This window comes from Oryctolagus cuniculus, chromosome 7 (assembly GCF_051225735.1).
Source record: "Oryctolagus cuniculus isolate XC-2025 breed Fujian yellow rabbit chromosome 7, ASM5122573v1, whole genome shotgun sequence".
NCBI lineage: Eukaryota > Metazoa > Chordata > Mammalia > Lagomorpha > Leporidae > Oryctolagus > Oryctolagus cuniculus.
In genome coordinates, this window is record NC_142873.1 from 35,901,981 (window position 1) to 36,046,159 (window position 144,179).

Below are 144,179 nucleotides of genomic sequence, written 5' to 3' on the forward strand. Positions count from 1 at the left end.
TACTGAGTTCTGTGATTCATTATAGAGGAAGGCTTCAGTCTTGCTTTCATTGATTACTGTTTTCAGTGAATAGGTTTGGTTGTTTATTTCTGTTTGGCACCCAGTGAGTCAACAACCAGAGGTGCAGACAAATTATCCTCATTGTATTCTCTTAGTACTTCCATTTGCTTTATTTTTCACTTGTTGCAGTATCATTGTTTCTGCTAATGATATGCTTAACATTTGCCAATGAGGCTTATAGTTTCTTTTCTCAACAAATCATAGAAGCTGTTGTAAGATAAACTTCAAGGTGTTTGGAAAAATATGTTTGATAAACCTTGCTGTGTTAAATACTTTGGGAATCATTCCTGAGCAAGAATAATATAATGAGTTAGTGAGCATATGGTGAAGCAGCAAGAGAGGTGGAGAATGTTTACTGATTGAAGCAACCTCTGGGAAAGAAACCTAGAACAGACTTTGGGGGATTCTGTGTTCTGTGTCCAGATCTTCAGCACCAAGGCTAGTACGAGCATGAATTTTACCTTCCTGACTCTATACACTTCAAGCTGCTTCTGGTAAATGCTACTGACAAATTGTTCATTGACTTGTGGTAGGACTCAACTTGACAACAACAGTAAGAATGACAGTAGTAATAACGTTAGCTCCCAGCTATTATGTACTTACCAACAGGTCAAAACTACATTAAATCCTCCGCACAAGTTACTACATGTACTGCTTAACAAAATTGTAAATTATTTCTAGTTCCATTTTATTTTAGAGAGTTTAAGTATGTTATGCAAATTATACAGCCAGAACCAGGCTCTCATCTCATTTTAAAGGTCATGTCCTTAGCCCCTGCAATAGTCTACCACTCAGACTGAGCAACTGCCAAGCCAATGTGTGTGTGTACGTCTCTCTTCATGAAGATACTAACTCAGATGTTGAGGTCAAAACTTTTAAAGAGTTTATCCGTAGATCAAAAATAAAGCATTTGAGGACAGTTATTACTTTCCCAAAAGGATCTTCTACATAATGGAGAAATTCAATTCCATGCTGCACTTCTTTTATTCCAGAACTAACCATGAAGCATGAAGTGCCAGAGACTAATACCCTATGAACAATTTATTCAGTTTAATCTTCAGTGTAGAATACTTTTTAAAATTATTTATCTATTATTTGAAAGTCAGAGTTACAGAGAGAGGGAGAGACAGGAAGAAAGAACTCTCCCATCTTTTGGTTCAGTTCCTAGAAGGCTGCAAAGGCTGGGGCTGGGCCAGGATGAAATCAGGAGCTACGAGCTTATTCTAGGTCTCCCTGACAGAGGCCCAATCACTTGAGCCATCTTCCACTACTTTTCCCAGACCATTAGCAGGGAGTTAAATCAGAAGAGAAGCAGCCAGGACATGAACCTGCACCCATAGGGGATTCTGGCATTGTTGGCATCAGCTTTACTCACTATATCACAATTCTAGCCTCAGGAATAGAATACTTGTACTGTACTTACACAGCCATTCATTTTCCTAACAATGACTGATTACATCCCCAGGAGGTCAACCAATGTTCTACGTCCATTATAACCACTGGTCAACTCCCCGTGTCTAATGAAAACATTGGATCCTTTTCTATTTTAAATATTTTAGCTTATTTTTATATGTGACTGTCTATTTGTATTGATGTTTCCTAACAAAGTGAACCATATTTCAGTCATTTTAATTTAACAAGTGAATTGGATCAACAACTTAATGATATATTTTAGGTTACATAGCTGGTTTGGAATTCAGATAATGTGAGAATTTGTGAGCCTGTTTGCATATGTGTGACCCAAACCTATCTTGAAGCATAAAATAAGCTATTAAAACTTTAATCTGAAACATATGGTGAAATAATAATTTTATGACAAGAAAATACTTCAATTCTAGTGTCCACGGGCAGAGGAGGCACTTTTGTAGAGGAACACGATGCAACCATACTAGAAAAGAATTTAGAGCTGGGGGGAGAATCTTATTGCATTGTACAGACCAGAAGATAGTATATTTCCAAGTAATACAGAGGTATTTATTCTTAATGCACCAAGTCTTTACTGAGGACCTACTCTGTGTATACAGACATTGTTCCAAGCCCTAGGGATACAGTAATGTGCAACAAAAAAGATTCCTGCCATCAGTAAACTTACATCTTAGAATGCAAAGAAACCAAACATATGCACACTTGATACAGCATAATTCATTAGAGAAGAAAAATAAAACAGGGTAAAGACATAGGGTAATAGGGAATAAATCAGGGAACAGAGAAAGCACCAGAGAGTAGTCAAGGGTTTCTCACCTGATGGTAAGTGAGAAGAAATATAAAGGAAATAAGTCACCAAAAAGGTCTTAGGAAAATATATTAAGCAAAGAAAGCATCTATTATAAAGAATGGGTGAGAGTATTTGTCATGTGTAACAAACCAGAATGTCATCACTGTGAGCTAGGGGTAACAGGACAATATGTGAAATCACAGAGACAGCCAAGGGAAAGATCATGCCACATCCAAGAAAAGAGCCCCTTTAGTTTTGATAATATTTATACACAATGAACTATATTCAACCTTGTAACTACTATCTCAAACAAGACACAGAATGTCTTCATTTCCTCTAAAGATTCCTTCATCCCCACTTCTTGGCAATACTCACCCTAACCCCAGAAGAATACAATCTAGCATTTTCCACTATCAATTAGTTTCATTCATTCTAGAACTTAATATTAGTGGAATCATAGAACATGTATTATTTGGGTACCTCTTTGCTCAATATGTTTTTGAGACTCATTCATGATTTTCAAGGATCACTGCTCTATTTTTTCCAGCTGATTAATTAGCATTCTCAAGTATGAGCATGGCAGAGTTATTCATTTCTTGTTGGCATTCATTTGAATTGTTTCTAGATTCTAGCAATGATGAATAAAGTTATTATGTATACATCATTATATTGACATATCTTTTTATTCCCTTGTGATAAATACTTAGAATGGATGTATAAAAATATGGAAGATGTTTTTTAAACTTTAAATGAAACAAAATTGCCAGTTTTCCCAAGTGGTTGTTTCACTTTTCATTCCCTTCAGCAATGTATGAGAGTTCTGGTTCTTCCACATACTCCACAGCATTTGGTGTTGTCTTGTTTTTTTTTCTTTTCATTTTGGGCCATTTTAGTAGGTACATAAATCCATGACATTGTGGGTTTAATGTGCATTTTTCTGACATGTAATGATTTTGAGAGCTTTTATATGTACTTATTGGCCACTTTTTGCCAATGATTCTCTGTAAATAGCTTATATATTGTTTTATTCCCATATAAAATAGCTTATGTAATGGTTGTTCCCATTATATTATTGACTTCTAGGAGTTATTTATATTTTCTGCATATGAGAAGGTAACAAGTTTTAATGTTAACATTTTGTAAACTGTGAAAGGAAGCCATCAGAAGGTTTCGAGAACGACATTTGGCCTAGGTGTTAAGTTGCCTGTGTTCACATTGGAGCACCTTGATTCATTTCCTGGCTCTTGTATCTGATGCACTTTCCTGCCAGCGCAGGCCCTAGAAGGCAGAGGTAGTAGCTCAAGTAACTGAGTTCCTGCCACCATGTGAGATACCCAGATGGCATTCCTAGCTCCTGGCTGTGGCCCTAGTCCTGTCCTGGTTATTGGGGCATTTGGAGCGTGAACCAGCAGATGAGAGTTTTCTGTCTGTCTCTGTATCTTTATTTCTTTCTCTCTCCTTCCAAAATACACACACAAACACACAAAATTTAATGATTTAATGAAAGTTTTGAAAATAGAACAATATAAAGTCACTAATTCATATGTTTTAAGCTATTCATTTTCAGGGCTCACTATGGAAGTAATGGATAACTGAGGCAGACATTGACTTTGTTATAAAAAAATCTTCCACCAAAGAAAGCCATTTGCTTGGATGGCTTCACAAATTCATTCTATAGTATTTATGGAAGAAATGAAACTGTTCTACACAAACGCTCCCTAAAACAGAGGAAGAAGGAATGCTTCACATCTAATTTTATGTAACTAGCAACATTGGGATGTAAATAATGAAAAAGAATATTTATTAAAAGGAGAAAAATATGAGATCATCACTCATGAATATACATAAAAATTCTGAAGAAAATATTGTAAAATTGAATCATCAGGGACCGGCACTGTGGCATCACAGGTAAGGCCACTGCCTACAGCACTGGCATCCTATAGGGCACTGGTTCGAGTCTTGGGTGTTCTACTTCCCATCCACCTCCCTACTAATGGGCCTAAAAGTCAGTGGAGGATGGCATAAGTGCTTGGGTCTCTGAACTCACATGGGAGAATTGGATGAAGTTTCTGGCTCTTGGTTTCAGCCTGGCCCACCATTTGGTTATGTCCTTCTCTCTGCCTCTGCCTGGACCACCATTTGGTTATGACCATTTTGGGAGTGAACCAGTGGATGGAAGATCCCTCTCTTTGCCTCTTCCTCTCCTCTGTTTAACTCTGACTTTCAAATAAATAAATGAATCCTTCAAAAAGTTGAATCATCAATATATCAAATGGAAAATATATCAGTACCAAGTGAGTTTTATTCCAATTCAAGATTGATTCAACAAAATCAACAAATACTTTATTATCTTAATGTGATAAAGGGGAAATATGATCACCTCAGGATGTGCATAACAATTTGAGAAGCCAATACTCAATCACCAAAAAATAGTCAAAAAAACTAGGAATAGAAGAGGAATAGAAAGGAATTTTCTCTGATAAACAGCATCTACAAAAGCCAGACTAATGGAATTCTTTCTCCTGAAGATGCGAAACAAGGCAAAGGTATTTGCTCTTGTCCTCTTTATTATACCTTATATTTGAGGTCTCTGCCAGAAGTGGATGAAGAAACAAAAATAAAAGGCTTAAGGATCGGAAATGAATATATATTGGTCAACTATTTTAAGCATCTATTTTAAAATATAGTTATTTACACAAAAATCTCCAAAGAATTCTGCTTTCACTGGGGATTTTTAAAACTTGTTTATTGGTTATCTATGGAAGGCAAATTTATTTGGTCAAAGTTTAATGAGTAATAGGATACTTATATTTTTGAAAATATCTCTTATTATGTATCACTTACTAATAACAAAGAAAAATGGTTAAATTTACTATGGAATCTCATGTACATCATCCAATCCAGGAATCAGTTAATGTCATCAATGGAGGACCACATAATGGAACAAAGTTAATGCCACCAGCTGCGTGCTCTGGATGTGCTACACTGAGGAAAAAATACCATCACGTAATATTCCTGCCCAAGATTCACTAGCTAAATCTAACCATAAAGACATATTAAAGAAAAAATTCAAATTAAGAGTCATTTTGAAATATGACCTTTATTCTCCCAAAATGTCAAGGTCATAAAGGGCTGAAAAAGTAGAGTTGAGAGAACTAAATGAAATGAGAGATCTTGGATTGGGTGTTGAACAATAGGGGGAAAATGATAGAGAGGATGTATAGTTTGCACATAGACTGCACGCTTAAAATTCTTTTTTTTTTAACTTTTATTTAATGAATATAAATTTCCAAAGTACAGCTTATGGATTACAATGGCTTCCCCCCCATAACGTCCCTCCCACCCGCAACCCTCCCCTCTCCCACTCCCTCTTGCCTTCAAAATTCTTATTGTATTGATGTGGACTTTTCTGAAGCAGATCAGTGTGCAATGGTTTTGAAAAAGATACTGTGGGGGCTGGTGCTGTGGCATAGCTGATAAAGTTGCTGCCTGCAGTGTGGTCATCCCATATGGGTGCCAGTTCAAGCAGCTTCTCTTCCAATCCAACTCTCTGCTATGGACTGGGAAATCAGTAGAAGATGGACCAAGTCCTTGGGCCCCTGCACCTACATGGAAGACCTGGAAGAAGCTCCTGGCTCCTGGTTCCTGGCTCCTGGCTCCAGACTGGCCCAGCTACAGCTGTTACAGCCATTTGGGGAGTGAATTAACAGATAGAAGATTCTCTCTCTCTCTCTCTCTCTCCCTCCCTCCCTCAGTCTCTGCCTTGTTGTAACTCTTCCTTTCAAGTAAATAAACAAATCTTAAAAAAAAGAGAAAAAGATGCTGTGTTCATTGCACTCAGGCACATGTTGTTTCATTTGTATTGGAAACTTTACTCTTATTTTCTCTATTTATGCATTTTTTTCTTGTTCTTAAAATTCCTTCTCAAAATTTATCTCTTCTCTGAAACCTTCTCTGATGACCCTAGTCCGCAATTCTGTCTCCTTTCTCTGAACTCCTATGGTATCTATTGTTTGCAAGACACTATTGTTCTGATTGGAAGTTATTAAAATAAAAGGCACAGCATATCACCTCACTGAAGAGACAGGATTCAGTCCTATCTGGTTTAAAGACAAAATCTTCTACCTAATGTCTGACTCCACTTCTCTCTGTTGATTCCCTTTCTATCAAGGAGCAAGTAACCAGATATTTATGCAAACTTCAACTCACAGTCAATATCTTTCCAGATTCACTGGTCTCTTATCCAGATTCACTAGATCTCTTATAAGTAGTTTGGAATGACTGGCTTAGGTAATACCAGAAGTACATCAGATACTCCAGAAGGATTTCACCAAATATGAATACCATGGATGTGTGTTTCTGCTGATGGCAAACCAGCAATTGAAAGTGCTCTTTAACTTTTAGAAAAATTGATCAACCTCTATCCCAGTTTTTGATAAAAAATATATTAAAACTGTAATTTTACTTTTTTTAAAAGATTTACTTATTTATTTGAGAGGCCAAGATACAGTCAGAGAGAGGGAGAGACAGAGACAAAGGTTTTCCACCCATTGGTTCACTCCTCAAATGGCTGCAATAGCTGGAGCTGGACAGATCCAAAGCTGGAGCTGAGCTGGTATGAAGCCAGGAGCCAGGAGCTTCTTCTGAGTCTCCCATGCAGGTTCAGGGCCCAAGTACTTCGGCCATCTTCCACTGCTTTCCCAGGCCATATGCAGAGAGCTGGATCAGAAGTGGAGCAGCCAGGACTCGAAGTAGTACCCATATGGGATGCCAGTGCTGCAGGCAGGGGCTTTGCCTACTACCCAACAGCCCCTGTAGTGTTTCATCTGCAATCAAACTAAGCAACCTCTTGGTTCACCACCTACATGCCCACCTCTGCATTTTACAGGTAAACTGAACAAAACAATGGAGACCTAGTAAGAGTAAATGAATCACTTCATGGCACACAATTCATGGGAAAAGTAGAATGCTTCTAGAATCAGGTGTTATAACTCCTAATTTTGTTTTTTTTTTCTGTGTATTGGTCTGTATGATTTTGCTCTTAAATACGAAAACTATCACTTTTAGGTTATAGCAACTATTGTAGTTGTGAAAGTGCTCAAATTCTGTACATATGTACAATAATAGGGAATGTGAATAGCCTTGTATTCTTCAAGTGCTTTGAAAAAAGCCCCAATTTTAGTCTAGAAGAGCAGGAATTTTCCATTTAGCCTTTGTTTGATTTTTACCACTTGTTTCTCCCAGTGCATTGGATGACAGAGCCCTAATAAGCATAAGTGGTCCTGGGCGCTCTAGATGAGGGTGTAGACCAAAGGAAACAATACCAAATAAGTTCAGTTTATGCCCCATCACACAAATCACATTCCTTCAGGCTTACTCTGGCCTCATGCATACCGTGGATCAAAAATAGACCTAATGTTTATTCCAGGAACATTGTTTGGTTTACTATTGTTAAATCTTTGTGCAAAATGGTTTTCCCAAGAGATTACAAAAGCCACAGTTCTCCTGGATTTACTCCTACAAAACCTTCTTTCCTCCTAGTCCCTTATAACCTGAACATAGTACACAAACTTCAGCAAGCCAACTGTTACCTCCAAGCCTGTTTTCATGCCTGTAAAATAAAAACAATGTTATGCATACTGTTCTATTATTCCATAGGTTTTGGGCAGCTTTAAGTACCTTAATTACATAAAAGCATTTTACAAATTTCAAAACAATTTGTGCAAATGTATGAGATTATTATTGTTGTCAGGGTCCCCAAAAAGGTAAAATTTTAAATACCATCTGATACTGTTTAATATTAAGAAGAAAGAGAGGTGTTGAAAAGATTTCTCTAAATGATAACTTTATACTTTTGGCATGTCCCTCTGGTCTAGCACAGCTTCTGACAGGCATATATGTCCACTCTGTTGTGTTGACCAGGAAATTTTTCCTGGCTGGATTTTTCCAGTGAAACAAATGCCAATCATTTTTGATGAAGTATATTTAAAGTAAGGAGTTGTGATCTTCTAATCAACAATTGGAAAAATAATAACAAATGGGATTACATTTCCCGTGTATGGATTTTTAACAGGATTTCTCATGAACAGATACTGTTATACTTGTTATGAGTCATAGAGAAACCTGCTGATAAATATTTAATCAGATAATTATTTAAAAGGATTCTATTCTAATTAGGAACATTTTTGATTAAAGGCAATATTCTATGAGCTCTTGAAGGTCAACATCAAATGTTATATCTCTTATCACAATGAATTAAATTAAATTAATTAAACTGAATTAATTAAATTAAATTGATTAGTTAAAATGATTTTTAGGAGTACAGGGTCGTTGAATCAATTATCAGAACCTGAACTTTAGACTGCTTTTTAAAGTAGTTGAAGAAAGCACTTAGTTAACTCAATCTTTATTGTTAGTCATGTGTGGGCTGAGTGTGAGTGGAGACAGCAGCAATAAAAAAACCGTTAAACTCATCAGCCCATGTATACTAAATCTAGACACACCTTAGTATCTCAGAGCTAAGGTAACCACCCAGAGACAAATAATAATAACTCCTATGATGTTAGTGCTAATAACATCAATAGGACAAATAATAATAACTCCTATTGATGTTATTAGCACTAACATCATCAGTTTTTAAAAGGCCTGGCTGATGAAGAAAAGTGGAAGGAAAGTAATGTTGATGGCATGGCTACCGTATTCCATGCTCTATTTTGAAGTCAGCAGCAATCCTGAGGAAGAAATGGCCATCATAAATATGTTACTGTGAACTATGCAGTGGTGCCCAAGATTTCTCATTATGCCTTGAACCCAGATCTTTTTACTCACAGATCGAACTAATTTCAATGTTACCTCTATGAACTTCTCATCTCTCAATGTTCTTTAAAACATTGATTTATTTAATTTATTTGAAAAACATAGAGGTGTATAATCAAAGAGAGAGAGAGAGAGATCTGATCTGTTTACTCCCCAAATGCCCACAACATCTGGAACTGGGCTAGGACAGAGCCAGGAGCTGGGAACCCAATCCAGGTTGCCCATTTGGGTGTCGGAGACCCAACTACTTGAGTCATCATCTACTGGAATTGGGGGAAGAGCTTGAACTGGAACCCAGGCATTCTGATACAGGACATGGGTGTCCCAAAGGGCATTTAATTTGCTACCTCTTTGTAACAATGCCTATCCTCTCAAGCTTTTTAATTCAGAAATATGAAGATTAAACATGAATTCACCACCAATGGTGAAATAAAAGTGAATTAAACAGGAGTACTATGACATTTATTTTACAGAGGAATGAATTCAGATACAAAGAGATGAAGAAACACTTGTTTCCAGCCAGTCAGTGATTAGATGGCAAGCCCAGCATTTTTATTTTTTTTTATTTTATTTTTTATCTTTTATTTAATGAATATAAATTTCCAAAGTACGACTCATGGGTTACAATGGCTTCCTCCCCCCATACCGTCCCTCCCACCCACAACCCTCCCCTTTCCCACTCCCTCTCCCCTTCCATTCACATCAAGATTCATTTTCGATTATCTTAATATACAGAAGATCAGCTTAGTATACCTTAAGTAAGGATTTCAACAGTTTGCTCCCACACAGAAACATAAAGTGAAAAATAATAGATGTTTTTTTTAAATGATGATGAAATCAGATCCGACCTATTGTCATGTTTAATCCCAGTGAGAGTCAAGTTAAGCCCAGCATTTTTAAAAAAATAATTTATTTATTTATTTATTTGAAAGGCAGAGTTACAGAGAGAGAGGGAGGGAGAGACAGAGAGGGATCTTCCATCCATTGGTTTACTCCCCAAATGGCCCCACTGACCGGGGCTGGACTGGGCTGAAGCCAGGGGCCTGAAGATTCTTCCAGATCTCCCAGAGGGTACAGGGGCCTAAGTACTTGGGTCATTCTCCACTGCCTTCCCCAGGCACATTAGCAGGGAGCTGGATCATAAATGGAGCAGTGGGGACACAAACCAGTACTCGTATGGAATGCCAGCATCCCAGGCAGTGACTTAACCCACTATGCCATAACGCTGGTCCCCAGGTTTGTTTTATGTCACTCATCCATCTAGTTAACTTGGTAAGTATTTGTGAATGAACTGCAATGAGCCAGGTATCTCAAGATGCTGGAATTCAGCATTGTGCAAAAGAGATGAAAATCCTTACCTTTCTGAAACCCAGATATCAGAGGGAGGAATCAATAAAGCAGAAATTAGGGGCCGGCGCCACGGCTCACTAGGCTAATCCTCCGCCTAGCGGCGCCGGCACACCGGGTTCTAGTCCCGGTCGGGGCGCCGGATTCTGTCCCGGTTGCCCCTCTTCCAGGCCAGCCCTCTGCTGTGGCCAGGGAGTGCAGTGGAGGATGGCCCAAGTGCTTGGGCCCTGCACCCCATGGGAGACCAGGAAAAGCACCTGGCTCCTGGCTCCTGCCATCGGATCAGCGCGGTGCGCCGGCCGCAGCGCGCCGGCCGCGGCGGCCATTGGAGGGTGAACCAACGGCAAAGGGAAGACCTTTCTCTCTGTCTCTCTCTCTCACTGTCCACTCTGCCTGTCAAAAAAAAAAAAAAAAAAGAAAAGAAATTAGGGGAGAGGATATACATTTATGTGTTGAAATATTCATTAGAATCTAGAGAAATTCTCACTGAAAAGATTATGTGTGAGTAGGAATCCAAAGGAGATGGGGGCCGGCGCCGCGGCTCACTAGGCTAATCCTCCGCCTAGCGGCGCCGGCACACCGGGTTCTAGTCCCGGTCGGGGCGCCGGATTCTGTCCCGGTTGCCCCTCTTCCAGGCCAGCCCTCTGCTGTGGCCCGGGAGTGCAGTGGAGGATGGCCCAGGTGCTTGGGCCCTGCACCCCATGGGAGACCAGGAAAAGCACCTGGCTCCTGGCTCCTGCCATCGGATCAGCGCGGTGCGCCGGCCGCAGCGCGCCGGCCGCGGCGGCCATTGGAGGGTGAACCAACGGCAAAAGGAAGACCTTTCTCTCTGTCTCTCTCTCTCACTGTCCACTCTGCCTGTCAGAAAAAAAAAAAAACCAAAAAAAAAAAAAAAACAAACAAAAAAAAAAACAAAGGAGATGGGGAGAAAGTCATGAAAATTTGTAGGGAGAGCAGTCCAGGCAGAGGAAAGAGCTAGCTCAATGTCCTAAGGTGCAAGTGCGCTCAGCTTTGTGAGAGAGGGGAGGGGAGGGGAAGGTGAGGTCAGAAATGTACAGTTGTTGGGTTTGGAGATGAAGAGAATATGTAAAAGTTTTGTGGGATTTTCAATACTACATTTTGCCTTTTATTCAACAAAATGAAAAACTGTCAGGATGTTTTGAGCTATACCATGACTTAGCTTTTAACATGACCACTCTTGTAGCTGTGTTAGGAATAGACACCAGACTAGTATTTAAGAACGGAGAATATTTAGGAGGCAAAATCACTAACCAAGTGATGGTTGCTGGTGGCTTGGTCCAGGCTACTAACAAGAAAAAAATAAGGATGATTCCTTCTATTTGTCACTTAGGACTACCATCCCTCTTATCATGTTACATCATTTAAATAACCAACCAGCATTAAAATAGTGATGTTTAAAAAAATAAAAAACAAAAGTGAACAAGAAATGCAGAACAACTTTTGGTCTTGAAGGATATGTATGGAGTAAGTAAATATATGATTTATCTTACTTTCTTACAAGAGTTAAGCACAAGTAACAATAAACCCCTAATTGCCAGAATGCATATTTTCAACTGGATGTGACAGGAATCATTTTCAAAGATTCACACTGAAGAGTTAAAATTGTATATGTGCGGGTATAAAAAGTTAAGCTTAAGCTTACAGGTTTAAACCTTCCTGGTGCAGCTGTGAAAATAAGACAGAGTAAAGTAGCACCTTGACAGTAGGGACTCCATTTTGGAGCACTTGAGACTGCATTCTGGGAAAGCACCCCCCCCCCCCCCCCCGTGAGACTCTGGCCTGAAACTATGATCTCCAATAGTCGGACAATAGCAGTGCACTACATCACCCTTGGCAACGCACAAAAACCCCCTAGCATGATTGCTCAAGCTTAAAAATAAAAAGGTTACACCTGGGTTACCTGAGCTAATAATGAAAATGTGATTTGTCTATGTCTTAAGATCATAATTGCTGATTGTAAGATATTAGCAACCGTGCATAGCAACTGTGTATTCCCCCCTTCCCGGTTTTGCGGTTTTTGCCTTTATAAACCCTAACCTTTGGTTATTCGGGGCTGCTCTGCTCTTGTATGATCAGACAGCCCCAGCATGCTGGATAATCAATAAAGCTTCCCCTTGCTGTTTGCATAAGAGACTGTGTCTCTTGGTAACGTTTATCGGGCGGTCGACTCTAACAACACATCACAGAAATCTTAGTCCTGATTATAATCACGTTTCTATTATTGATTAGAAGAGGATAGATAACTTCAGGCTGCCTGTTCTTTGTATAATTAGTTGGCAAGTGTTTAGTTGACAAACTGAATCCTGGAGCATTTTGTGGCCAATATATTTAACATACTTATGAGGGTGGCAGAGCATCTCAAAAACCATGATGGGACTGGCATCATGGCACAGCAGATGAAGCCACTGCCTGTAACACAGACATCCCATATCCACACTCTAGTTCTGAAATCGGACAAGACCCCCCTAAAATTTACACTAAAATGTGACCCCTTAAAGTTCCCTAGAAATGCTATCCGGGGTGCCACATGTGCTACCGGAATTTGGGGTGCCATATGATTTCACCACGGGCTTATTAATAAATTTCCAATATTAATAAGCCCAAGAAGGTTCTTGCCTAATATTTAGAGAAGAATTCTAAATATCGGCACAGATAAACGAGGCAGCATGGTACGTTTTAGGCTTTTATTTAGTGAGAAAGATGCATAGGAGAGTGAGAGATTTATTTAAGAGAGAGAGGTGAATAGGGGTTCATACTGAGCACCAGGAACCAGCCACATGGATGAGCATCTAGGCCTGTATCTGGGCCAGGAAGCCTAGAGCACATGGCCTGAAGGCCATGCACCCTGGAAGCACAGGGCTACAGCAAACCCCCTCCTGGCAAGAGGCCAGGGACGAAGAGAGAGCCGAGCCACACCGTGTCCCAGCTTTTAACCCATTTCCAAAGGGTTAATTAACCTGATTAGCTGGTGGGCACCCAGGTGTGGCCAGGTGGGGGGATGAGGTCACACAGGGGCATGGCGAAGGCATGGTCTTCCAGTTCACAGATCTAATCAATTTTAGCCTGTACGCCTGCCTACTTCAGTTCGAGTCCTGGTTGCTCTGCTTTCGATCCAGCTCTCTGTTAATGAGCCTGGGAAAGTAGCAGAAGGTGGTCCAAGTACTGAGACTGCTGCCATCCCTTGTGGGAGACCTGATTGGAGTTCCAGGCTCCTGATCAATCAGATCAGGCTGTTATAACCATTTGGGGAATGAACTAACTGATGGAAGATTTTGTCTCACATTCTGCCTTTCAAATCAATAAAATAAATCTTAAAACCCAATGTGCTCCCTTTTTGGAACCTAGAGACTCCAACACTAGATCAGTGGTATTTCAGATAGTGGGTATCAGATAGTGGGTTACAGATCCATGAGGCCACTCATTCAAGCTTTTACATTTAATTCCCAGCCAATCTCTTTGTTCCTCTAATCCTATAGGAAGCTGCTTCTTGCAGTTTTTCTACCTCAATGGAAATATTTTGTTCCTGTTTTGTTTTGAGATGTACCTAATGAACAATTTTAGACATGATTAACACTTTTTTTAAGTCCTTTCTCTCAAAATGATGAATTTTACCACCTAACTGGATCTTGAATCAATCAGCAATTGGAACAAACATTGTCCCCAGGGACAATGCCTGGAGGGTGGGATTTTGACATTGGTTTGATAAATTTTTGATCTTGAACTCATTGTTAAGATTCTGCTCTTGGGGAATGGGGCACCAGTAGATAATAGAATATAGTAGTATCCCACACACTTCGTCAAATTATTGCTTGTAATGAACTGGATTGGTGTACCCATTGAAGCAAGGGCCTCAGGGAACACTTTATTTTATGGCAGTTAGACAGCTATGATTCTGAAATGACCATTGAACAGATTATATTCTTGTGTGTGGGTGGGGGTGAGGGAGAGGCAATATCCAGGTACAAACGGGAAAATAAATGACAAAGTCAGGTCTCTAGGCAACAAGCTCAAATCATGATTGGACATCCCTAAAACAATCTAATATTGCAGCCCTATGATCAATTTTGCCAAAAAATCAAATACAAGATTTAATTATATTGGTTGCTGATGTATCAGAGATAACCTCCTCAAATATTCCATATGAAACTTTGAGTTTATTGGAAAGGAATTTTTGAATCCATAGGAAGGGTAAATCTGGATAGACTTGTATACAAAAGAGAATTTTTAATTCCTGGCTTGCTATGAGCCTCCCTGGGCAGTGGGAACAAGCTTTTCTTTTGTTTCTGGGGACTCTGGACTTCCCTTGCCTGAAGATCTGTAACAATGTTACTTAGATGAGCATTCTCCTTAAAACTTACCCAATAACTGCTTGTTGCTCCTATAGCAGAAACCAAAGTTTAATATCAACACATTTCATGGGAGGAGGCAAGTATAAAGTCTGACATGGGAGGAAATAGCTTATATACAAAGACAATTGCAAATAATTTTAGCTGGCAGAGTATGTGTGAGATAGATTGTGGAAGACACTGCCTAGGTGTCTCTCAGGGAAGCAAATTTCCCTGGAGTTAGAGGCATGACCACAGTACAGCATCTGCCTATGCAAACCAGGCGAGGGCACACCCTCCCTTCGGAATGCAGCAGCAGAAGCAGCAGGGGCTAATAGATTTTAATTGGTACCTGGAGTTTTCAGGAACTAGTGAACTTGCAATAGCATTTGAATGGATCTGTCATGATATACACCATCGGTTCTGTTCTCTGTCATGGATCACCAGGCGGGATTCCTTTCCCACTGTAAGGTTGTATATCAACTGTGCCTACGTGCTTAGTAGCTTGTAGACTTGCTGGTACCTTCTAATAAAACTGCTGGCCGAGAGCTATCTGGCAGGGCACTCAAAGCACTCTTCAGGTGAAGATGTCTGTGTTCTGTCTCATTCATTTTGGAAACCCCACAATAGATTCTAAGTAAATCAAGAAGAAAGTGATATATCCTTGGATTGGATCTAGTTTGTGGGCATGGGTTCTCCTTCCAGGTATTCTGGATTATAGCTGGAAGTAACTCTAACAGCTTATTTTGTGAATTAACTGAAATTTGGGCTGTGTATAATGAGGTTGAAATGTAAATTCGTCCTTGTTTTGATGTACAGGAGGGAAACCAAAGGGTTGGAGATACAGGAATGCTGAGGTAGATTTGTCATTCATGACCTACACACTCACCAGCCCCCACACTATATTCCTTTATAGAGTCCAGATCGCAAGTCCTTCCCTAAGACATGTAGGAACACATTAGCTGGGGGAACACTGGCATCCTTGAAAAATTATGCTATAGCTGTTCTCTGTTACCTCATTCAGACAGAGGAGATGCCCTGATATTTTGATTTATGTGAGAGGAAAATCTTCAGTCTGGTGGTCAGAGACTGCCTTTGGTCATTTCAATAAAGAATCATTGTCTTTCACCCATTCCCACACCTTTGTAGTTTAGAGTCTTAGGGTCCTTGCATTGAAGGGGAGGTCAGGCTCCTTATGAAGGTTCTCTGTGGCTCTGTCACATGTATATGCTGTTAAAATTCTCCCAAGCTGTCCTGTAAGGAGCCTGCGGCTATTTAATAATGTTATGACATATGGTGGTGGTGGGGGGACCCTGATTTTTTAGGTATTACCAAACACTGCTTTTTGAGGCATTTTACCTCAATTCCACATTACCACTTTTGTCCATCAGTCAAAGGGGGGCCTTATGGAGGTCAGATGATGGATGGGAGTTTTGTCAAGTAGATACTTTGACCCACCTCATCATTATGTCTCTGGTTCCTGACTGTGAACATTTAGAAGATATATTGGCAACTGGCAGATTCCCCATGTTAGGTGTCTGACCCATAGAGTAAAGATCATCATTAGAGGCAGAGCCAAGTGAAAAGCTGTGGAGTGGAGTCTCTACTTTTTACTAGGATAGTAAACAAAAAAATAATACCGGATTTCTTGGGAAAACTATTGGGATTCACACTATCATCAATGACTTGAAAGATGTAGGGATATTGCCAGTTATCTCATTCCCATTTAACTTACATAATCAGGGAATAACTCCAACTGCAGTTGCTATTCCCAGTGTAATATCTTCACTAAAGTGAATCAACCCAACTCCTGACACTTACATGAAACTATTGAGCCGGCAAATAAATTTGTCTCCATATCAATCTGTGGCAAATATCAGAAGCAAATTAGCTTCAAGTCACATCATCTTCATTGCTCTCTTCCATAATAAGTTCTACAGAGATCTTAATTATCTTCATATTCCATTTAATATTACATTGGGGATACTATAGAAGGTATCATTTTGCACTCACATGTACAATTGGTGGGAAGGGTTGACATAGAGTGTCTTCTGATATAATTCACTGAAAAAGGGATGTATTAGCTTCCTATTACTGTTAGTTCCCTAAATTACTACAAATTCAGTGGCTTAAACAATGTAACTATGTCCCCAGCAGTCTACATACAATATGACAGCAGGCCTAAGTTCCTTTCAGAAGTTTTAGGAGAGAGTTTCCTTGGCTTGTTCAGCTTCAAGAGGCCTCCTATATTCCTTAGACCATGACCTCTCCCTTGTATCATCCAACCTCTTGCTTCCATGATCATTTCTTCTTCTTATAGGTTGGAATCTTCTTCTTCTCTCTAGCAGGGATCTCTGTGAGTATATTGGTCTCACTTGGATAATCCAGGAAAATTTCCTCCCTCAAAGTCCTTGTCCTTAACAAAATCACATCACAAAATTCCTTTTACTAGGAAAGGTGACATATTTACATGTTCTAGAAATTAAGGCCTGGTCATCTTCAGAGGGAAATGGTCATTACTCAAACTCCCTCAAGAGCACTGCATTGATTTGTAGTTTTCCACAGAATTGATCATCTAGAAATATCAGATGGACTAAATTTGCAAGTCACCATAGGGGCTGGCCTTGTGGGGCAGTGGGTTAAACTGCAGCCTGTAACATGGGCATCTCATAATGGGGTGTAGGTTCAATTCCTAGCTCCCCTACTTTTGATCTAGCTCCCTGCTAATGCTCCTGGGAAAGCAGTAGAAGATGACCCATGTAGTTGGGCTCCCGCCACCCACATGGGAGACCAGAATGGAGTTCCTAGCTCCTGGCTTTGACCTGGCCCAACCACAGTCATTGCAGCCTTTTGGCGAGTGAACCAACAGATGAAAGGTATTTTCTCTCTGAATCTTTCACTCTGTCACTCTGCTTTTCAAAAAAATAAAATAAATCTTTTTAAAAAACACCATAAAGAATAAAAGAGCTGAGTGTCAAGGACCTAAAGGAGAGGAAACAGAAACTATTGCAGATTGGAGTATTGATAAAATGTAATGGTTAGATGCAACACACACATATACAATTCTGCAACAGAAAGTTTGAAGAGTTGGAACAGGGTCTGTGAATTGTGTAACAGCATTTTATAAAATTGATTTTTGCATTGGGAGGACTGCGTTGTGGTAAAGTAGAAAAAAGTCATTGTTTGGAGTGGCTTCATACAGAAGTATTTACAATGACAGGGCATCATTTGTGTGTGTGTGTGTGTGTGTGTGTGTGTGTACAGAGGGAGGAGAAGAGCAAAAGTGGAAGAATGGCATTTGGAAAATCTAAATAAAGAAGGCCGGGGAATTCTTTGTAGTATCATCACATTTTATTTTTTACAGGCTTGAAACTATTTTAAAATAAAATACATTAACGAAAAAATATAAACTGTCACTCTCAGTGATGGAAATGACAACACTCCTTCAGTTTCCATGAACAGTAAAAAGATAAAAAGAGGACATTTTGAAAACATTTATACAAATATATTTGATAGTTTTGATACAATAATTTTCTCGAAAATACAACTTATTCAAACAGATGCAGAAGTAAAAAATCTGAATGGTCTGGTATCTGTTGAAATATTTAATCTGTTATTTAAAACTTTCATATAAAGAAATCTCTAAGCCTAGATGACTTAAAGGGCAAATTCCTTCAGACATTTAAAAAAGAAACAGCACTATGTTGCTGAAAATAGAAAAATAGGGAACATTTAACAACTCATTTTGGGAAGCTGGCATAACCATCTTTTGTAAAGGACCTTATAAAAAAGAAAATTATAAACTAATTTCTGTCATGAATATGGATGCAAAAAGTCTTTGGAAAATAGCAAATCAAATCCAGCAATATATAAAATTAAATATACCTCCTGATCACCTAAGTTAATATAGATTTTCAAAATGGATTTAATTTTTAAAAACACAGTCAATCTGAACCACATTGTTGAGAGAGAGAAAGAGGGGGAGAGAATGGGACAGAGAAACATAAAAAAAGAAAAGAATTCCTACAATTCTATAAAAAAAGATATACAACCCAATAGAAAAACCTATAGAATAGCTGAACTATTTACAAAAGATTATTTAGCTAGTCAACATACACATGTAAAGGTGCTCAATTTCATTTCATATCAGAAAAACTAAAATCCTGATATGATGCCACTACACAACCATTAGGATAGTTAACATGATATACAGTCAATACTACTTAGTGGTGGTTAGACTGTAGGACAAGTAGAAGTCCTGCAAATAGCTGGTGGGAGTGTAAGTTGCTCTAGACATTCTGGAAAAATGATCATCTCTACTAGAAACTGTATGTCCCAGCAATACCAGTCCTAGGTATACGCACCCAACAGAAAGGAGTCCATATGTTTACTGAAAAGTATGTCAATTAATAATCCAAACATATTAAGAACTCAGATGCCCACCAACAATGTAATGCAAAATTGAATTGTGGTATAGCTACAAAGTTACAGCAATGGTTTCCAAGCTGTTGTGGCCAATGTTGTGGTGCAGGGCATTAAGCTATCAACCTGCAATGCCAGCATCCCATATGAATACCATTTAAAGTCCCAGTTGCCCCACTTCCAATCCAGTCCCCTGCTAATGTAAAAGATGGCCCAAGTACATCTACCCTTGCCAGTCTTGTGAGAGACCCAGGTGAAGCTCCTGGCTCCTGGTTCCTGGCTTCTGCCTGGCCCAACCCCAGCCATTGAGGCCATATGAGGGGTGAAACAGTGGATGGAAGATATCTCTCTGTGTCTCTCCCTCTCTTTCTGTGATTCTGCCTTTCAAATAAATAGAATAAATATTTTTCTAAAAAAAGAACCTGTCTATTTTCCTGAAAATTATTATAGAACCCAAGGACATTTTGTATATATTATTTATATCTATTAATAGTTATTACATTGGAAATTAAAATTGAAGGCATTTTAAAAGCAGGAACAGATGAGCACCATCACATAAGTTATAGCTCCTGGAAAACTCTCCCATACACTCATGAGAGAATAACAGTGAGGAAATACATGGCATGTTAGTATTACTATGAAAGTAATTTTACTTTGTGAACACTCCAGGAGGCCCTAAATAACACTTCAAAACCTTTGCTTACACAATAATGGAATTGAATAAACTACAACTACACACAAAAATACAGATCCGTTTTCCAAATCTATGAAGAAGCCTAATACAGTAGAGTCCATACTATATTATACTATTTACATAAACTGTACAAGAACCAGAAAAATTAAGTTGTGCGGTCAGTGGCCAGATTAGGGAGTGCCAGAACAAGGGGAGTGTGATGGCAAAGGAAAACAAGGGCCCATGTAGTGTGCTCTTACAGCTGCTTCTTCACCTGAGTGATGGTTATACAGACGTGTTCAGTTTGTGAAAATTCACAGACCTGCACATTTATAATACTTATTTTTATTTATTTATTTATTTATTTTTAATATTTTTTTTTCTTTTGACAGGCAGAGTCGACAGTGAGAGAGAGAGACAGAGAGAAAGGTCTTCCTTTGCCATTGGTTCACCCTCCAATGGCCGCCGCGGCCGGTGCGCTGCGGCCGGCGCACCGCGCTGATCCGATGGCAGGAGCCTGGAGCCAGGTGCTTCTCCTGGTCTCCCATGGGGTGCAGGGCCCAAGCACTTGGGCCATCCTCCACTGCACTCCCTGGCCACAGCAGAGAGCTGGCCTGGAAGAGGGGCAACCGGGACAGAATCCGGCGCCCTGACCGGGACTAGAACCCGGTGTGCCGGCGCCACTAGGCGGAGGATTAGCCTAGTGAGCCGCGGCGCCAGCTCTATTTATAATAATTTTTTAAAGATTTATTTTATTTATTTGAAAGTCAAAGTTACACAAAGAGAGGAGAGAAGGAGGGGCAGAGAGAGAGAGAGAGAGAGAGAGAGAGAGAGGTCTTCCCATCTGATGGTTCACTCCCCAATTGGCTATAACAGCCGGAGCTGCGCTGATTCAAAACCAGGAGCCAGGAGCTTCTTCTGCGTCTCCCACATGGATGCAGGGGCCCAAGGATCTGGGCCATTCTCCATTGCTTTCCCAGGCCATAGAAGAGAGCTGGATTGGAAGAGGAGCAGCTGGGACTAGAACCAATGCCCATATGGGATTCTGGAGTTTCAGGCCAGGATTTTAACCCACTGTGCCACAGCACCGGCCCCTAATAATACTATTTTTTTTTTTTTGACAGGTAGAGTTAGACAGTGAGAGAGAGAGAGAGAAAGGTCTTCCTTTTTTTATTTAATGAGTATAAATTTCCAAAGTACAGCTTATGGATTACAATGGCTTTTTCCCCTGCATAACTTCCCTCCCACCCACAAACCTCCCCTCTCCTGCTCCCTCTCCCCTTCCATTCACATCAAGATTCATTTTCAATTATCTTTATATACAGAAGATCAATTTAGCACATGTGAAGTAAAGCTTTCAACAGTTTGCACCCACACAGAAACACAAAGTGTAAAATACTGTTTGAGTACTAGTTATAGCATTAAATCACAAGGTACAGCACATTAAGGACAGAGATCCAACATGACCTTGTCTAAATATGATCAGAGTCGGCGAACTCAAAAGGCCTCCATAACCTTGGCAACTCGTGATAAGAGCCTAGGGTGATTACTGACGCCATAAACAAGAGTGTCAATTTGTTAAGTCAACAACAGGAGGTCTTCCTTTTTCCATTGGTTCACTCCTCAAGTGGTCGCTATGGCTGGTGTGTTGCAGCCAGCGCGCTGTGTCGATCCAAAGCCAGGAGCCAGGTGCTTCCTTCTGGTCTCCCATGTGGGTGCAGGGCCCAAGGACCTGGGCCATCCTCCACTGCACTCCCGGGCCACAGCAGAGAGCTGGACTGGAAGAGGAGCAACCAGGACAGAATCCGGTGCCCCAACCGGGACTAGAACCCGGGATGCCAGCACCGCAGGCGGAAGATTAGCCTAGTGAGCCACGGCGCCGGCCACCTAATAATACTACTTTAAGAAAAGATTTATTAATTTATTTGAAAGGCAGAGTTACAGAGAGACAGAGGAGAGAAAGGGAGAACAAAGATCTTTCATCTGCTGGTTCACTCCCAAAATGACCACAATGGCTAGAGCGGGGCAGGTCCGAAGCTAGGAGCTAGGATTTTCTTATAGGTGTCTACTTGGGTGGCGGGGCTTGGGCCTGCTGCTTTCCCTGGCACATTATCAGGAAGCTGGATTGAAAGTGGAGAAGCAAGGATTTGAAATGGCATCAATATGGGATGCTGGCATTGCAGGTGGTGGATTTACCTGATAAGCTACCACTCCAGACACACTTGTAATACTTTTTTGTGTGCATATTGCATTTCAGTAAAGCAACAAAGGTGTAATAATAAAAAATAAGAGTGGGAATAAAAGAGGAAGGAGGAAGGGGGTGTGGGAGTGTGGGCATTGTGGGAAGAGTCACTATGTTCCTGAAGTTCCTAACTGTAAAGCTGTATAGTTCTGCATACATTCCTATGGGCTTACCTCTAAGGGAACAGTTTAAAACTTGCCATGGGATGCCAAGTCCACATAAGTGGGGTGGTAAAAAAAGCACTTTAGGTGTTAAAGTGATCATAGGGATAACATTAAGTGTTAAAGTGATCATATAGATAGGATCAAGTGTTAAAGCAATCATACAAATAATATTAAAGGTTTAGTAATAATAATAGAATTAAAAAGGTGTAAACATTCCAACATGGGAAGCAGTTCATACAGAAGACTCATAGAAAGACAATTGCTTAAAGTAGCACTCTGACCTTGTAATCAGCCCTTAAGGCATTCTGGTCTGGCTGAAAAGCCCACAAGAGCATTTCATGCATGGAAAGCCAAGACTGTGGCAAAAAGTGCCCTACGTGAAGGACCTCTGTGGGTAAGACCCCAGTGGAAAAAAATGGTCATCAAAGAATGATGTATTTTTCTCTGAAGAGAGGAGAGAACTTCCAATTTGTTTATGACCTTGTCTAAATGTTAGAGTTTGTGGATTCAAAAGGCTTCCATAGCCTAGGCACCTCATGTCAAGAGCCTCGGGTGATCATTGACATCATACATAAGAGTGTTATTTGTTAAATTAACAACAGGAGTCACTGGGCACTAACGCCCCATGCAGGACCTCTGTCCTCAAAGAGTTGTATTATAGAGTTAATAGTAAAACTTTTTTTTAAAATTTTTGTTTCACTTTAGTGTATTAAGTGAAGGATTTCTTATGTTTCATAAGTTTTAGATAAGCTTAAGTGCCATTGCTTGCTTCCTTAGGTGCTTCTTTAATTAATGATAAAACTTGTTCTCAAGGAAAAAAAAGTATATTATTGCAAAAATTAAGAGAAAAAATAAGAAAGGAAGCAAGAGGAAGGGAGGGTGAGTGAGTGAGAGAGGATGGGGGTGGGAAGTGTCATTATGTACTTAAACCTGTATGTATGAGATACATGAAATGTATTCTATTAATATAAATAAAAATTTAAATAAAAAGAAAAACATAGAAAACATAGTGAGCTGGTAATTCCTTTACTTCCATCCAGTGATGTAAATTCTTTGAGTTTGAGAATCTCAGATTCCCAGCAACAAGCTTTTCAATCCAGCACATCCTTCTGGCTTTCACATGAATGGCCTCTTTTTAAAGCAATTACAAACAGGGCCAGCACTGTGGTGCAGCAGATTAAAGCCCTGGCCTGCAGTGCCAGTATCCCATATGGGCGCCGGTTCTAGTCCCAGCTGCTCCACTTCCAATTCAGCTCCTCACTATGTCCAGGAAAGCAGTAGAAGATGGCCCAAGTCCATGGGCCCCTGCACCCATGTGGGAGACCCAGAAGAAGCTCCTGGCTCCTGGACTCTCTGTCTCTACCTCTGTCTATAATTCTTTCAAATAAATAAAATAATTAAAAAAACAGTAATTTTGGGTGTGGAAGAAATACCACAATCTGCCCCATAATCCTCAGCTGTTTTCCAAGCTATAGTTTCACAAGAACTCCATTTGCTCTCTTTTTGGGTGAACAATTATTAGGAAATGCTAGGTAGAGGCCCAAGGCAACATGTTTCTCATTTATCATAATCCCATTCCTAAATCTAATGTCTCCCCATCTCTTCTCTCATTAATTTACTTTGAGTAAAGGTTTTTTTTTTTTTTTTTTTTTTTGGACAGGCAGAGTGGACAGTGAGAGAGAGAGAGAGACAGAGAGAAAGGTCTTCCTTTGCCGTTGGTTCACCCTCCAATGGCTGCCGCGGCCGGCGCACTGCGCTGATCCCATGGCAGGAGCCAGGTGCTTCTCCTGGTCTCCTTTGGGGTGCAGGGCCCAAGGACTTAGGCCATCCTCCACTGCACTCCCGGGCCACAGCAGAGAGCTGGCCTGGAAGAGGGGCAACCGGGACAGAATCCAGCGCCCCGACCAGGACTAGAACCCGGTGTGCCGGCGCCACAAGGTGGAGGATTAGCTTAGTGAGCCGCGGCGCCGGCCAAGGTTCTTGTTTTTAATGCCATTGACTTCTTTAGGTCTTTAATGAAGTCTATAGATCCCTTGTTAGAATGGTTTTCATTCATGCTCTTAACTATTTATTTTTCAAATTTTTGATATAAACAGAAAAGATTTCATACATTTCATAGGTACAATTTTAAGAAGATAACATTACTTATCTCCTTACCTCCCTCCCTCTACCTACCAAAGACTGAAATTCAAAAGGCCAACAGACACATGAAAAGATGCTCAGGATCACTAGCCATCAGGGAAATGTAAGTTAAAAATACAGTGAGAGGGCTGGTGTTGTGGTGTAGTAGGTCAAGCTGCTGCCTACAACACTGGCATCCCATATGGCCATCAGTTCAAGACTCGAATGCTCCACTTCTGATCTGGCTCCTTTCTAATGCACCTAGAAAAACAGTTCTTGGGCACCTGCACCCATGTGGGAGACCCGGAAGAAGCTCCTGGTTCTTAGCTTTGGCCTGGTATAGTCCCAGTCATTATGGCCATTTGGGGAATAAATCACCAGATGGAAGATCTTTCTCTCTTTTGCTGGCTCTGTCTCTCTGTTTCTCTCTTGTAACTCTGCCTTTCAAATAAACTGAAAAAAAAAAAAAAAAAAAAACTAAAGAAAAAAATCACCATGAGGTTTCATCTCATCCCAGTTAGTATGGTTATCATCTGGAAATCAAAAAATAACAAATGCTGGTGAGAATGTGGAGAAAAAGGTAGCCTAATACACTGTTGGTGGGAATGTAAACTAGTATAATCATGGAACACAGTATGGAAATTCCTCAGAAAACTGAAAATAGATCTACTATATGACCCTGCCATCCCAATCCTAGAAATTCACCCACAGGAAATGAAATTAGCATTTGAAAGAGGCATTTGTATCCCCATGGTTTTTGTTTTTGTTTTTGACAGGCAGAGTTAGACAGTGAGAGAGAGAGAGAGAGAGAGAGAGAGAGAAAGGTCTTCCTTTTCCTTTGTGTTCACTCCCCAAATGGCCGCCACGGCTGGCGCGCTGCACCAATCTGCAGCCAGGAGCCAGGTGCTTCTTCCTGGTCTCCCATGCAGGTGCAGGGCCCAAAGACCTGGGCCATCCTCCACTGCCTTCCCGGGCCACAGCAGAGAGCTGGACTGGGAGAGGAGCAACCAGGACAGAATCCAGCACCCCAACTGGGACTACAACCCCGGGTGCCGGCGCCACAGGCAGAGGATTAGCCAAGTGAGCCGCGGCACCAGCCATGTACCCCCATGTTTATAGCAGCTCTATCACAACAGATAAGATGTGGAATCAACACCAATGTCCATCAATTGATGACTGGATAAGGAAACTGTGAAATGGATACATGATGGAGTACTACTCAGGCATAAAAAATAATGAAGTCTGGTTTTTTACAATTAAATGGATGCAACTGGAGACCATTATGCTTGGTGAAATAAGGCAGTCTCAGAAAAGACAAATAGCACATGTTTTTCTGACTTGTGGTAACTAATATAAAGAGTACTATAAGGTAATGTATGTGAGTGAAACTGACATTGTGGGATTTCATTATTGCTTATAGCCCTTCTTTTTACTTTGAGAAACAGTGGTTTTTCTATTTACTACTTGTTGAATGTTTTATTTAGTGGAGGATTAAGCTTGTGATTATAAAGTAAATTGAAAGTATGTTATTGTAAAAAAATAAAAGACAGGAAGTAAGGTGGAAGAAACAAAGGGGTAAGGAATAGTAAGGTGGATAGTATCATCATGTTCTTAAACTTGTAAATATTAAATGTATGAAATTTGTTTATTTTATATAAATTTTATAAAAGAACTATGCTATAGGAGAAAAGAAATAATGGTTTTTGTTGCTGTTAAAAATTTCCTTCTTTATTTGAAAGGCAGAGTTACAGATAGAGAAGGAGAAACAGAGATCTTCCATCCCTCTCCAAATGGCTGCAATGGCTGGGGCTGGGCCTACTGAAGCCAGGAACAAGGAACTCCATCCGACTCTCCTGCCTTGGAGTCTTGATACATAGATTGTTAAAATGAAAAATACCATAAGGATAATGCACCCCATTTTCTGCCTGTCTTAGATTTGCTCTATATGGAATTTGTCTTCGGTAGGTCAAGCCGACAACATCTATGGAGTTTTAACAGGTGCAGTGGTCAGAAAAAAGAGTTACAAGAAGTGATCTGCAAGTATCAAACAATATTTCAGTTGGAAGACCTGTCTACAGCACTGACACTTGGCATAACAGTTCACCCAACGTGAGCCTGTAGCATAATGGCTGGATGACTCTTGATCTCCATCTTGCTGGAGCTAGATAGCATGCAGATATTTAAAATTTTCTTTTGACAACTTAGTGGTAGACTTTTGATTTGATGCCACATTAAGTTTTGTGGAATCAGCAGGGAGAGAACTTGAAGTGCAAAACAATTATGACATTATTTTGGAAACTCTTTGGGTGCCAAAGATTTTTCTTCCAAAATTCAATCAAAAATAATGAAACTAAATTGCTGTAGAATATACGATCCAGCTTAACACAAGAGTTAAAACTGCAGCAAATGTTCACATGTCCCCTTTGGTTTGAGCCTAGAATACTTTTTTTAAAACATATTTTAGAGACTGAAGTTTATGGCTTTCAACTAATAAACTTGTAAGTATTAGGAAAGCCAGCAGAACCTGCATCATTTCTCAAAGCAAGCAAGATCTCAAAGCAAACAACTGATTTTTCAAACAGCTTGGTCATATTTCTTTGCCTGCTCCTTTCCTACGCGTGGAAGAATCAAAACGTGGGTCTCCACCTCCACAGTTCAGTTCTATCAGGAGAAATCCACCTTGCTCAAACTGAAAAGTGATGTTCAGTTGACTTGGCCCTTTCTCTCTGATCCTTCTCATTTTAAGAATAACTGAAAACTTAAAAATACAACATTGTTAACTCATCTGTGCATACCTGAGGCCATAATTTTGTCTTTGTTACTAAATATGGTGACATACAACATGTCAGAGCTGGGGAGGACATGGTTCAGGCACATTTCTTAGCTCACCTTTCTAACTGTGACAGTTGACAGGTGGGCCAGAGCCATATGTACATTTCCACTTTGATGTGCACATTTGCTTTCTAATCAGGACTATAATCAGATGTGAAAAACCCAATGGAGTTTATGTAACTCACTGTAATGTATCTGGAGATTCAGAAACTTGTTTGACAAAGCCAATTAAAATATATTTCGAATTTGACTTCCAGTAGGATGATTTTAAAATGAACTTTATTGATACTTTTTCTAGGCCAGTCATAAGCTGAGAACTCTGGGCTATGCCCCTGAGGGATCCTCTAAAGCAATCTGCAAAATATTTGATATATGCCTGGGTCTCACTTGATAATATCTTTCATGAGTCTAATACTATAGCAACCATTTCTATATTCAGCACAGTTTTTATGATTTCAAATCATGATCTAGGAAAAATCTCAAAGCTGACAAGCCACAAATCTCTGTTGTGCTATTTTTGAAGTCAATCTGATATTGCACAGTATATAGTGAATTCCTGATAGGACAAAATGTTTTAAACATATATTAATGGATCTTAATTATTTATTTCTTCCACAAGACAGTAGGGGAAATGTGTGAGGACTAGGATCCATCTGGTTTGCCAGTTTGAAAGCTCACTTTTCATATGGTTCAAATTCTCTATGCCAAGAAGTTTCGCTAGATCCGCCAGGCTGTCAGGGAGTGGGAGCTCAAGTGGTGCCTGCTTGCTTCTTCTTTCAACATTGGAAGGCTTTAGGACACCTCTTCTCCTCCCCCAGTGCACTCTGTCAGTCTTGGACCAGGTACTGAGACAGGGTAAGTAGGGCTGTTTTTGGGAACCTCCCAACTCCCACTTTAGCAAAATTAAAACTCTAAGAAACCCTGGTCAAAAGAATTAATTTAGTTCTAAACACTGTTCTTAGACTTATTTGCCAAGAAATCTACTAACTTCTTACAGAACCAGTGCTCCACTGAACAAGCACTGGCACTTTGCATGACAGTTCACCCCATGTGAACTCTTGGAAAGCAGACAGTAAGGAGGTCATTCTTACTTGACTTTTATCCTGAGTTCCAGTTCTCTTTCTTTGAAGAAGCTTAGAAGTCTGCAAATGATTGTGTACAAAAGTTCTAAAACATAGTTTGGATATAAACCAAATGTCTAATAGTAGTTCCTTTGGGAAAAAGAAGGAAAGGAGGCTGAGTAAGGGAGCAGAGTGGATTTCAATTTGTTTGTAATGACTTATTTATTTCCTAATGGTATGTCTGCTTTTGTTCTGGCTTAGAAGTATGAGCTGCTTCCTTTCTGCTGGTGCTATGAGTAAATGTACTTTCGTTTGTGGTCCCTTGCTGTCTGCCTAAACTTTTGCAATAAGTCTCTTTAGAAATAAACCCTCTTCCAGTACCCAACTTCAGTGTGCCACCTGGGTTCCTCCTGACATCCTAGTACCACGTGTTTAATATGTGTCAGGATGATTCCAGGCACTTCACATGCATTAATTCATTCAATCCAAGTATGTAGCTGCATCAATTATCTGCATTTTGCAGATGAAGTGACTGACACCATACAGTTTACATAACTTGCCTAAAGCTGAGCAGCCTAGCTTCAAAGCACTTGTACTGCATCATTCTGCCATATAGTCTCTCAGGTAAATAATTTTGAATATAGAGATGGAATACATACAGCACTTGCAATGAACTATGAAGATAAATATAAATCAGCATGGACAGATCTTCATTTCTTTTTAAAAAATATTTATTTATTTATATGAAAGTCAGAGTTACACACACACACACACACACACACAGAGAGAGAGAGAGAGAGAGAGGTCTTTCATTCACTGGTTCATTCCCCAGATGGCCGCAACTGCCGGTGTGCGCTGATCCAAAGCCAGGAGCCAGGAGCTTCTTCCGGGTCTCCCATGTGGGTACAGGGGCCCAAGGACTTGGGCCATCTTCTACTGCTTTCCCAGGCCATAGTAGAGAGAGCTGTATCTGAAGTGGAGCTCCGGGTCTTGAACGGGCACTCATATGGGATGCCGGCACTGCAGGCCAGGGCATTAACAAGCAGTGCCACAATGCTGGCCCTTAGATCTTCATTTCTAAATCCATGTATAGTACTTTTCATAACAATTATCATGAACTTTTTTTTTTTAAAAGGTTCTATTTATTTGCTTGAGAGGTAGAGTTACAGACAGTGAGAGGGAGAGACAGAAAGGTCTTCCTTCTGTTGGTTCACTCCCCAAATGGCTGTGCTGATCCGAAGCCAGGAACCAGGAGCTTCTTTCAGGTCTCCCACATGGGTTCAGGGGCCCAAGCACTTGGGTTATTTTGTACTTCTTTCCCAGGCCACAGCAGAGAGCTGGATTGGAAGAGGAGCAGCCGGGAATAGAACCAGCGCCCATATGGGATGTTGGTGCTACAGGTGGAGGATTAACCTACTGCGCCATGGTGCCAGCCCTGTGATGAACTTTTTGAATACCAAGTGTATGCTTGGATTTCTAAATCTTTTTGTCAAAATAAGCTTATCTTTTAATTCAACCTTCTATGAACTTTTTGAAGTACCTTCGTGTGTGTGTGTGTGTGTGTGTGTGTGTAGTAAAATATAAACGATGATTTGGATGCAAACTAAATGCAGCACAATGATTTTCTTGGTAAAGAAAGGGGCTTTATATGGAAGAGAACTAAAGGGATTTCAACTTTACATGTAATTAATTTTTTTTTTTGACAGGCAAAGTGGACAGTGAGAGAGAGAGATAGAGAGAAAGGTCTTCCTTTGCCGCTGGTTCACCCTCCAATGGCCGCTGTGACCAGCGCGCTGTGGGCGGCACACTGCGCTGATCTGATGGCAGGAGCCAGGTACTCCTGCCATCAGATCCTGGTCTCCCATGGGGTGCAGGGCCCAAGCACCTGGGCCATCCTCCACTGCACTCCCTGGCCACAGCAGAGAGCTGGCCTGGAAGAGGGGCAACCGGAACAGAATCCGGCACCCCAACCGGGACTAGAACCCGGTGTGCCGGCGCCACTAGGTGGAGGATTAGCCTAGTGAGCCACGGCGCCGGCACATGTAATTAATTTTAAAACAGTAAAATAATGAAGAATCTGGAGAAGAGAAAATTTAGAAATTGTTGATTCTATGTCATGAGTGTATGAGTGTTTGATGGACCATCCATTGCACTAAAGTAAGCACTTTCAAAAGGTCAATTTTCAAAAATGAATAGCAAGAATAGTAAAAGGATTAAATAGATCAAATTGTGAGTAGTAAACAGGAAAGGAAGGTATGGAGATTGTGCAGAAAATTCATTAAAACATGTTGGCTGTAAAAGGGAGGAGAGGCATAAGAAGTACTGATTGTAGGTGCTGAGTGGTGAGATCGATGCTGAGTTCTTGAAGAGACACCGGCTCACAGTTGCATAATTGCAAAGAGTGAGCCAGAAGAAAGGGATGGGTGATGGGGAGGAGGGAAGAGGGGTTCTATTAAAGGACCAAAGCCCTGCTTGTTGTTGAGTGAGGAGATATACAAGAGATCTCCAAAAAGTTCATGGAAAATGCATAATATGAATAAACTAAGCATGGATTTCAACATTCTTTTGCACCAAAATAAACTTCTTTTAATTACATTTTCCATGAAATGTTTGAAGTACCTTTATATATTTGGTGATAAAAATGTGAAGTTAGGGGTTGGCATTGTGTTGTAGCAGGTTAACACACCTCCTGCAACACCAGTATCCCATATATGTGTTGGTTCATGTCCCAGCTGTTCCATAGCTCCTTGCTAATGCACCTAGGAAAGCAGTGGAAAATGGCCCACGTGCTCAGACCATTACGCTCACATGGAGACCTGGATGAAGCTCTTGGCTTCAGCCTGGCCTAGCCCTGGCCATTGTGGCCATTTGGAGGGGTAAACCAAGGAATGGAAGATCTCTCTCTCTCTCTCCCTGTGTGTGTGTGTGTGTGTGTGTGTGTGTGTCTCCCTCTCTCACTCTGCCTTTCAAATTAATAAATAAATATTTAAAAATGTGGAATTAGTTTCTTAGGGATTCAAGTCCTTGCTCTATCTCCAGTGAAATATGGTGTAAAGGTTTGAGGACACTTATTTCAGCACGTGGGCAGGTGCACTTACTAGGGCAACCTGGTGGAAATGCTGGGGAGAGTCAAGAATCCACTTGAAGTTCCTGATCATAAACTCAACATGAAACCCACCTCCTCCATGTGGAAACCTGTCTGTTTATCTTCTACAATGTTCAGTTGGTTGGTGAAATGAGACTGCTATTTTAGCATAAGAATAAACAGGAGGAAGCATGAGTCCAGGGAGTTGAGATGTTTGCCAAACGGTAAACGAATTTTTGTTTCATGGAATCCAGCCTGCAAAAGCAGGGCAGTGAAAAGAGGCTGGACTTTAAGACTTGTGAAAAGGTACAGTTCCATAGACTGTTTATTATCATGGTATTAAAGGATTACTCTAGTGGAGTTTTTTGATCAGTTAATATTGAAGAACAGGAAATGGAAGACAGAAAATGGAAGATTTGGATTTGAGATAGGGAAGTATTGGGTAATGACAAAATCCTGAGTGAGTTCTCTCTAGAATGAAAGAAAGCTAATTAGAAATGAGTTATTATTGTTTTAAAGTAGAGGTAGAGATGCTGACTGGGGATTCTTGCTGAATACAGATATCACAATGAATGGAAGATGGTTATCTTTCAGCTGATGTTCTTGGGGAACAAGAGGAAAAACCAGGAAAGAGAAGTTAATTTTGTTTTTATGTAGTTTCAAAACATGGGTTAAATAAACAAAGAATTCTGTTTTTCTTGCGTGACAGGAAGGAAGTCTGGGTGTAGGCTCTCCAGGCTGATAAACCTTTTGTGTACAAGAGGCTTCTGTCCTTGTTCCTCTAAACCAGCTCTAGCTTGTGGTTTTTGCCTTCTAACTTGCAACTTCCTACTTAACAAGATTCAGCACCAAGTTAGCATTGCACCCAGTTAGAAGGGAAAGGCCAGGAACAGAATCAGAGAGGCAGCCAGAATGCCCTACTGTTCAAGTGAGTTCCTATAAATTATGTCCAGTAATTTCTGCTTTCATCACATCCATCAAAACCATGTGATGACTAATTTTAGGTGCAAATAAAAATGGCTTTTAAAGTAAATATATTATTGCTCCATAAAAAACAGTTTTCTGTTTTGGAAATAAAGAACAAGTAACCCACAGGCAACTAGCAGTATCTGCCATGTGTTGTATCCAGGAGATGTGAGGGCTTTTTGGTTTTAGATTTATTTATTTATTTATTTATTTATTTATTTGAAAGACAGCGAGAGAGGAAGGAAGGATGGGAGAGGGAGAGAGGGAGAGAGGGAGAATCTTTCATCCATTCAGTTCCCAAATGGCTGCAAAATTCAGGATTGAATTTTGTACTGAAGCCAGTACTCAGGAACTCCGTCCAGGTCTCCCAGATGGGTGGCAGGGGCCCAAGTATTTGGGCCATCATATCCTGCCTTTCCAGATGCATTAGGAGGAAGCTTGGTTGGAAGCGGAGCAGCAAGGAGTCAAACCCACTGTCCAGCATGGAATGTTGGCACTGCATGCAGGAGCTAAACTTCAGTGCCAGAATGCTGTCTGCCCTCCCTTCTCCATCATTTTAAAGAAAAGATTTTTTTATTTGAAGGGCAGAGTACAGAAACAGAGAAAGGAAGAGACAGAGCAGATGTGAGTGCTAACAGATAAATTGAGACTTATTCATGTGGAAATGATAATATATAGCGGATGAGGGGCCTAAATTAACTCTTGATCCTGAGAATCACAGGTTATCAGAAAACAAAGCAAATGACAAAAACATCCTGTAATTTGAGGTGCAAATTGCAGTAAAATCCAGGATTTTGTAAGAATTTTAAGAGAGAAAGCTAAAGGTACAGCAAGAGGAAAGGGATTGGGACAGAATGGTGTGAGGTTAACGACTGTTCAGCAAGGTTTTACTCCAGGAGGTGCCGTGATGTGGGATGATGTGGGAAAAGAGCATTTTTTTTCCCTGTGGATGCTTAGGTTAGTGCTCTGGTGGCTCCCAGGACGGCTGTCTCCTCCAGTTACACGCAGACCTGGAGGAGATTTGAAGCCCACTCCTGAGGCCTCACTGGGGGTAGGGTGCTGAGTGTGGGAGCAATGCCCTGCACAGTGGGATTTTGCCTGGAGCACACGCTCAGGAAAGGCAGCTAAGGGCTGACAATCAGCCAGTGCTTGTCCTCAAGCCGGGTACGTAGGCGTTTTGTCCATCTAAAAGTGCCTCTCTTCTAAGTCATTTTATGACAGTACTCCAGGGTAATGATAGGTGGAGGTATTGCCATTTATTTAATTATCTCTTATATTTTTAAATAACAGAGCTACAATAATTCAAGCACTGTATCCTACATACTTTGGGAGACCCAAAGACAAATAAAATGTTTTCCTAGTTATTCTCAAGAAGCTTAACATATTCTAAGGTAATAAGACACACATAGCTGAATCATTCAGAGAGCCTAGCACATTAGACATGGAAGGGAGCTGAGAAGTCAACCATTCAAATCTGCCATTCAGATGTAGGGACCAAAGTGGAGAAAAAAGTTTCGTGAAGAACATGAAGATTAAGGTGATAAAGACTAATCATCAAAGCCAAAGATTCTGTTTGTTTTATGGAAAAGGAATTTAGTTGAAAAAATTTTGACTAAGAAAGACTGAAAATGACTTTGTTTGGAACATGTCCTCCAGAGCTACATTGGGTAATATTTGTAGTGAGAACATGGGCTCACAGAGTGTTCTTCCAACAGAAATTATTCTTCAGGGTGGATGCTGTTCTCCAGGGAACAGGGCAGCCTTTTTAACAGCTACTAGTGACCTTCAGGATAAATACCACATTAGGGTAATTATACCCAAAAATCAGCTCTCACAGAACTGTGTGACTCTCTGTTCCCTTTACAGGCCAAGGAGGACTTCTTGTTTTCAGTCTCCTCCAGAGGCCAAAAAAAAAAAAAAAAAAAAAGCACGGAGGCTGGGCCCACGAGCATCCTACTTCTGACTTAGCACATGATGCGAGAAGCCTGGAATTTCCATGAGAACCATTCTGGTCTACAGCTGAGTGGTGTTTGGATGCAGGAAGGTCATTCCCCAAAGAGAATTCTGGCTATCAAAATATTTAGTAATTTAATAGAATATGAATTTTCCTGTTACAATTCTCCCATGAGCCAAGCGGAAAGAGCGAGCGAGAATACTTCTGAAGCGTCTGTGCCTTTTCTGTCTCCTTGGTTGGGAAGACTGGGACTACCAAAGAAGCACTGCTCTTCTGTTCCCTTCACCATGAATTTTCTTGGAACCGCAACTTCTCTGACATTGCTGTCAAAAAGTTATTCTCCCTGTCGACTAATTTGCACAAAAACCGGAGCAAAGCTCATCATTCTCTCTCCTGTTTGCTACAGACTCAATTCCTGATTCCTGGCAGTCTTAGCTTGAGTCTTTCATAAGCATGACCCAGAGTCAAACACTTCATTCCCTTGCCCCACCCTCTAGTTTCCATACAACGCATCAGCCTAAAAACCTGGTTAAAAATCCAGTGCGTCTTTATAGCTTGGAACAGCCAGTGTGAAAATTTGTCCTCATGCAGTCTACAAATTCAACGCAGAAGCCAAGAGAGAAGACTCTCACAGGAGGTAATTCCACAAGAGATAAAAGTCATGAAAAAAATTAGTGTCATGGAAAACAACTCTAAAATATGAGAGATAACTTTAATAGCAGAAGGTACTGTGCCACACGTTTTACGTGCATTGTCTTCTTTAAGTTGTTCTTTATAGAAAACGCTGAGTTGCTAAAATCTTAAGTAATTTTCCCAGTGTCACAGTCAAAAAGTGATAGAACTGTAGTTAGAACTGAATCATTTTCTCTGCCTTCGGTCTGTACTCATAACCAGTTTGCTATATTCTCCTAAAATGTCACTGAAACTCTTTAAAATAAGTGATTTTTCAGAACTTCCAGGTGATTGATCAGGTCACTATTTCCATAAAACTAGAACATAGTTATTTGAAAGAATCAAGTAAAACTATTAGAAATAAAATTCATAACCATAAATATTTAATCTCATTTTAAAATCAAATAGAATTGTAACAACTAAATTTAAAATTAATGAACTAGAAGATAGCATCAAGAAAATTACCCAGAACTTTATTTTAGAAAGCTTTTATTTAATGAATACAAATTTCATAGGTACATCTTTAGGAATATAGTGATTCTTCACTCCATACCGGCCTTTCCACCTCAACTCCCACCCCACCTCCTGTTCCCTCTCCCATCCCATTCTTCATTAAGATTCATTTTTAATTATCTTTATATGCTGAAGACCAACTCTATACCAAGATTTCAACAGTTTGCACCCACACAGGCACACAAAGTATAAAGTACTGTTTGAAGACAAGTTTTACTGTTAATTCCATAGTACCACATATTAGGAACAGAGGTCCTACATGGGAAGTAAGTGCACAGAGACTCCTGTTTTGATTTAACAACTGACATTCTTATTTATGTTGTCAGTGATTACCCAACGATCTTGTCTTGAGCTGCCAAGGTTATGGAAGCCCACAAACTCCTTCAGTGTTTAGACAGGGCCATAATCAAAGTGGACGTTCTCTCCTTCCTTCAGAGAAAGGTACCTCCTTCTTTGATGGCCCCTTCTTTCCACCGGGATCTCACAGAGATCTTTCATTTAGGTTATTTTTTGCCACAGTGTCTTGGCTTTTCATGCCTGAAATGCTATCATGGGCTTTTCAGCCAGATCTGAATGCCTTAAGGGCTGATTCTGAGGTCAGAGTGCTGTTTAGGGCATTTGTTATTCTATGAGTCTGCTGTGTGGCCTGCTTGACATGTTGAATTATTCTTTTCTTTTTAATTCTATCTATTGTTATTACCAGACACTTGGTCTTATTTATGTGATCCCTTTGACACTTAATCCTATCTATATGATCAGTTACACACTTAATATGATCACTTTAACACATAAGATGGCATTAGTACCACCCAGCTTAATGGGATTTGGAGTTCCATGGCAAGATTTAACTTTACCCTTAGGGGTAAGTCTGTGGGAATGTGTGCTGAAATGTACATCTCTTCACTGTCTTATTCCCACTTTTATTTTTTACTGGGATCTATTTTCAATTGGATCTAAACACCTATGAATAATTCTGTGTTAAGTAAATAGTTCAAACAATGGTATTAAGTAGAAAAAGAAAATATCAAAAAAATAAAATAATAAAATTGTTCCTCAACAGTCAAGACAATGGCTCAGCCGCTGTGGCTTGAAGCCGGGTGACCTCATGGTCCAACCACTGGTGTCAACTCCACCCTCACCTTAATGGGATTTGCTGCTCCTACTTCCCTGCCACACTCCTGGCAAAGGTTTAAGAGGACCTATTCCTGAACACATGTTTCTTTCTCAATCGCTTTCTCTTTCTCTTTGTCTCGTGTTCTCTCTCTGTCTCTCTCTCTCTCTCTCTCTCAATCTTTCTCTTATGCTCTCCTTCTCCCTCATTTTCTTCTTCTCTCCCCATTCTGTCAGTTTTCCCCACCAATAAATCCTTTCCCTTAAAAAAAAGACAAGGGCTATTCAAGTTTTTGCTTCTCATAGTGTCAGTTTCACTTCTACAGGTTTCCTTTTAGATGCTCTGTTAGTTGTCACAGATCAAGGAGAACATACTAGTACCACCCAGCTTAATGGGATTTGGAATCCCTTTGGGACTGGCTTATTTCACTCAGTATGATGTTTTCTAGATTCATCCATTTGGTTGCAAATGACCAGATTTCCTTTTTTTTACTGCTGTGTAGTATTCCATAGAGTACATATCCCATAATTTCTTTATCCAGTCTTCTGTTGACAAGCATTTAGGTTGATTCCATGTCTTGTGAATTGAGCTGCAATAAATATGGAGGTGCAGATAGCTCTTTTATTTGCCAATTTAATTTCCCTTGGGTAAATACCGAGTAGTGGGATGGCCAGATCATTTGGTAGGACTATATTCAGATTTCTGAGGTAATCCCATTCTGTCTTCCACAGTGGCTTTACCAATTTGTATTCCCACCAACAGTAAATTATGGTATCTTTTCCCCCTACATCGTCTCCAGCATTTGTTGTTTGTTGATTTCTCTATGAAAGCCATTCTAACTGGGGTGAGGTGAAACCTCATTGTGGTTTTGATTTACATTTCCCTGATGGCTAGTGATTCTAAACATTTTTTCATGTTTCTATCGGCCATTTAGATTTCCTCTTTTGAAAAATGTTTAAGTCCTTGGCCCATCTCTTAATTGGGCTGCTTGTTTCTGTACGTTGGGTCATTTGATAGTATCCCATAAATCTCCAACACTGCTTTTTAGTTTTCTAATTTCTTCTCTCTCTCTCTCTCTCTCTCTCTTTTTTTTGGGGGGGGGTCTAACTGTAAGATTTCCAGATTTGTCTTCTAGTTCGGACTTTCTTTCATCTGCCTTGCCAAATCTTCTGTTATGGTTTTCTAATATTAATGGTGTTTCTAATGTTATGGTTTTCTATTTTTAATTTGATCTATTGAATTCTTCATTTCCATATTCCAATATTTCACTTTGATATCTGTTTTTTTTTTTTTTTTTTGACAGGCAGAGTGGACAGTGAGAGAGAGACAGGGAGAAAGGTCTTCCTTTGCCATTGGTTCACCCTCCAATGGCCGCTGTGGCCGGCACACTGTGCTGATCCGAAGCCAGGAGCCAGGTGCTTCTCCTGGTCTCCCATGGGGTGCAGAGCCCAAGCACTTGGGCCATCCTCCACTGCACTCCCTGGCCACAGCAGAGAGCTGGCCTGGAAGAGGGGCAACTGGGACAGAATCCGGCGCCCGACCGGGAATAGAACCAGGTGTGCCGGTGCCGCAAGGTGGAGGATTAGCCTAGTGAGCCACGGCACCAGCCTTGATATCTCTTTAAAAATATCATGACAAAAATTTTCATTCGTGTCATGTATGGATTTCTTTAGTTCATGGATTTACTTCTAAGTAATCCTATGATCAATTTTGACTTCTGTTTCTGGCATTTCTTCAATCTCTTCATCTTTACATTCTAGTATTGAAGTGTTGTGTTCTTTGAGGGCATCATGTTGTCTTACTTACTCTTGTTTTTTGAGTTAGGCATTTGTGGAGATACTTGTTGATTTTCTTTTTTTCCATGAGATGGCTTTTATCTTTGGACTCTAAGTCTGTAGCTTAGTGGAGTGTCTGTTCTTTCAGTGAATACACAGTGCCAGGTATGGTCAGGCAGCTCTGTTCAGTGCTCCAGGGTGAGGGGAGCATCCAAGGTGACACCCAAGTTGGGCACAGTAAATATCTTTCTTTTCTTGTCAGAGAGGAAGTTTGTTCAGCTCTGTTGATGTAATCTCATGCTCACCTTCTCTCCTCTAAGACCTCTGCCTGGGTGCTAGCCCCAGAGGGCACAATATTCATCCACACTGCCACTAGAACCACACAAGGAATCCATGCAGTCCTTGATGTGAGCACAGATCCCACAGCAATGAACCTCACCAGACAATCCAGGATCCTCAAATGTGTGGAGCTGCCCACAGTAACTGTTTAAAGATCCAGTCACACCATGGACCCTCCCACATAGCCACAGTGTTTTCACAGTCCCAGCACTCAAGGCTCCCACAGTCACAATCACCCAGCCCCCTGCCAATTCTCCTAGCTAGACTCAGGTGTCTCCTCTGGGCTGGTTGCTGGGCGTGCAGACACAAGCTGGTGCAACTTTTATGTTTGTCCAAAATGGCGCCCACCTTCTCTTGGCTAGTTACAGGATGCCAGTGCCAGGTGGTCAGGGAGAGAGAAATGTGCCCCTATTTTTTCTCTCTAGGTTGGCATGTACACTGTCCCCCACAGGGGACAAGCCAGACTCATACCAGGCTCTTCCGACAGCTTTATTACCAGTGGCTTTTGTTGCTGCAGTCTGGTCTCACTTCATTCTCCAAAGCTGGTGCTGAAGCTCTCGGCCACTGGGTCCTGAGTTGTGTGCATCTACAACCTCCATGTAGGTCCACAGTATGCCTCTAATTTGCATAGAGTTTCCTTTGCAGTTTTCTCCCTAATTCTTCTCTGAGATGGCACTCTTTCCATTTTTTTTAAAAAACTATTTTCCCCTAGACTAGAGCAGTAGGCTCCCTCCCTATTCCAACATCTTGGAAACTCAGAGTATTACTTTCTTAATGTTGATTCTCTTTGCTAATATTTAGTGTTTTTTTTTTTGTTTTTTTTTTTTTTTTTTTTTTTTTTTTGACAGGCAGAGTGGATAGTGAGAGAGAGAGAGACAGAGAGAAAGGTCTTCCTTTGCCGTTGGTTCACCCTCCAATGGCCACTGCGCTGATCCGAAGGCAGGAGCCAGGTGCTTCTCCTGGTCTCCCATGGGGTGCAGGGCCCAAGCACTTGGGCCATCCTCTACTGCCTTCCCGGGCCAAGCAGAGAGCTGGCCTGGAAGAGGGGCAACCGGGACAGAATCCGGCACCCTGACCGGGACTAGAACCCGGTGTGCCGGCGCCACTAGGTGGAGGATTAGCCTATTGAGCCGCGGTGCCGGCCAATATTTAGTGTTTAAATTCTTATAGTAATGACTGATATTTGTCTATAATTTTCTTTTCTATTGTCTTTACCAGGTTTATGTGTTAATACTAAATATAATTGATAAATGGAGTTAGAGTTTTACTTCATTTTCAGTGCACTGGAAAGTTTATAGATCATTGTGACTCTCTAGCCTTTGAAGGATTCATTGAATTTCCCTGTGAAAAAAATTGGAATTTGCACTTAATAACTTTGCCTTTTTTCCTGTAAAAATTGGATTGTTTTTTATAACTTAAATGGGGTCTATTTTAATTGTCTGCAATTCATTTGAAAATTATTCATTTCATGTATGTTTTAAAATTTGTGTAGAGTTTTGAGAAGATGTCTCACTTAAAAACATAGTTCTTGGGGCTGCTGTTGTGGCACAGCAGGTTCAACTTCTGCCTGCAATGCCAGCATCCCATATGAACACCTGTTCAATCCTGGCTGCTCCACTTCTGAGTCAGTTTCCTGCTAATGCTCCTGGGAAGGCAGCAGAGGCCCTGCCATCCACATGGGAAACCCAGAGGAAGCTCTTGGTTTCTGGCTTTGGTCTGACACAGCCTCAGCCACTGTGGCCATTTGGGGAGTGAAACAGGGGATGGGAGATCCCTCTCTCTGTAACTCTGCCTTTCAAGTAAATAAAACATATTTGTGTGTGTATGTGTATGTGTGTGTGTGTGTGAGTGTGAGTGTGAATGTGTGTGTGTGTGTGTTTCTCTTCAGAGTGGAAATTTGGTCTAATGGTTAAAATGCCTGAGTCTCATATTGGAGTACTTGGGTTTGATACTCAACTTTGGTTCCTGTCTTCAGTTTCCTACTAATACAGATCCTGGTAAGAGTGTTAAGGCCTCAAATAAATGGGTTCCTAATAGGCCTGGATTGAGTTGCCAGTTCTTGGCTATGACCTGAAGCCATTGCTGGTATTTGGGGAGTGAACCAGTAGATGGGAGCACACATACTCCTCTTTCTCTGCCACTCAAATACAAAATAATACAAAATAAAATAATTTTGTTTTATTGTTTCTTTCTAGTAAATACCTAACTTGCTTATTTGTGATTTCTCCAATTTTTATTGTTTGCTGATATTTTGTGGGTATTTTTTGCTCATTTTTTAAAAAAAATCAGAATCTGTTTATCACTTAGGTTTACTATCTTTCTCTCTTTACTCCATTGATTTAATCTTTGTTATTTCCTTTTGTGTAGGTTTCTGAACTGAGCATTTAATTAACCTATTTTCATTTTAACCAATAAAAGTATTTGGTGCTGTGATTTCCTTTTCTGAATCATTACTCCAAGTATACCTTATAAAGATTAGGACAATGTAAGTTTCAATTATCATTATTTTCAGACATTTATAATTTCTATTTAGATTTATCCTTTTCAATAAAAAGTTATTTAGTAGAAAGTGTTTGAATTTCTGGGAGAAAGGACATTTTTGGTTTTGTTGATCACTTCTAATTTTATTTATTCATGATCATAGATTATACTGTTTGTAATATTTCTATTTAAGGCAACTTACTAATTTTCCTTATAAATTATGATAAGTATATTTTGTGTGAAATTTCCATAGGTATTTGAAAACAGTGTATATTCCTTATTATTAGAATATAGATATACATCTACCTTGTAGCTTTTATAGTTTTGGTCTTCTCTCTTCATGCTGATTTTTGTTCTTTCTTTTGTACTAAAAATAGTGTATTAGTCTTTGATTATTAGTGCATTTCTATTTATGAGAAAGGTGGTATCTGTGTTAGTGCAAAACCATTTGTAAGTTAATATTACTATTGTTATTTGTAGCTTTTAAGCATTAAAAAATCTTTTCCTTTATTATGTTTAATACATTTTAGTTTGAATTCATTCTGGATCTCTTACTTTTTCTTCTTTATCATTTCTCTTGCTTTCTGATTATTCATTTCCATTATACCCTTGACCATTCATAATTTTAATTTTTCTAAATAACTCTTTTTGAAGTATGTCCTTTTTATATACAATATATTAATCCTAACTATTAAGTCTCATAAAAATTTTTATTAGGTAATTTGTGCCATTTACATTTATTGACATAGTTCACAGGTTGGTCTTAACTCCATCATAACATTATATAATTAAGTTGTATTTTGTTATTTTTTGCTATACAGGGAATGTATGTTTTTTGATCTTTAAACTCTATTCTTGCTCTAGTTTGTTATTTAAAGGACATATAATTTTCTTCTAATGATACTTTTATCCTTTCTTCTGCTTTCTTATTTAACCTGTTATTATCTGATTTATCTGATTTTCTTGGTTTCTTTAATTCTAAGCTATGTCTATGCAATATTTAATGATCTAATTTTATTTTCTCCTTTGTCTCATTTTAAGTATTTATATAAATAATTCTTCACATGGAAAACCTAAACAACAAAATAGCATTGTTTAAATATGGAAACATGCATCTAATGGAAGAAAATAATTCCAAAGGCCAAACATAAATCTGAATAGGTGCTTAAAGTCACAGGTTATCATAAAGGCACTAATCAGAATGGTTTTTTCCTTTGCCTGTCACTAGCAAAACTTAAAATCTGGCAAATGTTTTGTACTGGCAAAAATGAGCAGGAAATAATTTTGTTGTGAGTTGTTATGGTTTGAACATTTGACCTTCAAACTCTTGCAGAATTTTAAAGCTCAGAGTCTTAGATTAATATTACTAAGAGGGCAGAAACTTTATCTAATAATGGTGTTTGGAGGTGAGGCCTTTGGGAAGTAATTATATTAGTTGGAGTCATCATAGTGGAGCCCTAGATTGAATCCTGATGGCTTAATAAGAGCCACATAGCCAGGCATATTTCCTGTTCCTTTCCATGCTATGCCCTGTGCCAACTTGAGTCTCTGCCAGTAGGCGACTCAAGTCCCAGACCAATGGGACTGCCAGGTCTGGGACAATGAGCCTGCAGAACATGAGCCAAGTAAATCTTCTCCATTTATAAAGCTAGATTGCCTTAGATATTTCATTATGGTGATGAAAAGCTGGCTGCACAAGCCTGAACTGGTCTGATAACTTTATAACGTTGTCGTGTTAGACCTCATGATCCAGCAATTCCAGTTTATGAACTACTTAATGGAGAAATTGCTCCAGGAGACATATACAGGGATATTAGTGTAAGTACTTTTGCTAGGAGTAAAAAATTGCAAATTAACTTAATATTCAACAATGAGCCTATGGAAAAGTGCAGTTATATTTGCAGGTGATAGGATTCTCTTCAGCAATTTAAAAGCATAAAGTGGAGGGGAAGATTAGGCTCTCTACTCAATGTGTGAATGTCAATGCTTTTTAACCCTCAACAAGTTTGTCTTCATCTAAAAGACCACAATGTTCCCTCGTTTTAAAAATGGCAAGAATTTTATCACTTATCTTTTGATTTTGTTATGAAAATTAAATATGTTAAGTGTGTAAATAGTGGTTTGAAAACTATCTGGCATGTAGGAAATGTTTATAATGTTAGCTATTATTATAATCAAAGAACAACATGTAAAATTATTAATTTTTCACAAAAAGATAAGATGCAGATCATATTACTAATCATATAAATCAAAACACATACAAATAATTAGTAGGTATCTTTTATGATTCCCAATTGTCTTAGTTCATTTGTGCTAACAGTAGTATCTGACATTGGTTAATTTATAAAGAATATAAATTTATTCTTCACAGTTCTAAAGGTTTGGAAATCCAAGACAAGGAATCAGTAGGTTTAGAGTTCGATGACGGCTGCCCCCTATTTCCAAGATGACACCTTGCAGCTGTTTTCTCACATGGTAGAAGAGCAGAAGAAGTGAATGCTGTGTCCTCATGTGGCAGCAGTGGAAAAGAATGAGTCTACTTCCTTAAGCCCTATGGTATGGGCCCTAATTCCATTCCAGAGAGTTCCGACTTTATGGTTTAATTATTGCATAATACTATGACATTAGTGATCAAGTTTCAACACGTGATTTTGCTGGAGGAATTTAAAATCATCTAGAAGACAACTCACAAAAGCCTTAACAGGAATTATGTGTGATGACGTCGCGAAAGAATGGAAATGGGGAGTGATCGGTTTCATCTGTTGCTTATTTATTTCTTTAAAAGAAACAAATGCCTATAAGCAAACAACACACCCTACAGAATTATAAACGGAGCTTGTATGTAGTTTAAAATATTTATCAGAAGGCTGGTGCCACGGCTCACTAGGCTAATCCTCTGACTGCGGCGCCGGTACTCCGGGTTCTAGTCCAGGTTGGGGTGCCAGTTCTGTCCCGGTTGCTCCTCTTCCAGTCTAGCTCTCTGCTGTGGCCCAGAAGTGCAGTGGAGGATGGCCCAGGTGCTTGGGCCCTGCACCTGCATGGGAGACCAGGAGGAAGCACCTGGCTCCTGGCTTCAGATCGGCGCAGCGAGCTGGCTATAAGCGGCCATTTGGGGAGTGAACCAACAGACGGAATACCTTTCTCTCTGTCTCTCTCTCTCACTGTCTAACTCTGCCTGTCCAAAAAAAAAAATTATCAGAAATATTTAAAAGCAAGCAAACAAGCAATCCGTAAGGTGACAAGGTGAAGACTTTGCATCTGTTTACCGTGTTCCCCCCACTCCCCTGGGGAAGCTCTCTGCAGCGATCAGGGAGATCATTAATGAGGAGATAAATCTGCTCACCACTGCTTACACAGTCCTGCAAAGTCACAAAACGCATCTTAATAAATATATTGCTAATCATGTTTGAATAAATTGATACTTGGTTTAGTTAAGAAATGTTAGAAATAAATCAGGCAGATGTATGGGCAGGAGACCCTCCCATCCGATGAAAACCCTGTGTTTTTTTTTGTCTTTTTCTAAAAATTTTATCTAAGTTATATTAGTTTCATATATTTCATATATACAGATTTAGGAACATAGTGATAATTCCCACTCTACTCTCCCTTCCACCCACGCTCCAACCTTTCTTCCTCCTCTTAATTTTTACAAAGATTGGCTTTCACTTTACTTAATGATCATGAAGTTAATTCTACACTAAGTAAAAGAGTTCAACAAATAGTATGAAGAAAAATAAAACATTGTTTCTCAATGCAAGAGACAAGGGCTGTAAACAATCATCAAATCTCAAAATGTCCATTTCACTCCAATACATTATGTTTTTGGTACTCTCTTAGTTACCTTGGATCAGGAAAAACATATGGTACCTGTCTTTTGTGACTGGTTTCTTTAATTAAGTATAGTGGTTTATAGTTGTGTCTATTTTGTTGTAAAAGACAGGATTTCATTTTTTTTTCCACTGAGTAATACTCCATAGTGTATATATACCATAATGTCTTTATCCAGTCGACAACTGATGGACAACTGGGTTGATTCCATATCTTAGATATTGTGTGTTGAGCTACAATGAACATGGGAATGATGATCACTCAGGTTCTTCTGGTACTTCCATCTCCATAGCCACCTCCTGCCTGCTCTGTTCTAGCATTTTGGAGTCCTGACCCTGAGGAATCCTCCAGAGCAGAGGGTACCTCTTGCGGCAGCCTTGGGGTTGCCCCTTGCTTCATTAGTTACCACTCCACCCATCCTGTTCACCCTCCAGGAAGAGGTTGAAGTTACTCAGACGTGGTGATAGTCTGTTTCTTTCTTCACCATTGTAGCTTTTTACCTTTTCATACATTTGATATCAGTTTCAGGGATACATGGAAGGTAAAGACAATTTTTAGGAAGTTCTTTTTAACAGTTTTAAAGTTTATTTTACAAGAGTATGTTCCTTTTTTATTGTGCTAAACACATAACATGAGATCTATGCAAGTTTTTTAAGCATACAATACAGTATTACCTACAGGCACAATGTAGAACAGAAGATCTCCGCCACTTTCATCTTTTATAACTGGACCTTTATGCCCGTGGAAGAGCAGCCTCTCAATTTCTTTCTCTCCTGCCACCCCATCATTTCATCTAGAGTTATAGACAGTGAGTGAGAGAGAGACAGAGAGAAAGGTCTTCCTTCCGTTGTTTCACTCCCCAAATGGCCACTGCGACTGGCGTCCCGAAGCCAGGAGCTAGGTGCTTCCTCCTGGTCTCCCACACGGGTGCAGGGGCCCAAACACTTGGGCCATCCTCCGCTGCCCTCCTGGGCCACAGCAGAGAGCTGGACTGGAACAGGAGCAACCGGGACTAGAACCTGGCACCCATATAGGATGCCGGTGCCGCAGGTGGAGGATTAACCAAGTGAGCCACAGCGCTGGCCCCCACCTTCTGCTTCTAAAATGTGTTCTTTTACATCTCTCTGGCCAGCCCATGCTTCAGAAGTTTATATATGTTAAGCTTAGCATTTATTCATGTTGAATTCTGCATTTTTAGTCTCAGGGCATCTTTTGGTACAATTTTGATTGATAAATAGTCCATCACATGAATTCTTATGGGACGTTCAGAAACCTGCTTTGATTTTTCAGCCCTGACCAGGACATCACTCTCCATTGTCTACATTAAATCTGGTTTCTTTGATTGCTTATTTTCTGTATCATTGCCTCAAGGCCCCTTGAATATCAAACATCATTTTACACTGTTTTACCAAGGAATCTCCTTTGCTAGTTTTATGTTTTCACTATTAGGCTCAGTAGTCAATAACAGTGTCATGATTGATTGATTTGCTGAGGTTTACTCAACGGTGAAAGGCAGAACCCACACTGTTGCATATTGTCCAAAGAATATTTATAAATTTCTATGGACCTGACATTGTGCTTAGTGCCAGGAGCATAAAATGAGAGAGGGTGAGAGAAAAAGAACGGGAGAATATGGCTTTCAAAGCTTATTATTATTAATAATATTATGAGAAGCAGAGAGACAGAGACAGACACACAGACAGTCAGAGCTCCTGTCTTCTATTTTACTCTCCAAATGCCCACACTGGCCAGTTTGGGCCAGGACCAAAGCTGAGAGCCATTAATGCAATCCAGGTCCCCCATGGCTCAATTACTTGAGCCATCACTCACTGCTTCAATCCAGGGTGTGCACTAGCAGGAAGCTAAAGTTAGGAACTGGAGTTCTGAATTGAACTCAAGTACTCCCATGCATAAAACAGGTATCTTTATTGCTAGGTTCAATGCCTAGCCCTCAGACAATGTTTATTATAACCTGTAGTAAGAATTAAATCTGTATATATGAAATACATGACATTTGTATAACAAATAAATTTTTTAAAAGAGAAATACAGTTTACTCAATGACCCTGAGAATATATAAATATTAATGATTAAAGGTAAAATTTCAGAAACAATACTTGTTTGTCTATGAACTTGTACTTGGATATTTGTCTATTTTATTTATATAATTTAAAACATCAGCTGAACTGACCTTTAAAACTCAGAGCAGTTCTTGGTTGACAGTTTGAATGAAAGAGTATATGCGGAAGGGGTTGTTTAAAGACAAATGATTTCAGATAACAGGAAATGATGAAAATTTTTAATTCCAAATTCAGATATTTTCCCGCAGCTTATGCAATGCTGCTTATTTTGAGCTTGGAATCTTGCAGACTCCTTACTCATTTACATTTACATGTTAACTTACCAGCACCCTGGACGCCCTCTAGGATGAGACATAATTTAGGCGGAAAAACTCCTTGAATAATAATGATAGGAGTTAGAAAAGAATTGAAGGGGAAAGGAAAGGCAAACTTAACCACGAATAGGTGGGTGGATAGGTTGAGGTTGTCCCTAGGAATTACCTAGCCATCAAACTAAAGACTCCTTAAACAGTTAGGAGAGTTTGGGGGGGGGGGGTCATCTCTAATATGATTGGAATCATCATCAGTTCTTTTTCCACTTTCCTCACACTTGATCCTGATTAAGACTTTAATGTGTGGTCTTGCAGATCTTTTTCTAATAGTCACAAGCCTAGAAATTCATAGACTATATAATCATCATTCATATGTGTTTTGATTTATACAAACATTAATATCTTCTTCATTACTCAGATCCAGGAGTCCAAGGCACCCCGCTTCACAAGAAAGCCCAAATCTTCCTTGCAGTTGCCTCGGATTAAGAGTTCAAACAGTAATAACCTATCCTGGCCAGAGCAGCAACAGTGGGCTGTGATAAGAGCTGTTGAAAGCCTGATGCTACAGCTGCGCCTGGAGCAGAGAAAGAATTCCAGCCTCCCCCTTTATGCGCCACCGCTGCTGCACTCCAGCCTGCAGTTTCCTCCACGGCTCTGGATTGGTCCAAAGAGGGACAGAGGGCTGGAAAAGAACCTCTATATATTTCTCAGGCAGTTTTGAAGTTTCCAGAGACTCATTCTGCCGTTAAGAAGTTTTGCTCAAAGCTGAGGAGCTAAGCCACTTGCCAAAATGTGCAAAGGACTTGCAGCTTTGCCCCACTCATGCCTGGAAAGGTGAGAACCAAGTTATTTTGGTTTAAGAGATGTAGAAATGGAATGGAGAGCCTTTACTCCTGGGAGGAAGCCAGAGGCAATATAGCAGGCTTTGTAGTTTGTGGCTAAACTGAGGTGAAACAGGTGAATGGGAATTGTCTCTTCTCTGTTTGCAACAGAGAGATTTTGAAAGATCTGAGCTGGGGAACTGATATAATGTGAGACATTGTATACATCATTTAACATCCAGAACATCACTTTCTCTAAGGAGATGCTTATTTTCTAGGTGTTTATTCAGAGTAAAAAAATACATCGTTAAGAATGTAGATTCTAATCCAAACTGTCTGGTTTGAATCCTGGCTGCACTGCTTTCTGTACATGTGATGTTGAGCCATTTATTTGATGTCTCTGTATGTCAGGTGTTGTTTTTTTTTTTTTTTTCATAAAAGAGAAATACTAAGAGTATCTACCACACCAGCTGGGTATAAAGATCAAATGAATTCTTGTAAACAAAATGCCCAGAATAATGTCTGACACACAGTAGAGCTGAATAAATTTTAACCTTTATTAATGTACAAGGATTGGGAGAAGAAGGCAAGTTTGCACTGAGTCAGAGAATTTCTCATTGTTCCTTGCACTTTGGCCTCATTAGATAACAAGAAGGAAAGCCTTCGGGATGTGGGGGTTATTTGTTAGCTAGCATTCCAAGGCAAACTGAGCAACATTTTTGTGACTCCCTGGTTGCTTATAGGCTGGACAATGTTCTGAAGAAGATAGAAAAAGAATAAATATCTTACTTCTTAGCAATTTCAATCCAACAATCTGGCCTGAAGCAGAGAATTAGGGGTGTTTTTCCTGTTAAGAATTTCTTCTCATTTGAGCCCTTATTGTTAAAAGAAATGAAGATGATCCTTAGGCAATCTACCTTTATCCCTGAAAGCAATGGCCATCTTCATCTAAGAGAATTGTGTTGTTTAGTGGGCTTCATAGGTCTTTAGTGTATTTAAAAGCTCAGATTTTCTTTTTGATAATTTCTACCCTAGAAACAACCTTGAGATGTTTTTAAGGAAATAATAATGCAGCATAGTAATTGTTTCCAACAATACTGGTGACCAAAAATGAAGCTTGTGGGGGGCCTTATTCCTTGCTATCAAAAGCACAGGTTATTTAAATTTTTATTTTTCATTTATGTGAGATGTGGAGAGAGCAGAGAGAGAAAGAGTATTTCCACCTGCTGGTTCACTCCCCAAATGCCCACAATGGTCAGAGCTGGGCCAGGGCTGGGCCAAGCCAGAGCCAGGAGCAAGGAATCCAACTACTTGAGCCACCACCTTTGCCTCCCATTGTCTAGGTTGTCAGGAAATTGGACTCAGGAACTAGAGCTAGGAATTGAACCCAGGCACCCTCACGTGGGGTACAAGTGTCTCAACCACTAGGCTAAACTCCCACTCCAGCACCGACTATTTAAATACATTCACATAAGATAAACTAGGAGCATTTAAGTTGAAGGCATTACCTCATGATCAGGTGCTCAATATTGTCCCGGGACCAATCTTAGGGAGTAGGATTGGGTTTGATGCTGCATACTAGTTACTGCAATCAGAGTATCCATCCCTCTTATCTACTTTATAGAAAGCCTGAAAAATAGGGAAAGTGCAGAGAACTGGAAGGTACCTGATGTTCCTTAAGTATGAGATAATGGATAATTACTTCTTTTTCCATTTTTGCAACTATGAGAATTACAACTTGACTTTCTCTTCATCTTTAATAGGTGATTTTAGCCCACTTATTTGAAATTGTGTATTCTCATATAGTAGATGAATCTTATTATTTGGTGAACAATTCACTCTAGAATGATTCTAACATGGGTCTTCCAAGAATTTTATGATCCTGTGGTGCCTTGTTTTGTATTTAGTGAGTAATCAATAAGTGTGTGTTGAAAGTTTGGTATAGTTATTGAGTTTACATAAATCCTTGTAAATATGCATAATATTTACTGAGACACACAGATGGAACATTTCTTTCAATGATTCCTATTACTGTTTCATATCTGATTCACTATCAACCTTAATATTGAATCATTTTATGTATATTTTACAGCACAGTAAATTCTTATGCTCCAGCATACAGCCAATGTGCATGTGGGGAATTAAAAATTGGCAAAGGAGCAAGTTTTGCATGTGTGTGTTAACAAAATAAACCTTTTACATTGCTGTAATATGATAGTGTCCTCCAATACTATATGCTCCTATATTTTCAATGAACTGTTACTATTGTAAGTAGAGTCATATTTCTAATTATATTGCAGCCTAAGAGAAAACTTCTAGAAAAAAGGAAATTGTGGTGCTGGGATCCTGTTGGTTGTATACCCATGCAAAGGACCTAAAATTGACCATTCTGAAGGGAAGAAACACTTGAATAAACGCTTTCACATCTTCCTTCCATGGCTCTCTGCTGACTCTCACCTCCCTCACCTGCACAGGCTCCTTCCTGCTCATTTCTTCTCTAAAAGCTCCAAAAGGAATATGAGTATGCTTCAATGCTTAAAGAGATTTCCAAATCCACATAAAATAAATTGGTGCAATAAATATGCATTATAAAACAAATGTGTTTTAATAGAAAGCTCAGCTGAAGAGTTCAATTACAATTTTTATGTTATATTGGTAATAGAATTCAGTTAACAAAATTCTGATTAACATACTGTTGTTTATCATAGTGGCAAGAATGCTACTTAAAAGTAAAGCACAGAGCATCCCTGAGCGAGCTCCTTCTTCCTAAGACATTGGAATGTAGTAAGTGAAAGTTGGATTAGTTGTTCTCTGATATCCTTTGCAGTTCCAACACAGTGTGAATGAAGTGAGATGCACTTGGTTTCAGTAACTAGTGAGAGCTGTAATTAAAGGTAATTTTTTCTTAATTTCTTTTTCTATAAAAATTTAGGAGCAGAGAGGAATCCACTCATGAACAATCAGCAAGAACCCAACCCTGAAGCCACTGAACTGTGGCAGAAGCAAACTACTCAGTGATTCTAATACTGGTTTATAAAGCATGTTTTACTTCTTGTAAGGGGAACATTAATCACAGAAAATATTCCTTTCCTAATGTCTAGGGAACATTAAGCTAGAGTCGGCTTTGTCATATTTGTAGGAACCAGTTTTTATTTATTTAGATTTTTAAGACTATTGCTCATTACAGCTCCAACTACATCTCATTTTTTATATTTAAAAAGACAATCAAACACTTGAAGAATAATTGGTCACATCTATGCAATTTCTATTCTCTGGCATATTGAAGCCTCTACTGTAGGCATGGGGGCTTTTAGATAGTGAAAAAGGAAGGAGTTGCATCAATGGAAGGACTCCTTTTTACTAGTGATTTTCAACTTTCAATTTTAGAGTTCTTTTGGAGTTATTTTATTTTCACAGTCTCTTCAATTTCCTTAAACAAGTTTAATGCTTAAGTAAATATTGCTCTTTGCAAGAAGTAAAAAGTATTCTGAAAAGAAAAAAAAGTATATTATGAACTCCCCAAAGTTTTCCCCACAATATACAGCAAACATAATGGTCCTCCATTAATGTTGACTAGTTTTAGTACTAAGTTCACAGTCTCTAATAAACTAACAAAGAAAGGGAAAGTCTAGAGGACTGGCTCAGCTGCTGACAAAGCATTTCAGTGGTGGAATCATAAAGTGTCAAGCCCTTGGTATCTGGTATAAATCTGGTTCTGCGTAAGACTCTAAAGGCTTCTAATGGTGAAAAAATGTTTAGTCCACAGTTCATACAAGGGATTTCTGGTCCTCTCAAGTATGTGTCAAAGCTGAGGACTTCAGGGGCCATAGAAAGTAAATGTGAAAAATAATTTCTAGGATGTATTATTTTTAAATCTATATTGTTTTTTATAATTTTTCTTTTAAATGTATAATTACATTGTTAAGCATTCCAATCCCTCCCCACCCCCGATCTTCTCTGATGTAAGTGGGTCAATTGTGGGCAATTTAGAGTAGAAAGGTACCTAATAAACAAAGCCACTAAGCAGCCAATCTTCTTTCAAAATTGCTAAGCCTTTGGAACCAGCATCAAACAGAGCAGATCAAGGTTCCTGGGTCTTCAGGATTGACTAAATGCAGCCTTTTCCAGAGGCAGGGGTCTGTCCGTGGGCCTATTGCAGAGAAAATGCAAGCACCAAGTGAATTAAAGACCATGATAAGTAAATTGAACAGAACAGGCAATAGCTCCATCAGAATGAACACAGCCTAAGCCTGAAGAGATAGTTGGCAGAGCCTCCCACTGGGTTTAGGCTCAGGCTTGCTGGGAATAAGTGGGAACTTGAAGTTCACTTTAGCTGATAGTCTAGTGATGAAATTAAAACTGTGGAACATTATAATGTTAAGAAAGTGAGTGAACTAATAAAATTTGGAAGAGGGTAACCAGGAAAAACTTTCTGATTTTTTATTGATGAAATAAAATTGATGATTTCTCTGGATTGCTTTCAAAACTGTATACTTGGCTTACACCAACGAATGAAAGTACTTGCCCTACTCTCAAGGAAGTTATAGCCCAGTTTGGGGGATAAATACGGGGCAAAAAAAGTTAATACTCAATGTTGCAATCCATTATGAAGAAATAAATGTATGGAATGGTAATAAGTGCAAGAGTGGGGAGGGGGAAGAGTGATTGGCTCATTAGACATTTGGCAGTCAGGGAAGACTTTGGAAGAAATTACAGGATTGCTGCTTGAACTGAATCCCAAGGACAGAGGAGTTAGTTAAGTCTAGATAGGAATAAAAAAGATTTGACCATGGGGATAGGTCTGCAAATGCAAAGACACAGAGGCTAGAGGGCAGAAGTTTGGCTGTTATATCATCTAAGTAAATCTCTATTAACTTCAATCCTCTGAGTTTCCAACCACAGCTAACCCCTGGGTTGCAAATCCTACATATGGTCCCCAAGAAACTTCCCCAGTGCCCATTTACTCCTCACTTCAAGGACTGAAAGGCTAAGATAATTTTTACCCTTCACCTAAAGAACTTAATTATTTAAAAAGATAATATGTTTAGCACATGGTAGGCACCTAATAAATATCTCACCTGGAGTGTGCATGAATGAACTCACAGCAAGTGGAAACATGAATGTTTTCAGCCATTTTCCCTGCTTTGCAAGGGGCTGGAGAAGAACCCCATCAGTAATGACATTGCAGGTCACCATGGTAGAAAGAGGGTATGTTGCTAAATAAAGAGGGATTCTTGCTGGAAAGAGGGGAAGTGGGGAAGAAGGAAGCGTGGAAAAGAACTTCCAGTATTTCTGAATCTCATCAGTAAAAGTTTGTTAAAAGAGGTTAGGTCTTTGGTTTCTAATGGCGATATATGCCTTTGGCTACTGGTGAGTTTCAGGAAGTTGTCCTGCTTGGGCTATTTCTCACGTAGTTCCTGTGGGATCCCCTCCAATGAATCACATTCCATGTTCTAACTGGTTGCCTCCTTCTGTGCTTTCTTTCATCTACTCTGGCTATGTTTAATCACTAGATATCAGTTCAAAACACTGCTATGTCCCAGACGCTTACATTTTTAAGGGTCCCTGAAAGGTTATCTAATTTGTTTCTCCTTCTTTAGCAAAGACTACAGACTATTATGGGATAGATGAGATCTAAGGAGGGAGTTTATTTATGTTTCTGGGGCTAGGGTTAATGGCTTTTGTCTGTCCTGCTGGCGGGAGAGCAAAGGAACTAAGTTTTAATTAATTCACTCAGGATCAATCATTGCTAACAGGAACCAGAATATGACTGGAGGCCAGAAGATAACAGGTTCCTATCTCTTTCCTCCTTTCAAGTTCCAATCAGTTCTCAGATAACACTGGATCTGCACTGTATTTTAAAGGCTGAGTCACTCAGAGACTAAAGACTGTGCAAGCCTGATTGTTTCTGACTGCCTGAGAAAGTTATTCCAAAAATGACAAAAGAAAGTGCAAAGCAAGAAAAGATGTAAATTCAGGGGCTGCCCCCTGACTTAACATTAGCACTAAAGCAGTGAATGGTGGGATGGGAAGAGCAGGGGTGGCTAACTGCCCCTCTGTTACTTTCTGGTAGTGTGGCCTTGGGAGTCGCTAAACCTCTTTGAAGCTAGTTTCCTCATCTGTAAATGAAGATATTTGTCTTATTGGGATGAGGGGCCATAACAAATAAATGAAACAATGCATATAAGCTGACTACTTTTTAATAGTCAGTCCTCTATTAAACAAATTTTCCTCCATCTTTCTTTTCCTCTTTGTAGATAGTCAGGAAAACATCATTTAGGTTGATAATTGTGTGCCAAAGCCTTGAATAAAACATTTGTTTTTGTCTTTTCTCATCATAGCACATCATTTTCAAGTAATAATGATCTGTTTATAATATAGTCTAGCTTTTTTTTTTTTTTTACCATTTCAACCATAGTTCTCTCAACATGTGAATCTTTAAAAAACATACCAACTCTTTACAAAACATTGGACTACTCATTGAAAATCATGATAGTACTCAAAAGTAACAATAATCTTCTTTTGCCAGTAAATATTCAATAAGTATCCAAATATCCCCAGTGGTCTCTTTGTAGTTGCTTGTTTGAGTCAAGATCCAAAAATGCTCATTGAGATCGCATGAGATTCTCTTGAATCTCACTTTATTTATAGGCGTCTCCTTTTCCCCTTTGGAAATTGTTTGTAGAGCACAGGATTTTTTTTTTTTTTCATGTACTTATTCAGAGAGAGAGAGAGAGAGAAGAAGCAGAGACAGATACAGACATATAGAGAGAGCTTCCATTTGCTGGTTCACTACCCAGACGGCTGCAACCGCCAGGGCTGGAACAGGCTGAAACCAGGAGTTTCATCTGGGTCTCCCACCATGGTACAGGGTCCAAGTATTTGGCCATCTTCCACTGCTTTCCCAATTGCATTAGCAGGGAGCTGGATCAGAAGTGGAACTGTCAGGACTCAAACCATTTGAGATGGTGGCATTGCAGTCAGTGGCTTAACCCACAGAGCCACAATGATGGCCCTCTGAGTTGTAATCCTGACCTCTACTAACTAGTGGAGGAGGAATCATGAGCCATTTTCCCTCTCGGAGTATTGCTAGTATATTTTCATTTATTAAAAAAATTTATATTGCTCTAATGTGTTTTTTCAAATGTTTATTTATTTGTTTTCATTTACTTGTAAGGCAGAATGACACACAGAGAGACAGAGAAAGATCTTCCATTCATGAGTTCAATTCCCAAATCCCCACAATAGCCAAAACTAGTTTAGGACAAAATCAGGAGCCCAGAACTCCCTCCAGTTCACTCACATGGGTGGTAACAGCCCAAACCCTTGCACCATTTTTTGCTACCTCACAGAATCCATTTATCAGAAAGCTGGATTAGAAGTGGCATAGCGACAGCTTAACCCATTGTGCCACAATGCCCACTTAGTATTGTCTTTTTAATAGTGTATGAGCAATTCCATGATTACGTGAGTTATTCTTGTTCTAATACTGAATTTGAACACCTAGTATATTAAGAAAACATTCAATTTTCACTGTAATTTTGCACCTCATTCAAGTCACATAGGAAGGCCAGAGGATGTAGCTAAAGGGAGCAATTGATTAAAAATATGTAATTGTCTTCCTACCACTTTTGATCTCAATGGACTCAATTAAGAACCTCATTTAAAAAATTATTCTGTTTATTGTCTCACAGGATAAACTCCATCAGGAGGGATTTTTGTTGATGATGTTTGGTTTGTGAAGTATCTCAAGCACAAAGCACAGTGCTTGCATGGCATATAGCCAACAATGAATAAATGATATTGTTTTTGACATAATCTGATCATTCAACAGACATACATTGAGTATCCTTGGTATTGTGCCAGATGCCCAAGTAAAATAATGAATGAGGTCAGATGTGGCTTCTGCTGCCAGTCAGTTTGGAGCCTGGTGGTCAATCAGCCAGTTGGCTTTTGTTCTCATTTATTGTTTTTCTTTTTAAGTTTTTAAAATTGATGTAAAGGGAACAAATTTCATGTATTTCATATACACAGTTTTAACAACATAATGGTATTCCACACCCTACCCTTGCTCCCTCCCTTGCTTCCACCCTTGTTCCTGCTTCCTTTCTTATTTTTCTTTTAATTTGTGCAATGATATACTTTCAATTTACTTTGTAAGAACCTCATATTTCTTTGAAAGACTTGTGACAAATTCAGATTAAACTCCCAACTTTTGAAAAATGTATATTTATATGCAGTGGAAAATTTTTATTTTGGTGAATTGCACCAAATAGGTAAGGTAAATGATGGTTGTAGTTTCTCGTACAATGCAAGGGTGAATAACATAGAATCTACTAGTCTCTGATTCTAACAGTCTATAGCTCCTTCATTTTGTTCTCAGTTTATTAATTCTCTCTTGTATCAAGAGCATAGATTCTTTGGGGACTGAGAGAAAAATAATTAAATCAAGGACACAGATACTTCTAAATTTGGAGTTGTGGCACCATTTGAGTGCTTTCACATCATGTCGTGGTTTTTTCTCCAGTCCATGGGAGGTGCTCCCCACCTCCCTGCCTCACTGAGGGACACATCTTTTGCATTAACAGTGAAAAGTTTCCATCCTTGAGAGTGAGATTGGGTGAGTCAGGGTTCCCAGGCCTTCACATAATTAAGCAACTTTTACCCACCAGCTGGGTATATTCTTGAGAACTGAAAATTCTTGGAAGTGCCACGAAGATTGCTTCTGACCGCATGCATAGCAACTGTAATTTCAAGCTAGAGAGTAAACATATGGCTTGCCTCTAGAAATTAGAAATTGGGACTTTCCTGGAAAATCTGCAGATGAGGCAACCCAATTACAGGAAGCATGTGTTATCAACACAGTTAGTACACATGTGTCTGAGGTTTTTTTTTTTTTTTAACTCTTAACATAGAGCTCTTGGAAAGTCTAAATAGTCTATTTCATAGCAAGGCATTCTATTTGCTGTCAATGTAAAGGTAAAATAACTTAAGCTGTTTTTTTTTTCCTTCAAAGGAAATGTTTCAGTGTTTAAGGGATTCAGCCAAACAGCTCTTGAATACTTTGAAGAGCAGATACTTGATGTTCATTTTGGCTTCATGAATAGCAAATGAGGCTCAGGCCATTATGCTATATTCTCCATTTATTTCTTGCCAACTGCTTCCCCAAACACTTCTCAAAACAGCACATAGCCCATCTGGACAGATTCTCACTTGGAGCTTTAAAATTCTAAATTCTAGAAAGATGTTGGATTTATGCATATCACAATAGCGTCAGAAGAAGAGATCCATCACAAAGCAAAGTAATTATGAAAATGTGAAGTGCTCTACTCTGCAAGTGTTTATTAGTAGTAGCAGAGTATGTGGAGCTGTTTTGGTCAATCTACAACTTTTTGATATTTTCTTCTCAGAACATCTGTTCCTTGATGAGGCACTTGTCTATGGGAAAATTTAGAAATAAGCTAGATGTTCCATTAAAAAAAAAAGAGCTTCCTGTATCTCTACAACGTATTTTAAGTGATAGTTTACAAGTGATACCTGGGTCAATGGGAGTGTGGGACAAAATGGGGACTTTGAGACAAGGTCAACAGTGGAGGTCACACTGAAGACTTTCTCAAAGGTCTGGTGGTCTTATGTTTCTGGATTACGATTTTCTAGCATTTTAGATCTTGCTTCTGAATCCTCAAAGTATAAAACAAGTGTGTCATTTGAACACACACACGCATGTATGTGTATGCACACTTACACACATGTATGCTTGGCCTTTTTTATGACTTGATTAAAAGATGAATTGCTTATTAAACTCAGAGGCCTGTGCAGACAAACTGAATGTATAGCAGAGGCTGGAAGGAAGAAGCAATTTTTCTTTCACAAAGATGAATGCAGACTGCTATGTTTTTTCCTTCTCAGATAAGTACTTATTTCCTTCCTTCATGGTTTGCATTTTGTACTAAGTGGGAAAGATAAACAAACTTTTTTTTTTCTCTCCTCACTCAATATGTCATTTCTGATACTAAATGTGAGGATCTTTTCACATCAAGAAGTTCTCTGATTTTCTGCAGACACCAATGAGGCAATCTGTCTTAGCCCATTTTCTGTGGTTATAAGATAAAACCTGAGCTCAGGTAATTTGTGCAAGAGAGAGGTTTACTTTGGGTCACTGTTTTGGATGCTAGGAGATTCAAGAGCATGACACCAGTTTCTTACAAATACCCCATGCTGCGCTGTTAAAGTGTGGAAAAGTGGAAGAGCAGCAGCACAGGTGGAAGACATAGAACACAGTGGTAGCCTTGTTTATGACAATCTGCTCTTGCTGTAATCCATCGCTATCATATGGATCCCTCTTAATGACCTAGTAGCCTCTTAAGCTCCACCACCTCTTTTTTTTTTTTTTTTTGACAGGCAGAGTTAGACAGTGAGAGAGAAAGACAGAGGGAAAGGTCTTCCTTCCGTTGGTTCAGCCCCAAAATGGCCGCTATGGCCGGTGCGTTGCTCTGATCTGAAGCCAGGAGCCAGGGGCTTCCTTCTGGTCTCCCATGGGGTGCAGGACCCAAGCACTTGGGCCATCCTCCACTGCACTCCCTGGCCACAGCAGAGAGCTGGCCTGGAAGAGGGGCAACTGGGACAGAATCCGGCACCCCAAACGGGGCTAGAACCCGGTGTGCTGGCGCCGCAAGGTGGAGGATTAGCCTAGTGAGCCGCGGCGCTGGCTCTCCACCACCTCTTAACACTATCATTTTGGGGACCAAATTTCAACATGAGCTTCAGAAAATTCAAAGTATATTATGCCACAGCAGTGATCTATAATTCAATTCAATTCTGACACTGTCTACTTGGAGTTAGTGTCACATCCACAGGATAAGGGCTCAGTCTCACAAGATTTCCTCCAGTTCAGATGGCAATTGGAAGTCTGGCTGGCTGGCGCTGCAGCTCACTAGGCTAATCCTCCACCTGCGGTGCCAGCACACCGGGTTCTAGTCCCGGTTGGGGTGCCGGATTCTGTCCCAGTTGCCCCTCTTCCAGGCCAGCTCTCTGCTGTGGCCAGGGAGTGCAGTGGAGGATGGCCCACGTGCTTGGGCCCTGCACCCCATAGGAGACCAGGAGGAAGCACCTGGCTCCTGGCTTCAGATCACCGCGGTGCGCTGGCTGTAGTGGCCATTGGAGGGTGAACCAACGGAAAAGGAAGACCTTTCTCTCCGTCTCTCTCTCTCACTGTTCATTCTGCCTGGAAAAAAAGAAAGAAAGAAAGAAACAAAGTCTGGCTATGCACTGGAGGTTCCCCCAACTCCTTTCTTGGGTTAAGTAATTCAATATAATGGCTCACAAAACTCAGGGAACCATTTGCTTCCATCTACTGGTTTATCATAAAGAGTATTGCAAAGACCCCAGAAGAAGAGTCAGAGTAAGAAGTAGCTACAGCAAGGTATAGGAGAAGAGCTGCAGAGAGGACATGACCTCCAAGAGCACACACCCTCCCAGCAACTCAGTGTGTTGTTGTTCACCAACCTGGAGCCTCTGTGAGGCTTCATCAGGTAGGCATGATTGATTACTAACTCATCTCCTGCCTTTCTCCCCTCCCCAGAAGATGGGGGGTGGGGCTGAAAGTTCCAAATGTCTAATCATGGCTGGGTCTTCCTGGTGATCAGCCCCCATCCAGGAATCCACCAAGAGTCACCTCTTCAGACAAAAAATTACTCTTCCCATCCAGGAAATTCCAAGGGATTTGGGAGCTCTGTGCCAAGAACTAAAGTTTAAAAAGCAAATATTAGAACAAAGGATGCTCCCATCACCCCTATTGCTCAGGAAATTAGCAGAATATTAGGAGGTCCACATCAGGAACTAGGGGGGTAGGGATGACATGGTCTAATCCCTGGTTTCTAGACATGAACACCTAGCAGTAAAATGATCATGAAGGTCAAAAGCCCTTGGCACATTACTAGACTCCCATTCAGCCATGAATCATTAGTGCAGTTCATCGTTGTACCATATGAAGATGTCTCCTAGGGAAAGGCCACCCAGATTTGCAGGCTTCCCTTAGATGTTGTTAGGTTACAAAATCAGGAGTGTTCTCTGTAATATATGGCTTCACCCTTTAAGACATCTGCTGTAGTGAGCCCAGATATAATATCATGTCTTGTTCTGAGACTTCTATGAAGTGTTAATGTGATATTAGGTTTCCTTCATTTTACTCACTTATTAATGCCATTGTCCTCAGCTACTCTTCTCTTCTTTTTCTTCTCTTCATTTACTCCTAAAGTTCCCCACCTTTGAAATTGACAGTTTATTTGGCCACAATGCTGTTCTAGATTTCAGGCAGTGATGCTAGTCAAGCAGGTACCCTCCAAACCCCAGTCCATTCCTATTCATATAGAATTGCATTACACAGGTGCAGAGCTAACGGCTATCTTTTCTTTTCACCACTAGGCAAAATAGTTAAAATCACTATTAACATCATGCTTTTTTCTGCACGAGGTGAGAGCATCGTCTCTCCACTGGGACCTTAGGAATCATCCTTATCCCAGTATTTATTGTTGCTGCCATGGTCCTGTGAGCACTGCATTGAGTAGGTGGAAAGAAATTTGAGGTGATGTTGGAAAGGAGGAAATTATAGGGTAGTTGTAACTGCATCCTTTCCCCTTGGCAAGAATTGCATAGTCATACTCGCATCCTTCCTCTCACTGCTGTTCCCAAGATCTACCAGAAAAACAGGGGGCTATCTAGTGGGTGTACTCCTTAGACCCTTTCATTCTGAGTACGAACACACACTCAGGGAGGTATAAATGCTAACTCTTCATGCCTCCATCTCTCCCTGTTTTAGACAATCAGTGTTTCAATTGACTGTTCCACTTCTCTATCAAACTGTTCTGAGGATTATATCTCTGTCTATTGCTGGACACTGTGAACTGGAAATGTGTTCCTTAGTCTGAAGAAATGACACCTGGCTGTCCAAATGGCTATGATATCTTCTGTTTCTGTTCTTTTATAGAATTCTAAGCATTTGTGCCTAACACTTGGTAAACTAAGCGCAGTCCAAAGTTAGTGTCTATTCAAGTCAAGACCTATTTGTAGTTGTCCACCCACCCCAAGGCTTCCAGCATCATTCTAACTTGTCAGTTATGTTCTGGGCCTTCCTAGCAGAGAATTTGCCACATAGTCATTGACAGGCTCTTTCTTGCTCACAAATTGAACAATTCATATTTGCATTTTGTGTGTTAGAATGTGTAGGAGGAATATGTCCAGATTCATTCCATATCTTGATTGTTACAGCATCCCCATATCTGTTCATTTCATGGGTCCAAGTAGCCACCACAAGCAAGCAAGCTGGGGTATCTATTTGTTGATTCCACTCACTTTCCCAACCTGGAAAAGGAAGTTCTGACAACCATTGACATGCCCTCAAGCACCTCTCAAATGTCCATGAGTCTGTAACCTATAGTCACCTCATCAATAGGTGTGGCTTCGATTGACCACTTGACCATATAGACAAGCCATTAGCCACTGCCTACGAATAAGTCAGTAACAACCAAAACATATGGACTTTTATCATCATTCAGTTCTTCCACCATTGCTAGGAAAACAGAGTGCAATTCATCCCTGTGGGTTGATCTGTTTTTATCTTCTTTGATCTGGATGGCAAGCAGCCTTCTGACAGGATGCTGTCCATTCACCTTGGAACCGCCCTCCATAAACAAGCAAGCCTTTGTCAGTTGAGCACTGTTTACTAGTCACTACACAAATGATGATAGTGTCCAGGAGCTCTTCACACAGTTTCAGGGTCTGTCCTAGAGAAAAGAAGGCTCCCTGCTCATTTCCCTTGCATCCCCTGTGCAGCATGACCCTGTATAAGCCATTTCCATTTCATCATGGGATTCTTCTGGGTACTGACATCTCCACTGGGCTGTTTTCTCTGACATCACCAAGGCATAGTGGTGTTTTAGATTTTAAGATAAATTTTTGTCCTTGAGTAGTAATAGAGGCAGCTTCAGCTAATGCCCTGCAGCCAGCTAATAATTGCCCCTCAAATGGAAACTCCCTAGCCCTACATCCAGGTAGTGGTCAGTTGGAGGCATTCACAGGCTTTATTATAAACCCTAGTCTATGCTCTACACAGGTCCATCAAACTGATAATCTGTCCATGCCAGCACCCCAGTTTCAACTTACTGGTTTCCAACATACTCAATTAGCTTTACTTGGAGGGCAGATTTGCATGTCTTCTGTTTCACAATACTAGGGAAAGTGAACATTTCCCAGTCAGATACAATGATAAGTCCCAAAGCACGATATAGTAAAAGAGATACAACCACTTTGCTTGGAGCCTGTTTAAATATTCCAGCTTTCATAATCCTGTTAACTCTAAATTTTATGTTTTCTGAATCTAATTGTGGCTCCAGTTAAGATTTTACCAATGAGCTTTGGTATCACAGTGAATGGGGCTCCAAGAACAAGGAGTCCAGAAACTTTTCTTCTCCACTTTTAATCAGTTTGCCTAATCATATGCCAAAGTCTTGGGTTCCCATCAGAGCATGGGACAGAGGATGATGGCCCCCTTTTCAATATTTGTGTGGATTGAGTGACCTAACTTTTGCTCCAAGCATTGCAGGTCATTGTTTTGTCTTCTGGATTTTTTTTCTCTCCTAACTGGCATAAATAGAAGAGAATTGTTTAACAGCCTTTAATGTTGAGGAATCAATGCAGTTCTCTTGGGCCAATTCAGTGTTTGATAGTATGTTAAGAGGCTTGTTATAACCACATCAATGTCCAAATTCATTCGTTCCATTTCTTAATATTTTAAAGGTTTCATCCTGTTTGAATGAGTCCTTGATACATCTCTTTTTTTTCTGATCTTTGTTTTGCTCTACCAGTGTTTCTTTGATTCACTTTATTTCTTAGTAGCTGTTTAAACTTTTCCACTTTGTTTAGAGGTGTTCCTTCAGTTCTATTCCCCCACCCCCAACATTTTACTATCCTCTTGCTAAAAAATCCACTGTTTTGATTAGCATCTCTAAGAATCATGAGAGGAAGCCAAGGCAGTAAATTCAATAAGGCTTCCCATTGTTGGATTTCATAATAGTAAGACTGTAGGGGGTGCCCAGGCAAAAGGGGTCCCTTACCTACAGCATTTACATGACATGGGTAGCAGGTATATTCAGTGGGTGACAATCCTAGTTATCATAGAGTCAGTTGCATATGATTGTGTACTAAGCACATCAGCCACTTCACCTGTAGTGTTCTACTTGACCTTTATATCGGAAAAGGAGCAGCACATTTCTCAGTACAAGCAGTCAGTGCAGTGGCTTATATCCACTCCATCAGGTTTTCTCCATCAGTAATAGCCTCCTGCATGTGTGGAGCATCTATAGACATCCATGATTCCACAGTGAGATGTGGTTCCTGCATCAAACAGGAATCCATTTGAGAAAAAGTTCTTCTGCGAGCTAATGATAGAAATCTACAAAATGGCCGGCACTGTGGCTCACTTGGCTAAACCTCCACCTGCGGCGCTGGCACCGGGTTGTAGTCCTGGTTGGGGTGCCGGATTCTGTCCCGGTTGCCCCTCTTCCAGTCCAGCTCTCTGCTGTGGCCCTGGAAAGCAGTGGAGGATGACCACGTGCTTGGGCCCTGCACTCGCATGGGAGACCAGGAGGAAACACCTGGCTCCTGGCTTCGGATTGGCACAGCAAACCGGCCACAGCATGCCGGCCATAGCAGCCATTTGGGAAGTAAACCAATGGAAAAGGAAGACCTTTCTCTCTGTCTCTTTCTCTCTCACTATCTAACTGTTTGTCAAAAAAAAAGAAAAAAAGAAATCTACAAAATGAAACAACTTCATGCCATACCCCATGGTTTCAGTACTTTCTTGGTTTTGCTTTTGTAGAATGTTAACTACATTCTTTTAAAGATTTATTTATTTTATTTGAAAGGCAGAGTTATATATAGAGAAAGAGACAGAGGGAGGGAAAGAGGAGGGAAAGATCTTCCATTCTCTGGTTCACTCCCCAAATGATGGCAACAGCCAGATTAGCCAGACCAAATAGAGGAGCCAGGAGCTCCTTCTGAGTCTCCCACATGAGTGCAGGGGCTCAAGCCCTTGCCCCATGTTCTGCTTCATTCCCAGGCACATTAACAGAGAGCTGGATCAGAAGTGGAGCAACTGGGACTTGAACTGACATCTATATGGTGTCATATGGCACCCGCTATGCCACACTGCTGCCCCCATTACCTTCTTGATGATCAGAGGTCTTAGAGGAACTTTCTATTGTTGGCATAATTTTTCTCTTTGCAGGTGGCTGGCTCAACTCCAAGGAGCACTTTCTTTCATTCAAGCTATTAAAGAAAACAAAAACATTGCTTCTTGGTCTTTTGGTTAATAGCAAGTGCAGATTACAAAAACCAAGGAATGTGTGGTTAGCATGCTTATTGTTTTCTCACTTATCAATGAAACAGTTCCTCAGGAGATGAGGCTATCATTTCTAAACTCCATTGGCAGTGTTGACCTTTAGTAATTGATACAGTGTAGCTGCAGTTTCATATGATGCAAGACTAGGTAGCCAGATACTTTCTCTTATCTGATGACACTGAGAAAAATGCGGGTTGGGATTTCCTTAGAATTCTCATCTGAGGATTCAAAAAATCTTTAGGTTCTTTTTTTAAATTGCCCCATAATATTTTATCCAGATCTACTAAATATAACCCAGCTTTTACCTCTCATTTTGGTCCCGACAGGCCCTGATGTTTATAATTGTGCTGAGATGTGGGTGCACATGTCTGCACTGCAACTCAGGAATGGAAACACTCATACAGGACTCATTTGCCACTTATGCAGCACAGTTTACTAAATGGTTGCTAGCTTAAAGGCATGAAAAGCATGAGAATACCAAAGACAACTGGCAATTGTGACAGTCTAGGAATGAATGCCGAAATACAATTCAATCTTATAGAGGATCAGGGTCAAAGTCTCAGAATGAGTGGATAGATCTTTAATGGGATGTGATTTTTCCCCCTTCTCTATATATGACAAGTTGGAGGAGTGATTTAGGGTACCAGATCAACTTCTTCTTTTATAGATAAGAAAAGAGATCCAAACTGTTTTGGTAACTTTTTAAAAAGAGATTTTATTTATTATTTATTTTGAGAGGTAGAGTTAGAGACAGTGAGAGGGAGAGACAGAGAGAAAGGTCTCCTATCTGCTGGTTCACTCCCCAGATGGCTACAACTGCTGGAGCTGAGCTGATCTAAAGCTCAGGAGTTTCTTTCTGGTCTCCCATGCGGTTGCAGGGGCCCAAGGACTTGGGCCATCTTCTTCTGCTTTCCCAGGCCATAGCAGAGAGCTGGATCAGAAGAGGAGATTCTGGGACTAGAACTGGCACCCAAATGGAATGCCAGCACCGCAGGTGGAGGATTAACCTACTGTGCCACAGCGCCGGCCTCTGTTTTGGTAACTTGTCCAAGGTTACATAGCTAGATAGAGCTGGAGCCATTGAAAAGTCTCTGGATTTTCTGTATCGCTTTATTCTTATTTTATCTGTTGAATTTTAAGAATTGATTTTGGATATATAACCATAATTTTGTGTGTCTTTGCTTTTAAAATATTTATTCTTTTACCAACACATGTTTCAAAAGGTTTTGAGTGGGGTAGGCATTTGTGCAGCAGTTACTATGCTGCTTGAGATGCCTGGCTTTGAGTCCCAGCTCCACTTTGGATACCAGCGTCCTGCTGATGTTCACCCTGGAAGGCAGCAGGTGATATCTCAAGCGCTTGGTGCCCTACCACCCATATAGGTGATCTAGAATGAATGCAAAGCTCCTGGCTTTGGCCTGGCCCAGGGCCTTGACTGTTGTAGGCATTAAGGGAATGAACAAGTTGATATAAGCACCCCCTCCCTCATCTTTCAAATAAATAAAAACAAATAAATTTGGTTTTAAAATTTGAAAAGCTTTTTATCACTACATGGCAATCTTTAAGAATAAATTATTTTTCCCCACTTCTACTTATCAGATGCATGTAACTGCCCTTTAGAATACCTGAGCACCTTGAGAGAACAGCTTTTGTGTAGTAATTAACAGATCAAATGCTGAAATGAGGTTGGCTATGAATCCTACCGCTGCCATTTACTGGCTGAGTTTGAGCTGCTAACCCAATTTCTCTGTATCTCAGTTTTAGCTGCAAGATGGAATTGACAGTCACAGCTCCCTCATAAGCTGTTGTGAACAGCAAATAAGGCTGTGCATTTCATTTGTTGAGTGAACCATTTTGCTAGCTGGCAGATGTCTGGTTTCTCCTAATGGGTACTTTTTCTTGGTTATCTTCAGGTTGCAAGGCACATGGAGCCAATTTCTCAGAATAGGTCTTGCACAGGAAAATGAAAAGTATGAGGAATTCTCTTCATCTCCCAGCAGAGCTGAACCAGAGGTGTGAGAATGAGAGTCAAATGAAGGGGCCTATGGAAGAAACTAGAAAGTATCTGGGACCACTGGAGGATCAGAGATAACAGCTGAACTGAGAATAATTGAGCTGCTGTCGAAACGGGGTTGCCTGGAGGGGAAACTCTTTCTAGACATAGGTCTTCTGAACTCTGATCTTCTCTTTTAGGAATTCTTAGATGATATCAAATCAGAACCCACTTCTCTGACTTTACTGGACAATTTAATAGTTGCTAAACTGCTATTTAAATAGTTAGTATCAATTTGATAAAAGAAAGAGTTGTGAGTCCCTCCCATATGCAAGATTTATAGAGCATGATGTATACGTTTATAGGGAATGACTTACACATAGCACATAAAAATGAAACCCATATATTTATATGTAAAAATTAAGCCTACAGGACATGATATTTGCTTTGAGTTTTGGGGCTTAGGAGAGAAGGAGTAATGTTGGAACAAGTAGCTAGTTCAGGGAAGGGAGATTAGATAACAAAAAACTGAAAAGGAGACCATTCAGTTAAGGTTAAAATAACTAAGATTATCTCTTAACTGAGAATAGGACAGTAGAATGAAGCTCAGAGAATGGTCTGATTGGTTTTAAGTCAATCTTTTATAATCAAGCAAATTCAAAAACCAAAAGCTAAGTGAGAGTGGGTTAGCTTTTTATTGCTGCCGTAACAATTGTTGCAAACTTAGTGGCTTAACACACAGGTTTATTCTTACATGGTTCTGGAGGTCAGAAGTTGAAAATAGGTTGTGGGGCTGCATTCCTTATGAAGACCCTAGGAAGCAGCCCTTTTCATGCCTCTTCTAACATCTGGAGATCCCCTGTATCCCTCTGCTCATGGCCCCATCCTTCATCTCCAAAGCTGGGAGCACAGCATTTCCAATCTGGCTCTCTGCTTCCACTGTCACACAGCATCTAGCCTCTGACCCTCTTGCTTTTTTCTTATAAGGACCCTGTGATTACAAAGGGCCCATCCAGATAACCCAGGATAATCTCAACTCAGCATCCTTAACTTTGTCACATCTGCCTCAATACTTCTGCACACAAATTTACATCTCCACACATGTCACAGTGATTAGCACGTAGACATCTTTGGAGGACCATTATTCAGCCTACCATTGAAGGAGATGAGAGAATGTGGCTTTTTTTTTTAAGATTTATTTATTTTACCTGAAAGGTGGGTGGAGTTACAGAGAGGGAGAGGTAGAAGCAGAGGCAGAGAGAGTGAGAAATCTTCTGCTGGTTGACTCTCCAAATGACTGTGATGGCTGGAGCTGAGCCCATCTGAAACCAGGAGCCAGGGGCTTCTTCCTGGTCTCCCACGTGAGTGCAGGGGCCCAAGGACTTGGGCCATCTTCCACTGCTTTCCTATGCCATAGCAGAGAGCTGTATTGGAAGAAGAGCAGCCGAGACTTGAACCAGTGCCCATATAGGATAGCCCACTATTCCATAGCACCAACCTGAGAATGTAACTTTTGCCATGTGACCTACTCCTTTTTCTCATTTCGTGTCTGCCTCTCTACCTTGTTAATTGTTATTATGTCATCTTTTTAAACTATTTTATTTTTATTTACTTGAAAGGCAGAATTACAGAGAGGGAGAGATAGAAAGAGATCTTCCATCTGCTGGTTCAGTCCCCAAATAGCCACAATGGCCAGGCTAGGCCAGGCCAAAACCAGAAATCAGGAGCTTCTTCTGGGTCTCCCCTGTGGTTGCAGGGACCCAAGGACCTAGACTATCCTCTGCTGCTTTCTTAGGTGCATTAGGAGGGAGCTGCATCAGAAGTGGAGCAGCCGGGACTCAAACTGGTGCCCATGTGTGATGCTGGTGTTGCAGACGGTGGCTTAACCTACTACTCCAGAATACTGACCCCTATTCTGTCATCTTAAGTGGAAATTTCTCTGGTGTAGGCCATGTTTTATCAAAGGTTTGACTACATACTTTCCCAGAGAAGCCACAGTTCTTCCTTTCTTTTTTCCTGTGGGATGTCACTGGCCATCCTTCCTCAAGTTTTCAAGTCTTTTTTTTTTTCTTGCTTGTGACGGTCTCCTATATGAATGGTGACTTGCCTTTCATTATATAAAATTACATTTCCATTTGTCAAAGATGACTCATGTCTAAGTCTAGAGGAAATTACTCAGCCCAAAACCTCCTGTATGGCATCTGTCTTGTGGTAACTGGGTGACCACCTGCTTGGTTTTTGGATTCTGTCCCCACGCTAAGACTAGATCACTGCCTAAAACGCTTCTATCTCAGTAACCACATAACTTGGGATGTTTCCATTTTTTCAGTTCTTGCTGTATGAGAGCCACTGGAAGGAAGAGAGGGAATGCTCTAAGAACAATGGGGAGAATTTTCCAAGAGTGTGATCCTGCAGCACATTCGCAGGCCTTCAAAATATCTTTGAAATTTTAAGAAAACAAGTTAGGAAGATATGAACGTCCACATGAAACTTTAGTAGGAAGTTCTGAGGATCTGGGAGAAAGACTCAAGGAGAGCACAGACTTTGGCATCCAAACCAGCATCCCCTGTCTCTCTGGCATGCAGCCTCCCAGCTGAATCACACACCCCCCGATGTCAGCCCTTCTGGGATGCCTCTTCTAATTTTCCCTCAGGAAGAAGATATCCTTCCAATCTCTGAACTCTCACAGAACTTTTTTTCCTTCCTTAAAGTTTCTGTTGCCTCAGATTCAATGTTGATTGGGTATTGATTTTACCTGATTTAATTCTTCCTTTAAAAACCTGTTTTTTTATTTGAAATACAGAATGAGAGAGAGAGGGAACTTCCATCTGCTGGTTCACTCCCCAGATGGCTGCAGCACCAAGTTTGGACCAGGCTGAAGCCAGGAGCCAGGAACTCCATCCTGGTCTCCCACATGGGTGGCAGGGGCCCAAGTACATGGGTCATCTTCTGGTGCCTTCCTAGTCATTTTAGCAGAAAGGTAATTAGCTATGATATGGGACGTTGATTAATTCCAATGTGGATGTTATCATTATAATCCATGGCTTAGATTACAGTACCACAACTCTGGCCCCTACCTCATTTAATTCTTATCATAATCTTGCAAGATAGATATTGTCAATATTTTACCAATGAATAGCTTATGCATCTAACCTAAGGCCAGATGACATACTCTAAATACCAGAGTTCAACCACAGTGTGCTAAACCCAAAGTACTCATATCACAGCTACACCCCAATGAAACTATCTATCTGTACTTCCTTTATAAAATAAAAGCTTCTTGGAGTCAGGAATAAACTTTTATTAATATCTTAAAACATCTCTTTTGCATCTAGTGCACAGTCTTTATAGCTGCTCTATAAAGTCTGACAAATAAGCAAACACACAAAATGCATGAGTCGATAAATGGACATTTAAAATAAAAATATTGGGAATATGACCTACAGTTACAACAATTGGGATAGAATTCTGTGCTTCAAAAACAGTGCTCTTAGTCATCGTGTATACATCATTATTTTACTTAAAAACCTTTTAGAAATTTGGCAAAGATAAATATTGATCAAATGTTCTGATTACTGGAGATAATGAATTTGTATCTACCACATAAATGCATTGTGAGACGGCACATTCAGTCCTGGGAGCTGTGGTTTTACTAAATAATGTAATAGATGTTAATGTGTGTTAGGATCGCAATTAATTTTACTTTCTTCTTTTTGCTCTCCCTCTTTTGCCGGCACTCTTTATTACCTCTTTTACTTCTTTCCCTTGTGACATATAAAATGAGTTAAAAATAGGATACATGTACAATAAGAGATTTGAGTCCAGAAAGTCCTGCTTTATAATTTAGAGCAGAAGGCCCTGGAGATGCTCACAGGCTGTGAGTGACAACCACTATTCAGAGATGCTCCCATGGGAATCCCTTCTGACCCCTCCACCTTTGGGACTCAAAATAAACTTAAATGTCTGTCTTTCTCAACTTGAGGACCATTTTCCCACTATTCATTATCTGGCTTCCAAACTGAATTGCCGAAAGTCCAGCAATTCTGCCAACAATATTTTGAATAAGATGGGGAATTGAAGGTCAAAAGGAAATAAACTCTTTCTGTCCTGTCCATGATGTCCTGCCTCTGTCTCTTTCATCACCCCCAATAACCTACTCTGCGTGATGAGTATGTCAGGGACAGGCCATAAAAGCATGGGAAATATTTCAATTTCCATGGGAATCCTGGAGAAGGGAGTAGCCACTCTTGGGAAAAACAATAATCTTTAAAAAATAAAATAAGTAAGTAGGAAATTGTTTCCAAAAGGCAAATGTGATAGGGATACAGAAGGTATTGAAGCAGGAAGACAGAAATGGTCCAACAATCCAGGACTAGAGAAAGGTGGTAAATTTAGGGTGTAGAGGGGAAAAGAAGCACATGTTTAAAAGATTTTCTAGGAAGACAGAACATTTGTGACAGTTTAGCTATTCAGAGTGAAGAAGACAAGCAGTTTAATGTGAATCAGACTGTATAAGTTATGAGATTTAAATAAAAATTTGTGATTACACACAAAAATACAATGTTGGGAAGAACAATTGAGTGAGAAAGGAATATAAGGCACCATTCACAGTCATGGGACACCTTAGATTTTTGATTGCATCATTCATCTACTAAGAGTTTTGATTATGATAATCTTAAAATATTCATTTATTGTATCTAGAGGGGATACTAGAGGTTTTCTCATTACACTTGTTTCTCTCCTTCCTTCCTTTCTCTCTTTCCTTTTTTTTTTTTGACTGAAGATGAGAGAATTCAAATAACTTGCCCAATTTGAGCTAGCAAACGCTATACTCTTGTACCTTTCTCTGTTTCTGACTGCTATGTTCTATGTAGAGAGCTGTTCCCTGCCTCACCCCTCCGTGGACAAGCTAGACATCTATGTTATGTTCTATGTTCTATGTTCTATGTTCTATGTTCTATGGAACTGTTCCCTGCCCCGCCCTTCCGTGGATAAGCTAGACATCTATGTTCTATGTTCTATGTTATGTTCTATGTTCTATGGAGCTGTTCCCTGCCCCACCCCTCCATGGATAAGCTAGACATTTTCCTTCATTAGCACTAGACTTTCTATAAGTATTAATAATCATAATAATAATAATAAACTCTGCCATTTATAGGGTATCATTATCAGTGTACCAGGAATGAATCTAAATGCTTTACAGTAGTAACTCATTTAGTCATTATAAGAGACCTACAGGGTAGGTGCCATTATTACCTCCATTGTCTAGGTAAGCACTCTGTGCTCCCCTGGACTTCCTCTCTAGGAACAGCCCTTCTGACATGTACACCAGCTGCCTTACAAGCTCTTCCAGTTATATAACATGAGATGGGATTTTTGCCCTGTTAGAAGTTGGCCCCATTTTCTTTGCCAAGTGCAGGGAGGAGATTTAAGCCAATACAACCTGTTATTTTTGACTATAATATAGAATACAAGATCTGGAACATATCTCTTGGAATCATTTGAACTCATCCAGGTGGTCATATGATTTGTACCCCAAACAGCTGGTTGCTAGTCTTTTCTTGATGACTTTTCTTCAGGACTGGGATCTTCATCATATCTATTGTCCACTATTGCCATGGTTTCATCACAATCCTGGTTAGCAAGTTCTCCTGAGATTACTACTTTAATTGAAGCAATCCTTTTGCGTGTGTATGAGTGAATCTTCTCACACTTACAGGTGGCAGTGTTTCCATCATTTTAAATGATGGAAACAGACGCATTGCTATTCAGTTTCATGTTTGAATCTCTGCAGAACTTCAAAGCCACTCCAGGGCCTGTTGTGGGAGTGTGGGGATCCCCTGGTGTGAACTTGGGCTTCTGGTGTTCAAGGTCAAGGCTCACAGTGGGCACATATGTCTGTCCCCCACTGTGGTCCTGTCATCTCCCTGGGGTCCTATAAACGTGTGTGTGGCAGGGGGAGTGAGAGCTTGATGAGCTGTAGCACTCTAAACCACAGTCCTCTTGACCTGGGCTCAAAAAGCAGTCATCACCCAATCTCTTCTTTGAGAAGAAGCCAACATATCTCTTCTGAGAGTTTAGGATTTTGGAAAACAAACGCCAAAAACAGGATGCTGCTTTCAGTTACCATCAGCATGTGGCCCTATAGCACAGCTCCCTCAGATGTGAGAAACCACCAATGCCTGGCTGCTGTCTGTACAGAAACAGGGACAGCTACATAGGGAAAAATGTGAATTAACATCTCAGTAAACCAACAGGTATAGAAGTTATTGCTACTATCTTTAAGAGTTGCCACAGAGCACCTGTTTGCTGTGAGAAGTGGTGACTACATAACTGCGGTGGAGTCTTTGCACCCAAATTCAAGGATCCTATGACTAAAATGAACATCCCATGACCTCAAGTGGTCTTCCACACTCAACTGCATAATGGAAGAGAAGAGACAGAGTATGCTTTTTCCGTGGTGGTAAAGAAAGAGGATGCATGGGCAAGGAGGACCAAACTTTTTTCCAGCTGCCAACTATAACCTGCATTTTATCAGCATTTGGCCAGTAGTAAGCAAAGAGCAATTCAAAGAAAGAACTTTCCACACAGCCTTGAAGTCAATCAGGGCCTCATTATTGGTTTAATTTATTAATTAACTAATTTAGGAGACAGAGAGCTCCCTTTGCTAGTTCATAAACACCGGGAACAGTTGGGCCTGGGTTGGAACTGAAGCTGGGAGTTGGGATCACAATGAAGTTGTGCTACATGGGTTGCAGGAACTCAGTTACTGAAGGCTTCACTGCTGCCTCCACGGTGTGCACTGACATCAAGCTGGGATCAGGAGACAGGGCCAGGAATCAAATCCATGTATCCAATGTGGTAGTCTTCACTTGCATTTTTTCTCACTTCACTTTTTAATAATTGGTTTACAATCCAATACCTTCCTGTTGTTGTTGTGGTTTTTTTTTTTTTTTTTTTTTTTTTTTTTTTTTTTTTTTTTGACAGGCAGAGTGGACAGTGACAGAGAGAGAGAGACAGAGAGAAAGGTCTTCCTTTACCGTTGGTTCACCCTCCAATGGCCGCCGCGGCCGGCGCGCTGCAGCTGGCGCACCGCGCTGATCCAAAGCCAGGAGCCAGGTACTTCTCCTGGTCTCCCATGGGGTGCAGGGCCCAAGGACCTGGGCCATCCTCCACTGCACTCCCGGGCCACAGCAGAGAGCTGGCCTGGAAGAGGGGGAACCAGGACAGAATCTGGTGCCCAGACCAGGACTAGAACCCGGTGTGCCGGCGCTGCAGGCGGAGGATTAGCCTAGTGAGCCGTGGCGCCAGCCTCCTGGTTTTTAATAATTAGCTTTCTTTCTGCCTTCCCCAGTGCAGAATCACCAGGAATTGCTTCTGATATTTCTTATTTCTCTCACTTTTTTCCTTATTTAACAAGGAAAGTAATGAATCCAATCATTCAACCACAAAAAGTGAGTTAAATGAATGAATTATTAGTTTCTCGAGAGTTAAAGGAAACTGCTGGGAACTGTAATACTGGTGGTATGAGCTGTTAAATAAGTGAAGGTGGTGGTGGTGATGACGATGATGAAAAGGATAATAATTATACTGTTAATCATAAATTCCATATAACTTATGTGCCAGGCATTGTACTAACTTTTATATGCATTATCTCCTGCACTCTTCATAGAAACATCTTATAGCTGGTACTAATGTTATCCCCACTTTACAGATGATGGAAGTGAGGCCCAGAGGGTTACATAATTTGCATAAGGTTACTTAGGTAGTAAGTTACTACTGAAAACTAGCCTAGGCCAATTTATTCATATTTGACAGTTAGGTTCTTTTTGATAGAGAACTGTACTGTAACTGATTGTTGGTGAGTGACAGTTATCTCTCTACATCTCTTCAGTTGTGGAAGCAAGATCACCATGCATATTTTTTGGTCAAATACTTATTAACAAGCTGATGTAAAAGGTTTATACAAGTTATCCTGTAATCTCAATAAAGTCCCAGTTCTTGGTGCTCTGATCATACCTTGTATGAAAGGTCCACTAAGTCACATAGCATGCTGAATTGGGATGGTGAGGCTGTTGTAATTGGTACTGGGCAACACGAAATCTCAGAATCCATACCAGGATAGAGGATGAGGTAGGGATTAAGCCACAGGTGTCGTCTCTGAGGGCAAAGAGCTCGTTTAGTTTTCACGTTTCTATGGAATGGGCAGGAATTTCTGCAGCGGTGCTCCCAGTTCAGATGACTTGAGCATCATGATGGTGACTGGAGAGAGGCCATTATCTAATGGACCCATTTCTAGCACATGTCTGCTACCTGGGAGAGCATCTGGTCAATATCAGATACACAGCCAAGGCACCCACAGAAGCCCCTCTGGAACACGGTCTTTCTGCAAAGCTTGGCCGCCACTGAGATGTGAATTGCTGACTAGGGCAGGTGTCTGTAATTCTCTGGCTACACAATGTCACAGGGTAGCAATCACAACCAGCTAAAATCATAACAAGCTCAAAATGTTCATTTCATTGTTTTTATTCCTAGCTTTAAAGTCTATCTCAGGCCGGCGCCGCGGGTCACTAGGCTAATCCTCTGCCTTGCGGCGCCGGCACACCGGGTTCTAGTCCCGGTCGGGGCGCCGGATTCTGTCCCAGTCGCCCCTCTTCCAGGCCAGCTCTCTGCTGTGGCCAGGGAGTGCAGTGGAGGATGGCCCAAGTCCTTGGGCCCTGCACCCCATGGGAGACCAGGATAAGTACCTGGCTCCTGACATCGGATCAGCGCGGTGCGCCGGCTGCAACGGCCATTGGAGGGTGAACCAACGGCAAAGGAAGACCTTTCTCTCTGTCTCTCTCTCTCACTGTCCACTCTGCCTGTCAAAAAATAAAAATAAAATAAAAAAAGATTGTATTTAAAAAAAATAAAATAAAGTCTATCTCAGTCAAAAAAACCAGAGTCTCCATGAGAGAAACTTGTCTATTTGTTTCACAAGGGATTTGAAAACATACAGCAGTGCGTGGTACATGGCAGACATTCAATAAACCTATCTTTAATTTATTGAGTAAGGAAATGAACAAAAGGAGAAGGTACACAGGCCAAGTGGTTTCACCGTGATCCTATGAAATAAATCATCCTATTTAAGCAAGTACCCTGGTAGAGTCCCCAGTCTTTTCTTTCAAAGATTCTTTTAAATTTATTTTTACTTATTCTAAATACAGGGACAGGTGCTGGTGCTGTGGTGTAGCCAGTAAACTCTGCCTGCCGTGCCAGCATTCCATATGGGTGCTGGTTCGAGTCCTGGCTGCTCCACTTCTTATCCAGCTCTCTGCTGATAGCCTGGAATAACAAAAGATGGCTCAAGTGCTTAGGCCCCTGCACCCACTTGGGAGACCCAGAAAAGCTCCTGGCTCCTAGCTTCAGACAGTCCCAGCTCCAGCTGTTTTGGTCATTTGTGGAGTGAACCACTGGATGAAAGACTCTCTCTGTTTCTCTCTCTCTCTCTCTGCCTCTGTCTCTCTGTGATTTGGCCTTTCAAATAAATAATAAATAAATATTTTTTTTAAAAAAGACAGAGATAAAGACAGAAAAAGCAGAGAGAGAGAGAGAGAGAGAGAGAGAGAGAGAGAGAGAGAAAGCACACTCTTATTGCTAGTTTACTCCTCAAATGCTCCAAACTCCAGAGTTGGACCAAATCTAAGCCAGGACTCCAGAACTCAGTGAGGCTCTTCCACATGGGTGGCAGGAACCCAAGTCCTTGAGTTTCTTCCCAGGAGGCTGACTAGCAAGAAGCTGGAATTCGAAGTGGAGCAGCTGGGACTCAAACCCAGGCTCTCTGATACAGGATTCACCCATTGCAAGAAGAAGCTTAACCACTGTTCCAAACATCTGCCCCTCAAGTCTTTTCTTGTAAGTTACCTGTGAATGGCTCTGACTGACAATAAATAATCTGGGTTAAGAGCTGGCACAACAAGGAATCACTATTTTTAAGAGAAATTACTTTCAAATAAATTAATAAATCTAAAAATAAGGGGGGGGGGATTGCTGGTACTGTGGAGTAGCAGGTAAAGCCACTGCCTGCAATGCTGTCATCCCATATCAGTGATGGTTCAAGTCCCAGCCGCCCAACTTCCAATCCAGCTCTCTGCTATGGCCTGGGAAAGCAGTGGAAGATGGTCCAAGTGCTTGGGCCCCTGCATGCACGTGGGAGACCGAGAAGAAGCTCCTGGCTCCTGGCTTTGGATCGGCGTAGCTACAGCCATCACAGCCGTCTGGGGAGTGAATCAGCAGATGGAAGACCTCTCTCTTTCTGCCTCTAACTCTTCCTTTCAAGTAAATAAATAAATATAAAAAAAGAATTTATTGCAAGGAAATATAAGAGCTGAAAAGTTGTAACAGATAAACGTGCTTTCTATGATGTACTTTTATTAAAAATATTTATTTATTTGAAAGTCAGAGTTTCAGAGAGAGCAGAAGAGAAAGAATGAGAGATCTTCCATCTGCTGATTCACTCCCCAGATGGCTGCAATGGCCAGATTGGGGCAGGTCAAAGCCAGGAGCCAGGAGCTTCTTCCAGATCTCCCACATGGGTGGCAGGGGCATATACCTCGGGCTATCTTCTGCTGGGATTAGCAAAGAGCTGGACATCAACCAGCTTCTAAATGGGACACGGGCACTGCAGGCAGCAGCATTACCCACTACGCCACACACCTTTTCCACATTTGATGTCCTTGACATCAATTCCATCTTTTCAGCCATCTTATAGTTTGAGTGGTTTATGATGGATTAATCATTAATTGAGCAAAAGCCTTACACTACTGCAGAATGATTTGCTTGTGATTGGAAACAGCTGTTACTTCTGAAGTCTTATAATACATTAATACTAGTAATAGCAAATATTTTTTTCTTTTTCTTTTTTTTTTTTCTTTTTTTTTTTGACAGGCAGAGTGGACAGTGAGAGAGAGACAGAGAGAAAGGTCTTCCTTTGCCGTTGGTTCACCCTCCAATGGCCAGTGCACCGAGCTGATCCAAAGGCAGGAGCCAGGTGCTTCTCCTGGTCTCCCATGGGGTGCAGGGCCTAAGCACTTGGGCCATCCTCCACTGCACTCCCGGGCCATAGCAGAGAGCTGGCCTGGAAGAGGGGCAACCGGGACAGAATCTGGCGCCCCGACCGGGACTAGAACCCGGTGTGCCGGCGCCGCTAGGTGGAGGATTAGCCTATTGAGCCGCAGCGCTGGCCTATTTTTATTTTTGACAGGCAGAGTGGACAGTGAGAGAGAGAGAGACAGAGAGAAAGGTCTTCCTTTGCCGTTGGTTCACCCTCCAATGGCCAGTGTACCACGCTGATCCGTAGCCAGGAGCCAGGTGTTTCTCCTGGTCTCCCATGGGGTGCAGGGCCCAAGCACTTGGGCCATCCTCCACTGAACTCCCGGGCCATAGCAGAGAGCTGGACTGGAAGAGGAACAACCGGGACAGAATCCGGTGCCCCGACTGGGACTAGAACCCGGTGTGCTGGCACTGCAGGCGGAGGATTAGCCTAGTGAGCCGCAGCGCTGGCCATGATAGCAAATATTGTTTAGTGTTTTCTTCATCTATTATTTGGACCACTGAGGAATATTTCATGTTCACTAAGCAGGGAGTCATTTTCCACAGTGTATAGTGTGTTCATTATATTAATCAGGTAATAAATTGAATCATCAAGTCACCTTGCAGCAATAGACTGCTTTTTGGTAGCTCAGCAGTGAGCTGATTTGTTTCACTCCAAACTGAAGTGGACTCATTTAGCAAAAGGGTAGTTGCCAAAGTGACAGATTCTCCTTTTACCCAAATGCCTTTCCCTGCCCTCAAGAGTTCGTCTTGACCGAGAGGACATGTTCAGAGAATCCTGATGAGAATTTCAGTTCCAGAACTGACCTGACTTTTCTAGACGTGCCCTTACACTCCGCTGAGGGCTTTCGAAATCACTTAGTACGTTTTTCTCTCATGAGTCAACTGCGAGTAACAAACTCTATTGATCTTAAGTTTAAGTGAGAAGTTACCTGGCAGGTTTTCCTGGTCTTCAACCCGATGACTCCGTTTCGCTGAGCCCAGGGCAGTGCACACTGTCTGGGCTCCCTTCTCTGCCTTCTGTCTGGGCAGAACTCAGAACTATGCCTCAACCTGGCTTGTGGATCTGGTTGACCCCACACTCTCAAACTCTGGTGAGTGGTGCCTAACAAGTGTTTTAGAAACCTGTACTCTTCTTGTAAATTATCACATTTTTAGGAATCAAGAAATGACTTTTTGTTATATGTAGAAACAAGCATCTTAGGGTTTCTTCAAAGAAGGAAGCCGAAGCAGCCTGTAACAGATAAGACAAATGCTCATGCCTTCCCACGTCCAGCAGGGGGCATCTGCAACACAGATTTCAGTCGGATTTAATTTAAATTGCCCAAGCCTTTGACGGGACACCTCTTTGGGAAATGTGTTGTAAAAATTGTGCCCTGTGGTTCCCAACTGTCCTCCCGCTCTCCTTCCTTCTCGGCTACTTGTGGCATGCCCACAGTCTATAGTTAACCTACCTGTGATTGCCAAAAGTCTCCCGAGCCTAGTTCCAGACTACCCCTCGGAAGTCCTACTGTTTCTCCAAAATCCTGATAAACTATGGGCTCATAACTGATCCTTTGCAAATTGCTAGTGATTGCAATTAACCTTCATGCCTCTCCTTGTTAGAATATGTCCTCTATGGTGCGAGGAACTGACTGCACGCTCAGTCTGAACCCTAATTGTCTATTTTCAATCTCATTGAAATACAGAAATTGAATTCAGTTACTTTATGGTATCCTAGTGTTTAATGGCTTTACCTCTCTCCAGTGACCCGAATTAGAGATTTCCTACTTCTCAATTTTGCATTTCGGGCCACAGCCAATGTTTCACCCCACGTCAAAATGCAGTGTTACTGTAACCTACCAATTCAGTTCATCACCCGTTCATTTTCTTATGTAGCAAATGTTTATTGAATACCTGATCTTGGGTTAAGTGCTGAGGCTATAACTGTGAACAAACAATAGTTACCTGCTTTTAGGAACCTGAGTTGATAATGAGAGAAAGAAACAATATGCAAATACACATACACAAATATAAATGCAAATTGGCAAGGGTCATGAAAGAAAACTACAGAGGGTTCTGAGAATAGGAGGGCTCATATAGCAGGGGCAGCTGTCAGTATATATCAGTGTCTCCCATCACAATATCATGAGCTCTTTATGTTCGTTTGTCATATCCCACCCACCTGTATCCACGATTGGAAGAATACCTGCTGAACAGTTTACATGGGCATCTGTAAGCATATCAACATCTGTCCCACGTTCATTGGTTCCAGGGGTCTCTGCAGCAAAGAATATCTTTGTAACCCTTGGAACTCCTCACGTAGATATGGTTTTCCATACAGCTTCTTGGATATAATTGTATTTTTTAAAATATTTTATTTATTTATTTATTAAAAGGCAGAAATATAGAGAGAGCCAGCCAGGGCTGGGCCAAGAAGAAACCAGGAGCCAGAAGCTTCTTCTGGGTCTCCCATATCTGTGTAGGGGTTCAAGGACTTGGGTCACCCTCTGCTGCTTTCCCAGACCATAGCAGAGAGCTGGATTAGAAAAGGAGCAGCCGGGACAGGAACCAATGCCCATATGGTATGCTGGCACTGCAGACGGAGGCTCAGTCTACTACGTCACAGTGCCAGTCCCTAGATATAATTTTATTTCTAAAAATCCAACTGTGTTTCTGTTTTTAGTGATTGCTTGTGCTGGTATTCCATACCAACCCATCTTTTTTTTAAACTTGTATTTAATAAATATAAATTCCCAAAGTACAATTTTTGGATTATAGCGGCTCCCCTCCCCCATAACCACCCTCCCACCTGCAACCATCCCATCTCCCACTCCCTCTCCCATCCCATTCTTCATCAAGATTCATTTTCAATTATCTTTATATACAGAAGATCAATTTAGTATATACTAAGTAAAGATTTCAACAGTTTGCACCCACATAAAAACACAAAGTATAAAGTACTGTTTGAGTACTAGTTATTCCGTTAATTCACGTAGTACAGCACATTAAGGACAGAGATTCTACATGGGGAGTAAGTGCACAGTGACTCCTGTTGTTGATTTAACAATTGACACTCTTATTTATGACATCAGTGATCACCTGAGGCTCTTTTCATGAGTTGCCAAGGCTATGGAAGCCTTTTGAGACCACAAACCCTGTCAGCATTTAGACAAGGTCATAACAAAGTGGAAGTTCTCTCCTCCCTCAGAGAGAGGTACCTCCTTCTTTGATGGCCCGTTCTTTCCACTGGGATCTCACTCACAGAGTGAGTGCCAAACTGTACATCTCCTCCCTCTCTTATTCCCACTCTTACATTTAGCAGGGATCACTTTTCAGTTAAATTTAAATACCTAACAATAATTGTGTGTTAATTAAAGTGTTCAACCAATGGTATTAAGTCGAACAAAAATACTAAAAGGAATGAAGTACTAAGTTGTTCCTTGACAGTGAGGACAAGGGCTGATCAAGTCATTGTTTCTCATAGTGTCCATTTCACTTCAACAGGTTTCCTTTTAGGTACTCAGTTAGTTGTCACCGATCAGGGAGAACATATGATATTTGTCCCTTTGGGACTAGCTTATTTCACTCAACATGATGTTTTCCAGATTCTTCCATTTTGTTACTAATGATAGGACTTCATTTTTTTTACTGCTGTATAACATTCTATAGAGTACATATCCCATAATTTCTTTATCCAGCCTTCTGTTGATGGCATTTAGGTTGATTCCATGTCTTAGCTATTGTGAATTGAGCTGCAATAAACATTGAGGTGCAGACAGCTCTTTTATTTGCCAATTTAATTTCCTTTGGGTAAATGCCAAGGAGTGAGATGGCTGGGTCATGTGGTAGGGCTATATTCAAGTTTCTAAGGAATCTCCAAACTGTCTTCCATAGTGGCTTTACCAGTTTGCATTCCCACCATCAGTGGATTAGTCACACCAACCCATCTTAAGACAATAACTTTTGCAGGCTTACAGATGTACAATGAACACGTGGTTTGCACTTTAGCATTTGTTAACTCTTCAGCCTTTGAAATACTATTGTTTTATAAGAGTGCCTGTACAAAGTTTCTGGGAAAATTGATTTAAAAATAAAGTCTTTTCATGCAAAAGTTTTCGAGACCCATACATTGTCTTCTTTCATTATGGAGATTATCCATGAACTATTTGAAGACTCCTAGCACAAGCAGAGCTGCTGCAATACTACTACTCATTTTGTGAATGATTCCAATCTCCTGTTTAAATCAAATGGACTTCCCAACTCATATACTCTGTTTAATGTCCTTCACCCAGGAAATTAGTGTTTCCTAAAGCTCTGCTTTTCCTGTCTCCCTTACATGCCCAGCGCAGAAATAAGGAAGAGAGGAACCTGGTGTTCCAGAATGTTTGTGCTCCAAGGAAGTGGAATATGGTTTTCCTCCAGCAATATTATAAATGGTGGTTGACTCCAGATCACTGTGCAACCATACCCATGTAACCAGGGACATAGATATAGCAGTACTAGGGTTCTGTACATGCCAGTGGCATAGATACAGCAGTACTAGAGTTCTGACTCACGCCAGTTTTAAGGTTTTTGTGAGATGTCTTAAGAACTTAACCAACATTTGCAAATAGCATTTTGTGGAAAAGCACGTCCTGAAATAGCAAAAGAATGTTTGAAACACACTGAGTTCATAAGATAGGATGCCATGGCATTACCTGTAGAGTCTTTCAAGGCATCTTTCAATAGGGTGGGAAGTACCATCATGCTCTTAAAACTGTATATATGAAATACATGAAATTTGTTTCTTTTATAAAAATTATATGTAAAAACAAAAAGATAAAAAAGAACCACAAAACAAAACAAAAAATTTACACTACAGTTCCAATTCCCTCAAAAATAGTATTGCCTGTTTCTTGCTTTAATGCCAATTTTGGGGCAGGCTGGGTACTGCAGTTAGGAAGGTGTAGCCCGGTGAGTTGGCATCATATAACACAGCTTTCTATTCTCCCAGCCACACCTCGCACTCAAACAGCACAGACTGCTTTTGCACCCTTTAAAGCAACATGTGCATATCCTTCTCTCTGCCTGGTAGGCCCAGCCCTTTCTTCTCCCCCTGACTATTGTTCATTCTCCAGCTGCACTTTGGCATCCTCTGGGAGTAAGCCCTGATCCGCTCTTTGCTGCTTTGTAGATAGTCTCTCCTTATGCTGCTACTTGTGTAATTCTTTTTTAAATTAGTTTTTCTCATTTTTAAAAAATTATATACATGTATATTTAATTTGAAAGATAGAGTAACAGAGAGAGAAAGAGGGAGAGATCTTCCATCCTCTGGTTCACTCCTCAAATGGCCAGCACAGCCAGGGCTGGGCAAGGCTGAAGCCAGGAGCCAGGGGTTTCACCCAGGTCTCCCCCATGAATGCAGGGGCCCAAGCACTTGGGCCATCATCCACTGCTTCCTCAGGCGCATTAGCAGGGAGCTGGATCAAAAGTGGAGCAGCCGGGACTCAGACTGTCACCTATATGGAATGCTGGTGTCACAGGCTGCAGCTTTACTTGTTACACCACAATGCTGGCCCCATATGATTATTTCTAAGCCTCACACCCTGTGAGTGTTTGTGTGTTTATTGTATATTACCTGACACATAACATATGGACAATGAGGACATTAGGTGTAAACAAATGAAAACACTCACTTAAAAAAACACTCACTGCCTTTATTCTAATTACCCTTATCATTCAACTATCACGCTTGCACCTGTCAAACACAAACAGCTTTTTACAAAAGCAGGTGGCTCAAGTGGAGCCAAAGGGAGTAAGGACAAAGAAGCAGAATGTGAGAGTGGGGAAGTCAAAATAAAGCCTAAAGCACCAAACATACGAGACAGTCTTTATCTAAATCTCTCTGGGATCAAGACAGAAACTGAAGACCCGTGCTGCACGTCATCCCCTCATGGATGGGAGGTGAGGAACGGAGGGAGCCAGGAAGAGGGGTATTGTGGATGACGTTCTGCCTGAGCTGTGAGGGACTGTGGGTCCTTACGGTCCTTCCATAAGGAAAAGATGGAACGTGCACCTGCAACTGTAGTACTACACATTTACCAGTAGAGGGCAGTCAGAAATATTTGCTTGTATTTTCTCCTCCCTTCCCTAATATTGACTTTGTATTTCAGATAATATAAAATTGACAATTCTTGTCTTCAGAGGTGGGATATGGAAGGTGATGGATGTAGTAATCTCTTAATAACTTGTGGAAAGTTTTTTGGATATTCTGATTTGGTGCTCGAACATGGGTTGGATTTAGTGGAAAGAATTACTGTGCAGTTAAAACTTACTTTGGAAAAAATGAGTATTATATCCTAAATTCTGGGCCAGGTGACTCACAGACATTATCATATTTAATCATCACCAAAGTTTTAGGATGTACTATTTGGTTAGTCCCAGTTTCTATGCTAAAAATCTAAACACTGGATAATTTAAGTAACCTGCTGAGCCTTATGCTTCCTTATGTGTCATATAAGTTCCTCCTTGGAACCCAGCCAGTTTCTGCCATATTGCTGTGCTAATCAGATGTCGTGTGGGGCCTGTGCTGGCTTTAGTCCTAGGGAGAAAATGGAAGCAGAAATAAGTGAAAAGTCAGTGTGCAGGTGGCTGATTCTAAGTCATGGTTTCAAGGTCATATTTACTATACTGTAAGAAAATATATGATAATTAGATATTTTTGAAGTTTCTGAAAGTTTCCACAGATTTCCCTATCGTTTCATCTCTAATACCATTATGGCTAACCATAGGCATTTTATTTACTTAAATTTCCTCCTTATGGTCTCCCTGTGAATAAATGGAAAACTGGGGTTTAGAAGAGCAAAATCTTCCCATCACTGTTCCATAAGACTTTGGTTTTGATTAGCATCAACTGGGAGATAGATGTTAGCAGATAGACCTGCAAGGAATAAAATCAAGATATTTTTAGTTCAGGATGACAAATATTTTTTAATGTTTACTATGTTGCCAAGCGTTGCCCTAGGAACAGGGGTTAAAAGGTTTTCAAGACTCCATTCCTTTCTGGAATGTAGTATCTAGCTTGGAAAACAGAAACATAAATCAATAGCTATAATGTAATATAATAAACTCTATCTTTAGAGCCTTATAAAGTGCCAGTGTAACAAGGAAATGACAGTTCTTTGAGTTTCCCAATATACAACAGTTTATGCTATGGATTAATATTTGAGATTTCCATGGTGCTGTTTTAAATTCAGAATCATGTTAAAGTGATGGAGAATCTAAAAGGTTAGTTTTAAAACTGAGCATGAGTGAAACTGCATTCTATGATGGAGGAGTACCTAGATTTCTTTTTTTTTCCTTTCTTTTTTTTTTAAGATTGATTTTATTTATTTGAAAGTCAGAGTTATACAGAGAGAGGAGAGGCAGAGAGAGAGAGAGAGGTCCTCCATCCGCTGGTTCACTCCCCAGATGGCCGCAACGGCCGGAGCTGTGCTGATCCGAAGCCAGGAGTCAGGAGCCTCCCCCAGTTCTCCCATGTGGGTACGGGGGCCCAAGGACCCAGGCCATCCTCCACTGCTTTCCCAGGCCATAGCAGAGAGCTGGACCGGAAGAGGAGCAGCCGGGACTAGAACCGGCGCCCATATGGGATGCCAGTGCCTCAGGCCAGGGCGTTAACCCACTGTGCCACAGTGCCGCCCCCCTCTAGGTTTCTTATTTTGTTTTTTAAATTTATTCTACTTATTTGAAAGGCAGAGCTTGGGGGGGGGGTAGAGAAAGAGAGAAGAGAAAGATCATCCTTCCCCTGGTTCACCTTCCCAGATGACGGCAACAACTGGGGCTGGGCAAGGCAGGAACCAGGAGCCAGGAGCTTCTTCCAGGTCTCCCAAGTGGGTACAGGGCTCCAAACACTTGCGCCATCTTTCTCTTCTTTCCCAGGTACATTGGCAGGGAGCTGGATCAGAAATGGAGCAGCCGGGACACGAACCGGTGCCCATATGGGATGCCGGCATGACAGACATCAGCTTTACCCACTATGCCACAACACTAGACTCTAAAGTACCCAGAATTCTGATCACATCCACTCACTAAAATGTTGAACATACAGAGTAAATGTGGCTAGCATCAGTGAATTGGCGAATATTACTCATCAGTGGAATATTTCCTGTGCGTGAGGTTGTCCAGCTTCCATGATAGAACAACGGCAAAGGGTTGGAAAAGAAAACTTAACAAATATACATCATCAAGTAGAATAATTTAATATTACAGTTGGGAAGGCTGAAGAAAATGTCTAGATGACAGAGATGTCATCTATGTTGTAGATGACAGAGCTGAGATTTGACAGTAAAAAATGATCACTGTTTATTGTAGCATCCTCCATCTCTAAATTGAATAAAGTATAAAACAATAATTGAGATGAAAATAAGGTTACACAAATTAATAGGAGGGGGCCACAATCAGAGCTTGGTAAACACTCATTAGAATGCATGCATCCTGGTTCCCTTAATCTTTTTTCTGATCTAACATTTTGGTGTCGGTGACACAGAATGAAACCTTTCTTTGAGATCTGAGTGCTTGGGTGGTGTTCTCATGCTGCCTTACTTCTGTCCTCTCAGGGCCAAGGAGATTAAGATTAAGTTGGGAATTCTCCTGCAGAAGCCAGACTCGGCCACGGACTTTGTCATCCCTTACAATGAGAAGCCGGAGAAGCCAGCCAAGCCGCAGAGGTGAGTCATGATTAGGGAGCTGTTGCTCCCTGTAGAGGGTGGCGAGGGTGGCTGCTTTTCAAGTGCACAGCGCCATTCCATGTCTGCACAACTAGCCCCTTCAATTACTCTCAAGGGCCACGAGAGCCCCTGGGGAGTTGGTTGGTAAAGAAGTATTTTTTTAAAAAATATCATTATTAGTTTACTATCCCATGTCTGGGGCAGAATACTGGCAGAATACCTGAAAGGAAGAAAACAAGATCTTGTTCTGTCTTTGGGAAGATGGATCATGCTATAAGATGACATGGACCACTGTCTCCATCATTTACAGCACCGTGTAGTCAAAAGACCTTACTGTTGTCTACTGCCCTGGGTCAGGCAACCATCTCTGATTCAATTCAAGGCTGTTCATCTTCCCAGGAACTACCCAAAGCTGCAGTCTCAGCAGGGAGATGTAGGTGAGAATACTTCCCTCGAAGATGCTAAAGATGAGGCACGTAATTTATAGATTGGTCTCCAAGACAGTATCTCTTCCAGGTCCCACAGAGGAACAGAACACTGTCACTGGAGCAGGTGCTGTGGTTCAATGGGCGAAGCTGCCTCTTAGGAGGCCTACATCTCCTAACAGAATGCCAGTCGGAGTTCCGGCTACTCCACTGACAATCCAGCTCCTTACCAATGCATCTGGAAAGCAGCAGATGATGGCTGAGATACTTGAGTTCCTGCCAACTACATGACTGTCCCAGAAGGAGTTCCAGGCACCTGACTTTGGCTGAATCAGCCCTGGCTATTGTGTCCAGTTAGGGAGTGACCCAGCAGTTAGAGAATTTCTCTCCATCTCTTTCTCTCCCTCTATCTTTTACTCTGTTTCAAATAAATAAATAAACCTTAACAACACAAGAACAAGAACAACAACAACAAAAAAAAAACAGAGTGACTATTTGACCAGCTATTTCTATCTATTGCATACCAAATATTGTTCCCCATCCATAGACTATCATTGTTGACTGGGTCTCTGTAGTCTTCCCTCTCTTACTCTCACCTCTGATTCAGGCAGCAGTGGTGAGGACACTGTACTTCCAAGGAAATGAAATGCTCAGACAGTGAACCCAGCTCCTACAGTTTATATTGGCCCTAACTTAACAAGCCTACTCACAACATTCTCATTGTTTATGTTGGTTGCACCAGCTACCCAGACCATCATGGCCTTGAAAGACAAACCAGCTTCCCATCCCTCCTCCACCTTCAAAAATTTATTCATTTGAGAAGTATCAAGTGAGAGAGAAAGAGACAGGATTCAACCTATTGGTTCACTCCCCCAAAGCCCATAAAAGGCCAAGGCTGGATTAGACTGAAGCTGGGTGCTGGAACTCAATCTCTGTGTCCCATAGGGATGGAAGAGACATGACCATCTGAGCCATGGCTGCTGCCTCCCAGGGTGCCCCTTAGCAGGAAGCTGGAATCAGCGGAGGAGCTGGGACTTGAACGTCAGTATTCTGATGTGGGATGTAGGTGGTCCAAGCAGCGTCTTACCCTCTAGACCAGATGCTCATTCATGTCTTCCATTAAAACAGGGATGCCTGAGAAAAATCAAAACATAAAAATGAAGGAGGAAAAGTCAAGTGTGTTCAAAATTTTTCACTCTGCTACATAAAAAGGAGGTCACAGAATTGTGGTTAAAATAAATACAGGGGTCCCTTTAAACCTCTATTTCTTTCAAAATTTAACATTTGTATCAATTGGCCAACCCATCCTGCGTTCAGATGACTTTCAACTTAATGTAGCTGGATTAGATAGAGAGATGGGTCATGCCTTTTTAAAAACTCTTTTTCCATCAACCTAAGTGGATATTTCCATTCTCCTGCTTTTAATACTTCAAAGTGATCTCAAACCGGAAGTGAGGCATAATTGAGTTTTCTGCATTTAAAAAGAGGAAGCTAATTCAATGTGGAGCAGCAGGCACCAAGCACTAGTGGAGAATAGAACCACAGTTCACAGCAGTCACAGATCAAAAAGTCTGTTTTGAAGAAAACAATGTGGTAATTATTGATCTGTTTGAATTAACTGGGAGAAACGTAGTACTACATTTCCTGCTTTGATTCTCTGCTTTAATATCCCACATAGACACTTGAACTATTTGGCTTAATGGGATTCAGAGAAAATCTGTTTTGGAAGAAAACCTGGGGCTTGCATTTATTGGATTACTTGCTTCTCTTTTCTGCCATCCCTTTTCTCCTTCCAGAAGTCGAAAGTTTTTGGAAAAGTCCTTCGTATCTCAAGAGAACATTTGTGTGTCTTGTGTATCTCTATTGCATTTTTAGCAGTGATCACTAAGAATGTTTCCCACTCTCTTCCAAGCCCATAAGCCTCATCCCACCTCTTCATTCTTTGGCAAATTTCTGTGATTTTTTACTTGACGGGAAAATATCATGTTGTGCATGCATTTGATCTATGTCTTTGTCTCTACTTTAAAATTTCTCTGCGACTTTTTTTAAAACAAAACGAAACATGTTCTTTTCTCAGAGAACAAAATAAAGCTTCTCGACTGAGGGTATTTTTAAGCTCTCTCATCTTCTTGGAGTTATTGAACATCAGTAGAATGCCTATTTCAAAGAGTGCTTTCTATTTTTTAATATGATTTGAAATTTTCATTTGGAAAAAAATCAGACGCTTGAGAAAAAATAAAAAATAGAGAAAAGCTGCTTATACCTCCGAGCCATCTTCTGTGGCTCTTTCAGTATCCTCTATCACTTTTTTCCCTCTGGACCTTCAAACAAGGAGCAAACAAATCCAGGTTTCACTGAAAAATATTCTCCCAGCCCTTCATCCTTTCTGCTTCCACACTGTTCTCTTACTTTCATCGACTGACTCTGGAAATAGGAGTATATACTCAGTGCTTCAAGTATTTTCTTATTTCCTTCTTGTCCAGTTTAAACCTTACTACCTCATTGAAACAGTTGTCTCAAGGCCTCAACTTCAGCTTATCTGCAGCACTTACCTGTTCACCAATTGATTTCCTTCCTAAAACTTTGTTCCTTTACTTCTCATCTTGGGTCCTTCCTGTGCCTTCTCTTTGTCTAAGTGTTTCTGCTTTTATCCACCCTCTAACGATGAGTGGCCCTTTAGGTTCTGCCACAGGTACTCAGAATAACGACACACAAAATTAGTAAACAACAGAGGTTGATTTTGTTTGAGCCAATATCATGCTCATACTTTGAAAGTTTGTGGAAATAGAATGAAAAGATAAATTTACTTTGCTGCAAAAGGAGTTTGCAATCCATGCAATGAAAGGTCTCCAAAAAGTTCATGAAAAATGTAAGTTATGAAAAAAACATTGATTTCAAACTTTTTTGCACCAACATAAACTTTCAATTCTATTTCCGTGATATTTTTGAGGTACCCTCATATAATGAGTTGCAACATATCAGGAAGTAATATAGACATTCTCAAAGGTAATTTTATATTTCTAAATGCCCTTTTTGTCCCTATGTCACCAGCTTTTAACCAGATTTGGTTGCTGTTGTGGTGTTCATCACCCTATAACTACAGAATGACCTCCACACCTAGCCTGTGCCAACTGAAAGCAGTTCCAGAGGCTGTCACATGTGTGTTCTCACCTGCTTTACTGCAAAGTGAGGCTTATGGTGAGGATTAGGGATGGATGTACAATTTTGGGGCCACATATGGACATCGAAAAGTGGCAGTTTTTCTTTTTAATATTTTGTTTATTTATTTGAGAGGTAGAGTTACAGACAGAGAGAGGGAGACGCAGAGAGAAAGGTCCTCCATCCTGTGGTTCACTTCCTAAAAACCCGCTGCAGCTGGAGCTGGGCCAATCCAATGCCAGGAACCAGGAGCTTCTTCCAGGTCTCCCATGCAGGTACAGGGGCCCAAGCACTTGGGTCATCTTCTGCTGCTTTCCCAGGCCATAGTGGAGATCTGGATTGGAGGAAGAGCAGCTGGGACATGAACCAGGGCCCATATAGGATGCTGGTGCTACAGGCAGAGGCTTAGCCTACTATGCCACAGTGCTGGCCCCAGCAGGTTTTTCTAATCTATATTTCCATCCCTGCTGCCTAAGTCACTGTTAGCCATGGAAAGGGGCTCAATAAATGTTCCTGGACTTGAGACTGGTCATGAGCAGACGGTACTGTAGTGCAAGAAGGGACAACAGAATAGGCTCTTACAGGTGCCAATAAATAACTTGAGTTTCATTTTCCTTTTCAAGGGTAAGAACATGTGAAAACATAACAGAAATGTTCAAATAAGGGCAACTATATTTCTCAATAATACATTTTTATCCTGTATAAATATAGGATATGGCAGAGGGTAGAGTAGAATGGCCAAAATTCTCCACGAGTTACAAGATACACCTGTAGGGGGTGAGTAGATCATTGCCATGTGAGACTCGGTGAGTAAATGTGGTGACAGAGTGAAGGGAGGGAGAGCTTCCAGCTAATGTGGTCACTTCCTGAGCCAGGTGGCATTTACACCGGGCATTATAAAACATACACTTAATCGTCTCTGTGAATGTCTATTTTGCCTTTCGCTTGAACCAGCTTCCTCTCCCTCCCACACACACCCACATAGAGAGAGAGTGCCCATCCTTGGTGGCCAGCTTTGACCTTGCAAACCAGAATGCTTTCTGGTCATTTAGATCTGCATCTATTTTGTTTCCAAAGAAGTCAGACTTAATGAGGGCTGGCAAATTCTGAGAATAAGGACAGGATGAACCTTTGCTAACTCCTAGGCTGGTAATCAGAACACTGGGATTCGTGCTGTGGGAGAAGTATCCTGCTTGACTGTGCCCGTAAGTCAATTTGTTCTAACTTCACCCCCAAGCAGGATCTGCACATTTCCTTTTCAGGAATTTAATCTCCACTGTGATGTCCTGTTGATGTTGACCATTAGCCTTGTTCTAATAAGACCATTTGGGACAAATTGGATCTCGTAACAAAAGTTTGATGCACCTGCTCATGTCATTTCTTCTTCCTAGCTCCTCTGAGCAAATCAGAGGAAATGAGTGCAGAGTGGAAGGTGATTTCATTTTATGAGAATATTTTTAAAATTGGGAGATTCAGTGAATGAACTAGACCTTCACCTTGCTCTGAACCAGTTTTGTTGTTGTTGTTGTTGTTGTTTTTTAACCAGAAACTTTGTGTCTGACTCTTTCTGTTAACAATTAATGGGAACTTGGGTGGGTACCTATTGTGTGCAAAATACTGAACCTATGATAATAGAACATGAAGACATATAAGGCCTTGTCTTAAATATGTAGGTATGAAATAGTATGGCTATAGGAAAAGATCTCAAAATGAGGTAATATGGAAGATCCAAAAGGAGTTATTGATCTCTAGAAAATAGAACCTTTTATCATTAGAAATAATGAGAATGTGGCACAGCCAGTAAAGCTGCCACTTACAGCTCCAGCATCCCGTATGAGCTCTGGTTCACATGCCAACTGCTCCACTTTCAATCCAGCTCCCTGCTAATTGCCTGGAAAAAGCAGCAGAAAATGGCCCAAGTATTTGGCCCCTGCATCCATGTGGGAGACCTAGAAGAAGCTGTTAGCTCCTTGCTTTGGCCTCATCCAGCACTGGCCCTTGTGGCCATTTGGGGAATGAACCAATAGATGGAAAGTCTCTCTCTGTAATTCTTTCAAATAATAAATTGTTTACAAAAATAAAGCAGGAAATATAGGGGCACATGTGTAATCTCCTGTTCATGCATGCCATTTCTCCTTCCTGTACTCTGTGTATTAGAGAAGAAGGGAGAGGGAAGGTAGTTCATTTGTTAGAAATAAGTTTCCAAGCAATTTGTATATTTTCAGTCTATGATACCCATGTTTCTAGACAGGAAAACAGAAAACAAACAACTAAGATTGTTTTACAAGGTTTGTTGTCTTAACTTTCGGTAGAGTTGACTTTTTTTTTTTTTTTTTTTTTTTGACAGGCAGAGTTAGACAGTGAGAAAGAAAGACAGAGAGAAAGGTCTTCCTTCTGTTGGTTCACCCCCCAAATGGCCACTATGGCCAGCGCGCTGTGGCCAGCACACTGCATCAATCAGAAGCCAGGAGCCAGGTGCCTCCTCCTGGTCTCCCATGCGGGTACAGGGCTCAAGAACTTGGGCCATCCTCCACTGGCTTCCAGGGCCATAGCAGAGAGCTGGACTGGCAGAGGAGCAACCAGGACAGAATCTGGCACCCTGATTGGGACTAGAACCCGGGGGGGGGGGGTGCCAGTGCCACAGGCAGAGGATTAGCCTAGTGAGCCGCGGCGCCAGCCAGAGTTGACTTTTAAAGAATGAACACATTGGCGCCGCGGCTCACTAGGCTAATCCTCTGCCTAGCGGCGCCGGCACACCGGGTTCTAGTCCCGGTCAGGGCGCTGGATTCTGTCCCGGTTGCCCCTCTTCCAGGCCAGCCCTCTGCTGTGGCCAGGGAGTGCAGTGGAGGATGGCCCAGGTGCTTGGGCCCTGCACCCCATGGGAGACCAGGAAAAGCACCTGGCTCCTGGCTCCTGCCATCGGATCAGCGCGGTGCGCCGGCCGCAGCGCGCGCGGCGGCCATTGGAGGGTGAACCAACGGCAAAGGAAGACCTTTCTCTCTGTCTCTCTCTCTCACTGTCCACTCTGCCTGTCAAAAAAAAAAAAAAAAAAAGAATGAACACATAAAACTTTACGAAAGATCATATATGCGAAACTCACAATTTGAACCTAGAATAGAGAAGTGAGGGTATTATTCATAATACTTTAGCCAAACAATCTACTGACTGTTGGACTCCTTACATACAGAAAGTGAATTTATTTACATGTTTACATAAATAAAATGAGGCTGAATCTGAGCCTGGGACAAAAAAAAATGAAAAATACGATAATCAATCACAGCTGCTAACCTGAATAACTAAAAGCCTTCAAACATTGTTTTATAAAAACTGGAAGCAGGAATGTTCCTGGATTGTCTGAGTTATTAATAAACAATCTAAGAGCTAAGGAAATTCTGATACAGGACAAACATTCCTCTTGGCCTTAATATTCTCATGAATGCCTTGTCAGTCTATTTGGATTTGACAGTGAAGAACTCAACTCAGAATGCAAAAGTTCAAGCAGGGTGAGCCGGGGAGATTTCAGTCAGCCATTGTCCCAGACAACAACTGCTCCACTTGAGACATCCTGCTGTGCCAGAAAAATTGGTGGTTGAAATGAAATAGCCGCTGGGTTTCTGCATACATAAATATTAAAACAAAAACTGCCTACGGGGAAATTATACGTTGGTTATTACCTTCTTCTTTTTGAGTCTGCATCTCAAATAGCTGTGTACAACGTTTCTATTTAGGAGAAATCATGTACATTTTTTCTCAGAACCAGTAAACTTAAGGTACACACATGTACCCACCCACATATGTGTAATCCTGTCCTAGCTGGGCAGGAAAATGAGCCTAGATTTATTCATTGTTTTTAGAACACACTTGGTTCACATTCCCTACATCAGGTACAGGAGGCAGCATTGCACGAAGCATCTTTCACTGCCCTTAATGAGATGGCCTTGGAATGTGAATGTGGAACCAAATGGCTTCTGCTGATTAAATCAGGTGGTTAAGTGTGGCGTTGGTGAGGCAGAGAACATGAGTTCAAGCCCCATAATGGGAAAACTGGATTTCACTAAGTTATATTTGGAAAAATATCAAGACATTGCTTCATGACAAATAGCCCCCACTTTGAAAGTAGGACAGACTTAACCAAATTATGCAAAAATTGATGAAGCTATGCAATATAGATGTATGAAATCAAACAGCTTATACAACCCAGTTGTAAGAAAGAAGATATCTAACCTCCCTGTCCTGAGCACAGGCTATTGTTCACATTGTTTCCATTCAAGAAAAGCAGGACCCTGTCATTGTTGGTATATGTGGCTAACTCTCTGTTTATGCCATTACCCTTCTCTTTCTTTCTTCTTTGATCTAGACCCTTGCCGGAGGAGGCCCTGCAGTGGCGTGATTCTCTGGACAAGCTCCTGCAGAACAATTGTAAGTTTGTCCTGTTTTCTGTAAGGCCCAGGGGAGGGACAGAGACACGAAACACCTTTGTGTTGCCCATGTCTTTCTTCCCCAATTTTGACATTTCTTCTATTTTTCAATGTGATCTCAGCAAGGAAAGCATACCATGGAAATGTGGTTATCGAGATCACTAGAAGAGGGAGGTCCACACACTGTGGAGAAAGAAAATAAGGTGTCCTGAAGAGTTGTCTTTTAGGTTGTGTTCCTAACTGTCCCACTTACGTGTGAGCCAGAACAAGCAGCTTGAGTCGTGTGCTTCTGCGTATTCTCATCAGGAAAACAGAGAAGCTTCCTTTCTTGGCTCAGCCAGGAAAATTAGTATGGACAGGGTTGGACATAGCAATGTAGAGATCACTGAGCAAGCCATGAGTAGTATGTCGTAGTTCAAAGTGCTAGCAATTGCTCCTGTCACTCGGAATAGATTTTTGTCTCCTCCAGTCTTCATTTCCTCTTTGAGGAATGTGCCTTTCACATCTTCATTCAAGACATGCAAAGGTGCTAACTAGTCCCACCTCCTGTTCCCTCTCCCATCCCACTCTTCATTAAGATTCATTTTTAATTATCTTTATATACAGAAGACCAACTTAGTACAAAGTAAAGATTTCAGCAGTTTGCACCCACACAGACACACAAAGTATAAAGCACTGTTTGAAGACTAGTTTTACTGTTGATTCTCATAGTACAACACATTAAGGACAGAGGTCCTACATGGGGAGTAAGTGCACAGTGACTCCTGTTGTTGATTTAACAATTGACACTCTTATTTATGACGTCAGTGATTACCTGAGGCTTTTGGCGTGAGCTGCTAAGGCTATGGAAGCCTCTTGAGTCCACAAACTCCGTCAGTCTTTACACAGGGCCTTAAAGTGGAAGTTCTCTCCTCCCTTCAGAGAGAGGTACCTCTTTCCACTGGGAGCTCACTCACAAGAGATCTTTCATGCAACCTTACTCATTTCTGACTCTCTTTTTACTTCTTGTACTCTAAACAGAGTTCCTTGTCCTGATACATATATATTCAATAAACATTTCTTGAATTAAGTAATTAATTTTGCTTGCTGGGGCTAGAAATTCCATGAAGTCACCTAGAGGAAAAATATTTATGTTTATCAATTGATTTATTGTTTTACCCTAGTAGTCTTGGCGCCAAAGCAGTTTGACAGATGACATATTGAAAAATTACAGATGCTAACTACTCTGGGTATGGGTATTTATTGCTACTGACAAGAAATCTGAGTTAACAGAGCTACTTTCATGTTTTCAAAGCCATTAAAGAGGTGGATAAATATCCATGTGCCAGATACAATCTTTTTCAGTCATAATAGTGTTTGGAGCCATGTGCTGTTATGTTTCAGGCTTTTTAGGGAACAGAGAGCTCCTAGGAAAGGAAAACTAGAGGGAAGAGGAGTTCAGCTGCAGGCAGTTAGTGCTAACCCTAAATTAGCATTGGTTGAAGGACTTCAGTCTTTCGGCTTGCAAGCTGATGATTGCCCTGTTGTTACCTTGAGGCTGGAGATTCTCACAGAGAGGAAAACAGGAGGAGGCTTTAAAAAGTTCATGGAAAATAAAATTAAAAGATTTTTATTTTAGTGTAAAAAACTTCTGAAATCCATGTATTTCTTCCACATTTTACAATTCCAGGAACTTTTCGTAATTTTATTATTTAATTTTGTTTATTGGAATGGGAGAGAAAAACAGACTGAAACAGAGATAGCGAACCAATGGTTCAGTCCTATAATGCTTCAACAGCCAGGGCTGGGTCAGGCCAAGGCCAGGAACTTGGAACACAATCCTGGTCTCCCACATGGTTGAAAGTAACTCAACTACTTGAGCCATCATTTGTTGCCTCCCCAGGGTGTGTATTAGCAGGAAACTATTATAGGTGGAGCAAGGTCTTGAACTCACACGTTTTTCTGATACTGGATGTGGGTGTTCCAAATAGGTTCTTAACTGCTGTGCCAAATGCCAGCCTCTCCATGAACTTTTGAAGATCATTCATCTATATGGATATCTTTGTGTTTGTGTTTGTCATATATATGTTTAAGTAAGAGTCATAATATTTTATTTAATAGTATGTAATGTATATTATAACTTTATATTTGTTTATATATTTGTATAAGGTGAGTATATGTGTATTTGTAAATATGTTTTTGTATATGTGTAGAATTCTGAGTTCCACATAATTATCCTCTTAAGTAATTAATGTATATTTGGACAATTGATTTCTCTAAAGCAATGAATAGAAAAGCTTTAGATAACCACTCTAGTTAGTTCTTTTCTTGAAAGACACATTTCCGATCAAACTGGCCAAGTATAAAAGACAAGGATGGGCTAGGTGTAGAGATTGCAGAGAAACCAAGGCAAGGCACCCCCCAAGGGAGGTAAAACCATGGGTCAATATGACAGTCTCCCCCCTCTATTTCTCTGTTCTTACTGTCTTTCTATCTCTTCTTTATCTTTCCATAGCCCTCACTCTGCCTCTGCCTCTTTTCTATGTGATCTCTTTTGCCACTCTGTTTCTGCTTTCTCCATCTCTCTGTTCCTAGAGAAGAATATGTGGAATAATAGCTGAACCCAAAAAATTCTATCCCAGAATCTTCAAGCTGAAGAAACAAGATTCCAACAGTTCCCCCAAACCCCAGCTATTGTCCGTATCATGAATAATTGTATAGTAACTGGCTACTTCTTATGAGATGTTCTTATTTAAATCAGTTCAAACTAATAGTCTATAAATCAGAAAATACCTAATATTAGCTGTAATTAAATGTAAAACAAGTAATGAAGAAAGATGTATTGTATTTGAGCATTATATGCATTTAATAGTTCAAATCAAGGGGCTGGCATTGTGGCACAGCAGGTTAAATTGTCACTTGCATTGCTAGCATCCCACATTGGAGTGCTGGTTTGAGTCCTGGCTGTTCTGCTTCCAAGAAAGCAGTGGAAGATGGCACAAGTGCTTGGGCTCTTGCCATGCACATGAAAAACTTGGATTGAGTTCCTGGCTCCTGGTTCAGCCCAGGGCCAATGTGGCATTTGGGAAGTAAATCAGGAACTGGAAGATCTTTCTCTGGCTCCTCTGTCATTCTTTCAAATATATAAAATAAATCCAAAAACCCTTCAAATCTCTTCTTCCATGTTTGATTTGGTAAATTTAAACCATTTAAACTTTAGGAATGACATTTTTGTTGACTTATAAGCAACATTTGGCCTTTTCTTGCTCTAATGTAGAATATTGACTCTTACAGTTGATACAGTTCCACAAGTAATCCTTAAATCCACCTTTTCCTTAAGTTTTCTTGAGTAGACATGAAATAATGGTATCAAGCCTCTAAAAACACAAGGCAGTTACTCTCCAAATACATCTTCTTTGCTAATCTGTTACTTTTCCTCATTTTAAAAATAATTTTTAATCACCCAATATATTTGACTCTGTTTTGAAAGTACTTCTTACCTGTTTTATCAACTTCTTACACATTTTGCATGTAAGAAAATATAGGGAGCACTCTCTGTGCTCATTTAGTAGGTCCACGGGGTACATGTTCAATGTAGTATTGTTTAAACACAAAAATAAATTGCACACAGGAATTTATAAGACAGAAGCATTAAAGAATTCCAAGACTCAACCATTGTTAAGCATAGAGGAGGGGCCAGCACTGTGGCATAGTGGATAAAGCTGCCGCCTGCAGTGCCGGCATCCCATATGGGCACTGGTTCAAGTCCTGGCTGCTCCATTTCTAATCCAGCTCTCTGCTATGGCCTGGAAAAGCAGTAGAAGATGACCCAAGTCCTTGGGCCTCTGAATCCATGTGGGAGATGTAAAGGAAGCTCCTGTCTCCTGGCTTCGGATTGGCACAGCTCTGGCTGTTGCAGCCATTTAGGGAGAGAACCATCAGATGGAAGACATCTCTTTCTCTCTCCCTCTCTCTCCCTCTCTCCTTCTCTCTGCCTCTCTTTGCCTCTCCTTCTGTGTAAGTCTGACTTTCAAATAAATAAATAAATCTTTTCAGAAAAAGAGTAGAGGAAAATGAAACACAGTCCAAGAGTAACAAGAGTTTATAAGGATCCCCTTTCCCAGAAGTCCTGAAAGGTCAGCACATTTCCTTGAAAACACTTGAGGTTAGAACTCTTCCATGGGGAGTGGAGTAGCCTGGATCCAGGCCCATGGTTTAGTTTCCATCTTTGCATTCTCTTTTTGCTTCTATCTCCTTGGTTTCCAAATTTTTTCTTCTCTTTACTGGCTCACATTTAACAATGTTTTCCTCCCTGGAAACTGCAATTTCCTTTAAGACAATTACAATACTTAGGAAAGCAATAACTAACAATTATTATCATAGGACAAGCATTATCCAAAGCACTTTGCATAAATTAGTTCATTTGAAGATTGAAATAATTTTAGGACTTAAATACAATAGCAATTCCTATGTTTTCAAAAAGAAAAATGAGATGCAGAGAGGATATATAATATGCCCATGAAATAAAATACACAGCAATGGAAAAGCTGGTAGATTAACATTTTTTTTAAATTTATTTATTTATTTGAAAGTCAGAGTTACTCAGAGAGAGAAGAAGAGGCAGAGAGAGAGAGAGAGAGGTCTTCCGTCTTCTGGTTTATTCCCCAATTGGTCACAACTGCCGGAGCTGCGCTGATCAGAAGCCAGGAACCAGGAGCTTCTTCCAGGTCTCCAATGTGGGTGGAGGGGCCCAAGGACTTGATCCAATTTCTGCTGCTTTCCCAGGCCATAGCAGAGAGCTGGATCTGAAGTGGAGCAGTCGGGTCTCAAACTGACCCCCATATGAGATGCCGGCACTACAGGCAGTGGCTTTACCCACTGTTCCACAGTGCAGGCCCCAATTAACTTTTTTTTTTATGGTTTGCGTTATTCAGTTTGGGACTTGAAAGGAAAGATTTCCCTTAATGTAGTTTATTTAATTCAGTGGAAATCTCTATATAAAAATGTGTATAGAGATTGAGGCTAGGAGGTAGGATGTAAAAGGAAGGCAAAGATAAATGCAACTTAGACTTTGAATTCAAAGAATTAATAGCTTCATGAAAAATATAGCTATTGAAGAAAAAAATCCCAACAAAATGCAAAGTGATTTTTTTTAAAGAAGAAAAAAGATGCTCAAGAACAAGTAGTTCATTGTAGGTAGGGACTACCTTGCAGATGGAGGAGCACTTGAATTGGATTTTGAATGACAACAAAGATGATTTAAAAGTTGTTATGAATAATAGTGATGATAGCATGTACTGAGCTACAAAGTGATAATTAGGTTTTGTTTGGCAACATGCTGAAGCTTTATATGAATTATTTAATCTTTAACACAATCCTATAAGGTACGTTGCATTTTTATTCCTATTTGACAGATGGGGCTACAGAGGCTGAGAGAAGTTAGATAACTTGCTCAAACATTGCAGTAACATGCTGTGCTAGGAATCTCCCCAAGCAGTTTTAGCTCTAGACCTTGTGCTTTGAATCAGCAAGTTATATAATGATGCTCTTCAACTAACAAAGTCATTTCATGTTCTCCACCCTCAAACACTGGTTGAAGAGATTCACGCTAGTCTGGTTTTCACTATATTTTTATACCAAATTGATTTAGATTTGTCTAATATTCTTTATTGAGTTTGGTTTTTTTTGTTTGTTAATTTATTTATTTGAATGTCAGCGTTACTGAGAGAGAGGGAGAGACACACAGAGAGAGTTTTTCCATCCTCTGGTTCACTCTTCAAATGACTTCAATGGCCAGTGGTGTACCAGGCTGAAGCCGGCAGCCACGAGCTTCATCCAGTTCTCCCACGTGGATGGCAAGGGCACAAACACTTGGGCCATCTGCTGCTGTTTTTCCCAGGCTATTATTAGTGAGCATTGATCAGAGGTGGGACAGTGGGACTCCAACCGGAGCCCACAGGGGATACCGGCATCACAAGCTGCAGCTCTACCAGCTACTCTACAACACCAGCCCCTATTATTCCCTTTATTTTCAAAGTGGTTTCATAATGTTCTCATGTTAGGGCTGCCACTCTGTGAAAGGTCTTCAAATAGTTTATAGTGGGGCTGGCACTGCAGTATAGTAGACTAAGCCTTGGCCTGCAGTGCTGGTACGTATCCTGGATGCTTCTCTTCCAATCTAGCTCTCTGCTTTAGGCCTGGGAAAGCAGTAGAAGATGGTTCAAGTGCTTGGACCTCTGCTCCCACGTGGGAGACCCAGATGAAGCTCCTGACTCTTGGATTCCGATCAGCTCAGCTCCAGCCATTGAGGCCATTTGGGGAGTGAGCCAGTGGATGGAAGACCTTTCGGCCTGTCTGTCTCTCTCTATCTGTAACTCCACCTCTCAAAGAAATAAATAAAATCTTTTTTAAAAAAGTTCATAGGAACTGCGTTTTATGAAAAACTGTGCATGGATTTATAAAATTGTGTTTTGCACCAAAATAAACTTATCTTTTAATTTCATGCTACTACAAATTTTTGAAAAGATTTATCTATTTATTTGAAAGTCAGATTTATAGAGAGAGAGATGTAGAGACATATAGAGGGAGATCTTCTATCCGTTGATTCACTCCCCAAATAACCTCCACAGTTAGGGCTTAGCCAGGACAAAGCCAGGAGCCAGGAGCTTCACCCAGGTCTCCCATGGAGGTGGCAGGGGCCCAACACCTGAGCCACCTTCCACTGCCTTTCCCAGGCCATTACCAGGGAGTTGGATTGCAATTGGAGCAGCCAGGATACAAACTGGCTCCCATATGGGATGTCACGAGATGCTGGTGCTGCAGGCAGTAGCTCCACCCACTATAGCCTCAATGCCAGCCCTTATAAATTTTTTGATATTTTCTTATATTTTACACGGATGTTAAAAAGGATACCATGCAATAGAGCCAGCTCCAGGATTACAATGAGGGTCATGACCCGAGTATTTCTACAAGGACAGAGGATCAGGTGAGTTTCCTCTGCCTTCTAAGTAGTAGATGCCTGTAAATGTATGTTGAAAGGTATTCTGGGGCTTCATACAGGCTTAGCAGAGAAGAACATGGTGATTCATGACAGATATGTGCCGGCGCTCTTCTGGGTGTGTGATGAGCAGAACTGGGGTAGGGCAAAGGAGAAATGTATGCTCTTTGCAGAATAGAGACATTTGCCCTTAATAGGCAATTGCCCTGTCCTCTGGCTTTCACCCAACAGGACCTTCTAAGGAGTAATGGGAAGTCAATCAAGAAGGTCTCTGAGTGATGGAGCCATAGAAGAGCAGAGGCTAAGGAGGAGAAAGTGACTCCAGAGTAGTTTGAGGGGATCCCAGTGAAGCACAGAGCATGCTCAAAAGCCAGGGTAGAGAAAGAATGGTTTTAAACATCACTCGGGACCCCATGCTGTGGCATAGCAAGTTGGGCTGGTGCCTACAATGCCAGCATCCCATTTGAACACAGGTTCAAGTCTTGGCTGCTTCACTTCCAATCCATCTCCCTGTTCATGCACCTGGGAAAGCAGTGGAGGATAGCCCAACGCTTGGACCCCTGCACCCACGTAGAAGACCCAGAGGAAGCTCCTGGCTTCAGCCTGGCCCAGGCCCAGCTGTTGTGGCCATCTGGGGAGTGAACCAGCAGATAGAAGATCTCTCTCTCTCTCTCTCACTCTCTAAATCTACTTTTCAAATAAATAAATAAGTCTTTAAAAAAAATCATTCAAGGCCGGCGCCACGGCTCACTAGGCTAATCCTCCGCCTAGCGGCGCCGGCACACCGGGTTCTAGTCCCGGTCGGGGCGCCGGATTCTGTCCCGGTTGCCCCTCTTCCAGGCCAGCCCTCTGCTGTGGCCAGGGAGTGCAGTGGAGGATGGCCCAGGTGCTTGGGCCCTGCACCCCATGGGAGACCAGGAAAAGCACCTGGCTCCTGGCTCCTGCCATCGGATCAGAGCGGTGCGCCGGCCGCAGCGCGCCGGCCGCGGCGGCCATTGGAGGGTGAACCAACGGCAAAAGGAAGACCTTTCTCTCTGTCTCTCTCTCTCACTGTCCACTCTGCCTGTCAAAAATAAAATAAATAAATAAATAAATAAATAAAATAAAAAAAAATAAAAAAAATCATTCAGACCAATGAAGTAATGTTATGAGTCTTGGCTTAAAAAGTATACATTAAAAAAAAGCCCTGAAATAATAGTGTGGAATTCAATGAGATTGATGAAACCAGTTCCCAGGAAATGGGCTCACTGTACTGCTGGGAAGTTGTTTTCCAAGATCATGACCTAGATAGGTAGGAAATGCTAATATTGTTGTGGAATATTGGCACAAGTCCTCATATCATAAGTAATGCTTGGAGGACTAGGATTTTACCATTATATTTTATGAAGATACAGCATGAGTGATTCAGGGTATTGCGCAGATTGTAGGAATATGGGGCTAATGAGAATACATTTTCCAAGCAATTGCTCTGTGGAATTATTTCTTCCTCTACAGTCTTCAAGCCAGCTGTATGAGAACCCAAAGGATTCACCTCCTAGCAACTAGAAAGGGCCTGAGAATTTTTCCATTTCAACAGGGACTGCCTGATACATTTTGGTTAAGAAACAATGAAAACTTTAACCATAACAGAAAGAAAAATTGACCTTATTTCTTTTTCGAACATATATGTTGATTCCTGCCTCATCAAGTTATGACAGATAGTGCTAGAAATAGAGTAGAAATATGGGTAGCAAGAAAAATAAGTTATAGCTGATTTTATCCAGGTCCATATTATCAATTTTAAAAAAAAAATCTTTATTTTTCGGATCCCCGTAGCTTCGTCTGTAGTGGCCATTTGGAGGGGTGAACCAGCGGAAGGAAGACCTTTCTCTCTGCCTCTCTCTCTCACTGTCTAACTCTATCTGTCAAATAAATTTTTTAAAAAATCTTTATTTGTTTATTGGAAAGGCAGAGTTACAGACAGCACAAGAGAGAAAAAGTGAGACAGAGATCTTCCATCTGCTGATTCACACCCAAAATGTCCTCAAAGGCTGGAGCTGGGCCAAGTGGAAGCCTGGAACTCCATCCAGGTCTCCTACAGGGATGGCAGGGGCCCAAGCATTTGGGCCATCTTCTGCTGATTTCCCAAGCATATTAGCAGGGAGCTGGATCAGAAGTGCATGGATGTCAGCATTGTAAGTGCGGGCTTAACCTGATGCAGCACAATACTGCACCCCCCTCCATAAGCAGTCCTCCACTCAGTCTTCTAGAGATAATTGCTTATCAGGCTTATCATTGTTCCGAGATATGTTTTTAGTTGTTGATCAATTGAAATGTTTTTAGGGTAAAAATGCAAGGAAAGAAGATTAAATTAGATTAAATTATGAATTGTCTCATTTGTATCCTGAGCCATGGTAACCTTAATCTAAGCTAATTATCACTTGGCCATTGTTTTTCTCCAGAATTAAATATTATTGCAGGGTACCATGAAGAGCATAAAATAAATAAAAAAGTATAGAGGGTAAATTGAAAACGGAAGGCATATACCCAATTTAATCTTTACATATGTTTTGTGCCTGTTGCATGAAATCCAGATATCAGGCAATGACCAATGATGAAAAGTTTGTCTGTAAAAAGGCTCAGGGAGAAATGTTCAAGAAAAACAGAAATAGATTGAAATTAGGTCAAAGAAAATGAATTCAGAACATGAATATGTTCCCTAAGCAGAACTTAATATATTGCAGAAGTGTCTCCTGGTGGGAGCAATTCAGAGGGAAACGAAGCCCTTATATCCAGGTGACAGCCAGTCCTGTCTTCTGCCGCGGGAGGCAAAGTGGCCAGCCAGCACTGTTACTGAGGGGAGGCCTGTGATTTTGATGCAGCCTGTGGAAAACTACTTGTTCTCTCTCCTCCCTTTACAAATCCTTTCTTTCCTTAGATGACTGATGTGGATTATCTCCATATTAATGCACATTTGTTAGGGTTTTGGTATAAAAAGATGTATATGGTCAGTATTAAATAGCAGGAAAATAGTGTAGATTAAGGTATTTCCTTTTATTTATCTTCAAAGTCTTTTTACTCATCCACACTTCAGAGAGTCAGTTCTAGAAGAGTAGAAAAGAAAAAAAAAAAAGGATCAGCCCAAGAATCTTCATATTTTATATATATACATATATATAATATGTATACAAATTATATATATGCTTTGTAAGATTATTATTATTTTTTAAGATTTTTTTTGAAAGAGTTACAGAAAAGGAGAGGCAGGGGCACATACACACACACACAGAGTGGGGTGGGGGGAGAGAGAGAGAGAGAGAGAAAGAGATCCATTTTCGAGCCTCTGGTTTACTCCCCAAATAGCCACAACAGCCAGGGCTGGACTGATCTCAAGCCAGAAGCTAAAAGCTTCTTCTGGGTCTCCCACGTGGGTGCAGGGGCCCAAGCACTTGGACCATCTTCTGCTACTTTCCTAGTCATGTTAGTAGGAGCTGGATTGGAAGTAGGGCAGCAGGAACTCAAACAGGCACTCATATGGGATGGCAGCACTACAGGCACCTGTTTTACCCGCTATGCCACAACACTGGCTCTGTTTCTTAAAATGATTAACTGAAGTTTCCTTTTTAAAATTTTATTTAATGTATACAGATTTCATGTATTTCCTATATACATATTCAGGAAGCATAGTAATACTTCTCACTGCAACCTTCCCCCTTTTCCTCCTCCCACTCCTATTCTCATTCTTAATTTTTACAAAGATCTATTTTCAGTTTGCTTTATACTCATAAGATTAACCTTATATGAAAGTTGTGTAACTAAAATAAAATTTTAAAAGAGAAGAAAAAAAAATGGAGAAGTAGATTACCTTAAGGGGAAGAAGCAAGCCAAGGCTATCTGGATGTTCCTTCTAACTTCATTCAGAGGCAGTCAGCACTGTACTTGGGTGCAAGCAATGGGTTCTGGTGTTCCACAGGAGAGTGGAGTAATGATGGCTCACAATGAAAAAAATGAAGGGCCAATCGCCTAGGATGGTTTTTGGATTACGCTGTGCATATCAGTTGAAATGTCACACTGTACCCCAAAATTATCTCATGCTAATCAAAACTTTTAAAAACAAATTAATAAGAATAATGACAAAAAATTAACTCTAGGCTAAGTAAAGAGTTCAACAAATGGCATGAAGAAAAACACGCTGTCCCTCAACAGTTGAGGCAAGGGATGTAATCATTGAGTCTCAAAATGTTAATTTCACTCCTACCGATTACCGTTAGCTATTCTATTAACTGAAGTTTCTATGCGTGAGCAATAACACACGGAAAACAGAATCACAACAGTTGTAGTAAATCTGATGTTCTAAAAACTGATGTGCAGGGACCAGCGCTGTGGCATAGCAGGTAAAGCTGCTGCCTGCAGTGCCGGCATCCCATATGAGTGCTGCTACAAGTCCCGGCTGCTCCTCTTCCAATCCAGCTCTCTGCCAAGGCCTGGGAAAGCAGTAGAAGATGGCCCAAGTCCTTGGACCCTTGCACCTACATGGGAGATGTGGAGGAAGCTCCTCGCTTCCGATCGGCACAGCTCTGGCCATTGTGGCCAACTGGGGAGTGAACCAGCAGATGGGAGACCTCTCTGTTTCTCTGCTTCTGTGTCTCAGCCTTTCAAGTTAATAAATAAGTAAATTAAAAAAAAAAACCCTGGTGTGCAGCTGATGTACATAGCAAGCACCCTCATATGCTGATTTCATTAATGCCTTCCTACTCCCCCTTCAGGTCTCAAGTTGAATGTTACTTCCTCACTCTCCTCAAGCCTAAAATGAAGATAGGACTCCCTCTTCCCCAATGAATCTATGACTGTCTTTCAAATAGTTTTCTCTTCTTTGTGTATTTGTAAATCTTCTGTGTGTCTCTTCATTTTCTCTCTACTTCCCTCAGAATCCATAAGCTCCATCAGGACAGAACCATCTGTTTTCCTTTTCATAGTGCCTGAAACATAGTAGTTGTTCAAAAATCACCCATAGAAGAAAAATAAAAACACCTGTTTGGAATGTGTGCGTGATCCTTGATGTCACTACTGCGTACACAGACAATGCAAGTTTTAAATGTGTATTTCCCTCTTCAGTAGTTGGTGTGAGTAGCGTTCCTTGACACATAACTAGGTAAGCATTCATCACCTAAATATATTCAGGTGTTTTAAAAGACAATGTGGCAGCTGGCGCCGCCGTGGCTCACTTGGCTAATCCTCGGCCTGTGGCGCCGGCACACCGGGTTCTAATCCCGGTGTGCCGGGAAGGCAGTGGAGGATGGCCCAAGTGCTTGGGCCCTGTACCCACGTGGGAGACCAGGAGGAAGCACCTGGCTCCTGGCTTCAGATCGGCGCAGCGCCAGCCATAGCGGCCATTTGGGGGGTGAACCAGCAGAAGGAAGACCTTTCTCTCTCTCTCTCTCTCTCTCTCTCTCACTGTCTATCTCTATCTGTGGGGAAAAAAAAAAAAGACAATGCAGCAAACCCTCTGCCCAGGCCAGGATCTCTGATTCTTAATGACAAGCAGGGCTGCAGCTCTGGAGTCTCTGCCATTTCCCCACATCTCTCTCCTGTCCCTCCTCCACCAGAACTAAGGGGTAAGGGGAATGCAGTCATGAATAAAGTTAACTAAGTCTGCCATAGGTCGACATTGGTAAGTCTTTTCCTGTTCTCTCATGAACATGACATTTGTGCTAGCCTGTGTTTTCCTCTCTGTGCAGGTGCAGTAAATCAGGCAGCCATTCCTGGAAAGCTTCTGTTCCAAGAAGCTGAATCATACCTCTGTTGAGAAGCAGTTTAGGATGATGGATAAAAGCATGGGCTCTTGAGTCAGACTGCCTGGGTTTGAATCCCAGCTCTGACACCAGTTGGTAATATATGGGCAAGTCTCTGACCTCTCTGATCTCATTTACAATATGGGATATCAATATTAACCTGCCTCTTAGGTTTGTAATGAAGGTGAAATGAGTTCACAGGTTTGTAAGTGAATAACTGAGATATACTTGTATAGTAAGTAAGCTGAGGCTGTACAGTGGGTGTAGTATTTGTTACATAAGTTAGCACATTTCCTCAATTGCCTTTTTTCCTTGCTAGATGGACTTGCCAGTTTCAAAAGTTTCCTGAAGTCCGAATTCAGTGAGGAAAACCTTGAGTTCTGGATTGCTTGTGAGGAGTACAAGAAGATCAAGTCCCCTGCCAAGATGGCAGAGAAGGCAAAACAGATTTATGAGGAATTCATCCAAACGGAGGCCCCTAAAGAGGTTGGTTCTGGTGGGTGGGTGGGTGTGGTGAACCGAGGGTCAGCTTGATAAATCTGGAGGAAAAGTAAGCATTTGAGGGGCCGGCGCTGTGGCTCACTTGGTTAATCCCCCGCCTGCGGCAGCGGCATCCCATATGGGCGCTGGATTCTAGTCCCAGTTGATCCTCTTCCAGTCCAGCTCTCTGTTGTGGCCTGGAAGGGCAGTGAAGGATGGCCCAAGTACCTGGGCCCTGCACCCGCATGGGAGACCAAGAGGAAGCACCTGGCTCCTGGCTTCGGATCGGCACGGTGCCGGCCATGGCAGCCATTTGCCGTGGCAGCCATTTGGGGAGTGAACCAATGGAAGGAAGACCTTTCTCTCTCTCTCTCTCTCTTTTAAAGATATATTTATTTATTTGAAAGGAAGAATTAGAGAGAAAGAGAGACAGAGAAAGAGAAAGAGAGAAAGGGGAAGAGAGACAGAGAGAGATCTTCCATCTGCTGATACTTCCTAAATGGCTGCAATAGCCAGGTCTGGGCCGACCCAAAGCCAGGAGCCTGGAACTCCATCTGTGTCTCCCATGTTGGAGGCAGGGACCAAAGGACTTGAGTCATCCTTCACTGCTTTCCCAGGCACATTAGCAGGGATCTGCCACAGAAGTGGAGCAGCCCAGAGTTGAATCAGCACCATGTGAGATACCGGCATCACAGACGGTGGCTTAGCCCACTATGGCACACTGCTTGTCCCCTCTACTCTCTTCTAACCTGCATTCCCCCTCATTCTAGTCTCTGCCATTTACAGTTTAGTTGGGGCAACAGGACATCTACTCATGAAAATAAAATATTACACGATAGCAATACTAGGGATATTTAAAACCAATATACCACTGAGAGACTACTAAAGGCCAGATGTGTTGACTTCAAAAAGATTTGGAGAGCATTATAAGCTCATTTCTTGGACATTTTTGAAACCAAATTGTAGCAGTTGGGAGAGTCATAGCCGGATGTGTTCACCATGTCTGGCCAAGGCACCTTAGTTACACATTGTTCCCCTTAATCTGATCTGAACACTGTATGTTTCATCAAGGTTTGCAGTCAAGCACAAGTGTGGTCTGAGGAAACCTTGTGGGTAGGCATTGATCTACTGAAGATACGTAGAGAGGAGAGAATTCCCACTACCTCTTCTCCCACAGGTGTGCTAGACTCCTGGATTTCTACCATTTCTTCCTTTGGTTGAGAATTATCCCTCATTAACCTTTTTGAAAGAGTAAATATATTTTAGTGAATGTTATATACCTTGATACCAACAAATATGTTCCCATCAGGACTCACAGGCCAGAGATTAGGAGTATAAGAGTGTGCAGGTGCTTGGGGTCAAAGTTGAGAAAATGAAAAGGTCATAAAGTGGAACTAGGTTTAGTCTTGCTATGGACATTAATTTCAGAATTATCTACAGATTTTCCCTTGTACTTCTTAATCTCCCAGCCCAAGCACATGTTAGCTTTTCCCTATTTTTGATGCCATTGTGATTAGCAACCCTTTCTTTTGCGTTTCTCCTGGATATGTTAACAAGGATATTAATTTAGTATTAAGTCGGACACGCATGTCCTATTTCATGTGAATTCCTATTCCTAACCTACCTTCCTCCTTCTTGCTGGATTCTAGGATTTGTTGAAATATCTGCAGAATGGAGACCCATCCACTTATTAGTTGCTCTGAGTTTAGGAAAGCATTGTTCTCAATGTTCCTTATTAAAACATCCTTAGCAATTATAAAAATAGGATATTTGAAAAATAGAATTTCAAAATAAAACTCTCTCTAAATGAGATTTTAGATCAATTAAATTCTAGCCATCAATTGCAATGCTGTAATAAAACAGGCTTGGTCTCCATTCTAAATAATGCCTGCTTGTGCAGGAGTATAATCATATACATAAGCCCTCCAAATGCAGAAAGGCCAGGGTACTGAGCCTAAGCTTGGCCTCAGAGAGAAGGTGAATCCTGCTGATGGCATATAATAAGACTTCAATAACACTTGTGAGATAAATGAGTGCAAACATCTATATCCAGACCATCCTAGGTGTGTGACTCTGGACAAGTCTTCAATTAAATCTTTCTAATCCTTTGTTCTCTTAATTCTAAGTATTTCCCACCTATCAGTATGTACTTAGATGTACACCTGCAGTATATCTACAATTTTTCCAACTCTTGTGCTGACTTAAGTATTTTCTATTTCATTTCAAGGGTATTGACCTATGTAGCAAATTTAACCAGGAATCTAAAGGTTTTTATTTTTTCCTTTGAATATTTACCTGAGCTCCTTACTACCAGAACTGACTGAGAGATATGGTGGAAAGAATTGTAATCAAGATTCACAAAGGGACATGATCATGTGTAGCTCAATAAGTAGATAATTTATACATTGCAAATTATCATTTGGCTGTATTTAAAGATAATGAAATCATATTTTCCTGGCTCAAGCAACAGATGCATATATATCAGAATGACTCATTAGAAGAGGCCTGTGCATATAAAAACAATAAGAGAAGCAGCTGCTATTTGCTGGTGGGCACTCGGTGTTGGAGGGCTTTAAATACATTGCTTCTTTTAAAAAGTGAGATTAGAAGATACTTTTATAATTTTTAGGAATGCATTCATTTGGAGTAAAATTGCCTAGCTGGCTTAGTATACATAATTATTTAAGAGAAAGAAGAAGCATTATCTTCATCTAATAGGAAGAAAAATAGAATTGAGAATACAGAAGTCTATATCACAGCCTCACCTCTGCCCCACACTATCTGTTTCTGGGCGGATACCTCGATCTTGTCGGACCTTAGAGTCTTCACCAGGACAGGCGGGCCTTGGACTTCATCAGCTCTGAAGCTGCTCTCAAGCCTGACAGTCTGGTCTTCCACCCTGCCTGCTTGAAGCACACGCCCTGGGCTTTCAAAGACAGCTCAGTCTTGCTGGAACTCCCCAGCCATGCCTTTGTCTTTGACCCTAACATGAAATGGCAGGAGCAGGGCATGTGGCACTTTGCAGTACCAGGGTCTGCTTCTCAGCCCCAGATCCTCATTCAGCCTTCTTGCTGACAGAACCTAGAGTAATAGCTCAAGCTGTTGGATCCCTGCCAACCATGGGGGAGACCTGGATTGAATTCCCAGTTTCTGACTGCAGGCTCAGTCCTGGCCCAGCCCCAATCATTGTTAGTTATTTGAGAAGTGAACTAGCAGATACTCTCTCTCTCTCTCTCTCTCTCTCTCTCAATCCTCAATCTCCCCCACTATCTGTTTTTTTCCTTTACCTCTCAGATATATATATGTATATGTATATGTATATGTATATGTATATATATGTATATATATGTATGGATAGATGATAGATAAACATTCAACTGTTCCATAATTATCTGAGCCAAATAGCTATTTTCAATGCCAGGGACCTTTAACAGTTCAGGAGAGAACTGGCACATTTTCTAATGTTCTGATTTAAAATCATTGTCTTGCTTGAATTCTCTTTCTTCATCTTTTATACTCAGACTCCTTGACAGTCATGAAAGCATACACTGGGGAGTATAAATATTCCTTCCAAATCAGTCAGGCAAACTCCTTCAGGGTGTAGCCAGCCAGCTCCAGGGGATTGTGCCATGTAGCAGTCCAGCACTCAGGACCCAGAAGACACAGTGCCTTCCAACACAGATTGAAAGCTCAGGTTCTGGAGATACATCGTGGGGCTTCTGAACCCTCTGTCTACCTCTAAGGATTTTGGGTGAATCATATGACATGTCCGTGCCTCTGTTTCCTCAACTCAGAAATGTGGAGGATGGTGTCAACTTCATAGATTTGTAAGATTAAGTAAGTTCATCCTTGTAAAGGCTTCAGCCCAGCACCTGATGCAGACTAAAGGCTTAATAAATGAGTATCCACTAGCTGCTATATTAATTTTCCTGCAGATATATTGTTTCTTGGTTTGTTTTAGGAAAGATCGAATGTGCATGCTCCTTTGCAGTCAGATTAAAGGTCGTGAACTGCTGGGCAGAATCTTTTTCCCTCTCCATTCCCTCCACTGGGCATGAAACCAAACGCGTGGTACAGATTGTCGAAACAGGCATCATTACACCTGGATTCGAAATCTGATCTCTGGGTTCAAATTCAGTTATTGAATCTATGATCTTGAAGAAACCACTTAATTCTCTGTATACATGCATATATGTGTGTGTGTGTGTGTGTGTGTGGAAAGAATCTTAATGTAGTCAGGATTAAATAAGATATATATGAGTAAGTTACTGGTGAACCATCTGATACCTGGTGGGTGTCTGACATTCATTTGATTATATAATCTGAGTTATTTATTTATTTATTGGAGCATCAGTTGCCATCCCCAATTTCACATACAATGGACGCAACATTTCTCACTTTTGGGGGATTTCCTCCATATCTGTTACTAGTAAGGAATTCTGCCTCCCCCCACCCCCCTCATCAACTCCTGCTGCCTGTGACTCAGTAACCCGGTTTCCTGGTCCACAGGTGAATATTGACCACTTCACTAAGGACATCACAATGAAGAACCTGGTGGAGCCTTCCCTGAGCAGCTTCGATGTGGCCCAGAAGAGAATCCACGCTCTGATGGAGAAAGATTCCCTGCCTCGCTTCGTGCGCTCTGAATTTTATCTGGAGTTAATCAAGTAGTAATTTGGTCAGGCTATGAAAGGCACTCAGTGAGTTTCTTCCTCCATAATAACCCTGTGTTTTCCAGTAACCTACATATCTTCCCATAGCAGCTTTGCTCAGATACCCAAACAGGAAAATTCCCAAGGAATGTTGCCCATTCTTTTGCCAACCTTGTCTTGGAAGCTTACACAGGGTCCAAATTCCTTCCTCTTCCTTCCTTTCTCCTTCCTGCCCCATTGTTAATTGGATTCCACACACTTTTGTCAAACTCAATCTGAATCACAGAAAAACCATGCTAAGGCAAAGAAATATTATATCTCTGGATTTAGGAAATAAATCTCAATTTACACTAATCTGAAAAAGAATACAGATGTGAAAACATCAGATTCAAAGGGGCCTGATTGATCTCACTTGTTGTTTTACTTCTGACCAAGGGAGATCATCCCTCTATTTTTAAAGAAGCCACTATTTACTTTTTAAAGCAAATTCATTGTTTAAAATACAATCTTTCCCTTAGAGCATCTTCATGTTAGCTTGGATATTATAAATGAGATACAATCACAAATTTATTGTGTTGATACAAAATCAACTAAACACCATTCATATTCATTGTGTCTTTTTACCTCCTGCCCTTATTCCCACAAGAAAGTTACCAAGTTGTTTTAAATCAATGATCTAAGACCAACAATGGACTACATAACAAATATATCTATGGCCCTAGGGTATAAGCCAAAGTTTTAATTATCAAGATATTTGATATCCTTGTGAACATAAAACCCCCAGATTTCTAACTCTGATTATATAAAATAAAAGTATTCATGGAGATATTCAATATCAGGATTGCATACTAAAATGGAAAAATACTGTCAAGGTTAAAATGATTATTCCATGAGTCCCTCTATTATTGTTTTTGTAAATGACAATTGCCTTCAAGATGCAAAATTACTTTTGGAAAAATTAATGTGGTTATACATAGAGGCTTTCTAAATGAGACAAAATTTTAAGGAATTCTGCTTTTTGCAATATAATATGATCTTTTGCAATGCTATGTTCCCTCACTATTTTGCTTTATGCATTAGTAAATTGTACCTAAAATGAAAAGCACAGATTTATATTCCTGACACACCTCATGCACAACTATGGATAAGTCATGGTATTTCTAATAGTTTTAAACTTTTAATTCTGTGTTTCACTGTTATAAGTCTTAGAAAATTTTCCTTGTCTTTCGTACATTTGATTAAAGTAGTGATTTACACAACTTAGCTATACACAGAATCAAACCGAACCATGTATGAAAGTAGTCAATGTTAGGATGTGGGGTTATTGGAGGAGAAAGAGGACATTTTTAAAACAGTATTAATAAAAATCCAAAACATTTAAGTAGAAGACAACATTGCTTAGTCTCGAATTTCCTTCTTTTGTTTCCCTTTTTAATTCACATGCTCCTGGTTTTCCACATGTATAGCTCATTTATTTAGCCATTTCCTAGGAATATCAGCAGCAAAGCAGCCATGTTGCTCTTCTTTGGGCATGTGCTGATTTTGCCCATTTTTGTGATTTCAAAGGATAATGCTCCCTTCCTGAATACTCACCATTTCACCTTCTGTAAGCAGATTGAAATGACTGTGTATGCTGCCAGCAATGGCAGGACATCTGAATTGACTCAGATTTGTCACTATTGCCTATTTTAAAGAAGCTCCTCCATCAAGCAGTCCACAGCTAGGCTCCATCAAAATTGTAAACGTGAAAACATTCTCATTGAATGCGTTTGTGTTAGGTTGACAAGGAACTCAGATAAAAACAATGAAAACGCTCTGGGCATCATCTCCCTCAGCATCTATCTATTGTGCCCAAAATCAGTAAAAACAACAAAAAAGTGCCAGTTCTTGACTTCCTAAAGCAGTCGGAAATGGTAGGAACTCTGGAATCTAGGTGATTCATTTTTCTTTGAATGCCAAAACATTTTCAAGATTAATTAAAAGTCAAATACTTTGTTCACATTATTTGAAATTCATAGATATTTGAAAGTGTCCACAGAGGTAAGTAGATACCACGTATCTCCAGATAATTGATTCTGCAAAGACTCCAGCTAGCTCTTCACAAATTGACTGCACACCCTAAGTAAGTGAGTAGACTTGTCAGGGGAGGGTAACAAGAGCCTTCACCTTCACGTGAGCTGAATCCAGGAGGTCAATGGCAGGCAAGGGAATTATGAGAACAGTGCTGTGAAGGCTGCAAAAAGAATGTAGAAGCAGTGCCTTCCAGGGGGTGACATTGTATTATCTATCATCTGTCAATCAATCAATCATATATCAACCAATCTATCATCTATATTGTCTATCCCCTATCATCTATAATTTTATATTTGAAGTATACATATCCTATAAACTACTCAAACAAGAAATTCTGAAATCCAAAGAAATGCAAACATTCCAGCCCCCAATAAGAAAGTAAATATATTAAAATTGTCCTAGAAAATTTCTTTGAAAGTATGTTGAAACTTAACAAAAAGAGAAAAGGAAAAAAACCTAAATTGCTAGTAATTTCTAGGTTAACACAAAGAAAATAGCATTTCTTTAATTCTGGGAAATCAGAAAATGTGGGGTGATCTTCCAGGAAAAAGTTTGTGATGTCTATTTATTTATCACTCCCTTCCCCTCTTCCCGCTTCATCTCTTCTTTCCCTTGAGTAAATGGCCTGGGAAAATATGAAACCTACTGTAAGAGCCCTGGGGTGCTTGCATTTTCCTCCCTTGTGTAAATGTAACTACAGTTGTAAGTGGACTTCGGAAGTAGAGGCGGTGAAACCAAACTGTGGTCAATGAAAACAGGAGTTTATGCTTCTCACTTATGAGAGCTTAGCCCAAGGACTGACCCATAACCTAAGATTTTCTACCTGAGTTTAATATAGGTGGGACTGGGCTCAAGTGAAGATTTAAAATAGACCAGGACAAAGAGAGTAGCAACTCTAGAATAAATTAGCAAGTTTTGTCTCATGTTCATTTGTTAAAGCAGTGATAATCCATGGGAACAGCTTTCCTGCACTCCCTTGCTCACTCACTTTCTTTCTCATCCTCTCTCTCTCTCTCTCAAACACACACACACACACACACACACACACACACACACAGATAACTTCTTCCCAGATGTCACTTTTTGAAATGCAGAATTGAGACTATGCTTTCAAATCAGTAGAGTCTAATGTATGGAAACATTTTGTGTCCCCTTCCCTACACTCTGTTATATAAATTATGCTCTGAGTAGATTTTAGCTTTTAATGCATAAAGGAAAGCACTTAATAAAAAACACTATTTTATTTTTGGAATCTACAAAGCTATGCATTTTACTTGGTTAGTGAGGTTTTTTTCTCCACTTTGTACAAAATCCATTTGAATATGACAAACCTATGAATTTTCCCCAAAGGAATATTAGGTATCTAGAAGTTTCAAAACAAACGACCATTCACAGATCAGTGGATAAATTAATAAGCATTATGTTCTAATGCTTTGCAAAACCATTTATATCATCACAAATTTGATAGTTTGAGATTCGTTGGAAAGGATAGTTAGAGTTCAGGGACATGATTTTTACTCTTGAAACTGCTCCCATTAGTAGGTCACTTCCCCTGTTGTTTGGGAAGTTGGCAGGGTTGGGAGAAAGTGGGTCATGAGAAAGAAGAGAAAGGAGAGAAGTGGTGAGGGAGCAAGTACTCAGACCTGTGAAATTAATCCACTTGCTAGGGGAGCAGCTCAGCCTGGTTGGAAATCACACTTCTTTGTGCTGTCGTCTTCCAGACTTGCAAAGTATCTCTTGACTCACAATGTGGCTAAATGAAAAATTTTGTGTTAGTGTCCTGGAGAGTCTTGGCTAGAGAAAAGAAAGAACTGGGGGAAGGGGATCTTCTTTCTCCCACTTGGATTGCATGTGCCAGGAAGCAGAGAGAACACTCACCCATCCAAACCCAAGGGCTAGGCAACTCTATGTGGGTTTCGGACATAAAGTCTTAGTACATCTCAACGGAATGACTTGTAGATCTCTCTGGATTTCTGAATACTGTATTACACAAAGATGTTGTTTTTTTTTTTTTTTTCATTTGCTTGGTGAAAGGCTCTTCAGTTAACAATTTAGCATCTGTTTCTTGTGTTAAACACACATTTCACCAGACCAAAATTTATCCAAAAAGAATTTCCCCAGGATCAGTTAACCATCCTAGAAATGAGAAGACCAATCCTTCCAACTGAGGAGGTATGCATAGCTTTAAATAGAAATGCATAGCAGAGTGATAGATAAAATTGTTTAGGCTATTATCCTCAAATCACAGTTTAATAATAATCTTATTTTTCTAGTAGAGTAGCTACAAATCAACCTCTTAACATTCATATCTAGCTTAATAAGCCTTGCCAAGTTACTTACTCTCTTAACTGAGATGTTTTTCCTTCCACCTCACTTCTCTACCTCTCTTCCTCTTCTCTGCAGTAGGGAGTATTTACAATAGATGAGTCTAAATATCATTTTAATTACAATATTCTCTATATAGTTTGAATTATAATTGCAATAAGCACATTAAAAACATTTGCTTCTTATGTAGGAAAATGTAGAGGTTAAGGCATCAAAATTAAAAAAGAGAAATGCTGAGAAATTTGCCAGTGGAGACTGTGATCGAAGTAACTCTTGCCAGAAGTTCTTTTTATGCTATACAGTACCAGAACTTGGGGTACTGTTTTTTGCTATATAGTATCAGAATTTGGGAAACAACTTGTAATTGGCTATCAGAAGACAGCGAGGAGAAATGAAAAGTCTATGGATACATTTGCCAGCATTTATTTCATAGTTTTAAATTAGAGATAACTATATTCATCTTCTGATTTTTTGTATTCATTTGTACTATGCAACCCATGCTTTGTGATAAATAAAGCACCAAATATGTATCTACAACCATGATCACACATGTCGTATTAAATATAAATCTGTATCACTATGTAACAGCCTCATTTGAGTCTTTCTTGACTCCCAAGCATTTTTAACATGCTGAGTTCTTCCTGCACGTGCATTTGTTTCTTCAACATGCTTCTTACACCAGATGAACCCTAATCAGGTGAGAGGATGTTTAATAAGTGCCCATTTGAACAGGGCATGGCATGCAGAATTCAGAAAGGGAGATACAAAGTGCCCATTTTCATATTCCGATGACTTTCTCTTGGATTCAGGTGACAATAATTCATTGACCCAGTTTCCACCACTTCTAGGAACTGGCTGAGCACATTATATCATTTGGATCCTACAATATTCAGTGATCATACTAATTCCTTTCTTCTCCTGCATGGTGAGAGATAGGAAATCTGGATCCCTCTGTAAACAGCTTAATTCTATGACCCTAGAGTAATTCAGATAATGTGTTTGGATCATACAGCTAGTGGGAAAACTTGAATGCAAGAGGAAGCATATATAAGAGCAGATTTACAGGGAGAAATGGTGATGAGAACCCATGTGGAGATGGAGATAGATATAGACACTGTTGGGGGTCAAGAATTTGGTGAAGCAGATATAATCCAAATTTGGATGGTTGCATCCCATGTTGGAGTGCCTGGATTCAAGTTCTATGTTTCCAATTCCAACTTACTGCCCAGGAGGCAGCAGGTCATGGCTCATGTGTCCCTGCCACACTGGTGGGTCACCCAAATCGAACTGTGAGCTCCCAGCTTCAGACTAAGTTCACCCCTGCAGTTGGCAGGTCTTTGGGGAGTGAACCAGTGAATGGAAATGGAAGGTCTCTCTATATTTTCATCTCATTGTCTTTCAAATAAAATGGATTTTTTTTTGTAAAGAGAGAGGGAAAGAGAGTTGGTCTCTGACAAGTTTCCTAGTTCTCTCTCTGTTCCCATGAAGCCCAACTGTAGTTAGTATAGATACAATGCCCATAAATCCTTTCAGTACCACCTACTCTCCTCTTTATTCTAATTACTATGTCTTTGATGAGACCCTGAGTTTCCACCATCAAGTACTACCTGAGCAAAGATCTTTGGCGCTGCTCTCCATCCCCCATGGAGAAGTGATATCCTCAGGTTGATTAAGCAGGTTAGTGGCAGAATGGAGGTTAGAGATCACATTGACTGTCTATACCAGGCAGAGAAACCACATGTGGTGCCCAAGCCATGAGCATTACTGGCTCTTACTTGAGAAAATGGGCTAAATGAGCTCTTGTCTTATCATCTTTTGGTTAGATGAGTGACATTCTCCAAGCATTAAGATTGCTAAAGCACACTTTGCTAGCTTCATATTTTCTAAATCAGCAGTATGTTGAAAATTATATTGTCCACAACCATTTTCTGAATATGTTATTTTTTTCAGATGACTTCCTACCATTGCCAGAGCATTCTGTGTATGAGTTAATCTCAGCTGGCACTCCTCATGAGTTTCCACTTTTCAGTCAAACTCTACCACTTTCTGTTTAAATTTGTTAAAATAAAAAGAGTTGTGGATGAAAATTTTACAAAAAAGCAAAGCTGATGAGCAGGAACTCTATGCCCCAGCTTTGGCAGTCAGGTCTTATTGCCAGGGAGCCGGGTCTCTGTTAAGAAGTTTGCACTTCCAAGTCACAGCCATTGCTGGAGAATACTGCTTATCACAAGCCTGAAGGTGTGTATATGCTCCTGGGTGACTCTGGAAGCCTTAGTTGTGTCTTGAAAAACCATCGTCTTATGATTGCCCTTGGAGGGAACTTTCTGTGACATGACTGAAATAGATGCCTGCCTTGTGTGTACTGCTAAATGCCCAAAGCCTCTTTGGTTCCAAGCAAACTTCTTGGAAAATATAAATGACAATTAGAGTGGAACCGGAGCCCAGAGGCGTCAGTGAACCAGCGTGAGGGGAGATGGATGTCCTCTTACTTCTTTTAACTAAACATTTATTTTGATTCTTTCTTAATACAGCAAAGAATGCTTAACTTCTGTGCCAAGTTGATTTTCTCTAACAATTTGGCTGACAATAAGCAGGGAGAGAGGTGATAAAGAAAAAAGAAAAAACAGATTCAGAAAAATGTCAGAGCTGGAACAGACTTTACAAATGGTCAAGTAGGCCCTGGATGAAAATTCACTTGATCTCTTGTGAAAGGTTCTTCACACCCGAGATGTGCTCCCTTGCAGGACACAAACACTTGAAATCTGGGGAGCGAGGAGACACCTATTTGCCTGGCCCAGCAGAACAGTCAAATGGTCCCTGGTGAGCAGCTGGTAGCCATCATGACACACACAATGTCACTCTTTCATCCTAAATTATTATTGCATTCAAGATCCATTTTACTGATGAGGGAATTGAGGCCCACTGAGCTGAAAAGATTTACCCTAAGTTATACATCTGGGTGATGTCCTAATTCTTATAGATGATCTGATTCCTAGTGTAGAACACTTTCTCTTTCCTTTTTTTTTCTGGTTTTATTTATTTATTTGAGAGGTAGAGTTATGGACAAAGAGAGGGAGAGACAGAGAGAAAGGTCTTCCATCAGCTGGTTCACTCCCCTGTCAGCTGATTTACTAACCGGCCATGGCGGCCGGAGCTGAGCCTGTCTGAAGCCAGGAGCCAGGAGCTTCTTCCAGGTCTCCCACATGGGTGAAGGGGCCCAAACATTTGGGCCATCTTCCACTGATTTCCCAGGCCATTAGCAGGAAGCTGGATCATAAAAGGAGAGCCGGGACATAAACCTTTACCTGTTGGAGATGCTGTTGTCACAGGTTCAGGCTTAGCCTACTATGCCACAATGCCAACCCCCAATCTTATTATTCTTTTCTTTAAAACTTTTGATGGCTTTCCAGGCTTCTGCTCTCTCTTTCTAGGCTCTAAACCTAGGGAATAGAGGAGTCTTTAAATCTACATGGGCATCATATTCACTGAATAACACCTCCCATATCCATGTGCTGTGGGTTGACCAGGACTTGGCTCCCCAAACTCATGCAGATGTTTAAAATTTGAAGTCTCAATTTGAAGAGCTGATGGATTGTAGATGAAGACTTGATCTAATTATGGTGTCTCAGAGGTCAGCTTGCTGGGAGGTCTTTAGGTCATTGGGGGCCTGACCACAGAAAGTGGTGTTGCAAGAGACTTGGTTGTTTTAGCCAAGTTCTGCCCAGTTTCTCTCTCTCTGCTTTCTGGATCACCTTGTGATCATTCCTCCTCATCCACTCCACCACGGCCAGCATCTACTATACACCAGACTTATAGGACCACCCGATCCTGAACTGTGAATCTCTAAACTATGAGCTTATCTCAGGTCTTTTAGCTCAAGTAATGAAAAGCCAGCTGATAAGCCATTCATTGCTTTAAACTCACTCAGGTGCTGTTATTAATAGCACAAATCAAATTCACTTCAAAAACTATATTAGATACAATGATGATAATATAGTTTAGCAGACCGACACTGATGAACAATATTAAAAATTATATTATCTTTCCATTTTGAATATTGTAAATTAACAGATGCTAATAGTAGAGTCTGTTTCATATAAATCTCCTAAAAATCACTCTGAATTATAAAAAAAAATTATTTGACTTCAAGAATTTTGATTGCCACTCTCCTGTAGCATAGTCCAATGCACAGAAATTTCTCAACCAGCAAGTGACATGCAACTGCTTGCGGAATTCTGAATGCATCGTGCTTTTTCATATTCTAGAGCTAGCATGGAGCAGTTCCTTTCACTACATTCCCTCCATTTCACCTGGATTACACCTACACAGGTTTTAAGAAGTAGCAGCCAGATACCCTCCTCTCCAGGGAAACTTCCTGCCCACTCATCAGAGCCCATGGAATAAAAATGGGAGCATTCCTCTAGTTTGGTGTGACTCCACTAACGATATGCCAATTAGATAGAATAATTGTGTGGGAGAGTTAAGGGATACCCTTTTAAGGTCTGGCAGTTTTCGCTGTTAAAACAGTCTGGACACAAAAATTTCCAGATACCAAGCTCTCCCTAAATGGCTAGGAAGATAGGCTAAGCGAGGAAATTGGAACTGCCATGGCTTCTAACTATGCCCTCAGGAAGCAATATTCCTCCCACATCTTGATGTTGTCCAGTGTCATAAATACCAAGCCAGAGAAGTCGGGAGACTAGTACCAAGGCAGATGGGAGGCTGATGGGACTACCAATAAACTCAAATCCCTCCAGGCAAATAGCCACTCACTCTATCTCCTTTAAATTAGCTGTGCTTTGGATTTTGTTGGTTCTGTGACTTTGCTGTTTTTCTGGACAAGCAGGTCAGACGTCTGTCAGGGTCTTTACTTTTGCACATCCCAAGACATTTTCCTACTTAAAACATGGAGAAAATAAATGAACTTTCTTGGTGATGTCCTGGCGGGCAGCATTTGTCTTTTTGCAGTAATACATTCCTATTTTACTGTAGGAGGTAAGCAGGAATAGAGGGCTAATCCTACCCCATTGAAACTGCACTGCACTTTATTCTTCTAAAAAAGTTTAAAGGCATTAGGGAATTGCATGACTCTCATCTTGCCATATCTTCTCAGCCTAGTCTTTTCGAATGACTAAGCACAGACAGACGAAACAAAGTGTATGTATTTTTAGTTTGTGTGAGGGGCTTTCTATTTTATTAATCAGCGGTCTACAAAAGTGTCTGTATCTCAGAATAAAGGTAATTGAAACCCAAATGATACCATTTATTTCAGATCTTGGCTCCTCAAGACAGGCAACAGATTTAAAAGACATCTCAAAGATACAAATGGCATATTTTGGTAAAATCTAAATCTATGACTCTTTGAACTATAAGTGCAGACATCAGAAAAGTGCAGTGTAGGTAGTATTGGGCTTTAGGGCAAGGAGAATGGCTTTTCTAGTTAAAACTTAGTCTCACTCCAGTTGACTCAGGGTTACGTGGCTCAGAGTCACATTGAACTGTAATTAGATTCTTGCAGCACAAATAACCTTGAGCCTCTTTTTCTTATCATTAGAAACAGGGCTACCTAGATTTTCTATAACACAGACAGGTGATGAGGAATAAATGAAATAAAATTATATAAGAAGTTTTATAACCTGTAAAATGAGACTGGTTTCTCAGATCTGCATCCAGACAATTTTCTTCTTTTCATTGTGTTCCTAGTGTGAATCATTAGGGCACAATCAGAGAAAATACTTCAGTAGGCATCACCAGGAGAGAAAGCAGTGATATGTCATAATTTCCACAACATTTTCTCCTCTCTTCAAGCTATTCCTAACTGTGAGCTTAAAAGTCTGGGGCTATGCTTTATTTCTTAGTGTGCCCTTGTGTTCTGAGAACACAGACGATAATCACACCAGCTGGTACAGACTTATAAGCTAACTGGTCTAGCAGACATCTGGGATCCTTTGGACTCTTCCACCACCCTTGTCCACCAAGAGACCTAATCCTACCTGATGTTTGTAGAGCTTTACTCTATTTTATTTTGCTTGATCATGGCCATAACTCGGTGAGAGTGTTCAAAATAGGTGAGATTAAAATGTCCATCTCACACATAAGTGCCTGGAGCTCAGAAAATCTGAAGGAGTTGGCAAGGTCACACAATTAGTATCAGTAAAGCTAAGCTTAAAGGAAGGGGCTTTTGGCTCTATTTCTTTTGTTTTGTTTTGTTTTTATAGAAAGCTTCATTTAATAAATATAAATTTCATAAGTACAACTTTTGGATTATAACGGTTCTTCCCCCATACCCGCCCTCACACCCCCATACCGTCCCACCTCCTACTCCCTCTCCCATCCCACTCTTCATTAAGATTCATTTTTAATTATCTTTATATAGGGAAGATCAACTTAGTACAAAGTAAAGATTTCAACAGTTTGCACCCACACAGACACACAAAGTATAAAATACTGTTTGAAGACTAGTTTTACTGTTAATTTGCATAGTACAACACAGTAAGGACAGAAGTCTTACATGGGGAGAAAGTGCATGGTGACTCCTGTTGTTGGTTTAACAATTGACACTCTTATTTATGACATCAGTGATCACCTGAGGCTCTTGTCATGAGCTGCTAAGGCTATGGAAGCCTCTTGAGTCCACAAACTCTGACATTATTTAGACAAGGCAATAATCAAAGTGGAGGTTTCTCTCCTCCCTTCAGAGAAAGGTACCTCCTTCTTTGATGGCCCTTCTTTCCACTGGGATATCACTCACAGAGATCTTTCCTGTAGGTCATTTTTGTCGCTCCCCCTCTTCATGGAGGAACGACACTAAACCCTGCCTAGGCTTCCTATCTGAGTCACGGCACCATTATGTCGCTCCCCGTCTTCGTGGAGGAACGACACAGGACCCTGCGCTGTTCTTTTGTCTGCTCGGCCCTCCCCGGGTTTGCTGCTGGTTCTTCCCAGGTTGGCTACTGACCCTTCCACTTCCGCGGGGGAGCGGCACACCGCCGGCCGGCTCTCTCGGGGGCTGCACGGGTGTTCCCTCAGATGTTCCCCTTAGATGTTCCTGGTGCATGTTGTCTCTCTCCTCCTTTATAGTCCTCTTCCACCAATCCCAACTCTGCTACCCACACGCCGAGTACGCTGCTCTCCTCCAATCAGGAGCAGGTCCTACAGTTTATTGGTTGAACTGGAGGCAGCTGTATAGAAGCTGTTTCTCCCTTCTCAGCGCCATATTGTGGGAGAGCAGATGCATAGAATAAGTCTTAATTCCAGTAACTTAGTCTAGTCCGGGTTGCTCCCCACAATTTTATTGCTCTGTTTCTAGAGCTCCTTTCTCTGTAGTGTGCTGCTAGCAAACTCAGCACTATAGCATCATTACAAGGTTGGCAACAGAAAGGGTGGACCTTGAATAATACCTGTAAGCTCTGTACTGAAGATCCAAGGTGTGAAAGTGTATGTGTTTATATATAAACAAATGTTTTTTTTTTTCTTTTTAAATACTTATCATTGGAAGTTGACATGGATAGATTCACAGTACATTTAAGCAGGTGAGAAAAATAATAGGATGAAGGAGCACAGACATGAATACTGTCTTAAGCCCCGGCTCATTTCTTTGTTTAAAAAGGTGTTTGTTCTCAGATTACAACATCTGGGCCATCTGTCACTCTTGTTTCTGGGTCTGCAGCTCTTGGCTACCATGTAAAGTTATGCTTTTATGTCCACTTATGACAGCCTGGTGAAAGCTGATTCTCTTGTCATATTCCTTTCACATTAATGACTTCTTACATCTGGACATGTCCTTGAGATTTTCAAATCATTTCTACACATTATTGCATTGGCTTCTCATGTCCAGTTCGCCTTCCCTCAGAGTCTTTGTAACTTCTCTGATTCTGGTGTTTCAGAATCTCATTTGGGTGTGTGCTAATATCATCTGTTCTTACAGTGTTTCTTATCTTTTGTTGAGTATACTTTTCCTGTTCTTTTGCTTCCTTTCTATTATTTCCTTTTTGTTTCTAGAGTTTCCTTCTTATTCATATTTAATTTGCTTATATTCTTGCTCAATGCCGTTCCAAGTGTTTTACACACGTGATTTTATGACATGAGGATTCTAACTCCATTTTTCATGAGAAAGAAAGACTCAAAGAAAGCCAGGAATGACAACAAGTTCATGAAGGTAGAACAGAGCCAAGCTTGGATCCCGGGAAGGCAGTGACACCAAGTTTGTTTTTTTCATTTCCCTTCCTCCCTCAACTCTCTTTCCCCTCCTTTTTGTACTTCAAACTAGGTTGTTTTACTCTGAAGAAGGCCTGAATTTTCTGTTTTACTTATTCAGAGGTGTATGCTTTCCATGTTCCGAGTGCCTCATCTGTTTTCTCCACCCTCTAGTAATACATTTTTCAGTAGTGTGTCATCTTTGTAGAACTTCATGAAACCCTACCTGCCTTAAAATCCACCCTTGTTGACCACAGAGTACCACATACTCTCAGAACCTAAAGCAGTACAAGGCAAGGAGAATAACAATCATAGAATACAGAGATTTTCCCAGAGCAGCTGCTGTTTCAAATATCCTATTCTGTTTTTTCCATAAGTACACTTGTCAGACTATGTGTTCTGGTGTCCAGTTTAGAGAATATAATTTTCCAGCTAAGCTGTAACTCAGTCCAGGCAGATCAGGCTTATATAACCATAGTTATGTTAATAAATCAGCAGCTATAAAAACACACATTCCTCAGACTCAAAAGATAAATAGCTGAATTTTCTAGATCCTGAAGGATCACTGGAACAAGTCACATTATACTTAAAAAATGTTCTCCTAGAAAGTGGCAGTGTAATAAGATAAACACAAAGACCCCAGTCTGATCCTGATGGATATTACTGCTTATGAAACCTTTGCCAGCACTCAACAAAGTCAGTGTCTCTCTACTTCTCTGCATTGTCATATGTGTTCCAAACTTGACTATACAGCATGCATCATAACTGTTTGATATTAAGTCCTGACAATGTGCCAGATTCTATCCTAGTTAGGAATACAGACATAAAGTAAATTCTAGCCTTTATTCTCCAAGGAGCTTGGCATTTAGTGAGATGACATGTGCAGTAGAGTTCCCCAACTCCCCCACAAATGTGAAAAGTGGCCAGAGCTCTACCATTTACCTCCTACCTGCACCAAAGACAACAGTATCCACCTCCTCACCCTCGCGTTGTGTCTTCTCTTTATCTGCATGAATTTGGTCCACCCCCAATCTATCTCTGCCATTCTTTTAAGATGCAGCTGGAATTATTTATTTAAAGAGATATTCTACCCACACTCTCCAAAGTCTTTTCATTGGAACATTTTTCTAAAATAATAACATTAATAATAATAAAATGCACACATGTAAACACATACATATAAAGGAAAAAACAAGCTTTTTCTCTTCACTCTCATACTCAACACACAACATTTCTGTGGCCTGATGTATGGACATTGAGCAGTTCTCCAATGAATGCCATCTGGGTGTCCTACAATTTTTCGCCTTTCTGACAATATGTACATAGCAATAACATCAAATCTCCCAAATTAAGAGCTCAATCCAACTATACTGCCGCCATTTCATATGCAGTTGCAAGCTGCAAGTTATTACCCACCCTCTTCTTTGTTAGCTTCAGTAATTTGCTAAAATGGCTCCCAGAACTCAAGGAAACAAAATTTTACATGTTACAAAGGATGAATAGCTAGCTGGAAGAGATACACAGGGCAAAGCATGGACAAAGACAAGGAGCTTCCACGCTATCTTTCGGTGTGCTGTGCTCTCAGAACCTCCATGTGTTCATTAATCCAGAGCTCTCCAAACATAACCTTTGGAGTTTTAGGGATGCTTCATTATGTAAGCATAACTGATTAAAGCATTGGTCACTGTCAGTGGAAAGGAGGGACCATCAAAGAAGGATGTACTTTTCTCTGAAGGGAGGAGAAAACATCCACTTTGTTTATGGCCCTGTCCAAATACAGATGGAGTCTGTGGTCACAAAAGGCTTCCATAGCCTTGGCAGCCCATGGCAAGAGCCTTGGGTGATTGGGTGATCACTGACATCATAAATAAGAGTGTTAATTGTTAAAGGAACAACAGAAGTCATTGTGCACTTACTCCCCATGTAGGACCTCCATCCTTAATGAGTTGTACTACGAGAATTGACTGCAAATCTTGTTCTCAAACTGTACTCTATATGTTGTGTGTGTATATGGGTGCAAACTGTTGAAATAAATGATTAATATGGAGTTGGTCCTTTGTAGATAAAATCAAACTAAAAATGAACCATAATGAAGAAGGAGATGGGAGAGGGACAGGGAGGTGGAATAGGAGTTGGGGTGGAAGGGTGGTTATGGGGGAAAAAAAACACTATATTCCTAAAGTTGCATCTATAAAAAATGCATTCATTAAATAAAAACTTAAAAAAATAAAGCATTGGCTATCGGTGATCAACTCAACCCCTTCAGCCCCTTTCCCCTTCCTGTAGGTTGAAGGTGAGGAGTGGGGTCAAAAATTCTGACCCTCCAAACACAGGATTCATTCTTATGTCAACTAGTCCCTGTCATGAGGCCATCCAGGAACCTGCAAGAGTTTTCTCATTAGAAAAAAGGATGGTTAATCATCCAGGAAATTCCAAGGGAATAAAACTGTGTCGGATGCCACTATCATCCAGCAACTAGGGTCACAGACCAAATATTAAAACAGAAAGATGGGCTGGCACAGTGGCATAGCGGGTTAAACCACCATCTGCAATGCCAGCATCCCATATAGGCACCGGTTCAAGTCCTGGTTGCTCCACTTCCAATCCAGCTCTCTGCTATGGCCTGGGAAAGCAGTAGAAGATAGCCCAAGTTCTTTGGCTCCTGCACCCTATTGAGAGACCTGGAGGAATATCCTGGATCCTGGCTTCGGATTGGCACAGCTCTGGCCATTGCGGCCAATTGGGAAGTGAACCAGCGGATAGAAGACCTCTCTCTGTGTGTCTTTACCTCTCTCTGTAACACTTTCAAATAAAGAAAATAAATCTTAAAAAGAAAAAAGAAAAAAAGACTGTAATAATTGTTAGTTTTTTCTTTTAAAGATCTTACTTAGTTTAATTTTTATTTTAAAATTGGGAGACACTTCATTCCATTAAGTAGAATAAACATTCACAAGAGTTCTTTAAACAATAGTGAAAAATCAACACTCTCTGACCTAGGCTAACTCAAGAAAAAGAAAAAAAACTCAAATAAATGATATTAGAAATCAAAGAAGACATTTACAACTAGTGTCACAGAAATAAAAGAGATCACAAGAGACTATTACATATAATTATATGTCATGGAGAAATTCCTAGAAGCATGCAATCTATGAAGCTTGAATCAAAAATAAATTAAAAGTCTAAACAGAACAAAAGCAATTGAGGATATTGAACAGTAATCAAAAACCTTCCAAGATGGAAAAGTTCAGGACCAAATAGCTTCACTATACTATACCAAACATGTAAAGAAAAATTAATGACACTTCTTTTCAAATTCTCCTAAAAATAGGAAAAAAGGAATAGTTACAAAATCTGTTTATAAGGTCCACATCTTTCTAATACCAGAGCCAGACCCAAATACAAGAAAAGAAATCCCTGATGAACATGAATGGAAAAATTCTCTACAAAATATTAAAAAGGTCATGGCCCAAGGTTATTTGGAGAAACAAGTAGCAAATAAGAGTGCTGTTTTTCTGTCACCCCCCATCCATCCATCTGCCTCTCTAATTTTAAAAATTGCATAAAGGATCTAAATAGACACTCTTCAAGGAAGACATGCAAATGTCCCACAGGTATATAAAAAGGTGCTCAATAGCACTAGGTATCATAAAAATAAAAATCAAAACCACAGGGAACTATTATCTTACACTTATTAGTATGCCTTTATAAAAAATGAAATATAACAAATATTTTCAAACCTGTGAATAAAATAAAGCTTTGTACATGGTGAGAATGTACTATGGAGATCAGTGGAGAAATTTCTCAAAAAATTAAAAATGAAACTACCAGATAATCCAACAATCCCATATCTGGGTAGATTTAAAGGAACTTAAATCGGGATCTCAAAGGAATGTCTGCACTCTCACATTTATTGCAACATTATTCATAATAGCCCAGAAAGGAAAACAACTTGTATGTCCATAATTGGAAAAAATAGATAAAGGAAACATAGCAGTTATTCATCCTTTTAAAAGGAGAAAATTTTGACATTTATGACAACATGCAAAATGAAAGACATTATGCCATGGGCAGGAAGCCAGCCACAGAAGGACAAATTTGGTATAATACCAATATACTCATTTGATGGATCACAATAGTCAAACCAATAGAAGCATAGATTCAAATAATGGTTTCTGGGGTTGAAGGGAGAGGAAAATAAGGAAGTGTTAGCCAAAGGGCACGAAGTTTCAGTTATGGAAATTGACTATCTTAGAAATATACTTTTCAGCATATTGCCTATAGTTAACAATTTTGTGTTGTACACTTAAGATTTTGCTAAGGAGTGTAGATTTTGTATTGTGTTCACGTCACAAAAATAATAGAAAAGAGTGGGAGCAAATATAATGGTAATGGTTATGGCTATGTTTTAGACTACTGATTGTCTCATGGATGTAAACTCATCTCCAAATTCACTGAGTACGTGTCTTAAATACGTACAGATTTTTTCATAAGTCAATAAAGTGATTTTTCACAACCTGAGTTAAAAATAAGTATTTTTTAAAAAATGAAGTTGTAGAGACAACAAGCAAATATTTTGCTAGTGAATCAGTTCATCAATAGAAATAATAGTGAGAGGCACTGGATCTATTTCCATATTTTAATTTCAGGAACCATGTAACCAAGTTATGGGAGACACAGACCGTATATTGGTCACTGAGTTAGAGTACATATTTCAAATTGTGTGACATTGTCCCAGTTCTACAAGCCTTAGTGCCATTATAACTGAATACTATAATTGAATTTTCTAAAGGTGATCCTGACAAGGCCATTTTATCAAGTCAACTGCTTGGTAAGACCAGTAAATTTCCTGGTCATACTCCATTTGCTGTGAATTCTTTTGTGGAAATAATGTTGTACGGAATACCATGATGATGGATAAAGTATCAAGTCCATGAATAGTAGGGTTGTTTTTAAAGATTTATTTTATTTATTTGAAAGGAAGAGAGAAAGAGGAAGAGACAGAGACAATTTTTATCTGCTGCTTTACCCCCAAATGGCTGCAACAGCTAGTGTTCCATCCTGTTCTCTCATGTGGGTGTCTGGCACCCAAGTACTTTGGAGGTCTCCCACTGCCTTCCAGGGGCATTCGCAGAGAGCTGGAAAAGAAGCAAGGCAGCTGGAACTTGAACTGGTGCTCCTGTCACAAATAGCACTTAACTTATTATGCCACAATGCTGAACTCCATGAATGGTAGCTTTGTCAGTGCTACGTGCAAGAAAGGAAAATTCTTATCAAGAGTAGATGTGTACTCCAATTAAATTTACTCCTTAAAACAAAAACAAAATTGTCCTTTCAACTGTGGAAGCATCCCAATATATAGATCCTGTTACCAACTAACTAATTCTGCAAGGGAATGTTACCATACTGGGACTCAGAACTAATCTCTACTGTTGGCACTGAGCAATGGACTTTCCAGGTTAGTTTTGGTGAATGATAGCTTAGGCTGCTGAGCTCATGTATACTATCCATTCAAGCCACAATGACTAATTTGGTCATGAGTTCAATTGGCAATGATGGGATGACTGGGGAAGGAGGCTAATGTCCACAGAATAGGTCATCTTAAATATCGGATTCTTATTTCCTCCTTTGCTGAGGGCAACCTTTCATGAAGGTTCATGGGATCCAAATATCTCTCCACCCAATGCCAATTTGGAGGTGTATATTTAAATACCTCTCCCACCAGATCTCCTTGTCACCAATTTTCCAGTCATATTACTTCCAAGACCCTGAGTATTCAACCTACCCATTACCCACAGTTCATTCATTGCTTAAAATCCTGCCCACAGGGTGATTTCCTTTACCCATTGTTTTTTACGCACTGGGGCTGCAGTTTTACAACTGTTTGTCTTTGAGGTGGCACCTTAATATTATGTATAAACATCTATGAACTGCACTCCATTTTCCCCCTCAGTCAACTGGTTATAGGTAGAGCCCCTTAAGACCATCACTAAGAACTGAGTGAGAACAGGGGCCACAATTATCTGAGCCACTTGCTGGCATAACTCATTTGTGCCTCCAGGGTCTTCTTGATCCTCATTTTTCTTATCACTTCCATTTGATGATAAAATGTTTCTATGCATGTTGAACTTTACTCTTTCGTAGGTCAGATAACTCTCAGTTCATTGGTGGGAAGCTTAAGTCACATGACAAGCTAGTGCCCAAGGCCAAGCAAAAAGCCCAAATCTGTTTCTCAAAAGGAGTAGCTATTCACAGAGGATGAAATGACTTTGTATCAAAATTTCAAGAGTCTTATCTGTGATTAATCTATAAAGGACTGAGAAAGGCTCCAAAGACATTTTTTATTTTTTTTAAAGATTTATTTATTTGTTTGAAAGGCAGAGTTACAGAGAGTCAGAGGCAGAGAGAGAGATAGGTCTTCCTTCTGCTTGTTCAGTCCCCAAATAGCCACAACAGCCAGAGCTGGGCCAATCCAAAGCCAGGAGTCAGGAGCTTTTTCTGGGTCTCCCACAAGGGTGCAGGGGCCCAAGGACTTGGGCCATCTTTTACTGCCCTGGTTTCTGAAGACCATTCTTATCTACCTCTCACACTTCAAGCAATTGTCAATTGGTACCTATTGACAAGGACTGAAGGCAACCATGTAGCAGACTAGTCACATGGTTTTCTTGGTATTTTTAACTATATTCTTTCACAATCCATTTTTCATTCTTTCTGCCGTCTATAAGTTTGTTGTGTTTCCTAGCTATCTGAGGTGGTTCCAAAGCTTCATAGTTGGTATTCATAGTAGCCATTGTAGAACCTTCTCTGGTTCTCAGTCTCCATAGCAACAGAAAGGTTTCTGGATTGATAAGTGAAAGGGTTATAGTAACACACATCAGTAGAGTGCAGGTACTTCTATAATCTGAATGAACTTACTAAGCATGATGCTTTTTCTTAGTAGTAGCATGATCAGATGAAGCAGATTATCCTTCATCTTGAAGCAGATGTCTCTTTTTTTGTATTACTGAGTTTTTTTTTTTTTTATTGAGTTCAGCTGTAACAGAAACCATTCGTGACTCACTCAACAGTTTCTTCTTTTTTATAGAAAACTTTTACTTAATAAACTTCAAAAGTACAACTTTTGGATTATAGCAGTTCTTCCCCCCATAACCACCCTGCCACCTGCAAACCATCCCACCTCCTACTCCCTCTTCCATCCCATTCTTCATTAAGATTCATTTTTAATTATCTTTATATACAGAAGACCAACTCTATACTAAGTAAAGATTTCAACAGTTTGCACCCACACAGACACACAAAGTACAAAGCACTGTTTGAAGACTAATTTTACCGTTAATTCTCATAGCACAACACCTTAAGGACAGAAGTCCTACATGTGAGGCAAATGCACAGTGACTCCTGTTGTTGATTTAACAATTGACACTCTTATTTATGCCGTCAGTAACTACCCAAGGCTCTTGTCATGAGCTTCCAAAGCTATGGAAGCCTCTTGAGTTCACAAACTGACATTATTTAGACAAGGCCATAATCAAAATGGAAGTTCTCTCCTCCCTTCAGAGAAAGGTATCTCTTGAAGCAATATCTCAATGGACCTCAGAAAATCAATTTAACTATAGAGGCCTCTCAATTTTAGAATAATTTATTTCCCACCCTTTAAAATATAAGTGTTATCCTTATAATGCATCCAAGGCAAGAATTAACAAGCCTTTTCTGTAAAAGGTTATATAGTGAAGAGTTAAGGCTTTTTGGACCCTGTAACTCCTATCACAGCTACTCAACTCTTTGAATGTAGTAAGAAAGCAGTCATAGACAATACGGAAAGAAATGAGTGCAGCTGCATTCCAATAAAACTTTATTTCCAAACACAAATATTTGGGAAAATTAAGCCTATAGGCCACTGTTTTCTGATCACTTGTCTAGGGGAGCTAATTCGTCCTGCTCAACAGAGCCAGTCAGTATAGTAACATCAATGTAATATACAAGCATGATCTCCTATGGAATTAAGATCTATAAATGTCCCTTAAAACTAGATTATGACATAGTACTAAAGAGTTGATATACCACTGTTGCAAGACAGTGAATATTTACTGCTGGGCTTTCCAGCTGAAAGCAAACTGCTTTAGTCATTTTTACTTATAGGTATATAGAAAATAGCATAACATAACTGCTGCATAACAGCTTCCCGAGGATGTGTCGATTTTTCTTCCTCATTGAAACCATGTCTGGCATAGTGCCTGCCAATTTGAGTCATTACTTTATTAAGTTTGTGATAATCCCCTGCTATTCTACAGTAATGTCCATTTGCTTCATGGACCAAATGCACAAATTGAATGGGGGTGTGTTACAAATTGCCACCCCTGCATATTTCAAGCTTTTTATATTGGCACTACTTTTTTCAATACCTTTAGAACGGCAATATAAACATATTGCTCATGATTTACTATTTTTTTGTAGTAAAAGAAGTTCAATTGTCTTGGCCTCTTCTATCATGATAGTCCTTACATCATGGGTTACGGAATCAATGCAGGAATGCATCAGTTGTTGAGTATAAATTAAAGTGTTAAAAAACAAACATGTATTGAGTTCAGAGATCCACTGAGCCCACTGTGAGATGGATTCTCCGTTCTGGTGATTCAGGTCAGACACCTGCTCACTAGAATTCCATTTTATACAGATTAAGCAATTCTTTAATAGGTAGTCCAGTTATTTCAATTGTTGGCACACTCTGATCAACAGGCCAGCTCCAATGATACATGCAAATTAGATATTCTGCTTGCTGCTTTGGTTCCACTGTTTTGATAATTTTATCCACCTTATTTTTGAAGAGTAAATACCACCACTTGGTTCCTAAAATTCTGGGATTCCATTATGTTCTTTGTATGTTAGGGTCCTTCTCTGATGGTAGCAGTTTGCACTGTAAATTTTGACATAGGGAAAGAATTGCTATAAAGCTCTCAAAGGACAATGAAGATTTGTTGAACATGCTATTAACTAGAAAAAATATTTGACTACAAGTCAGAAGAGCATTCACCTTGCCTCAATCCCAGCTTCAGGATTTTTTTTTATCATTAAATGATACTAATGATGATTAAGATGTTAACTACAGATTTTCATTGATGCTGTTTATCAGAGTAGGTAATTCCTTTGCAATTTCTTATTTATAAGATTTTTTAATTTTATTTGCAAGTTCACTTCTGTCAAATAATTTTTATTAATTGTATTGGTGGTTTTTTTTACTCTGTTAATGTCTTGAATTACATTACATTAAAATACCCATCTGATCTTATATTTGTAGCAGAACTCTGAAATTTCATTTTATTGTTTTATAGATTTATTTATTTGAGAGGCAGAAAAACAAAGAGAGAGAGAGAGAGGAGAGAGAGAAATATGTCCATTTGCTGGTTCACTTCCCAAATGCTCACAGCTCACAGCAGCTGAGGCTGGACCAGGTGGAAGCCAGGAGCCAGAGACTCAATCTAGGTCTTATATGTGAATGGCAGAAACCCAACCACTTGAGCTACCATTTACTGCTTCCCAATGTGTACATTAACAGGAAGCTGTAATTGGGAGCAGAGCTTGAACTTAAACTTGGGCACTCCAATATTGAATGTGGGCATCCCAGGTGGTGTTTTAACTGCTAAGGAAAATGCCTGTCTTTGATGTGCTATTTTAATACATGACAACTTCAAAAGGTTTGAGAAAAAATGGAATTAAAAGTTAAACTTATTTTGGTACAAGATACTTTTGAAATCTAAGCATAGTTTTTCATAACATGCACTTTCCATGAACATTTTGAGAACTCCTTATGTATTACTAAATTTGATTACTCATTTTGCTAATAATTTTACAACTATTTTCATAAGAATATTTTTGTAATCTTTCCTGGCACTATCTTTGCCTGGATTTAGTGTCAGGTTATCCTGATCTCACAAATTAATTGGCACAATTACTCTCTTCCTTTCCTTGCTTTATTTATTATTTAAATTTTTATTGAAATTTAATTATGCTAACTAAAAACACAATACAGTATAATTAATGGAAAATTTTGCCCAGATCTCAGTATCCCTAGCACTGTTCTAGTGTTTTATAACCATATTCTGGCAATTTTCAGGTTCATAAGAGAAATCAGTGAGAATTAGCTTAATTTATAGTTACTTTTATATGAATTACAGTTATCACTTCTATATTTATAATCTGATCTATTTTATTTAAAAGAATTCCTCTATCTCCATTGTAGCATAATTGTCATCTAAATATTATATACATAAAAGCTGTGCAGACTTGGAGCAGATGTTTGGCTTGGTGGCTAAGAAGCTGTTTGGGAAGTCCACATCCCATCTTGGAGTGACTGGCTTCCTGTCCTGGCTCCACTCCCAATTCCAGCTTCCTGCTAATGCACACCTTGGAAGTCAGCAGGTGATAGCTTAAATGACCAGGTCCCTTCCACCCACATGAGATACCCAGATTATGGTTCTGGCTCACAGCTTCAACTTCAAGGTCCACTATTGCAGACCTTCCCTCCTCATAAACAAATTAAATAAATAAATACATAAATATTTTACAAAATGATGTGCATCTTAATGATTTGAAATACAAATGCATTGTTAAATAATTATCACAATCAAGATAATTAATACCTCAGTCACTTCACTTAGTTATCAGGTTGTTTTGTTTGTTTTTATGGTAAGAAAACAAGATCTACTCTCTCAGCAAATTTCTAAGTATATAATACAGTATTATTAAATATGATCACTGTGCTGTCCATTAGATCTCAGAACATTTCCTTCTTAAATGAAAAGTTTGTACTTTTGACCCACATCTCTGCAATCTCCCTACCCTCTATACACCACCTTTGGTAACCACCATTCCATTCTCTTCTTTTGTAACTTCAACTTTTTAGATTCCACATATAAATGAGATTACATTTCTATGTCTGACTTATTTTACCAAACATAATGTCTTCCATGTTCATCTATGTTGTCTCAAATGACAGAATTTCTTTTTTTAACAGCTGAATGTTTCATTACATGTATATGCCTCATTTTCTTTATACATTTTTTTAAAGATTTACTTATTTATTTGAAAGTCAGAGCTACACAGAGAGAGAAGGAGAGGCAGAGAGAGAGATCTTCCATCCACTGGTTCACTCCCCAGATGGCTACAATGGGCGGATCTGTACCAATCCGAAGCCAGGAGCCAGGAGCCTCCTCTGGGTCTCCCAGGCGGGAGCAGGAGTCCAGTAACTTGGGTTATCCTCCACTGCCCTCCCAGGCCATAGCAGAGAACTGGATCAGAAGTGGAGCAGCCAGGACTCGAACCAGCACAGCACCGGCCCCATTTTCTTTATACATTTATCTGCCAACAGATATTAAGTGGTTACCATATCTTGGCTGTTATAAATAATGTTACAGTGAACATAAGAATGCTGGTATCTCTTCAACATAATGATTATATTTAGTTTGGATATAGATCTGGAAGGTATTGCTAGATTATATAGTAATTTCTCTTTTTCAAATTTTAGGAGCTTCTATGTTGTTTTCTATAATAGTTATAACAGTTTATGTTCCTGCTAGGGTTCCTTTTCCCCAAGGCCTTGGCAACACTTGTTACATTTTATCTATTTTATGATGGGCATCCTAAGAAGTGCACAGTAATACTTCACTGTAGTTTGAGTTTCATTTTCCTGATAATTAGTGAAGTTTCACATCCTTTCATTTATTTGTTAGCCATTTGTATGCCTTCTTTGGAGAAATGTTGGTTTAGATTCTTTGGAGAAATGTTGGTTTAGACATTTTTCAGTCTGTTTTTTTATGAGTTTTATTAATTCCTTATATGTTTTTGGATATTAATCTCATCAGATTTATGGATCACAAATATTTTTGTATTCAATAGGCTGCCTTTTAATTTACTTGATTTTTTTCCTATGTTGTGCGGGAACTTGCTAGTTTGATGTAGCCTAACTTGTTTACCTTTGCTTCTGTTGCATGTGCTTCTGATGCTATATCCAAAAGATCATTGCCAAGACCAACGTGAAGGAGGCTTCTCCCTGTGTTTCTCTTTATAAGTTTTACAACTTATATTTAAGTCTTTAATCCCTTTTGAGTTAATTTTTGTTTATGGTATCAATAAGGTTCCAACTTCATTCTTTTGAGTGTGGATATCCAGTTTTCCTAAAGCCATTTGTTAAAAACTGTCCTTTCCCCATTGTGCATCCTTCCTACTTCCTACCAGGTCACTGGGCAAGTGCACAGGAGGATAGGATTGGTCCCAGATTGTATCTAAAATAAGCAAGGACCAAGTCACAGGCTGTTTATGCTATCAGTTAAGACTGATGAGTGTCACAAATTCAAATTGTATTTGTCTATACTCTGTCATTTTTTTTTTTGGTGCATGTGTTGAAATCCTTGTTCCTGGGTATCCACATGTTTGGGATTGAATGTCTTCTTGAAATGCTGACCTCTGTATTTGCATGAAATGTCCTTCCTTATTTCTAGTAATACTTTTTCTCTTGGTGCCTGCTTTATCGCATAGAAATCCTAGCTTTCTTATGATTAGGGTTTCATGTTTTTTTCTGCTTTCATTTTTACATTTGCCCACATATTCACCTTTTTCGGTACTCTGCATCCTTAATTTAGATATGAGTTATCTGAAGAACTGCTATTAGCATCTCTTGAAGTGGATACTTGCTAAAAATAAATCTATCAGCTTTTGTATTAAAATTTCTTTATTGAGGCTGGCTGCGGTGTAGTAGGTTAAGCCTCTGCCTTCAGCATTAGCACCCCATAAGGGTGCCAGTTCAAGTCCTAGCTGCTCCACTTCTGATCCAGCTCCCTGCTAATGTGCCTTGGAAAGCAGTGGAAGATGGCCCAAGTGTACCCATGTGGGAGCCCCAGAAGTTCCTTGCTCCTGGTTTCAGATCAGCTCAGCTCTGGCCCTTGCAGCCATCTGGGGAGTAAACCAGCAGATGCACCTCTCTCTCTCTCTCTCTCTCTCTCTCTTTCTCTCTTTCTCTCTTTCCCTCTCTCTCTCTGACTGTAACTTTACCTCTCAAATAAATAAAATAAATCTTTAAAAAAGAAGTTAAACTATATGTGTATATATATAAAAAATATCTTTATTTTTCCTTCACTTTTTTTTTTTTTTTTTTTGACAGGCAGAGTGGACAGTGAGAGAGAGAGACAGAGAGAAAGGTCTTCCTTTGCCGTTGGTTCACCCTCCAATGATCCGATGGCAGGAGCCAGGTGCTTCTCCTGGTCTCCCATGGGGTGCAGGGCCCAAGCACTTGGGCCATCCTCCACTGCATTCCCTGGCCATAGCAGAGAGCTGGCCTGGAAGAGGGGCAACCGGGAAAGAATCCGGCTCCCTGACCGGGACTAGAACCCGCTGTGCTGGCGCCGCAGGCGGAGGATTAGCCTAGTGAGCCGCGGCGCCGGCCTATTTTTCCTTCACTTTTGATAGATGTTTTCTCTGAAATTTTTTTTTTAATTTTTGCATTGTCCTTTGGTTTGAATTTCTTCTTATAAAAGGCAAGTAGTCAATCATCTTCGTTCTCTTGTGTACAAATTACCATGGCGTCTTTTACAGCTATTTTTTCTATGTTTTTTGCTTAGCATTGTAAATGTCACATTTTTGCGAGTCTGAATTATATTTTCTTCTTTTAAAGTCTTGTGATTTTATTGAGAGGCAGTGAATTTGTTGTCAGATTGACTTTCTTTTATATAGGATTATTTGGAGCTTTCTTAGGGGCTTAAAAATACCATCTTTATCTCTTAAAAATTAATGTGTTTATTTGAGACATACAGAGTCAGAAAGCTCCTATCCATTGGTTTTCTCCCCAGATGCCTTCAACAGCTCAGGAGCAAACCTGGAATCAGTCAGGGTCTACCACATGAGTAGCAGGAACACAGTCACTGGAGCTGTCGCCACTGCCTCTTAGTGTCTGTATTGTCAGGAAGCTGGAATCAGTAGCCAGAGACAGAACTCAGGCATGTTGATATGGGTTCTTCTTAACTGCTGAGCAAAACATTCGTCCCCATATTCCATACTTTGAACTACATCAGGTGTATTTGTAAATTGTAGCCCTCCACAGTCTTTGCTGTGTATCCTACATGTTGTGCTATGAATTTTCAAATCTTCAAAACTCTAATAACCACAGAGCTGTGTGACTCTACAATACCCTGTCCAGCTCACGGCCCCCCAGTGGCTGACCTCTACCAGCCCCACGGGGCATTCCCTTGTGCATGCTAAACTTCAAAATTCACTGAGGACTCTATAAGACTACTTTACATACTTGGGGGGGGGGCTTCTTTTGGACAATTCTCTACTCTTGAGTATCATGTTTGGCAAATACCTGCCTCTGAGGAGATCTCAAATTCTGTTTGCTTTCTTCCTTGTAATTACTGCATTCTGTTCTGATTCTACTTTTCAGAGCTGCTGTTTGAAAAAATACTCTTAAGCAGAAACTTGGGGTAAAAGTGGAGGTTAATTTGTGTGTTTTTACTTTCTTCAAGATAGTAGGATCACTGTCCATGTCCAATGTCTGAAAATACGTGTCTCATACATTTTATCCTGTTTAGCATTTATTTAAGATAGGGAGATAAATCTGGTACTTGCTTTTCCAGACTTTTGTAAACTAGAAAACCTCTATTACATTTTAAAAGTCTGATTAAATTTTCTTAAATTTGTATACAATTAAGTTTATTCTTCGGGTTGTATTACTTCAGAAGTTTTTAAATTGTATGTATTTATGGGGTACTGTGTGATATTTTATTACATGTGTATAATGTATAATGTTCAATCTGGGTAAACACATTTACTCCTTCAAACACTTAACATTTCTTTATAGTGAAAACATCAAAATTCTATCTTTTTTTCAGAGAGATACACAGTACATTAACACTATTTACAGTCACTCTACTGCTCAACAGTATCCCAGAACTTCTTACTGCTCTCTAGCTATAATCTAGTACCTGGCAATCAAACTTTCCTCATCACTCTCTCCCTGGCGTCTGGTAACCACCACTATATTTTTACCCTCTATGAAATAACAGATTTTTAGACTCCACATATAAGTGAGATCATGTGGTTTTTGTCCTTCTGTGCTTGGCTGGTTTCACGTAACATAATGACCTCTGGTTCCATCCATGATGATGCAAATGACAAGATGCCATCCTTTTTGTGGCTGAGTAATAGTCCACTATGTAAATGTACCACATTTTTCTTTATTCATTCATCAGTAGCTGGAAACCTAGATTGTATCTATTTTTGAACTATTATGAATAGTGTTTCAATAAATATGGGAGTACAGATGTCTCTGACAGATGGATCTCATTTCCCTTAGATATATACCTAGTAGTGGGATTACTGAATAATATGCTAGTTCTATTTTAATTTTTTAAAGGAATATCCATACTGTTTCCATAATGGCTATACTAATTTACATTCCCACCAATAGTGTGCAACTGTTCTGTCTTCTACATTCTCACCAATCTTTTTTTATCTTTTGTCTTTTTAAAAATAGCCAATCTTACTGGAGTGAGGTGATACCTCACTGTGTTTCTGATTTTCATTTTCCTGTAAATTGATAATGTTGAGCATTTTTTTCATGTATCTATTGGCCATTCATGTGTCTTTCTTTGCCAAATGTCTGTATGGACTTACTATTTTTTAATTGGATTATTTGATATTTGTGCTATTGAGTTGAGTTCCTTATATATTCTGGATATTAACCCTTTGTTTTGTGTACAGCTTGCAAATATTTTCCCCTATAGTTTGTCTTTTCACTCTGTTGATTGTTTCTTCAGCTGTACAAAAACTCCTTAGGAGTTTCATAAAATCCCATTTACTGACATTTTCTAGTTTTATTTGCATTGCAGTAAGAAAATTACTCAATATTATTTTTATTCTTTTAAATGTGTTGAAACCTGATATATGACTTACCACTTGAATTATTCTGGAAACAAATGTTTCACGTGCTATTAAGAAGAATATGTATTCTGCAGTTGTTGGATGGAAAGTTTTGTAGTGTCCGTTAGGTCCAGTTGATGGAAAGTTTTGTAGTGTCCGTTAGGTCCAGTTGATCTAGGATGAAATTTAACTCTGCTGTTTCTTTGATGATTTTTTTGTCAGGATGATCTCTTCACTCTTAAAAGTTGAGTGTTAAAGTACCCCCTATTATTGTATTCAAGTCTATCCCTAACTTCAGGTTTATTAATGTTTGCTTTATGCATTTGGGTGCTCTTATATTGAGTGCATATGTTTATAACTGTTATTTCCATTTTCCAGATGGAACACATCTCTTCTGTTTGATCTCTTTTGCTACTGTTGGTTTCTACCATGTTTTAAATTAGACCTAGTGTACTTCTCAGTTTGAAAATTTCTGCTAGATTTTGTTTAATTACTTCCATCTCTCTATCACATCTCTCTGTTGCAGCATTGAATTGTTTTGCTGTGTTCTTGGAATTCTACTGAATTTCTTTAAAAGAGGTATTTTGAAATCCTAGCCTTAGCATTTGTAAGTCTTACTTCCTAGATGGTTGGCTTTTGGCATCTTTTTTTTTTTCTATTTACATGAGGTCATAGGTTCCTGGAAGTTGTTGACATTTGTTGGTGTATAACATCATCTGCACATTGAAACATTACTTATAGTAATCTGGAACTATTTATGGCTATCCTTTCAGAAATTCTAGGCACCCTTTTTATTTGTTTATGTGGATCCTCCTGTGATTTCAGCTCTAGGTGGTACTCCAGGTCTGCTGTTGATGCTTTTATTGACTCAGTCTTATAACACTTCCCAAACTCAAATTTGTCCCAAATCTGTAGCTGATATATTGTTTAGTATGAACTGGAGAAGTACCTAAAAATGTAATCCATCCCTAAAAGCTTCTTCCTGGGCCTATGGCAGGTCCAGACTCCTTTTCCTGTGTCCACCAATGTCTCAATGCAAGATCATATCCTGAACTCACAGCCCACCAAAACCAGTGCAGCCTAAAGGTAGGCCCAAAGCCCACCCTGCTATCGTCTGTCTGCTGCTATGAGCCTACTGGCTGATATTGCACTTTTCAGCCATTGGTGGTGTGGGTTGGAGCATAAAGCTACTCACCCAGGACCATGAGAACTTCACTAGGCACTGAAGCAGATCCAGAGTTCCTATCTCCAGGTACTGGCCTGGAGAAAGCAACCATTAGGATCTGCTAAATGCTGGATTTTATCAGCCTGGCACTGAATCCCAAAACAGTCCTATGATTCCTTGCTGTTTCCTCAAGGTTGCAGAAGGGATGCTAGAAGCAATGCCTCAGCTGCAAAAGCAAGCCCTAGATGGGTCACATCACAGGTAGGCCCTTGGTAGGTCCTATCTGAGTCTGACAGTCACCAAGCTCAGTACAGTCTTGGGAGAACACACTAGGTCCACAAGTGCCTGACAGTGACACACACTCAAACAAGTCTGTCTCACCAGAGTGCAGGTCTCTCCCTATACTGGCTCCTCCACATGGCTGGAATTTCACTGAGTGGTGATGGAGGCAGCCTGGCTGTGGAGGCTCCAGATACCCACTTGTAGGCCTGACACTGGAATTCAATTCACTCTCCCTCTTCCAAGCATGAGGCATCTCTCCCCCTGTGCTGCTTGAAATTGGAGGATGGGTGATGTGGGGGACTTTTTCTTTCTTGCTTTTGCCAATGTGATTCTTTTTATAGCAAAATGAAGCACTGTGGCCTCTCATGGCTTCTGGAGCTTTTGTGAAGGTGACTTGGTGTGTGCATAGCCACTTAAATTGATGTTGCTGATAGGAGGTGGTTGCCAGAGTTTCTTACTCATCCATCATCTTGGTTCCCTGGCACTCCATGACGTGATAAATGCATGTGTGTCTGTACCATACAGACCTAAATATTCTCCGATGTGATCCCTTTGTAAGTCACTTTTTCATCCTTCTCCAATCTTGGCAACCACTGCTCTGTTTTCTACCCCCACTGTCCTATCTCCCTCTGAATCACACATTCATAGAATTATCCAATATAAGGCCGGTGCCGCAGCTCACTAGGCTAATCCTCCGCCTAGCGGCGCCGGCACACCGGGTTCTAGTCCCGGTCGGGGCGCCGGATTCTGTCCCGGTTGCCCCTCTTCCAGGCCAGCCCTCTGCTGTGGCCAGGGAGTGCAGTGGAGGATGGCCCAGGTGCTTGGGCCCTGCACCCCATGGGAGACCAGGAAAAGCACCTGGCTCCTGGCTCCTGCCATCGGATCAGCGCGGTGCGCCGGCCGCAGCGCGCCGGCCGCGGCGGCCATTGGAGGGTGAACCAACGGCAAAGGAAGACCTTTCTCTCTGTCTCTCTCTCTCACTGTCCACTCTGCCTGTCAAAAAAAAAAAAAAAAAAGAATTATCCAATATATAGCCTGTTGTATCTTCTTTTTTTCCCTTGGCAAAATGAATTAAAGGTTTATCCATATTGTTATGAGCCAATAGTTCAGTCTTTTTTATTGTTGAATAATGTTCCATTGTATGGCTGGATCACAAATTCTTTGTCTATCTGCCTATTGGAAATAATATTGGCTATTTTCAATTGGGACAATTATGAATAAAATTGCTATATATATCCATATACAGGTCTTAGTATGGTTATAATTCAGTTGGGTAAATACATAGCAATAGGATGTTGGATAACAACTACAATTTAGTCTGTTAACAGTCAAACTTTTTCCAAAATGACTATGCCATTTTGCATTTCCCACCAGTCATAAATGAATTCTCTATATTCTTAACAACATTTGGTATCATAATTTGGTGTTTTAAATTAAGCCATTCTAAAAAGTATTTAGTGTTACCTCAATGTTGCTTCAATTTGTGGTTTTTATATCTTTTCAGGTGCCTATTTGCCATGAATATATATGGGATAAATGTGATAAAACTGCCACAATCAGAGATGCACCCCAAACCAAAGCATATGAGTACAGTCTTTTCAAGTGTGCATGGGCCATTCAGCAAAGTTTGCCCTAAATGGTAACAATATCAAGCCTCAATAATATTAAAACATATAGTTACACACAAATAATTTAGAAATCAGTAATGATAATTGTAAAATTCCTGAATTGTAGGAAGTTAAGCAATGTATCTCTGAATAATTCATGTATCAAAAAGAAACCTAGCTAAAATTAGAAAATACTTCAGTTGAATATTTATCAAACTATGACATATAAAATTTGTGAAATGTAGCAAAGTTTATGCTTAGAGAATAATTTACAGAATGGCTGCTTATACTGGAATGCAAGAATGTCCAAAAATAACAATGGATTAGGAAGATATCACATTCGAA

The 144,179-nt window shown here is 40.4% G+C and overlaps 1 protein-coding gene across 1 annotated transcript; it reads left to right on the plus strand.

Moving 5' to 3' along the window:
- Positions 1 to 48,142: 48,142 nt before the first annotated feature.
- On the plus strand, positions 48,143 to 117,263 carry RGS5 (regulator of G protein signaling 5). Its single transcript, XM_089299656.1, has 5 exons — positions 48,143 to 48,248; positions 86,292 to 86,402; positions 94,344 to 94,405; positions 107,471 to 107,637; positions 112,141 to 117,263. The coding sequence occupies exons 1-5, from the start codon at positions 48,205 to 48,207 to the stop codon at positions 112,300 to 112,302; spliced, it is 546 nt and encodes a 181-aa protein (XP_089155782.1). The 5' UTR covers positions 48,143 to 48,204; the 3' UTR covers positions 112,303 to 117,263.
- The last annotated feature ends 26,916 nt before the right edge of the window (positions 117,264 to 144,179 follow it).

Excerpts from the sequence above, each read along its gene's own strand:
- RGS5 (XM_089299656.1), top strand. The coding sequence starts at position 48,205 with ATGTGCAAAGGACTTGCAGCTTTGCCCCACTCATGCCTGGAAAG. Across the intron at positions 86,403-94,343 it reads AAGCCAGCCAAGCCGCAGAG|ACCCTTGCCGGAGGAGGCCC; the intron begins GTGAGTCATGAT and ends TCTTTGATCTAG. Across the intron at positions 107,638-112,140 it reads AAACGGAGGCCCCTAAAGAG|GTGAATATTGACCACTTCAC; the intron begins GTTGGTTCTGGT and ends CCTGGTCCACAG.